Genomic DNA, 144179 nt, shown 5'->3' on the forward strand with positions numbered 1-144179 from the left:
AATAGTATTTGCTTAAGACTAGGGAGGGGATGATAGCTAAATGGTACAGGTTTACTTTTTGAAGTGATGAAAACATGCTAAAATTCATTGTACTATGATAACATATATCTGTGAATATACTAAAAGCCACTGAATTATACACGCTAATGACTGAATTGTATGCTGTACATTTATGTATCAATAAAGCTTTTCTTTTGACTTCCACTTGACAAATTAAGAGCCAAGCTTACAGGTGTCACCCATAAGAGTTCTAGTTCATAGAGAAGACAACTTTCGTTTGCCATTAAAAAAAAAAATCAGGAAGACTGGATTTAGAACTAGGAAGAAGCAAAATATGACAAGTAGGAAATGCCACTGCTCATAGCTTTGGAGGATGGCAAGAAGAAAGATAAAGTCAGAAGGAGATAGGCATAGTAATAAGATGTAGATCGCATTTACATCTTCCTAGGCTTCAGCGGGAGAGGAATACATATCCTAATAACGTGAGTAGATGTAAGCAGATGCTATCAGTACCCCACCAAAGCCGTCACTCACCTAGAGTTTGCCTGTAGCTTCAGTGGACAATGTCCATAAAGATTGTTGTATTCTAACCCAAGTACTTATAACTCTTCACCTGGATTTATTTTTTTCCTGGTACAGGAATGTCCTTGTCCTAGTAGGGCAAGTAGAATTGCATAAGACTTACTCCTAGAAGCCACCCTCGATCAGTTAATGATGGGAATTGGTGGGTAAAGATCCCACCTTGTCCATCCCTCAGTGTAATAATCCTATGCTTTGCTTTACGCAGTCTCTGAAGACCCTCAGTGAGATTGAACTCTAATTTCCCATAAAGGTAATCCCCTGATAAACATTTGCTTTACTCTCTGTCTCACTTTCTGTAGGAAATTAGGATTTTCATCCTAAATACAGTTCTTTACCCAAATCTTTATTCCAGACTCTGCAATAAGCAGGGGGGCATTGAACTCGGGTAGCAATTGCCCCCATTTCCAGGTGGAGTCCCTAGGGGGAAACTAGGAAGTTATACAGAGGACTTCACATTAATTTGGATCAATCCAACATAACAACCAAGGAGTAGATAGGTCTGATCAGAAAGAACATCTAGTTCTCTTCCTCAAGGCTTCCTCAATTTTTGTTACCAGGGGGTCCTAAGTGGAGAATCTGTGACACTGCCAGTTAGTGCCCTACCTAGCAGAGGCTGGGGGCAGCAGGTCACTGAGCCACAGACAAGGTGGGGGCATAAAATAAATCTGGAGAGAAATAAACTGGGAGAATGGAGTTGGCAAGTGGAGGATGTTGCTCCTCTCAAGGAGTGTTATCCAAGCCTCTACTGCAGATTTACTTGCCATATGATGTCAGCAGAAAAGACTACAGGTTCAATGGTCATAGAATGCTAGGAGGGCTCCGAGTGACCAGACCTACAAGGGTTGCAAACAAAAGCAGAAAGCAGCTCACAGACTAAAATCAGCATGAAAGCAGATACCCTTCTCCCATGCAGCATTTCCTTCCACGAATAAATTGTAACACCATCTTTGCAGTGGAAACAAGGTGGGAGACAGGCTCTCTGAGAAACTGAGCATGTTTATCCAGGAATTACTGAGACCCAACTAAAAGCACTGTTTATGTCTTTGAAGCCAACAAAGTTGGACACCTGGTAACGGTTAGAAATTATATTTCTCCCTAGCTACCAGCAGGTGGCGATTAAGATAAGGGTAATTCCCAAAAAAAAAAAAAAAAGATAATATTTTGTGGCTTCTCTGATTCTAGTGTGTATTAAATTGTGAATTCAACTATACACAAACGAGATGACTGTTTTGTAAAATCTCCATATCAATTTTAGTGAATGATTGTGCTGTATCCCATTAGGCTTATTTAATCATCTCTTCCTTATTCAGTTCAGTTCAGTTCACTCCAGTTGCTCAGTCGTGTCCGACTCTTTGAGACCCCAGGAACCACAGCATGCCAGGACTCCCTGTCTATCACCAACTCCTGGAGTTCACCCAAACTCATGTCCATAGAGTCGGTGATGCCATCCAGCCATCTCATCCTCTGTCGTCCCTTTCTCCTCCTGCCCCCAATACCTCCCAGCATCAGGGTCTTTTCCAATGAGTCAACTCTTCACATGAGGTGGCCAAAGTATTGGAGTTTCAGCTTTAGCATCACTCCTTCCAAAGAAATCCCAGGACTGATCTCCTTTAGAATGGACTGGTTGGATCTCCCTGCAGTCCCAGGGACTCTCAAGAGTCTTCTCCAACACCACAGTTCAAAAGCATCAATTCTTACACGCTCAGCTTTCTTTATAGTCCAACTCTCACATCCATACATGACTACTGGAAAAACCATAGCTTTGACTAGATGGACCTTTGTTGGCAAAGTAATGTCTTTGCTTTTTAGCATGCTGTCTAGTTTGGTCACCACTTTCCTTCCAAGGAGCAAGCATCTTTCAATTTCATGGCTGCAGTCACCATCTGCAGTGATTTTGGAGTGACTTTTCATTATAAAATATCTCAGTTTCTAGTATTACATATTGCTTTCCAATCTCCTTTGTCTAATATATGCATAGATCTGTTTTGTTTAGTGTTTCCTTGGTGTATTTTTGGTCCATTCTGTTACTTTCAACCTGTGTTCTTATATGCAATGTTTCAAAAGGAAACTCTGGAATTTTATCAGGGGTACTTATTCTTGGAAGGACCTAAAGATAACTTTTTCCTAAGCCCTGAGTCTGTTGAATGCTTGTTTCAACTTTTGTTTTCAGTTATTATTTTTGCTTTTGAAATCTGCTATTTCCTTAAGATCAAATAATCACCATAAGCACAGGTTTGCTTTCCTCTCCCAGACACTGGTTCTGTAAGGCCACGAGTCCCCCTTTGCCTTGAAATTTCCTGATGTTTTCAATCAATTTTTTAAACACTTTACCTAGTTTCTCTAGTTGTTCTCAGGGTTCAGTAATCTGAACAAGAACCAGGATTATGGGAAGTGTAATTTCTTGCTGCTGATTAAAAACAGGATGAGTCTAATATGTTCCCATTAAGAATGCTTTCTGTATGCTTTTCATCAATTTTTCCTCTTAAATTGATTTTTTCCTTCCTTTTCCTTTTCTTAAAAAAAGTTTATATTACTATCCTCTTCTTTTAATGCTATTTTTCTTTGTTCTTTTAAAATAGCCTAGTTAAAAACTACACATTGTCCCTATAAACCCATGAGAGGTATTTACTGCACCCGTAATATTTGAGCTGCACATTATTTTCAGTACCATGTACCTGAAATTATTTTGTAAATTCCCTTATATGATCTGTGAGTTATTTCAGAATTTGTTACATTATTTTCCTAGGTATTTTGTTTTATAGTTTGATTTTTATCGTGAAAGAAGAAAATTATGATTGATTTTAGCCCACTGAAATTGCTGGGGGGTTTGGTTTGTTCTTAGTGGACTGATATTTGATGTGGTTTGCAAATGTTCAGAGTGTGCATGAAAAGAAATTTCTATTCCTCAGATATTAAGTATGATATTTCATGAAGGAAGTCTACTTTTTGATCATATTGTTCAAATGATCAATAGTTTTTCAGTTTATTTTTTAATATTTTTGTCTCCGTTGTAGTTTGTACTTTGCCAATTTGGTGAAGCTGCATTTACCAGAAGTCTTTTCTTTTATATGGTGTGACATTAGATTACAAAAGAGGCAGATAGAAGGGAAGCCGCAGCTTTCTTTCTGAATGTCTTTGAAGCCAGTTATGGGGAAGGAAGAGGTTTTCCCTCTGGCTCAGGGGTAAAGAATCTGCCTGCAATACAGGAGAAGCGGGTACAATCCATGAATCAGGAAGATCCCCTGGAGGAGGGCAGGGTAATCCATTCCAATATTCTTACTTGGAGAATCCCATGGACAGAGGAGCCTGGTGAGCTTCCACCCTTGCTGCTAAGTCACTTCAGTCGTGTCCGACTCTGTGCGACCCCATAGACAGCAGCCCACCAGGCTCCTCCGTCCCTGGGATTCTCCAGGCAAGAACACTGGAGTGTGTTGCCATTTCCTTCTCCAATGCATGAAAGTGAAAAGTGAAAGGGAAGTCGCTCAGTCGTGTCCAACTCTTTGCGACCCCATGGACTCACCAGGCTCCTCCATCCATGGGATTTTCCAGGCAAGAGTACTGGAGTGGGTACCATTGCCTTCTCCAATATTTAAAGTCTAAACAACCTTTAAAACTACCCCTAAAATCATGCTTAGGTAAAACCTGCCTGGAATAGATTATATACAATGCATATAAACACACATATACCACTCTCTAGTTTGAAATTTTTCGAAAAACATATGGACAACACAATAATTTATAAAGAACAGTTGTTTATATTAACACTGTAATAAAGCACAAACTCAGAAAAAAGTGATCAGGGTATTACTTCTCATGAATAAGGCAACTAATGTTGCCAACTACAGTATTTCAAAATCCTTTACAAAAGGAGATAGCTTAATAAATTTTAGTTCAGAGTTTGTGTTACTTTTTCTTCTTTTTTCTTTTCATCTGCTTCCATTTTAAGCTTAACTTCTTCAGCTGTAAGAGCTCCCAGTTTCTTATTCTTTGCTTTCGTAACCTTTTCCTTGAGGGCAGCCACATCAATCTTAGTTTCAGTAGCAGCTTCCTTAGGTTTCTTTAGGTTAACTGGTTTTTCTTTAGGGGGAATAAAAGCTTTGTTTCTTTCCTCTTGTCTCTTACTAAGAGCTTCTGCTTGTTTAGCCTTTATTGCTTCCATTTTCTGTCTCTTCTTTTGACTTGCCTTAAAAAAGTATCCACCACTAGCCAATTCTTTATCAATCTGACTTTCTGGCTGTGGTGGTGGGAATGGTGTATACTCTTTCTTAACAGTTTTCTTCTTTGGTTCCTTGCGTTTATTCACATTTTTGTGCTTGAACTGTGGCAAAAACCTTTCCCAACTTTGTGATCTTAACTCAGAGTCTTTCACCAGCTCTCGTTTAATCACTAAGGTTTTAATATTGTAAAATATTTAATATTCCACCCTTGGGTCTCACAGAACTGGACACACGTGCAGCAACAGAGCACAGCACATGGGGAAGGGCACACAGAAACGGATCTAGTGGGTTCTACTTGTCCAAGATCTTTTCTACTCCACATTCACACCTTTCTAGTCAGCAAGTGGCCCCAAGTCCCTGAGTGAAGCTTGACTGAGAGCTCAGGGCAGTAGTTACACAGCAGGCAAAGTTTTACACAGACTTTGCTGAGTGTCCCGCGTTCGCGCATGCTCCAATGTGTCCGCAACATGGCAGTATTTCAGTAGTGCTGAACGGTACTGTTCTTCTGCCCATCCAAAACTTCCCTCCCAGAAAATTACTTCCTAGTTCCTTCCACAATACAAAAGTCCTATCTTTATAGCGAATCTTCTGTTATACAGTATTATTTTCTAAATTCCATCATATGATCTGTGAGTTATTTGAAAATTTGTTACATCATTTTCCTATTTTTCATTATTGTTTTCTAGCTTGATTTTTATTGTGAACAAAGAATTGGCAAAGAATTATTTTAGCCCACTGAAATTGCTGGGGTCCTGCTTATATCCCGAGAATCAACTTGTATTGTTTAAACTTAGAATGTGATGTATTTAATTTCTCACCAATGTGCAGTTTTATTTTCTTGAATATATTGGTAAAAGCACATTGTTACAACTTCACCAGAGCCATGACAGGCTCATAGAGGTACACTAGGCCAAAAATAATCCCTGAGTCATGCTTGCAGGGCTTCCCGAGATGGTAACTCTGGCCAATAAGAGAGATGGTAACTCTGGCCAATCAGAGAGATGATAACTCTGGCCAATCAGAGGGATAATGACTGGCCAATCAGTAAATATCAGGAAACCCCTGCAGCCAATCAACCCTTGCCAACTCCCTGTCTTTGTTCTAAACTTATAAATACTACTGTAAATCTGGGCTCGTGGCTCTCATCAAGACTCCACTGTGCTGGATGAGACGGGAGCCCTGGCTCCAGCTGGCAATAAAACCCCTTTATGCTTTTGCATTGCTGTGGACGTCTTATTCTCTCAGTTTTGGGGACTCGGACTCTGGGCATAACATTTGGGGGCTCGTCCGGGATCCCTTTAACTGGGAAGAATAACATTCTCCCAGTAGAAGGGGTTTCCTCACTAGGAGAAGAGATATCTGAACACTGGTGTTAGTTTTGGATTGAGTTCAGCATAAGGCCGAGGCCCGGTATCATGCTGGGGAGGCGGCTGGCTCTGGTTACTGGATTAGGTCTAGCGTAAGGCCGAGGCCCAGTATCGTACCGGGGAGGCGGCTGGCTCTGTGAACATCCTGCAGGTAAGACTGAGTGTATTGTTGGTGGCCACCTTGTGTTTATCTGTTTGTCTATTTGTGGTGTCTGCGTTGCTCTTTGTGTGCTCTGTTGGCTCCCAGTGTACTTTTCTGTGATCATGGGACAAACAACTTCTACTCCTTTATCTCTTATGATTAACCACTTCTCTGATTTTAAGTCTAGAGCACAGAATCTATCATTGCTGGTGAAGAAAAGCAAGTTAGTAACTTTTTGTTCTGCCGAGTGGCCTGCTTTTGATGTCGGCTGGCCACAAGAAAGCACCTTCAGCCTGACTACTATTCAAATGGTCAGAGAGAAGGTGCTTGCCCCCTACACTTCGGAGCACCCAGACAAAACTCCATACATTTTGGTCTGGCAGGACCTGGTGGAAAACCCCCGGCCTGGCTAAAACCTTTTGTTTTTCAGCCCATCACTTCCCTTCCCTCTTCCCTGTCCTCAGCTTCATTACGTCCACAGGTACTAGTCGTGGAAACATCCAAAGAGAAAGAAGACAAAAAGTGCAGCAACTGGGTGAAACTGGTATTCCAGGAATCCTCACTATACCCCAATTTACTTGACCTGGAGACCGAACTTTCCCCGCTGGATCTCCCTATGCGGATCCACTTCTGCCCCCGCAGGTTCCTCACGTCTCTTCTGGAGGGATACAAAGGGACATCGAGCCTTCGGCCCCAGCCCGGGAAGGAGGCCCTGCCCAAGGAACTCAGGGAAGAACCAAGGGCATCACCAATATGGCAAAAAAAAACAATCTGGGTGCCCCCTCCTCCACAGTCCAGGCATTTCCAGTTCGGGCGGGGCCTGCCCGAGCAGACGGAGAACGGACATACCAGTACTGGCCCTTTTCCATCAGTGATCTTTACAACTGGAAAACTCAGACCCCTTCATTCTCTGAAAAACCTCAGGGCCTCACTGACCTTTTAGAATCTATCCTTTTCACCCATAACCCCACCTGGGATGACTGTCAACAGTTGTTACAAGTGCTCTTTACTACAGAGGAACGTGAACAAATCTTGTCAGAAGCATAAAAAAAAATGTGCCAGGGGTAGATGGGAGACCCACTATGCAGCCTAACCTGATTGATGAGGGATTTCCCCTGACGCGGCCCTGCTGGGACTTCGAGTGCGCTAAAGGTAGGGAGCGTCTCTGAGTGTACCGCCAGACTCTCATGGCCGGCCTCTGAGAAGCCACCAGGAGGCCAACAAATTTGGCTAAAGTAAATCTGGTTAGACAAGAGCCAAATGAGAGCCCAGCAGCTTTCCTTGAGAGATTAATGGAAGCTTTTAGACAGTACACCCCTATGGACCCACTAGCCGATGAGTTGCACGCAGCCATCATGCTAGCATTCATGAATCAGGCAGCCCCAGATAGCAGGAAAAAACTACAAAAAATAGAGAGGTTGGGAGAGCAATCCCTGCAAGACCTAGTGAGGGCAACAGAGAGGGTTTTTAATCATAGAGAGACTCCAGAGGAAAGGGAGGAACGTGTTAGGCGAGAGGAAAGAAAATTCAGGGTCTGGCACCCCTCCCCGAGTCCTGGATAACTATACATGTGAAGGGGAAACCGGTTGGCTTCATGGTGGACACGAGAGCTCAATACTCAGTCCTTAATCGAAAAGACAGACCGATGTCTAAGAAGACCAGCTGGGTACAAGGGGCCACCGAGATTAAACAATATAGATGGACTACTAAATGTCAAGTGAACCTGGGGGCCCAGCAGGTGACCCACTCTTTTCTTGTGATACCAAAATGCCCAGCACCCTTGTTGGAAAGAGACTTACTATTTAAAGTCAATGTGCAAATTCACTTTGATCACAGAGAGATATCAGTTCTAGATGGGACCGGACATCCCATACAAGTTTTGTCTCTGACATTGAGGGACAAATACAGACTGTATCAGCCAAAGCCGCTCATAGCCATTGACCCCGATGTACAACCTTGGGTCCAAAAATACCCTCTACCCTGGGCAAAAACTGTGGGGGTAAGACTAGCCAAGCAGAGGCCTCCCATCATTGTCAAACTTAAATCGGATGCCACCAGGTAGACCAGTGGCCTACCTATCCAAACGACTGGACCCAGTGGCTGTGGGGTAGCCACCTTGCCTCTGAATACATTGCTGCTACCGCCCTCCTGGTCCATGATGCTGACAAGCTGACTTATGGAGAGCGACTCCTGGTCTACACTCTCCATGCCATCGAAGGGATTCTGAAGCAGCCACTAAATACATGGATCTCTAACGCCTGTTTGACCCATTATCAGGCTTTGCTGCTGGACACCCACGGATACACTTCCAGATGCCCTGCTTCCTGAACCCGGCCACTCTCTTACCCAACCCGGAGGAAGACAGCCCCCTCCACGATTGTGGTGAGATATTGGCTGAGACGACAGCAATACAAAAAGACCTAACAGATGTGCCTTTAAATAACAGTGAGCTGATATGGTTTACAGATGGAAGCAGTTTTATAAAAGATGGACAGAGAAAGGCTGGAACTGCAATAGTTGATGACTCTGGGAAGATAATATGAGCTGAAGCCCTTCCCCCAGGTTCCTCTGCCCAAAAAGCAGAACTAATAGCCTTAATACAGGCTCTGGAGAGGGCAAAAGGAAAAGAGTCACTATTTATACCGACAGTCAGTATGCATTCAGCACCGTACACATCCAGGGCCCAATATATAAAGAGCGGGGATTTTTGATAGCCGAGGAAAAAGAAGTTAAAAACCTGCCTGAAATCTGCAGACTCTTAACAGCCGTCCAACAGCCTCGAACAATGTCAATAGTACATGTCCCTGGACATCAAAAGGGAAGAGACATTAAGGCTCAAGGCAACTGAGCCACTGACATGGCAGCTCATGAGGCGGCTAACAGGGACTGCACAGCCCCTATACTAACTGTGGGGCTGTCACCCCCAGGTATGAGAACCTTGCCCCCAACCCCCAAGTATTCCTCTTCTGATCTCAATTGGATTCAAAAAAATGCCAGCCCTCAGGAGGGCGAAAACGGATGGTATCAGGACCAAGATGACAACTTGATACTTCCCACCAACTTGGGTCAACACCTCTGTACGCACCTACATCTGACCACCCATCTAGGAGGAAAAAAGACTCTCTCTTACAGACAGCACGTTTGCGGTTTCCCTGACAACAGGCGACTGTACGAGACATAGTCCAGGCTTGCAAAGCATGCCAGATGATGAAGCCGGGAAAAGGACAGCATATGGGATTGAGGTACCAGGGAGAGAGGCCAGGGCAACACTGGGAGATAGATTTTACAGAGGTAAGACCAGGCAAGTATGGGTACCGTTATCTGTTAGTTTTGGTGGATACTTTTTCTGGGTAGGTGAAAGCATTCCCTACTAAGAGAGAAACAGCAATGATAGTAGCTAAAAAGATCCTAAAAGAAATAGTACCTAGGTTTGGGCTGCCAGTGACTATTGGCTCTGATAACGGGCCTGCCTTTGTGAGTCAGATTATACAGGGACTGGCCCTAGCTCTGGGGACCAAATGAAAGCTACATTGTAAATACAATCCCCAGACCTCAGGACAGGTTTAGACGATAAATCGGACTCTAAAAAAACTTTGGCAAAATTGGCAGTAGAGACTGGCAGGGACTGGGTAACTCTCCTTCCCTTCACCCTCTTCCATGCGCGTAATACCCCCTACAAGCTGGACTTAACCCCTTTCAAAGTTATGTATGAGAGGCCCCCTCCCATATGCCCTATCTTTAAAAGTAAAAAGCCCCACTATGTGCCCAGGTGGCCAATATTACAAGACTAAATAAGACAAATTAGATTGTGTCTGAGACAAAAAATGTTGGGTTTGTTCACACATCGGGCTAACTCCATGTTTACATGCATCAGTTTTTAAGCAAAACTGAGTTCTGTATAATAGTGACTGTAATGCCCAAAATCCTGTACCACCCTGAAAAGATAATCTACGACTACTGGGCCCAAAACCAAACACCTAGCTCATTACGTTTATAAAAGAGCATATTAATACAGTTCAACTATTTGTGCTTAGACAGCAATATCAAACTGTACCCCAAAACAAAGAGAAAGATTCCTCTATATGATCTAAAGACAGGGGGGAATGTTACAACCTCACCAGAGCCATGACAGGCTCAGAGAGGTACACTAGGCCAAAAATAATCCCTGAGTCATGCTTCCGGGGCTTCCGGAGATGGTAACTCTGGCCAATAAGAGAGACGGTAACTCTGGCCAATCAGAGGGATAATGACTGGCCAATCAGTAAATACCAGGAAATCCCTGCTGCCAATCAACCCTTGCCAACTCCCTGTCTTTGTTCTAAACTTATAAATACTACTGTAAATCTGGGCTCAAGACTCCACTGCGCTGGATGAGTCGGGAGCCCTGGCTCGAGCTGGCAATAAAACCCCTTTATGCTTTTGCATTGCTGTGGACGTCTTATTCTCTCAGTTTTGGGGACTCGGACTCTGGGCATAACACACATAATCTCATCTCTTTTACATAAGATTTTCCATAGTTATTTTATTTAATTATTTTCTTAACTACACAGGCCTAGGCTTCTGAGGGTGTAAGATTTCAGCCACTTCTCACACTGCTGGATTAGAACAATTTGACAAATTGGGAAGCCCTGAGTCTACATGCCTTTGCATATTTTTCCTATGATAGATGTTTGGGAGTTATTACATAAAATGCTCTTGGCTAGTGAATGTTACTTTTATGAAATTCTTACCAGTTTTATATCCCACCCCCCAAAGTAACCCTGAAGATTTTTGAAAGCTCCTCTCCCATGTGACTTGGCAACAGCATAGACTATATTCCTAGGGATATGGGATAGAAACAAGGGAAATGCACTATCTCACTCAAGTAGCCCAGACAATTCCAATGAAGCTTGTTGTGGATTTCTTTGGGGGAAAGACGGACTTAGAAAAATTTTGTAATATATCGCAACACACTATTTTTCTTCTTATACTTTTCTGTTCATTTTAAACACCTTTCAAAGTAGGAAAGATTAAAAAGGCAAAACAAGAAAAAATTACCACCTTCTCCATTTTTTTCTGAACGATTCTGACTCTTTCTTCAAGGAATGTGCATTGCTAAATGTGACAAACTTGTAATTTTGTGAATTGAACATGTTCCATATAATGCATTTCAATGTTTCTAGACAACCAAAAATGATTTAAAATCCTCTTAGAACACTCAAATTCAGAAAAAAAAATTATTACCAATATTTTACTATAAGAATAAATTGAGTTCGTCAAAATGGACCTTAAAATTAAGTATTATTTTATTCATCATGCCTATTTGAATCTCTTGCTGCTGCTGCTGCTGCTGCTGCTGCTGCTAAGTCGCTTCAGCTCTATCCAACTCTATACGACCCCATAGACAGCAGTCCACCAGACTCTTCTGTCCCTGGGATTCTCCAGGGAATAATACTGGAGTGGGTTGCCTTTTCCTGTGTGTGACCCTATGGACAGCAGCCCACCAGGCTCCTCTGTCCATGGGATTCTCTAGGCAAGAATACTGGGGTGGGTTGCCATTTCCTTCTCCACAATCTCTTGAGATGAATGAAATTTATGTTTATGGGCTTCCCAGGTAGCACTAGTGATAATGAACCTGCCTGTGAATGCGGGTGACATGAGACACGAGTTCAATCCCTGGGTTGGGAAGATCCTCTGGAGGAGGAAATAGCAACCCACTCCAGTATTCTTGCCTGGAGAATCCCATGGACAGAGCAGCCCAGCAGTCCACAGTCCAGGTTGTTTCGAAGAGTCAGACATGACTGAGTAGACGTGACTCAGACATGACTGTCAACTGAGCAGACAACATAAGAGCAAATTTTCCTGTGTACCTCATATCACCCTCTTTTCAAAAAAAAAAGAAAAAAAGAGAGAAGAAAGGAAAGCACTTGTTTTCTTGGTTAACACCATGAATCATTCATAGGAAAGTCATACCTAGTCAGTTTTGGGGGAATGGAAGCAGGTATATCATACACACTGAAACACACTATCCTTTTTAATATTCTGAATTTTCACATAATCCTGGAATAAGTGATGTGATTGAATTATCACACACAAATTAGGGAGGTTAAATATTGTCTAGAAAAAAAATACCATAATAGTTATAGTGATTCATGGGAGCAGGCTGCTCTAAGCCTGGCAAATGGTATATCTCACTGTGCTATTTTCCTTAATGATACTCTTTGATAACATAATAATTTTGGTGGTTTATTCACTCAGTTGTGTCAGACTCTTTTGAGACCCCATTGACTAGCTCACCAGGCTTCTCTATCCATGGGCTTTCTTAGGCAAGAATACTGGAGTGGGTTGTCATTTCCTTCTCCAAGGGGATCATCCCAACCGAGGGATTGAACCTGGGTCTCCTGTATTGCAGATTCTTTACTGACTGAGCTACCAGGGAAACATAATAACTATCACTAACTAAAAACAACTATTAGAGAGGTTCTTTCACAACAACAGATTCAACTTCTGAATCAGTAGTACAAATTCCTTACCCACAACTGGAGTAAATCAACAGAGATCCCAGGGCTACACAGGGCACCTGACACTACAAAGTGACTTTGGAATCAAAAGTTTTATTTTGACACATAAGAGCTTTTAACTTGAAATTTCTTTGACTTTTCACTCACCCTCATTAGATGGCTTAGGAAAGACACACAGCTGCACCACGCACCTCCCAACACCTCTCTCCCCACAGAGGTACACAAAGTTTCATAAGGAAAGAGCTCTTCATAAAGAAAGAACTCTAGCTCCTTCTTCCTCTTAGCCTCCTGTTTATCTTCTTTCCTTTTTCTTTTCCTTGATAATTTGCTTGATGGCTTAGTCAAAAGAAAACTGTTAAAGTCAAGGGATCATAATATATAGCAAAAATAAGAGAGCATTCCATTTCTTAAGTCCTCACCCCCTTTTTGATGGATTCCTGTAAAAGTAATGTTTTGAAGTGGATTCTGCTTCTTTTGTGCAAAGGAAAACTGATGAAGGCAAGGATTTGAGATGACATTTGAAGAGTTATTTAAAAAAAAATTTTTTTTTAAATTTTGTACTGTTATTTTGAATAAAATCTCAAATGATTTCTGGAACATTTATTAAAAAAAAATAAAACAGCTATGGGTTTGAGTGAATGATAAAAACATCTGCCACGCTGATAAATATCAACCAGCATTTGGTAGTTAGATGCTCAATTCAGCCCTCTCACAATAACTAATGGGTCCTCTATGGCAAACTGAGAGGAAACCCGAGTTCCTCACCTCAGCTCAAGATGAGGACTGACTACCATTTTGCACCTTAAGTGGAACCCCTAGAGCTCCATGGCAACTCGAGAGGAAAGCCGAGTTTCCCTCCGCAACTGGAGAAGAACCCCGAGTTCCCCGCCTCCACTCTAGATGAGGCCCAATTCCCCTGCAGCGACATGAGCTGAATCCCGAGTTTCCTGTCACAACTCGAGAGGAATCCTGAGTTCCCCATCACAACTCAAGAGGAACCCCTAATTTCCTGCCACATCTTGAGAAGAACCCCGACTTCCCTGCTGCAACTCGAGAGGAATCCTGAGTTTTCCCTTGCAGCTCGAGGAGGACCAACTCCCTGCTGCAACACAAGAGGAACCTTGATGCCTCCCTCACAACTCAAGAGGAGAACCGACTCCCCTATTGCAACTCGAGACAGATAAGACAAATCTATCTGAACCGATTTGGCATCAGATTTTGTTTATTTTTTGGCTTTGGATTTTGTTTATTTTTTAGGAAAGTGACCAATACTTGTATTTCCTTTTAAAATGTGAGAAATTTCTTGGTAGAAAACTGAAAGGTGAGTACAAAACATTTTAAAAGGAAAATATCTACCTCATAGGAACTATTTACTTACCTTAAAAACTACTTACTCCCTTGCTAGTTTCTCTGTACATCCTAGAAACTCAACACTTGAGTTGGTTTCAGATTGCAGTGTTACAGATAACCTTGTGAATTAAATTTGTCTTTATTTATCTTACAACCTAGCTCTGCAAACACTCTTCAGCCATAATAATTAAAGCTTATATACAAGAAGCCAATTTCCATGCTCTTCCTTATTTTTATTAGCACCCAGGAAGGAAGAAATATGAGCTGTACAAAATGTTCAACACTGCAATAACAGAGTTTGATTTGACAGAGATACTGCATCTGTGGCTAATTTCATAGTATCACTAACTGGTTCTCTCAAGCAGGAAAATACATGTCTTCCACAAGTGAAATCATTCTTCAATAATGAGAACATTTAAAATTATGCAAAAATACTCATAAAATCTACCTACTGGATGACCAATTACTGCCCATATTGGGGTAACCATCTCATGGTTTTATAAAATTCATAATCTTCAGTTCTGAATGCTTAATACTGATCATTAGTCAATATTACCTTCCATATACTTAATATTGGAAATTTTATAAAAACTATTAGAATCAAATAATGAAATGCTACTTTGAACAAAATCTTAAATGGTTTCTTGTTTTGTGTGCAATTACAGAACACTATTCTTTTGAAACTGAAGTGTAATTTGAAACTAGAGATTCAAATGTTGTATAATTAAACATCTCTCTATAGTGTTTAAAATACATAGTAAGTATTTTTAAGAGAAAGAAGAACAAGAACTGGAGTACCTGTGCCATAGGCCAAAGCATTAGAGAAGTAATTCAACGAACATACATTTTTTTTCACTTAGCTGTCAAATCCATCACCGCATTCTTACTTGGTTGATCCACATTTGGTGTTAACTCTGTGATTGATGTTAAACTAACAATTTCTCTGAAAGAAGCTCACATCTGAGATGTTACATCATCAAATCAACAGTACAACCACATTTTGTGGGTCAAAGGCACTGAACATTGTACAGCAATGCATCAATAGAAAAAGTTGTAAACCCATTAAAAGACTTGAGACTGCTTTAAACAATGAGATAAAATTTCATAAATGACTTGTACCTAACTTACAGGAATAGTTAATGCTCAGATTTGCTTCATGATGTACAATAGGCACTGTGGAAGAAAAACGGTTTTTAAAAATATTTCAGCAATTTTTTAGACTGAAGTCAGTAAGTTAATCAATATACACTGTCTTGCATTCTTAAACTACTAAGAAGACATAATCACTTCACTGTATCTTTCATTTACTTAAAGATCTGAAACAATCTAACACCTTCTTCATGCTGTTTCCCAGATAAGACAATTCAGTCTTAAAACCACTTCTACCAAAGTGTTATATTTAAAAAACTGAGTTATTAGTCCTTGGCTGAAATCCAAATGTTCAGTCTCTTGAAAAATCAATTTTGTGTTCACCTGGAAGGACTATCTGGAATTTTGATGGAAGTTTACCTTACTCAGGGTGATTTCAGAACAAAGCTCTGCCATGATATCTATCCAGTATTTTTAATATGTAAGTTTTCCTATCTTATCTGATTTTGGTTTTTCATCTGCATAGTCTAAAATGGCAGGAGATATGGCTCAGTAGACCCCTTCACTTCTATTCTTTTTGGGCCAATACTTTCTCTGATAGGGTAGAGATATAACACAACCCAAAAGAAGACCATGAAAATGTGCACCTTCACTGGAAGGTGATGGGAGAGCCTACGTCCAGTGCTTAATTCCAAACTGCAACATCCCATGATTTTCCAATATTCTGATTTCACACATACATTTAACAATCATTTCTAGAATCCCAGAAACAATATCTAGGGAGGGTCCAGCCAGTGAAGCAGACAGGTGTTCTTCCAACCTCCATGAAGCTGTACAAAGGCCTCCATAAAAGTGTACAAAAACTCTGAGTTAAAAAAAAAAAAAGGAAGAAGAAGAAGAAAAGGGTAAAAGACACATGGCTTCTGGCTTCTGGCTCCAAATCCAGATAAACTGTGAAGCCAGATAGGCAACCAACTACTTGCTCATTGTGTTAATTAGGTTGTTGATTCAGCCAGATTAGCTTTGTTTTCCTGGATAGCTAAATGCTTGGTAAAATCAGCAGAAGAAGCAGAATTCAACTTCAAGTTCTCTTTTAGTTTGTTAAGTTCAAAGTCATGGAGAATCTTGATGGTCATTAACTTTTCTCGCTTGACTCTTTCCAGAACGTCTTTTGGAACATCAGGGATCATCCAGGCCAAGAAAAATTTAATTAAAAACACAACATGCTAGAGGAAACATAAAAGAAAATCAGAGACACTGTTTAGCTATCAAATGTTCAGCAAAATGTCCTTACAAATCATTTCATTCATTCAATAAACTGTGCTTGACACAGTAGATAGAAGGGAAAGCAAGAAGATTTAGTCTTTGGTCTTAGAACTTTCCTATAAATCCAACATTAAGCAAATAAATAAATATATACTGCTACTGCTGCTGCTGCTGCTAAGTCGCTTCAGTCGTGTCCGACTCTGTGTGACCCCATAGACGGCAGCCCACCAGGCTCCACCGCCCCTGGGATTCTCCAGGCAAGAACACTGGAGTGGGTTGCCATTTCCTTCTCCGATGCATGAAAGTGAAAAGTGAAAGTGAAGTCGCTCAGTTGTGCCTGACTCTTAGCGACCCCATGGACCGCAGCCCACCAGGCTCCTCCATGCATGGGACTTTCCAGGCAAGAGTACTGGAATGGGTTGCCACTGCCTTCTCTGAAATATATACTAAAATATGTAGTTACAGAGATTCCAGTTGAACTTGGTTATTGAATATAATCTTCATCTATGCTTCCTCCTGAAAACCTAATCAAATATTTGTAAAAGAAATTAATAAATTGTGTTGTTCACAAAGAAACAAAAAAAAAAAAAAAGGAGGAAACAGTGAAAACAGAGTGGAGAGTGAAGAAAGCTGGCACTTAAATTTGCAATTGATGATACCGTGATGGTAGAAACCAAGACAAAAGCCAATTTTGTCTTGAATCATCAAAAAAGTTCAGGAAAGATGGTGCTAAGGACTGTGAATTCATAGTGTGGGTGGAGTTAAAAATAAGAGGATTATTTAAAAATCTGTATAAGGGGCAGATGAATTTTCAGAACCTCTCTCTCATCCACATTTGGGTATTACTTCTCTCCAACCCCCGCCTGGCAGCAACTGAATGCTTTATTTTCTGCAGAAATTAAAACAGAAAGCTGTGCACTCAGAGGCAGCAGAGATGGCAGAAGATGAAGATGTGGCATCATACTGAAAATAGGACAACTCAGTGAAGTTCATCATTCTAAATCACGAGATCTCTAATTCCTCCTTCCCTTCTTGGCTCTCAACACAGCCACGAAATAACTCAACAAGCAGGAGGTTGAATGATTTTTTTTTCCTCTAGAAAATATACCTAATCAGAGAAATTAGAATTATAGATATCAAAATTTTGTAGGTCTCAAATGAAAAGGCCCCCTTTTCAGCCTATAGTGAAACCAACCCCAAATGATCTTCCTCTTGTATGCACACAAAGCTCATGATCGGGTATCATTGTTTCACTCTTAAATATGAGCAGATTGCCAAGAACAACCAAATACATAAGGAAGACTCTAACATGGAAGAGTAGGATGGAAATGGATGAATAGGATCTGTTGTCCATTTAGGATATCTAAGAGGATATAGAGAGAATCATGGGAATGAGAGAACAGTAGCATAACAAGACAAGGACACAAACTGGACTATTTATAAGAGAGAAAATAAATGATAATTAGAATTTCAAAACAGTTGTTAACATCTGAATAAGAAAAGTCTCAGAAACATAGGACAGAGAAAAGAAGGAAATTATCAAAGAAATAATACAAGCAAATTGTCTCAACTTAAAGGATAATAACATTTGCAGATCCAAGGAGTTTAGTGAGTGTCCAAAACAATGAATATGACAATATCACATGATTTTCTGGTGAAGTTTCATGAAAGAAGGTCTAGTGAGAGAATCCTCAAAGTTTACTGATATATAAACAGATCATAAACAAAGACTGGAAAATTAGAATGGTATTGTATCTTTATAGCAACACTGGAAGCTGATGGAAAATAGAGCAATGTCTTAAAATTTCAGGAATATTTAAATAAAGTTGATTCAAAATTTTTAGGGAAAATGACTTCTACTCTTGAATACTATACCAATTAACCATCTATGAGAATAAGAAATTTTAATATTCAAGTTCTCAAAAATTGCCCATTTTCCTCAGAAAATTAATAAAAGATGTGCTTCATCTAAATAAACTAGTAATCTGAGAATGGCAAAACACAGATTGAAGAAAATACTGTATTTAATACAAGAGAAGTTAAACTCCCAGAATGATGGTGAGTCAGAACCTGTAATGAAAATCATAAATAAACAAAAACAAAAATTCAAAAGGATTCATTTTGTAATTTACCAGGCTGAAAGGTGATCTAAAACACTGATGGAAAATGTGGGAATGAAAGTGACAGATTCGCAGAGAACTGAGAGGGGTAGAGATTTAAATTATATACATAACCTCAATAAAAATAAAATTAAACAAAAACTGACTGGAATTTGCGTTTTCTTGCCTTAGACTTATCTAGCCTATTATTGGCCTTTACTAATGCTCAAAATCCTTCAAGCTAGGCTTCAGCTGTATGTGAACTGAGAACACCTGGAGCCAAAGAGCCTGGAGTGTGAAATCAAGCAGGACTTAGGAAGCATCACTATGAACAAAGCTAGAGAAGGTGATGGAATTCTAGCTGAGCTATTTCAAACCCTAAAAGATGATGCTGTTAAAGTGCTGCACTCAATATGCCAGCAAATTTGGAAAACTCAGCAGTGGCCACAAGACTGGAAAAGGTCAGTTTTCACTCCAATTCCAAAGAAGGGCAATGCCAAAGACTGATCAAACTACCACACAACTGCACTCATTTTACACATTAGTAAGGTAATACACAAAATCCTTAAGGCTAGGCTTCAACAGGATGTTAACCAAGAACTTCCAGATGTTCAAGCTGCATTTAGAAAAGGCAGGGGAACCAAGATCAAATTGCCAACATCCATATGCAAGAGAATTCCAGAAACACATCTACTTCTGTTTCATTGACTATGTTAAAGCCTTTGACTGTGTGGATCACAATGAACTGTGAACAATTCTTAAAGAGATGGGAATAGCAGACCACCTTACCTGCCTCTTGAGAAACCTGTATGCAGGTCAAATAGCAACCGTTAGGACCAGACATGGGACAATGGACTGGTTCAAAATTGGAAAAGGAATATATAAAGGCTGTATATATATTGTCACCCTGCTTATTTAATTTCTATGCAGGGTATATCATGGAAAATGCTAGGCTGGATGACTCACAAGCTGGAATCAAGAGCCAGGGGGTATATCAAAAACCTTAGATATGCAGATGACACCACCCTAATGACAGAAAGCAAGGAGGAACTAAAGAACCTCTTGATTAAGGTGCAAGAGGAGAGTGAAAAAGCTGGCTTAAAACTCAACATTCAAAATACACTAAGATAATGGCATCCAGTCCTATTACTTCATGGCAAATAGATGGGGGGGTGGGGGTGGGGAACAGTGGAAACAGTGACAGACTGGGCTTCAAAAACTGAGGATGTTGATTCCAGCCAGGAAATTAAAAGACACTTGCTCCTTGGAAGAAAAGTTGTGACAAACCTAGACAGCATATTAAAAAGAAGAGATATCACTTTGCCAACAAAAGTCCCATTAGTCAAAGCTATGATACTTCTAGTAGTCATGTACTGATATGAGAGTTGAACCATTAAGAAGGCTGAGCATCGTAGAATGATGCCTTCGAATTGTGGTGTTGGGAGAAGACCCTTCAGAGTCCATTGGAGTGCAAGGATATCAAACCAGTCAATCCTAAAGGAAATCACTCCTGAATATTAACTGGAAGGACTGATACTGAAACTGAAGCTCCAATACTTTCACTACCTAATGTGAAGAGCTGACTCATTTGAAAAGAACCTAATGCTGGGAGAGACTGAATGCAGGAGAAGAAGGGGCAACAGAGGATGAAATGGTTGCCTGGCATCACCAACATGATAGACATGTGTTTGAGCAAACTCCAGAAGATAGTGAAAGACAGAGAAGCCTGTTGTGCTATCATCCATGGGGATGGCAAAGAGTCCCAAAGAGTCAGCCGCAACTTAGCAACGGAACACCACCAACAACAATCAAGTGAATAAGTGCCTTATATTTCTTAGTTGTTTAGTCGCTAAGTCGTGTCCGACTCTTTTGTGACTGCATGGGCTGCACCCTGCCAGACTCTTCACTCCACGGTTGCCACTACTTCTACTCGATGGGTTGTTACTTACTTCTCCCGAGGATCTTCCTCGGGAGAGGATCGACGCAGGATCGAACCTGCCTCTTCTACATTTGCAGGTAGGTTCTTTACCACTGAGCCACCATGGTAGCCCTACGTTTATCTATCTCTCCCTTATAGGTCTTCATGTCTCATGATTTGTGGCCCTCAGTTTAAACCTTGGTCAAACACCCTCTCTGTATTGGTTCTCTTGTCTTATATCCATAATTATACTAGCTATTCTACAAGGAAGGAAGTGTAATATAGTGGGAAGAGTGGAGGTTTGGCAGTGAGACATCTGGCATTGAAACTCAGCTTTAATATTAGCTGCTTGTCTTTAAACCAACTACTTAATTTTGCTGACTGTCAGATTTATTTGTCAAGGCTGAATAATAAGGCTGAACGTAGAAAGTTATTATTATAGCTTCTGAAACTGGTACATAATAGATGTTCAGTAAAATTGGTGGGTCCTCTGACCTCAGGGGAAGAGGTCTTAATTTTTCTTTTTTGTGACCTTGGTATCTTCAACAATAGCCAGGAATAACAGGCAATTGCTGTACTTAAACTATTCCTAACTTACTTTTTATGACATCAAATACTTCCTTCAAAACACTCTAGTAAGATAATGCTAATTTTCTGCTCAACAGATACTCTTAGAAATATGTGCCTGAAGGGTGAGAAGAGACTTACTGGCCTGAAAGTTAAGAAGGGCTTACCTCCATGATTATGATGAAGGTCATCTTGGCAGCAAGGACGTGCCAGTACTGAATATTATGAGCATACTTGTCCTCACTGTCAGGAGGATTTCTGTAATCTCTGTATCTGAAAAAATGGAAGTCAATGCAAAAAATAAGCTACAACTTCAAACAAAGAGACCTAGCATAAATTCATATTGTTTCTTGTAAGAGACCCTTTTAGTTGACTACAAAAGTCAAGTCAAAGGAAAATAACTGCTATTACCAAACATTTATCTATCTTTCCTCTACAGATAACAATCATAGCCATATGCTACTAATGTATAGTACAGATGGAGCAGGAGGCACAAGTGAAACTTCTCTCTTGCCACGAAGACACGTTTCTCAGGGGTTAGCTAAATCTGCTTTTTCCATCCCATTCCCTTTCTTCCTATTCCTTAACAACCGAGTTCTACCATCACTCCACTGACACCAGCTGAAGAACAGAACTTGACACTGTGGACCATTCTCATTTTCTTGAAACTCTGTTTTCTTTTGGTTTACATGCCGTTGCATTGTTTTCGTGTTACTTATTATCTGTCAGGGGTTTCCCTGGTGTTCAATTTCTGAGTTCATTTTTTTTTCCTATAATGTGTCTAGATATTAATGTTCTTCAGAGATTCAGTCCAGCTAGGAAGTGATGGCATCAAGAAATCTGACACTTGTTATGATTCTTCTCTAAATAAATACAGAATAGGACTTCCCTAGCGGACCAGTGGTGGGACTCTGCCTCGTCAATGGGAACACAGATTCAAATCTTGGTGTGGGAGGATACCACGTGCCCCATGGAGGCTAAGCCTGTGTGCCAGAACTAGTGAGCTAGCGTGCCTAGAGTCCATGCTCTGCAACAAGAGAAGCCACTGCAATGAGAAGCCCATCATAACTAGAGACCAAGCCCCACTTGCTGCAACTGGAGAAAGCCCGCGGGCAGCCAAAAATAAATTAAAAATATGGAATATAAAAATGTTTTTGTCTACCTGTGTTGCAGGTAGACAATAACCGATATTGCTGTTTTTATTGGAATCCCAAATGAAGCAGTTGGGTTAAGGTTTAAGTTTAAAAGCTTTGATGTACCATATATACGTGTGTGTGTATGTGTGTATACATACATATATATATACATATATACACACACATACATACGTATAAATGATCTTTAAATCCTAAAGTAAAAAGATCCACACAGTTCATGAGACACAGAGTGTGAACAGAGCAGGTTTACAAATCCAATTTCACACTCCCTGCATCGAAGAAACCTTTCAAATGGGATGGCTAATGAACCAGCTATATTGTTCTTTCTCTCTTCCTCTCTCTCTGTTTGAGGACACATAGTTAAATTCAAGTAGGTTGAATGCACATATACTATGACCATGCTGTGTGATCTATAGACATTAAAGCCTGAATCAAGGGGAAATTTGTTACAGAAAATTTTTCCAATAAATTTAGAAAATAAGAAACAATTCAAAAGTGACATTATCTTTACCGATAGTATTCTCTTACTTTTGAGTATTCTACTTTTTTCAAATCAGAACCATACAATGTGTGAATTTTAGAACAGATGTACTTTATCCAAGATTTTTACTGCCCCAAGTAAATTTCTGTTAAGACATGAAGACAACAGAGAACTTAAGAAATACATTTAAAAAGCAAAATGAAAACAAGAGAAAACCTGCAAGTGTTGTAGTCTCGTTTTTCCGAAGGTACAGTGTGGTTTGGAAAATCGGCTATGAGGAATACTGACAGGCTGTTATTGATATACCCTTTCATAGGCCAAGTTTCATTTACTGAGTAGGCATAGTAGTAAACTAAACGGGGAACCATGTCCGATGTAAATGCAACAATAACAGCCTAAAGGACAAAGCAAGAGGAAAATCATGAGCTAATAATGCAGTTTTATGAAAGTCTGATTTGTATATTGTTCAGATCTTTGTGCCTTAAGGATGGAAAATTACTAGTAGGCTATTACTAATCATGTTAACACATGAGTCTTTGACCTAAAACGTAAAATAGTTCATTTATGCTGTACGATCAGTGTTACAAGATTTCACAGCTAGAAAGAGTTACATTGAAAATTTAACCTCACTATTTGTTTCCAAAATCACCATACCTGTATGTCTCTTTCCATCTTGCCTTGCTATTTCTTACATTTCTTACTGTTTCATAATACAGTTCTACTCTCTTTAACCAAATTTTACTTGCCTGGATCAATTTCATAAGATAGGACCAACTGTGTGTGTGTGTGTCAGGGGGTGTATGGGGAATGAGGATGGAGAAACAGCAGACCATGTACTGGTAAATTTCCCATAGTGCAGTGCAATTAATTTCAGTATTTGACTCTGCAGGAATGCTAGTCTCCCATCTTTTCCTAAGCTCTGGAATAGTGTAAATGTCATGTTTCCTTTGGGTAAAATGAGTCAATTTAAAATCATTTTGCTCTGCCATCTACATTTTTAATGTAAAATATTTTAAAATTTTTTTAATATTGCTCCTATAGCTACTGATACATTTCATCTTTTATATCACTTACTGAGCACATTTTGGCCGTTTCCTTTTCTAAAAAAGTGACAAGTTCAAACAGATTTTAAAATGCACTAGAATAAATATATATATAGCATTTTTATAATTTTCTCACCTGTACATTGTAATTCTCTTTTGAGATTGTCAGAATTTTGTTTATCTTTTCAATGAACCAACTCTTGGTTTATTTAGCAATTATATTACCTTTTATTTGTTTTCTAATGTGATTATTTCTGCATATACCTTTATTCTTTCTTACTGCTTTCTATTGATTAGTTTTAAATCTTTTCTTAATTTTATATAACAGGCTCAGTTCATACTTTCCTTCTTTTCAATAATAAAAGCACTTATTGGTATATACTTTTTATAAACATGGTTTTAGCTGATTCATATGAGTTTTCATTTTAATTAAGTTCTCCTTGTAATTTCAATTTTATTTCTTCTTTGCGCAATAAGCTTTCTTGGAAGCATGAATATTAAGTGGCTAAATTTTTTTTGGCTATCTTATTATCAAATTCATTTTTTATACCATTATTGTACGTGAATATGCATTATAAAATTTCAGCTTTTGGGAATTCAGTTTTATTACCATTTTTAATAAGTGCTCCATAAAAATAACAGGTAGATGTTATATATTCTATTTGTACTGCATAACTTTATGTATAATCAAGCTTTAATTGTATTACTTACATTCTTTATACCACTACTTATTTTCTGTCTACTCTGTCACGTGGCATGGGTATCATGGTATTTTAATAAGCACGTTTTTACAATTTTCCTTGTATTTCTGGGAGTTTGCATGTCACAGATTTGTCTGTGTTGTTTAGCACATAACAGTTTAGGGATGTTTTGTCTTTAGAAAGGTCACCATGATGAAATCAATGTAAATACTGAGTTAAACATTATTCACAATCTCCCTATCCCCAAGAAAAAAAAAATCATCAGGTACAGTTTCCACTGAAATAGGTCTACTTACGTTAGTTGCAACAGAAAGGACAGCCATTCCGTAAAGAATGTCTTGCCAAACACCTATGCTATGAGCCTTAGCAGCTACAGGTCTCCTGTACTGAGTTGTAAGCTTCCAGGCATCCACTCGAATCTCTATTATGTTATTCAAGAGCGCAAGAAGAGGGGCCAAAGGAAAAGAGGCCACAAATAATGTAACAAATCCAAACTGGATAACTGCGGGGATAAAAGAGAAATTCACAAACTCATCATTGTGGAGGGAAAAAGGGGGAACAGTCGGCCTAACTTCTGTCACTTCCTTCATTTTGAAGGGATCTACACCAGCAAAACACTCCAGGCCTCCTTCCATCTGCCTTCTTCCCCTTTCTTAGAAGAAGCACAGTGACTTATTGCTTGCTAGAACAGGACGGAGAAATTAGTCATGCAAAGCTCAGTTCTATCCCTGCTCTTTCTTTTAAGATCTGCTTGTCTGAAGAAAGCCTCTATTATTATTAGATAAGATAGTCTTCTTATTCATAAAACACAGTCTTTTATTATTATGGCCTATGTTTAGGTCTGCTATGGCAACCCACTCCAGTACTCTTGCCTGGAGAATCCCATGGACGGAGGTGCCTGGTTGGCTGCCGTCTGTGGGGTTGGACAGTCAGACATGATTGATGCAACTTGGCAGCAGCAGCCACAGTCTAGTATTTATATTGATATTGGCACATTTGTGGGGTAATCAAGCTTTCTATTTTGCTAACCTATGTACTTTTTAAGATCAGAAATAATTACTGACTCATTTGTATGATCTGAGTATATGAAAGTATTCAACTATAAGCCTTATGAATGAATGCATTATTTAAGATTTGAAAATGCTAACAGAGGAGAAGGTAGTATAAACAAGATATTTGAGAATAAATCAGAAAATGAACCACATAAACACCAGAAATATATATATATAAGTTGCATGTGGGCAAAGGAAATACAGATATCCTAGAATGAGGTATTTTTTAAGGTCCCAATCCTCTATACCAACTTGACATCTTTCTAACTATGTTTTACTCTCTTTCCTCACTAAGGCTTAACACCTATATAAGCTGGCTTATTTCTCTATGTTTCTTCCTTTGTTTCCATCAGTGCTTGGGGTAAAAGAATCCACGTAGCTGGCAGACTGTACTTCCCACAGGAGAGAACCAAAAAACAATGAGACAAAGATGGCTTTCCATTGGAGGAAAAAAGAAAAAGGAATCTTCCACTAGTCCTCTATTTTTAAATAGATCTTGAGTGTTTTTGGATTTCAGCATTTCTCATAATACTTTCTGATTAGCATCAGTCTTTTCATCTACTAATCCAAGAGAACAAACTGCCTCCTTCCTAACTTTTCTACTGAACCAAGAAACAGAAAATGAAGGTGAAGTATTATACAGAAACAGCTTGAATTTCTAGGTTCAAATCTCAGATCTTTACTTATAATCTCTGTGGTCCACGGCAAATAACTTCTCCAAGATTCAGTATTCTTTCAAATAAAATGCAGTGAATAATGACTGTTGTGTAGAATGTTTTAAGATTAGAGATACAGTATGTAAAACAATCAGAATAAATTAATTGTTAGTTGTGTCTCGACAATCTTGTTATGAAACACTGATTTCATCTTTTATTTTCAGTTATAACCTCTGACACATTTATGCAAAAATTCACTTGAAACATAAACAATTATTTAAAAATTAGAGCCTTATGACTCCACAAATCAAGGACTGCCTAGTTTTATAACTGTAGACATCTTCCTATTTGCCCAAATATACCTATTTTAATTCAGGTATCATATGTACATATTTCAGTGGCGAATCGGTAACAAATTCAGGTCATCTCATTTATTCTACCATGACTTTTATGGGCCACGAAAATAAGGTGGGAAAACTGTCCTCTTTAATTTCACCAAAACAGCAGAGAAGGTCATTTGAGAGGAAACATGCTGAGTAGATTCCACAATCAGTCCTGGGTTTCTCTCTCTTAAAATTTCACCCCAACCTCTCTTCAATCCTTAGAATATTTTATGCATTTCTTATGTCCAGTTTGGGTTTCCCTTGCATATCTACTTTTAGCTTCATTCTTTTCAGCCTGAAAAAAGCATATACACTAAATGTATGTCAGACTCTAGTAATGTTTTTCATTGTATTCCCTCTATGAACAATCACCAAGGCAAAAAAAAAAAAAAAGCAGAAAGCTATTTAAACTCTTTTGAGACAAGTATTAAAAAGTGATCCTTACTTTATTTTGTTCAACAATATTAACATTAAATTGATAGGAAAAATATCTCTGAGATTGCTGTTTTGAAACTAAATTTCATCCTGCGTTGTATTTGGGAAAAATAGAAACACTGAGCCAATTTTTTTCCATATTTAGCCACCAATCTTTTCATTCACTATCCAATGATTTATTGAACACCTACTATGTACAAGGTAGGAAGAAATATTAAGAGATGAAAAACACTTATTTTACTCAGCTTCTTTCATGTTTCAAGGCAGAGGTTGAAAATTACCTGTTTCCAAATACTCATAGAATAACTCAAGAGAACCAAAAGTTTCAAGGTCATGATCCTGCTCCCATCGACTGTATAGCTTTTCAGAGTTGGTTCGGGCTTTTCGGCGTCTCCACCAATTCAGAACCAAGCTGTTGGAAGTGATAAAAGTAAACATGAAATAGGAATTAAGAGAAAGGGGTCAGAGAGTCAGAGTATTATATCTAAAAAATAGAAGTGAGGGAGGGCAAGTAAGTTTAGATCACAGAACAAGTAGAGAGAGACATGACTGCAACTAAAGCCCAAGTCAAAATCTAGTGTTCTGTTCACATCTACTTGCTAAGGGCAAAAGATCTTTATTTGGATGATTAAGAAAGTAAGACAACCCTGCCTCTGCAGGGTAATGTATTTACTCAGAGAGAGTTCTTTAAAGAGCACATGGAGGACAGGTCACCACAGGACTGTTTTTATATATTTAATTCACTAACCTTAACAATGTTGTGATACTAAGGCCACTTGGGAGAATGAGAAATGGGTTACAATAGAAAATGTATGACAAGGGAATACAGAAGTTTATCTAACACATGACAATAAATATAATAATCCTAAACAAGATATTACCTAACTCAATTCTATATATAAATATATACAGAATATATATATTATATATATAATTTAATACATCATGATATATTAGATTACTTAAGAAAAGACTTTTTCAAAATTAAAAACTCAATCCACATAAGAGATCATATTAACACATTTAAGGAGAAAATTATAAAATCATGGTGACTAATGCAGAAAAATGCATTTGATGTATTTTGACTACCTATTAAAACCTATTTATGATAGAAAAGAAGGACAAGAAGAAAATTGCCTCAGTCTGACCAAAAGCATCTACCAAAATCCTGGGCTAAACATAATTCTTAATAGGGAAAAATTAGCAGAATTCCCTTAGAATTAAGATCAAAATAAGAGTGTATATGCTCACATTCAAGACTTTATTGGAGATCCTAGCCAAACAATAAAATGAAAAAGTCAAAAGAACTGGAAATGAAAGGGAAATCTATGATTACAAACAGTAATGTGAATGGACTGCTTGCCTAGAAAACTCAAATGAAGATAGACAAAAATTATTACAAATAATAAGAGTTTATCAATATATTGCATTCCTAGAAGGCAATGGCACCCCACTCCAGTACTCTTGCCTGGAAAATCCCATGGACGGAGGAGCCTGGTGGGCTGCAGTCCATGGGGTCGCCAAGAGTCGGACACGACTGAGAGACTTCCCTTTCATTTTTCACTTTCATGCATTGGAGAAGGAAATGGCAACCCACTCCAGTGTTCTTGCTTGGAGAATCCCAGGGGTGGGGGAGCCTGGTGGGCTGCCATCTATGGGGTCACAGAGTCGGACACGACTGAAGTGACTTAGCAATAGGAATTAGCAATACGTCCACAAAACATAGTAGAAAATATAATTTTTAAAAGGTACCATTTACAATTGAAAGTATCTAGAAATGGATTTGACCAGAGATTTATAAGACCAGTATGCCGAAGTTTAAATATTTAAAGTCATTAATGTTAAAAATAAATGTTTGTGAATAAAAAGACCCAGCATAATAAAATGTCAGGTGTTTTTACTGAAACAACTGAAATGTAATTCCAATCAAAAAACCAAAATACTTTCCATGTGAGTTCTGCCAAGATGTTTCTAAAATTTACACAGAAAGATGAAAGACAAAGGATAGTGAAGATGTTTCCATAGATAAAAAATAAGTAACTGGCTCCACCATATATGAAGAGTTAATTATAAAGCTGTCTTAACTAAGGGAGTGTAGTACTGGTGTGCCTGGTGCTAAGTCACTCATTGGTGTCTGACTCTTTGCAACCCCATGGACTATAGCCCACCAGGCTCCTCTGTCTATGGGATTCTCCAGGCAAGAATACTGGAGTGGGTTGCCATGCCCTCCTCCAGTGGATTTTCCCAACCGAGGGACTGAACCTGTGTCTCCTGTGGCTCCTGCACTGCAGGTGGATTCTTTACCACTGGGCCACGAAGGAAGCCCTGCGGTACTGGTATAGGGATAGACAAATTATGGAACAGAATGGAGGCTGATTATAACCTTGCATTTGCTGTTTGGCATAAACAGTGTTGCAGATCATAGAGAGTGGGGAAAAGGGACTTTCAATAAATGGCAACATGAAATTATGTGTATAAGAAATGAAATTGGGCCTTTATAGCAAACATGAAAATCCCTTCCATAGTATATTAAGAATTTAAAAGAGAAAGGCAATAGTAATGTTACAATATTAAAAATATTTAAATATAAGTACATGAGAATTGGTTTTTGATATTGAGGTACGAAAGGATGTATTGAACAAGACTTTAAAAATGCTAAATCTCAAAAATATACAAGCAACTCCTGCAGCTCAATTCCAGAAAAATAAATGACCCAATCAAAAAATGGGCCAAAGAACTAAATAGACATTTCTCCAAAGAAGACATACAGATGGCTAACAAACACATGAAAAGATGCTCAACATCACTCATTCTCAGAGAAATGCAAATCAAAACCACAATGAGGTACCATTTCATGCCAGTCAGAATGGCTGCGATCCAAAAGCCTACAAGCAATAAATGCTGGAGAGGGTGTGGAGAAAAGGGAACCCTCTTACACTGTTGGTGGGAATGCAAACTAGTACAGCCACCATGGAGAACAGTGTGGAGATTCCTTAAAAAACTGGAAATAGAACTGCCTTATGACCCAGCAATTCCACTGCTGGCATACACACCGAGAAAATCAGAATTGAAAGAGACACGTGTACCCCAGTGTTCATTGCAGCACTGTTTATAATAGCCAGGACATGGAAGCAACCTAGATGTCCATCAGCAGATGAATGGATAAGAAAGCTGTGGTACATATACACAATGGGGTATTACTCAGCCATTAAAAAGAATACATCTGAATCAGTTCTAATGAGGTGGATGAAACTGGAGCCTATTATACAGAGTGAAGTAAGCCAGAAAGAAAAACACCAATCCAGTATACTAATGCATATATATGGAATTTAGAAAGATGGTAACGATAACCCTGAATTCTATAATCATGTCCCTGCTTTTTCCAAAAAAGAAAAATGGTTATATCATCTATGATCCTTTTGAGTTAATTTTTGAATGAAGAGTCAGAGTACATGGAGTTCTGTTATTTTGCATATGGATGCCGTTGTTCTAGCACTAGCTATTGAAAAAAAGTTTTCTTTAATGAATTGTTTCTGAACCTCTGTCGAAAGTAAAATAACTATATTTGTGTGGGTTTATTTCTTCAGTCTCTGTTCCATTTGGTTTATATGTCTATCCCTTCACCAGTCCTGAGTTGATTAATATGGTTTTATAAAGTGAAAGTGAAGTCGCTCAGTCGTGTCCGACTCTTTGCGACCCCATGGACTGTAGCCTGCCAGGCTCCTCCTTCCATGGGATTCTCCAGGTAAGAGTACTCGAGTGGGTTGCCATTCCCTTCTCCAGGAATATGGTTTTATAGTTAAGTCTTAAAACCATGGACAGTGAAGCCTGGGGTGCTACAGTCCATGGGGTCGCAAAGAGTTGGACACGACTGAGAGATATTGAGTAGTGTTCATTTCTCCAACTTTATTCTTTATCAGATTTGCTCTGACCATTCTAGTTCATTTGCCTTCAATATAAATTTGAGCATACGCTTCTCTATATCTACTAAAATCCTGCTGATATTTTGATTGGAGTAACAGATCTATTTATTAATTAGGAGGATAACTGGCATCTTTACTAAGCTGAATCTTCCAATCCATCAACACAATAATCCTCTCCACTCACACAGATGTAATTTTTGTCGACAGGATTTGTGGTTTTACAGCATACAAATTTTGCACATTTTTAAGATTTGTATCAAAGGGCTTAATTTTTTTCTGAACTATCGATCGCTGTGCTGACACTGTTTCTTCCATTCCTCACTTCATTTCCTCTTTCAGTAGTCCTTCCAGTGAGGATCTATGAATGTAAACTCTTTTTTTTTCTCATGTCTAAAAATGTCTTTATTTCACCTGTACTTTATGTAATAATTAAAATGCTTCTAGAAATCTAAGGTGAACTTATTTTTCACTAAGAATCTTGAGAATACTTTTGCATATAATGTTATTAGTAAGAAATCTGTTGAATATAGGTGGCATTCCTTTTTCTTCTGAAAGATTTTAAGATGCTTTTATCTCTGATGTTCTATGTATTGACCACAACATATCCAATTATGAATTTAAATTATCTTGCTTCCTACTTTGGATTCGTTTTCATTTCTGGAACTTATGCTTTTATACATTTCAGAAAATTTTCAGCAATTACCTATTCAAAGAATTTTTTCCTCCACTATTCATTAATTTCCCCCCCTGAAACTACTAGCATATTAATGTGGAAGCCACTTTATATAGCCCCCCGCCACTTTAATTTTTTTAACCTCATTGTCTCTCTGTTCCACTGTACAATATGGGAATTTCTCAGTACTGTTTTCCAATTCACTAATTTACTCTTCAGTTGTGTCCAGTCTGTAATGGATCCCATCTATTGTACTCTTTAAGTATGATTTTTCACTTATATATATTAATAATTGATTCTTTTTGATATTCACTTGTTCTTATTTATATCTATATTTAAGTATTTCCTGATCCCTTTTATTGACAATATCACCTCCTTCTATATTTTTAGACTTTGTCAGAATCTTCCACCTGGAGTAAGTTCACTTACTAAGAACTGATTTTGTTAGTGACCTTTGTAGCATTAAATCTCATTTAACTCTTCAAATTTTGGTTTGTAGGCTTAAATTTACTTGTTTCTCTTTTCTTCTACTGCCCTGTCTGTCTCCTTTCCTCTCTGTGAATATTAATTTTCCTCTTGTTTGGTTTAGGGGTTTAACTCCATTCTGCCCTCCTGGTTCTCAATCTAGAGCTAGGATTTAAAATAACAACTTGGCATTTGTTTGGCATTATTTCTCTGTGGCAATATTAGGGATGCGGTTTATCAAATACTGTTTGAAAGGATAACATCTATGTCCTTCCTTTGTTGGCACATGAAATAGCACCCCAGGAGTACTGTGAAACTGTTGGGGTGGGTGAGAGCAGAGTGGGAGGGTGCTTTCAATCATCTTTCATGAGTAAGAATAGACCCAGTCCCTGGATGTAAGTGCTGTTGAACTGACTAGTCCCCTGTCTTAAATGTTCCACTTTTAGTCTGGTTCATCCTATTGGTGTTAATACCCCAAAAGTGTCATTTCCTAACTCGGAGCCCGGCAATATTACAGGCTTATAATTCTGTCTCTTTTTATCCATGGGAATTTTCATCTTATAACTGTCATTTTGGTTTGCTTTCTTTCTTCTTTTTTTTTTTTGTAAACAATGCATTCATTATTGCTATGCTTTGGGGACAGAGAGTAATCCCTTCATGTGCCAGCATTTAATTCATAACTGATTTTCACGCCTAGATGTATAACTGAGCAGGACCCTGTGGAGCCTTCCTGGGACAGACTCCTCCCCATATCATCTGCTTTAGCTTCTCTTTGAAGGAATTAGATAATATTATCTGAGGCACATTTCCTGAGTTGTTTTACAGATATGAAAACCTCCACCAAATGGAAGATGTTAACTACTTGATGACTATAAGCATATACCCCCAGGATTCCTGGAGCCTTAGGATTTATAATGTTTACCCCTGTGACATCGCCCTGTTACCTCACCATCAACCAATCCGAGAACTATGCACAAGTTGATCACATATCCTATGACCACCGCCGAGGTCACCCAGACTTTGAAAATGCTTTCCTGAAACCCATCAAGGAGTCCAAGCTTTTTCAGCACTAGCTGTCCCAGACTATTTTATGGCACATTACAATAAACCTCAGATATGCAGATGACACCATTCTTATGGCAGAAAATGAAGAAGCACTAAAGAGCCTCTTGATGAAAGTGAAAGAGGTGAAAAAGTCGGCTTAAAGCTCAACATTCAGAAAACGAAGTTCATGGCATCTGGTCCCATCACTTCATGGGAAATAGATGGGGAAACAGTGGAGACAGTGGCTGACTTTATTTTTCTGGGCTCCAAAATCACTGCAGATGGTGACTGCAGCCATGAAATTAAAAGACACTTACTTCTTGGAAGGAACGTTTTGACCAACCTAGACAGCATATTAATAAGCAGAGACATTACTTTGTCAACAAAGGTCCATCTTGTCAAGGCTATGGTTTTTCCAGTGGCCACAATAAAGAAAGCTGAGCACTGAAGAATTGATGCTTTTGAACTGTGGTGTTGGAGAAGACTCTTGAGAGTCCCTTGGACTGTAAGGAGATCCAACCAGTCCATCCTAAAGGAGATCAGTCCTGGGTGTTCATTGGAAGGACTGATGTTGAAGCTGAAACTCCAATACTTTGGCCACCTCATGTGAAGAGCTGACTCATTGGAAAAGACTCTGATGCGGGAGGGATTGGGGGCAGGAGGAGAAGGGGAAGACAGAGGATGAGACGGTTGGATGGCATCACCGACTCAATGGACATGGGTTTGAGGGGACTCCGGGAGTTGGTAATGGACAGGGAGGCCTGGTGTGCTGCGGTTCGTGGGGTCGCAAAGAGTTGGACATGACTGAGCGACTGAACTGAACTGAACAATAAACACTACACTTTCCTTTACCACAATCCAGTGTCGGAAGATTGACTTTACTGTGGGTAGGCAAGTGGACCCAAGTTTGGTTCAGTAACAGATGTGTCCATGACACACAGATATCTTCAAAGAGTTTGACTTCTAGTAATTTTGAGAAATTAAATGCAACTATAGAATAATTTACAGGGCATATACCATTTAGATTTCCCAGTGAAATATTCACAGTAGACAGGGGTAATTATCTTTCCCTAAACTTCACTCAAGCAAACAGAGATGCATATTTAAAAGTCTGTATTACCTTTATATATATTTGACTGTTGATTAAAAGTGGAATAGCATTGAACATGTATATTACCCCATGTAAAATAGATGACCAATGCAAATTCAATGCATGAAGCAGGGCACTCAAATCCAATGCTCCGGGACAATCCAGAGGGATGGGGTGGGGAGGGAGGTGGGAGGGGATTTCAGGATGGGGGAAACATGTGCACCCGTGGCTGATTCATGTTGATGTATGGCAAAAACCACCACAATATTATAATTATCCTCCAATTAAAATACACAAAGTTTTTTTAAAGTGAATATTTTTTTTGTTGTTACTGTTGACTTAGACGTTAGCTAACAAAGGCACCATGATAATCAAAGAATTCCACCTTCTTTCAGAGGAAATCTCTCATGGTTACTTAAATCAAGCAAAACCTGTAAGTCATACATACGGATAAATGGCCTCTTTAATGTTCCCGAAGATCTGTTTCCCAGTCATTATGATGGTCAACTGGGTTGTCAGTTCTACTAGACAGCCTGCAGGATCACACTAGCAGGAAGAAAAAGGAGAAAAATTAAGTGAATGATGAAAGATGGACTTCTGCAACAAAAGAAATCTCAAACCAGAAGGTGAGAATCTGAAGATTTGCATTGGAACAGATATTAAATGATACAAAGGGATATTTAGCTCCAAGTTTCAAGCATGATCACAGTGGTGGTGGTGGTAATTTAGTCGCTAAGTCGTGTCCAGCTCTTGAGACCCCATGCACTGTGCCTGCCAGGCTCCTCTGTCCATGGGGATTCTCCAGGCAAGAATACTCAAGTGGTTTGCCATTTCCTTCTCCAGGGGTCTTCCTCACCCAGGAATCAAACCCAGGTCTCCTGCATTGCAGGCAGATTCTTTACCAACAGAGCTACTAAGGGAAGCTAGTAGATTCAGCTGTGAAATATGTTAATAAAAAAAACACAAAACACTTTTCTGGGCCTTATTCTTAGAAAATTCTGAATCTTTCTATCTGTGTTAGGGCTGGAAGTTGTTATTTTCTTCATGTGATCTGGTTGCAAGCCAGATTTGGAAATGACTGAGCTGGTCTAATTCTACACCCATGTGGGGAGCCCTTTCTGCTGTACCTCTAGGAAGTTATCATTCATCCTTTGCTGGAAGCCTTCAGGAATATAGCACTTACTTATTCCAGTTCATAGCTCATATTTTATATCAAACAATAGGTACAATATAACTTTCTTTCCCCAAATAAACTGGAGAGTCTATCAGACAGCAGGATTCTAAGACCAATATGCTCCATGGACAGAGTCAGTATCTTAGACTTTTCTTGAAACTTGATAAAATTTGAGTAACTATGGGGCACACCAAAAGGTACTGGATTAACAATGAGTTGCTGAAGCCATAAACATCACTCCTCTAGAGAACTCTTACCTCTTCACTTCTCCACACACCAAACAAATACGTGTATTTTCCGGGATATCCCACAAACTTTCCTTTAAAGAAAGCTACGTAGAAGCAGGATGAATAGTAATTTACAAACTGAAACAGGAACATTTTCAAGGTAAGACTGCTCTCATACTCCTGGTGAGTCCGAGGAATTTCTGAGAAAAAACAAACAACAGCAACAAGGTTTAATATCACACCTTCCTGTTTCTTCATAAAGTGTTTTACTCCCTGGGACAGGTGGATAGCTAGTTATATTACTCAGAGTCTATTGAAATGCTCCCCACTCAGTTCATAACTGACCAATACTAACTAGCTATGGATGTGTACTAAGCTTTCTAGGACCAGCATTGCATTAATCTCATCACCAGAGAAGCCTGGGAAGCCATCATTAGTATGTGTAGAGGGGTGAAATACTTGCCTAGGGCCACACAGTCAGAATACGGAATTCAAACCCTTATCAAACTGAAGCGCCTCCTGCTCATCTCCATGATTCCCAGGATATCTCTGTGTGTGTGTGTGTGTGTGTGTGTGTGTGTGTGTGTGTGTCAGTTGCGCAGTCATGTCCAACTCTGCAATCCCATGGACGGTAGCCCACCAGGCTCCTTTGTCCAAGGGATTCTCCAGGCAAGAGTACTGGAGCAGGTTGCCATTTCATCTCCATATCACTACATGATATCCTGTAAATATTTCAGATCTCTCTTGTCTGTTTCCAACCCAGTTTAAACAAGGTAAATCATATAAAGGGCAGAGGGTGATTTCCACATTGATTTGTGCTTCCCTCTCATGAATTAAATGGGTTTATCAATTTTTAAAATAATGTCATGTAAACAGTGGCAGCAATAGTACATATTTCCCCTGTCCTTCATTGGAAGCGGATGATCATGATCTATTGCTTAATGAACTCCAAAGATAAGAAAAAGTTAAGAGTCTCTTCACACCACAGGAGAACGGCATGAGCCATGAAAGAGTAAGGGACCATGTTTTTCTGAGATGATATCTTCCAAGGGTATGAGCTGATCCAGCCAAAACCATGACATGTTCAGCAACATGGAAATGGTAACACATATTCTGAAGACACAGATAACTCCTCAACTTTACTAAAATTTAGTTGCATTCCTACAAAATCTCTAATGTGAGTACAGGTGATTTTGCTCAGTGATGAAAGCTAAGGTATTTTTAGGTGCTTGGGTTTTTACATTTCATGCAAAGATGGGCTCAATCAAGGACAGAAATGGTCTGGATCTAAGAGAAGCAGAAGATATTAAGAAGAGGTGGCAAGAATACACAGAAGAACTGTACAAAAAAGATCTTCACGACCCGGATAATCATGATGGTGTGATCACTAATCTAGAACCAGACATCCTGGAATGTGAAGTCAAGTGGGCCTTAGAAAGCATCACTATGAACAAAGCTGGTGGAGGTGATGGAATTCCAGTTGAGCTGTTTCAAATCCTGAAAGATGATGCTGTGAAAGTGCTACACTCAATATGCCAGCAAATTTGGAAAACTCAGCAGTGGCCACAGGGCTGGAAAAGGTCAGTTTTCATTCCAATTGCAAAGAAAGACAATGCCAAAGAATGTTCAAACTACCGCACAATTGCACTCATCTCACATGCTAGTAAAGTAATGCTCAAAATTCTCCAAGCCAGGCTTCAGCAACACGTGAACTGTGAACTCGCTGATGTTCAAGCTGGTTTTAGAAAAGGCAGAGGAACCAGAGATCAAATTGCCAACATCTACTGGATCATGGAAAAAGCAAGACAGTTCCAGAAAAACATCTATTTCTGCTTTATTGACTATGCCAAAGCCTTTGACTGTGTGGATCACAATCAACTGTGGAAAATTCTGAGATGGGAATACCAGACCACCTGACCTGCCCCTTGAGAAATCTGTATGCAGGTCAGGAAGCAACAGTTAGAACTAGACATGGAACAGCAGACTGGTTCCAAATAGGAAAAAGGGTACATCAAGGCTGTATATTGTCACCCTCCTTATTTAACTTCTATGCAGAGTACCTCATAAGAAACGCTGGACTGGAACAAACACAAGCTGGAATCAAGATTGCTGGGAGAAATATCAATAACCTCAGTTATGCAGATGACACCACCCTTATGGAAGAAAGTGAAGAGGAACTAAAAAGCCTCTTGATGAAAGTGAAAGAAGAGAGTGAAAAAGTTGGCCTAAAGCTCAACATTCAGAAAACGAAGATCATGGCATCCGGTCCCATCACTTCATGGGAAATAGATGGGGAAACAGTGGAAACAGTGTCAGACTTTATTTTGGGGGGCTCCAAAATCACTGCAGATGGTGACTGCAGCCATGAAATTAAAAGACGCTTACTCCATGGAAGAAAAGTTATGGTCAACCTAGATAGTATATTCAAAAGCAGAGATATTACTTTGCTGACTAGGGTCCGTCTAGTCAAGGCTATGGTTTTTCCTGTGGTCATGTATGTATGTGAGAGTTGGACTGTAAAGAAGGCTGAGCGCCGAAGAATTGATGCTTTTGAATTGTGGTGTTGGAGAAGACTCTTGAGGGTCCCTTGGACTGCAAGGAGATCCAACCAGTCCATTCTGAAGGAGGTCAGCCCTGGGATTTCTTTGGAAGGAATGATGCTAAAATGAAGCTCCAGTACTTTGGCCACCTCATGCAAAGAGTTGACTCATTGGAAAAGACTCTGATGCTGGAAGGGATTGGGGGCAGGAGGAGAAGGGGACTACAGAGGATGAGATGGCTGGATGGCATCACTGACTCTATGGACGTGTCTGAGTGAACTCCAGGAGTTGGTAATGGACAGGGAGGCCTGGTGTGCTGCGATTCATGGGGTCGCAAAGAGTCGGACACGACTGAGTGACTGTACTGAACTGAACTGGGTTTTAGGTGCATATACACACACACACACACACACACACATATATATGTATACACACATACACACACACATACTGTTGCGAACTCCAAATTGAAAGAATATTTAATGGAAGTGACTTCCCAGTGTTTACCCTGCTGCTGCTGCTGCTAAGTTGCTTCAGTAGTATCCAACTCTGTGCGACCGCTTAGATGGCAGCCCACAAGGCTCCTCTGTTCCTGGGATTCTCCAGGCAAGAATACTGGAGTGGGTTGCCATTTCCTTCTCCAATGCAGGCATGCATGCTAAAGTCGCTTCAGTCATGTCCGACTCTGTGGGACCCCCATGGACAACAGCCCACCAAACTCCTCTGTCCATGGGGTTCTCCAGGCAAGAATACTGGAGTGGGTCGCTATTTCCTTCTCCAGTGTTTACCCTAGTGCTGAGTAAATACTGTGCTGCGTTTTCGGTTACCATTGGTCTAATGACAGTGCACAGATTTGGAGAAGAGGCAGAAGCTCTTGGAGAGTGCAGTCACAGAAGAAGCTGAGGCAGGAGCTAAGTCTCTGATCTCATCTCCAGCTTGCTGGGGGCAAGTGCTACTCTCCCCAACTGAACCTCCCATTCCACCTGGGACCTCTTCACCATCCCTCATGGCTTTAGGAGAAATTTTCACAAGAACATAATCCAGGTCTTAAGACATGCCAACTGAAAAGAAAAGCACTACCTTTTAGATTTATTCAGGAGGACCTGATTGATCTGCTTTTCTGACAACAGGCTTTCAAAATTCAACACCTTGCAAAAACCATATACAAGACATAAAAATTATCTGTGTCTTGAGAAATGTGTGAGGATTTTATTTAGGCTTCAATTAATCCCATCAAGGAAGGATTAAGGCAAGAATATGCAAAGATCTACAGAGGCCTAATTCCTTTTAGTTCTTCTTCCTGCTTCCATTATAATAGGCCTGAATGTAGCTATTAGGGAATTCTGAAGTACCAGGCTATGTGTCTACCTGTAGAGCAAAACTGTCTTGAAATGTGCTTTGAAAAGTGAACTCCCTGGGGGCTGATCCAGAATGAAGGTGTAACATTGGTAGGAATTCTTTTTCAGAGTCATACTAATGATTTGGCCAGCTTACCCATTTTTGTAATCCAGGCAGATATCTTTTCATAAAAGAAATTCAAGATCAAGATGACAATAAAGTTCAAGCACGATCCAGAGAGAGATGTGGTTATCTGGGGAGTGAGGAAACTTTTGACATGCTTTAAGGATGCTTCACTTTCCATGAAGCTAGCAAACGTAGCAAAGACTGACAGGCGGTATACAATCACAGCTACCATACACGCGACAACCAGAGCCATCTGGGGAAGGGAAACAAAAACTGGTCACTCTGGTCTCTGTATCTGTGCGATGCATACACAGTTGAAACATACTCTTCTCTTCAGCTCATGTGTTAAGTTTAGCAGATCTGACGTGGAGAGCAAGCCAAGCCAGTTCCTCTTACTACTCTTGTTGTTTGGTTGCTCAGTTATGTTCAGCTCTTGCCATCTCATAGATTGTAGCCCACCAGGCTCCTCTGTCCATGGGATTTCCCAGGCAAGAATACTGGGTTGACATTTCCTTCTCCAGGGGATCTTCCTGACCCAGGGATCAAACCCACATCTCCTGTTTGGCAGGCGGATTCTTTACCGCTGAGCCACCAAGGAAGCCCCCTCTCACTGTAGATGGTATAAATGACAGGAGATGAAAACTAGGAAAGTAAAAAGGTTAGAGATAAGGCATATGGTAGCAGCTGAGTAAGTAGAAAATAGAAAAGTGCTCATTGCTCATCCTCTAAGTCCACCCTCTTGAACAAGTTGGAAAATTAGCCAGCAAGCCAGCATCTGACTGTGGCCTTACCTGTTCCTGGGTAGCCCTCTAAGATTTTTCCTTTTTTTGCATTTTTAAAAGATTATAAAGAAGAAGACAATTATGTGTAAGAGACTATTTGTGGCCCACAAAATCTATAATATATCCTTTACAGCAAATGTTTGGTAACCTCTGCTTTAGTTAAATATGTATTGTGAAGATTCATACTTTCTCAAGAAAAATATGTTTAAAAATTCAATTTTATTTCCCCTTACAATATTGCCATTAGCAGTCTGATATGCCTGGTAGTTTAGATATTTGTATAGTATAAATTTTATACCTTCCCATACTGCAAAATCACAAAATCTTGGAAAATTTTATTGAGAAAGTTGAGGAACTGAATAAAATTAAATGAGTACTAGAAATAAATGACAGTGATCTTACCACACTCTAAAATATTTTTAATTTAGTGTCCCCAATTGATTATAACCCCTTTTAATTCTATCACCTCTCTGAAAATGATTGTTATATCATCTAGGAAAATACACATTTAAATAGAAAACCCAATGCCTTTAAATAAAAAAGGTTAAAGATTAAAAAAATTATGGGACAACATGGAGTAGTGAGGTTAATCAATAGTCTACAATTGCAAATTATTTATACTTCAACAGGCTAACATCTCAGAGGGTAACTTTGTCTGTTTCCTAAAATTAAAGGTCAACTGTAAGAGGGCATAGATTTGGAAAGGGAAGGCAGGAAATAGATTATGAAGATGGAGGAAGCTATTAGGTAAAAGGCATGGAGAAAATTTGACTCCCTAACAATGGGATATACTAATTAAATTCTTTAAGTAGAAGATGTAACATTTTCTTCCATTATTTTGGCAAGAGAATGAACCTTAATGGTACTTTATAGATACTCTAGATGGGTATAAAGACAATTTAATATTTTTTTAAAAAAACTAACCAAATAGCCTGTAATCAAATTGTTTATTATACTGTTCTGATTTCAAGTTATCACCAGATTAACAAAGAGCTGGGGGAGGAGGAGGAATAGGCTTTAATATAAAGCCTACAACTCTTTTTCCAAGTTTTAATTATGACACATCCATGTAAATTACAGTTATTTTATCTAAGTGCTCCATTCAAGATAAAAACAAAATACCGTGGAGGGGGAGGGAAGAGAGGGATGCAGGCCATTGCAGATGAAACTGTTGAAGTAACCCCAATATGATCTGAAATCAAATAGATCACAACAGTTTTAAAGAATGCTCACCCATAATGTCACTGTGACTCCTGATAAAATGTACCATGGAAGACGGCTATATAGAGGCAAGTAAGGTTCCATCTCCTGTAATTTTGAAGAAATCACAGCAAAATTAAAAATCTACCCTCAAAGTCGGGATTCCAAGCAGTAGTCAAAATCACAAAGCCCAGTTCAAGTAGCTCTGAATCAGTGGCTTCACCGTAGCTCATGGAAAGCTACATTCTAGTAGTGGTTCCTTACATTTAGGTAGAAACCTTTAGGGCTCCTAGATGGAATATTCTACAAATGATAAGACTTACAAGATATACATTATTTCCTGAGTGTTGAATTCTAGTGGTATTCAGGGCAACATAGACAGGAAAAACAAACCCAAAACCTGAAGGCTGCTGCTCAGGTGGATATGCTTTAATGACGTTAAAATTTTCTAATTGAGTTAAACTGAATTGGGCACGCGGCCCAAGAGCGCTCCTGAACGTCAGGATGTGTGTGCATACATCTGATGATGTACATGTGTGTCTCCAATGTTTGTATGTTTGTATGTGTGTGCATATTTGTGTGTACACTTGTGTGGGTTTTCATGCATGCATGTGCATGTCCCTAACAGACTCAAATGTAAGAGGCTAGGTTGTGCTTAACGACTGAAGGAGTACTGCAATGAGGTTAAAAACCTCATTTCAAAACCATTAAAGCTAAGTGAAGTAGATGATTCACAGTGAACTAATACATATGTTTTTTTAACTGGTTTCAAATGTAAACTTTCAATACATCTTGGTTTTAGGTCAATAGTTTTTGGCAAAGCCAGATGAACTACTTTTATATTCTTTTTCTATCCCATGAAGTATGAACAGATATACATCAAATCATTATTAGGATAATATTTCTTTTAATATATTTCAATTAATTTCAAATTATTAATATATTTTCTGAGGTGATTTTTCTCTTCATTCATTCACTGAATTTTTTGTATTGTTTCAATGCAATTTAATAAATCTTTAGTGAATGCCTGAACTGTGAGGATTTTGAGTGTTATACATAAGAATAGCGTCCTGAACAGAGTAGAGAATTGTACTGAAGAGATTTTAGAGGCTTTCTAGTCTCCCTTTAACATCATCAGGTAACATGGTGATTATAGAGTATGGCAAGGTAAGAACTCTAAGAATATGCAGCCAAAAGTTACCAAGTACCTTTCATTTTCACATGAAACAAAAATGAGATAACAAGAAGTCAAAAAACTCAATTAACAACATACAGCCAGTTTGCCAGTTATCCCTAAATCTAGACTTTCCTTTCTAGACACCAGTGCAATTATCTTCCCATTACAGTCAATTCGTATGGTCTAGATGCATAAACTTTGGTCTAATAAAGCAATCGATCATAAGCTCATTACCTTAATACAATACCATTTTAATTTTCACACATTAACTTAGTATCATTTCCATATATGTGTGGGTGTTTCATATATATATATATAAATTTACATATAAAGTCCATAACACACTATTTTCCATTTCATTTTATTCCACTTAGCATTAAAACTAGGTATTTTATGTATGATGGCTTGGATCTGCTTCAAAATAATTGCAGGTGTCAATAGCGGTAAAGAACCTGCCTGCCAATGCAGGAGACACAGGAGATGCAGGTTCGATCCCTGAGTCGGGAAGATCCCCTGGAGGAGGGCATGGCAACCCACTCCAGTATTTTTGCCTGGAAAATCTCATGGACAGAGGAGCCTGGTGGGCTACAGTCCACAGGATCACACAGAGTTAGACATGGCTGAAGTGACTTAGCACACACGCACGCATGCTCAATCTAGTGGCGGGGGCAGGGGGAAGGGGGTGTTTGGGTGTGTAAAAGAAAAAAGATTGCCCATGGATTAATAATCATTGAAGTTGGGTGATGACTCCATCCTGGGACTCATTACTCTTTTCTACCTACTTTTTCATGTGTTCAAAATGCATATTAGAATCAAGTAGATAAGTTTATGTGATTTATATGTTGGAGAATATTCATATCTAACGGCAGATTAAAATGCACATCATTATTTGAGAGGCCATCCACAGGCAGTGTGCCCACTGAAATACACTGCCTATTTCAGCTTCCTAATATACCTGAGTCACTGCATTCAGTTTCCTTTTTGTACACATAGCTTCAAATTCAGGTCTTAGCTGGAGCTGCTGCTGCTCCTCTTCAAAGTCTACCAGGTCCCACTCATATTCCAGTCTGGCTTGTCGTCGCTTCCAAAACTCCAAAAACAATGTGACTATGGGCAAAGAAATATATAAAAACAAATATGATAAGGAGATGGCACAATAAATGAATAAGAAGTCAGTAACTGGGTTTTCTTTCCTTTAGAAAAATCATTTTGGCTGTATGATCGTTATTCTGTTACTATTATGTTTGATGATAAAATTATAATACTATGAATTTTAGTATAATACTACAAAATAGTATTGAAATAACTCTATATATAAATACAAACTAGTTTCTTAGATAAACATAGAAAAAAATTTTTAGGCACACTATTCTCTCTTTCTTCATTCAGATAACTTGAAATAATATTTGAATGTAACATTTTACTATCACCTTGATTTTGTTTACATGTGTTTTACTGAAATCATTCAAGCAACAGTACCACTCTCTCAGGCTTAGGAAAATTTAAGGAAAATACAAGAGCCGTTTCACAGCACAGTATCTTTCTTTGTGCCTCTGTGCTTCTCTCCTCTGTCTACATCTGTTGGTCTGTCTCTCTCTGTACATGAAAGTGAAGTCGCTCAGTCATGTCCGACTCTTTGCGACCCCATGGACTGTAGCTCACCAGGCTCCTCTGGCTATGGAATTTTCCAGGCAAGTGTACTGGAGTGGATTGCCATTTCCTTCTCTAGGGGATCTTCCTGACCCAGGGATCGAACCCGGGCCTCCCGCACTGCCAGCAGACACTTTATCGTCTGAGCCACCAGGGAAGCACCTGGTGCATAATGTATATATTATACATATATACTATAGAGTATATATGCATATACTATATGTACATATACTATATATAATATGTATTATTATATTAGTATAATATACAATATATATAGGTTTTAAAATAAACTATCACTTAAAGAATAATATATTTATAGAAAAGCACACAAACATGATCAGCACCCCCAGAAACTCTTAGAACCCTAAGGCATAGATGTAACTGGTTTATATATATGTGTATATATATATGAATATACAAAACACATACACACAGCAGTTTCTTTAACCATTTGTATATCAGTGGATATTTAGGCTGTTTCCACTCCACACCTTGGTTAATGTATTAATAGAGAGTGTCGCAGTGAATGTGGGAATGCTAACATCTCTTTGAGATCCTGATTTCAATTATTTTGGGTAAATACCCAGAATTGGGATTGCTGCATCACATGGCAGTTCTACTTTTAATTTTTGAGGAACTTCCACACTGTTTTCCAGTTGTACCATTTAGCACTCCCATCCATAGTATACAGGAGTTTGTTGTAATTCTCAACATCCTCATTAACATGCCTCTTTTTTTTTAAATTTTGGTAACAGTCATCCTGACAGGTATGAGATACCATCTCATTGTGGTTTGATTTGCATTTCCCTGGACTGCAAGGAGATAAAACCAGTCCATTCTGAAGATCAGCCCTGAGATTTCTTTGGAAGGAATGATGCTAAAGCTGAAGCTCCAGTACTTTGCCCACCTCATGCAAAGAGTTGACTCATTAGAAAAGACTCTAATGCTGGGAGGGATTGCGGGCAGGAGGAGAAGGGGATGGCAGAGGATGGGATGGCTGGATGGCATCACTGACTTTATGGATATGAGTCTGAGTGAACTCCAGGAGTTGGTGATGGACAGGGAGGCCTGGCGTGCTGCGATTCATGGGGTCGCATAGTCGGACATGACTGAGCGACTGAACTGAACTGAACTGAACTAAGAACTAGACATTAAGTATTTTTTTTTTCATGTTATCTGTTGGTCATTTGTATAACTTCTTTGGAGAAATGCCTATGCACGTTCTTTGTCATTTTTAAATCAGGTTTTTCTTTTCTTTTCTTTCTTACTGTTGAGCTACAAGAGTTCCTACTATTGAGCTACTGTGAGCTACAGGAGTTCCTCATACATTTTAGAGATTACTCTATGGACATGAGTCTGAGTGAACTCCAGGAGATGGTGATGGACAGGGATACCTGGCGTGCTGAGATTCATGGGGTCACAAAGAGTCGGACGTGACTGAGCGACTGAACTGAACTAAACCCCCTATCAGAAACATGGTTTGCAAATATTTTCTGCCTTTCCATGGGTTGCCTTTGCATTCTGTTGATTGTTATCTCTGCTGTTCAGAAGTGTTTTAGTTTGATGTACTCTGGCTTATTTTGTTTGTTTCTGTTGCCTGGACTTTGGTGTCACCTGCATGAAATCATTTCCAAGTCCAACGTGATAAAGATTTTCCTTATGTTTTCTTCTAGGAGTTTTACACTTTCAGGTCTTAGGTTTAAGTCTAATCCATTTTGAATTGACTTTTGTGATGGTATAAGATGTGAATGAGGGGCTTTCCAGGTGGTGTTAGTGGTAAAGAACCTGCCTGCCAATGCAGAAGATGTAGGAAACATGGGTTCAGTGCCTGGGTCAGGAAGATGCCCTGGAGGAGGGCATGGCAACCTGCCCCAGTATTCTTGCCTGAAGAATCCCATGGACAGAGGAGCCTGACGGGCTACAGTCCATGGGGTCACAAAGAGTCTGACATGACTGAAGCGACTTGGCATGCATGCACCCAAAATGCAAATGAAAAACGTTGTCTGTCACATCAGTAAACAAAGGATATTTCTGCCATCAAGCCACTACAACCATCCAGGTGATGAGCCTTGAGCAAACTCAGGACAGAAAAGAACAGAATGCCGACTACTATAGAGTTAAGAAGCAAACCGAAGCAATGAGTGTGCATGCACAACTCAGTTGTGTCTGACTCTTTGCCACCCTGTGGACTGTAGCCCACCAGGGTCCTCTGTCCATGGAATTTTCCAGGTAAGAATACTGGAGTATGTTGCCATTTCCTTCTCCAGTGGATCTTCCCAACCCAGGAATCGAACCACATCTCTTATTTTTTTCTGCATTGGTAGGTGGGTTCTTTACCAGCTGAGTCACCGGACAAGAGAGCTAAGGTGCGTGTCAAAGGAATGATTTCAGTGAATCCAAACTCTTGCATCTTCCCATATATAGCAAAGTGCTGCTGCTGCTAAGTCACTTCAGTCATGTCCTTCTCTGTGTGACCCCTTAAACGGCAGCCCACCAGGCTCCCCTGTCCCTGGGATTCTCCAGGCAAGAACACTGGAGTGGGTTGCCATTTCCTTCTCCAATGCATGAAACTGAAAAGTGAAAGTGAAGCTGCTCACTTGTGACCAACTCTTAACTACCCCATGGACTGCAGACTACCAGGCTCCTCTGTCCATGGGATTTTCCAGGCAAGAGTACTGGAGTGGGTTGCCATTGCCTTCTCCAAGAAAAGTGCTAAATTCACTAATTCGATATATATAGCTTTCTTTAATTAACAGTAATCTTTTGATGTACCAACTACCTGGTCTTTCTTGCAAAACTCCTTTTTACCCTGGTTCCTCCCTTATCTCTTTGGAGCAGTCCCTCAGAGCTATCTGAGAGTCTGCCTCCCAGGCTTGAAGTCCTCAGAAAGTCTGTTAAATGAAAAATAATTCTCAACTTTTACGTTGTGAATTTTTTTCAGCTGACAAAGATAAGGACACTGGAGGACAATGTCATTCTTTTGCAAGTCAATATCCAGTTTTCCCAGCACCACTGGAAGACTATACTTTCTTCATTTTGCTTTCTTGGAAATCCTGCTGAAAATTAATCATATACAAAGGGATTTATTTCTGGACCCCATTCTGTTTCATTGATCTACATGTCCATCTTTATCTCAGTACCATACTGTTTTGATTGCTGTAGCAAACAAACAGTTTCTAACTGGTTTTCTGCCCAGGGCTAAATCCAGAAGCAGCAGACACAAACACCCATCTTCCAATATTTCCTTGAAAGAGATTAACTTGCAAACTTTAAAAGCTGCTGCCTTAGGGTCCACCTTCTAAACAGCCTGCATCCAGGTGCTGATTGAGATCTTTCCATTTGGGACCCTGATGGGTCTTGGCACAGCCCCAAATACTGGGAGCCACTGAGAACAAAGAAGGCAGCTTGGCCAATCACAAGCCACACTTTTAACGCTAGGAGAGGTAGTTGTTTTACCTAATGCACCGAAATCAACACAAAGAGGCAAGCTAAATGAAAAAACAGAGGAATAGGTTCCAAGAAAAAGAACAAGACAAACAAACTTCAGAAAAAGACTTTAATGAAATGAAGACAAGTGATTTACTTGACAAAGAGTTCGAAATAAGGGTCACAAACCTGCTTACCCAGGTACAGGGGACAGTGCATGACTAAAGTGAGACTGTGAACAGAGACAGAAAATTTAAGAAAGTAGTAAACAAAAATCAAGAGTATTATCAAGAGCACTAAACAGAGCTGAAGAACACAAGAATTTTATGGCAAAATTCAACAGAAGTGTTTGGCAGCTTACTAGATCAAACTGAGAAAGAATCAGCCAACTCCAAGAAAGGGAAGTAGAATTCATCCAGTCAGAGGAGCAAAAATGAATTAAATAAAAATGGAAAATGACTTTTAAAAAGTGAAGTTAGCTTAAAGGATTTATGGGACAATGCCAGGCAGACAAACATTTGCATTAGAGGAGGTCCCAGAAAGAGAAAAGAGAGAGAACATATTCAAATAATGGGTAAAAACTTCTCTTAACATAGGGGGAAAAAAATATCAGATTTAGGAAACCCAGTGAGTTCCAAAAAAAGATGAAAACAAAGAGAAACACACTGAGACACATTATAATGAAAACTTCACAAGTTAAAGAAAAAGAGAGAATTTTATAAGCAGGAAGAGAAAACCAATTTATGTACAAGGCAACACTTATAAGGCTTTTAGCAGACCAGAAGGGAGCAGCACAGAGTTGAAATACTGGGAAAAAAAACAAAACAAAACAAAACCTGAGGACCCAGCATACTCTACCTAGAAAGTTTTCCAGACAAGTAAAAGTGGAAAGTTTATCACAATTAGAGTGGCTTTTGAAGAAATGTTAAAGGGACCTCTTTAAACTAAAATGAAAACATATGAAAGCATGAATGTCACTGGTAAAGGTAGATATATAGTTAAATTTAAAATACTCTAATGTTACAATGGTGGTGGGTAAATCACTTGTAAATCTATTATGAAGGTTAAAAGGCAAAAGTAGTAAAAATAACTCTAACTACAATAAAATTGTATAACTATAATAATTGGTTATATATATATATAATAATTGTTAAAGGATACACTAAAAAGATATAAACTGCAACATCAAAACATAAAACAGGACAGAAAGTAAAATTATAGAGCTTTATATGTATTTCAAATTAATTTGTCTTAGCTTGCAATAGAATGATATAATTACAAGATGTTTTACCCCTTTGTAATCACAGAGCAAAAACCCATTAAAGACATGCAAAAGATAAAGGAATCTGAGCATAACGTTACAGACAACTATCATACCCACAAAGAAGAAGGCAACAGAGGAAGAAAGGAACAAAGGAATTACAAAACAATTAACAAAATTGTTGCAAAGAACTCAAGTCCACCATTCTTCAGTTGTTTGGCATTTGAAGCAAACTGGAAAGGTGAAAAAGTTCTGTAAGTGGGTGCCTCATGAGCTGACCACAAATCAGAAAAGTTGTCATTTTGAAGTGTCATCTTCTCTTGTTCTATGCAACAACAATGAATCATTTCTCGATCAGATTGCGACATGTGACAAAAAGCGAATTTTGTACAACTCAGTGACTGGTCTGAGAAGAAGCGCCAAAGCACTTCCCGAAGCCAAGCTTACACCAAAAAAAAAGTCATGGTCACTGTTTGGTGGTCTGCTGCCCATCTGATCCAGTACAGCTTTCTGAATCCCAGAGAGACCATTATATCTGAGAATTATGCTCAGCAAATCGATGAGATGCACCAAATACTACACTTGCAGCCAGTATTGGTCAACAGAAAAAGGCCAGTTCTTCTCCATGACAATGCTTGACTGAATGTGACACAACCAGCCCTTCAAAAGTTGAACAAATAGGGCTATGAAGTTTTCTCTCATCCGCCATATTCACCTGACCTCTCGCCAACCGACTATCACTTCTTCAAGCATCTCAACAACTTTTTGCAGGCAAAATGCTTCCATAACCATCAGGAGGTAGAAAATGCTTTCCAAGAGTTCATCAAAATCTGAATCATGAGTTTTTACACTACAGGAATAAACAATCTTATTTCTTGTTGGCAAAAATGATCTGAAGCATGAATTTTAACACTACAGGAATAAACAATCTTATTTCTTGTTGGCAAAAATGTGATTGTAATGGTTCCTATTTGATTAATAAAGACATGTTTGAACCTAGTTATAATGATTTAAAATTCACAGTCCAAAATTGCAATTACTTTTTCACTAAATTACTTTTACTGTTAAACTAAAAGGACTTAACGGGCACTTACAGTGCATTCCATCCAACAGTAGCAGGATAAATATTCTTCGAAGTGCACATGGAATGTTCTCCAGAAAAGGTCATATATTGCCATCACAAAACAAGCCAATAAATTTCAAAAGTTTGAAACCATATCAAGTATCTTTTCTGACCACAATGGTATAAAACTAGAATTTTATGAAAAATAAAAACTGGAAATTCACAAATATATGGAGAATAAAGGGCATGCTACTGAACAAACAATGTGCCTTAGGAAAATGAAAAGAGAAATCAACAAGTATCTTGAGACAAATAAAACTAGACATACAATACACAAAAACTTATGAGATATACCAGAGGCAGTTCGAGGAGGGAAGTTCAGAGGGATAAATGTCTTCATTAAGAAACAAGACTAAGCTAAAATAAACAAGCCAACTTTAGACCTTAAGGAACTAGAAAAAGAACTAAGCAAAGGTAGTTGAAGTAAGGAAATAACAAAGATCAGAGTGTAAATAAACAAAATAGGGGCAAAAGACAACAGAAAAGATCAACGAAAAGATAAATAAAAAACCTTTAGCCATAATTACCAAGAGAAAAAGATAAGGTTCAAATAAATAAAATTAGAAGTTAAATAGGAGACATGCACCTGATGTAGTCGGTGATGCATCACCGACTTGATGGACATGAGTTTGAGCACGCTCTGGGAATTGGTGACAGACAGGGAGCCCTGGCGTGCTGCAGTTCGTGGGGTCTCGAAGAGTCAGACAAGACTGAGCGACTGAACTGAACTGATGCACCTGACATGACAGAAATACTAAGGATCGTAACAGGCTACTATGAACAATTATACGGCAACGAAGTGGATATCCTAGAAGAAATGGATAAAGTCCTAGAAACATACAACCTATTGAAACCGAATCAAGAACAAACAGAAAATATTAAGGATATCAAAAACTTCCCCACAAATGAAGGTCCAGGCCTCAAAGCTTTAATGGTGAATTCTATAATATAGGTAAAGAAGAAATAATCCTTCTCAAATTCTTCCAGAACCTAGAAAGGGAAAGAAACCTTCCAAACTCATTTTATGAGGCATCATTACCCTTACACCAAAGTCAAACAAAGACAATACAAGTAAAGGAAATTACACTTGATGAATGTAGATACAAAGAACCTTAACAAAACAGTAACAAATCAAATTCAGCAATATATTAGAAGAATCATACACCATGATCAAATGAGATTGATTCCAGGGATATAAGGATAGTTCAATACCCATAAATCGATCAACATGGTATATCAACAAAATAAATGATTTTTTTTAAAAACCCATCTCAACAAATGCAGAAACAGCATTTAACAGAATTCAACATCCATTATGATAAAAACTCTCAAAAATATGGGTATAAATACAATGTATTTCAATATAAGGCTATACATGACAGGTCCACAGTTACCATCATAGTCAATGGTGAAAAGCGGAAAACTTTTTCTTTATCATCAAGGATAAGACAAAAATTCCCATTCGTGCCACTTCTATTCAACTGAGCACTGGAAGTCTAGCCAGACCAATTACTCAAGGAAAAAAAAAAAAAAAAGACACGTAAATTAGAAAGAAAAAAAGGAAAGAAGTAAAACTGTCTCTATTTTCATATAACATTAAGTTACAAAAAAATCCTAGAGTCTCCATCAAAAAATTGTTAGAATAAATAAATTTAGCAAAGTTCCAGGATAAAAATAAATATATTAAAAACAGTTGTGTTTCTATACACTACTGTCAAAAACAGGAATTAAGAAAACATTCCCATTTATAATAACATCAAAAAGAACAAAATACCCAGGGAAAAATGTAACTAAGGAAGTGAAAGATATGTACACTATATAATATAAGACATTGATGAAAGAAATTGAAGATAGAAACAAATGGAAAGATAGTCCATGCTCATAGATTGGAGGAATTAATATAAAAATGTCCCTACTGCCCAAGTGATCTCCAGATTTAATGCAATTCCTACCAAAATTCCAATGCTATTTTTCACAGAAATAGAGAAAACAATGCTAAAATTTGCATAGGGCCACAAGAGACTTCAAATGGACAAAGCAATCTTGAGAAAGAAGAACAAAGCACTAGGCATCATATTCCTGATCTCAATATTACAAAGCTATAGTAATCAAAATAGTATGGTACAATTGGCATGTCATAAAAAGAAACACACAGACCTAGAAAACACAATCAAGAGCTCAAAAATAATCCCATGTATTATGGTCAATTAATATTTGACATAGGGTCCAAGAATATTTAGTGAGGAAAGAATAGTTTCTTCTATAAATGGTTTTGGGGCAATCGGATATTTGTTTGCAGGACAAAACTGAAGAAAAGGGAACCACTGTGTAGGAACATAAATTGGCATAGAGCCATTATGGAAAACAGTATGAAGATGACTTATTAGAAATGTAACTATAATGTGATGAAGCAATTCCACTGTTAGGCATATATCCAGAGAAAACAAAATCACTCTCATGAAGACATCTTCACCCCCATTCACTGCCGCTGCTGGGTGTTCCATGGATGGTTGCTCGTCTGTTTGTTATGATGTGTAAGGTTAGTGCTGGTGTACAAGCTCTCTCAATGGAAAGAATTGAAAATTATTACATCTGCTGTAATTTGTATACATACCTGTCATCCATTTGATTCCAATAAATGACAGAGGCAGGATCTGTCTGGCACATGATGAAGAGATGTCCATACGCTAACTTAACCAGAGGAGGTTGGAAAATTGTGGGTGAGACCTCACTGTCCCATTTTCTCTTTGAATCTGGGCTTTTCTCTTCAGACAAGCAGTCAAGCAGAGGTGACAGAAACCCATAACCCCCTCTGAGACACACACGCCCTCACAAATTTAGGTGTCCTTTTGACTGAATCAAGTTACCCTGCTCCTTTGGCCAATTTTTTTCACATACTTGTGCTTTGTTAAAGACTGTTCGTTAAATTGGGGAGAAAAAAGTCTACCTTTTCCCAGAGCCCCCCACATTTTGAGACATGTCTTGGAAGTCTTTAGGCCTCTTCTTGACAAATTACTTTTACAGAAAATACTTTCCTCCCTGACAATGGGAGAAACTTCATGACACTTCTACTTCCCATGGGATACAAAAGAGAAAACATACTGGGACATTTCCAAAATCAAGAGGAATTCCACTTTATATGGGAGCTTTCAACCAAGTAGAATTTGACACAGGGAACTTAAATTCAAATGTTGATACATGAGCCCTCAGAAATTTTTGAGTCTTGTTCAAGTTTGTGTCTATGACTCAATATCCTCCAGCCACCAAATACTTAACATTTATTCTCCTGAATTAAGCAATTATTGAGCTTATTTTTACACAGTGCTAAGAGAGAATGTGATCTGAATAAATATGAAGTTTCAAAAATTAAAGTGCTTTTCAGAGAAATGAGTAGATGATTAATAGGGACCTTTCTGGACCAAGGACTAACAAGCACGGATATAGACTCTGTTAAGGTAGTGATGCTTGCAGAGACATAAAGATGTAAAATTACTTTTGGTTTATAAGGTATGCCAACTATGTATGTTATATGAATAGCCATATAACACATAACACAGAAAAAGCTCTTTTTATGTAACTATTGCTGCTGCTGCTAAGTCGCATCAGTCGTGTCCGACTCTGTGCGACCCCACATACGACAGCCCACCAGGCTCCGCCATCCCTGGGATTCTCCAGGCCAGAACACTGGAGTGGGTTGCCATTTCCTTCTTCAATGCATGAAAGTGAAAAGTGAAAGTGAAGTAGCTCAGTCGTGTCCGACTCTTCACGACCCCATGGACTGCAGCCCACCAGGCTACTCCGTCCACGGGATTCTCCAGGCAAGAGCACTACAGTGGGTTGCCAATTTACTTACCCCAAATTCCCATGAAAATGGCAAAGAACACTGTTGACTCATTGTCAAATAAATGGGAGATCTGCAAAACAACAATATCAGAAAGACTACTTAGTATCAAATGCAATACAAAAGTAAGTAAACTGCAAGTCTTCAAGCATACCACAATACATACATACCTTAGAAGCCAAACAGGTTGAATTTAGCCTCCAATAGTCACACAGTTCATCACAGAGTGGGCACATGATAATCTGACCCCCAATCTCAGGGTCACAGATCTGAATGCTGCTGAAAGAGAAAAGTTGCTTGGGTGTTTTTTGGTTTGGGTGGTTTTTTTTTTCTGAGTTTTGTTTTGGCCACATCTTATGGCATTTGTTGCTTAGTTGCTAAGTGTCCAACTCATTTGCAACCTCATGGACTGTAGTCTGCCAGGTTCCTCTGTCCATCGGATTTTCCAGGGAAGAATACTGGAGTGGGTTGCCATTTCCTTCTCCATGCCTCATGGCATAAAGAACCTTAGTTCCTCAACCAGGGACAGAGACAATGTCTTGTATAGTGGTAGTACACAGTCCTAACCACTGGACTGCCAGGGAATTCCCAAGAGCAATGCTATTTTAAAAGATGTGTTTGGTATCCACACATTTGTTCTCAAGGGGGAAAGGGATATGCAGCTGTGCTAAGTCGCCTGAGTTGCATCCAACTCTATGCGACCCCATGGACTTTAGCCCGCCAGGCTCCTCTGTCCATGGGGATTCTCCAGGCAAGAATACTGGAGTGGGTTGCGATGCCCTCCTCCAGGGCATCTTCCCAACCCAGGAATCAAACCCGCTTCTCCTACGGCTCCTGCATTGCAGGCGGATTCTTTACCACTGTGCCACTGGAGAAGCCCTGAAAAGGGGTGGGGTGGGAGGAACTGGGAGGTTGGAATGACTCATACACACTATTGATACTATGTATAAAATAGACAACAGATAGGAACATACTACATAGCACAAGGAACTCTACTTAACACACTGTGGTAACCAAAATAGAAGGGAAACCCAAAAGGGCGGGGGTATTTGTAAATATACTTATGGCTGATTCATTTTGTGATGCAGCAGAAGCTAGCACAACATTGAAAAGTAACTACACTGCAGTAAACATTAATTAATAATAAATAAATAGATAAATAAAACATTCCAAGCAAAAAAAAAAAAGTGTGTGTTTGAGTGAAAATCCAAAGCTATTCTTATTGAAACATCTTTACACAATTTTTCACATATGGGACTGGGGCAATATAGCAGCAATTTTTGTAGATCAAATCATGCTTAAGGAACAGAATCTTTAGATCCCATTCTTAAACAGAATTTCCATAAAGTATCAAGTGAGAGGTAACTGTTGCATTTGGGTCTTTTTCAGAAATATTAATTATCTGCTGTAATAAAAAACATTCGGACACAAATTCCAGAAAAATACAATTTTGGTTAGCATAAGATTCTGTTTGGGCAGCTCAGTTGCACTTACCTGCTTGAGGTCTTAGGAATCGTTAATAAACCATAAATAAAACAAGCTAAGCCAACCACAGCTGCAAAAAACAGCATTTCTGTGTAAAATCCGAGAAAGACAAAATAGATGCCAATTTTTTCTCCATAATAATCCCTGTGAAAGAAGGTAAAAATAAAATCAGAAGCTGCAAGAATAATGCACTTCAGAGAGTCTTGGTTTTCCATTCAGACACCCTTGTATTCTAGCTTTGGCCTCATTGCCTTCTAGCCCTGTAATTTTGGTAAGTTATTCAGTGTTCTAAACTTTAGTTTCCACATCATAAAATGCAGGATGATGCTTATCTATAGACTTGGTGTAAGGATTGAAAGAGACAACACATATAAATAAGAAGCCAACTGAATGAAAGTTAAGATTTATTTTTAAATAATCAGGTAATTTGAAAAACTTCGAAGTTTTAAAGAGAGTTCAAATGTTCTGAAATAAAGTACAGAACATGCTTCTAGCAATTAACAAATCAAAATCACATTCACAATATGTGCCAAGATTTCTGCTTTATCTCTAAGATTGTAGAAAGTACTCGGATCACAATGGACAAGGGTAGTTTTACGTATGATCTTTTATCTTCCTCTAAATCTGGACCTCTGATGGATCGTACAGAACAGTAAGATAGGGTACAAACCGAGGAATAAAAAATGAGTGTGCAATAACATTCCAAAGAATATATGGGCTCAGCTCTTGCTTTACAAGTTAAAAAATGACAGCACTAGTTAGCACAAATGTTCAAATTTTATAATCAAGTTGTTATCTTTTCTCTGCTGTTGTTTTTTAAACTAACTCTTCCCTTAAGGAAACCCTCAAAGACCCAGAGAACAAGGTTTTTTCTGCCTCAGAAAACTAGATTTCTTTAAAAAAAAAAAAACAAAACAGGTTAATCTTCTCCCTATTCACAAAGAGTTCAGCTCACCAAACATGTGAAATCTTTCCACAGCTTCCTAGTCAGAGAGATGTGATTCTTCTTGGATACTAATAGCATGGTATACATAAATCTATTACACCACTTATGATTAACTTGTAATTTCCACACTCAAAAACACACAAATCTAAACATAAAGGGTTTAACTTTTACATAACACAAACTTAACGTAAACTTAATTTCCCAATGAGAAGGTTTTAAAGTATTTTTCTCACTTAATATTAATTTTATTGAACCTCCCATCCTTCAGTTTTCAAAATTTCTAATCTTTTCTAACAAAAGAGGGATCTTTCTGCTTGTACCATCTTCTATTCTTGTCAGTGATAATAAACATTTTTATATGGTTGTTTTTCCTTGTTCTGCTTTTCAAATTACTATAAACCTGAAATTAAACTATGATTCCATTGTATTCCCTTGTTAATTTACTTACAACTTCCTTAGGTTCACTCACAGAAGATGAGTAAACTTGCTTTTTCTCCCTTCTTTTTTGCTGAAGAATATAGCAATTATTATGATACTGCATAATATCAAAATAAAAAGAGTAAAAAATCTGAATATCAGTTTATGAGTTCCCTAGTAATTTCCTGGTTAGGTGCATAGCAGTAAGATTGATGTTTTACCTTAAAATTACTGATTATATAGTTTGAATATATATAATATATAATTTACAACAGCAACAAAAATATTAAGTACTGAGGATTAAACTTAAGAAGGTTTTATAACTCTACAACACCCTTGAAAAAACCCAAAGTAGGCTTAAACAAAGACACATCTTTCCCTTGACATAACTTTTCCTTGATTAGAATGTCTCAAGATGAGACTACCAGCCTACCTAAGTTACTTTATAAACTTAATGCAATTTTCAACCATCTTTTTTAGTAACAAGACAGACAAGTTGAGATTCAAGTTTATATGAAAGGATAAACTTGTAGAATGTACAAAGAAACAGTGACTATGATGACTTATTAGCCCAACTAGATATTAAAATACACTAGAGCTAAGCCACTACAATTAAAACAGCCTTCAAATCACTTCACTATACACTTGAAACTAACCAACATATAGCAAATCAACCATAATATAAAATAAAAATTAAATTTAAAAAAAAAACCAGCCTGCTACTGGTGCATGGATAGTTAGCAAGATCAACTAAATAGATAGAACTTCCAGAAATCAGCTAGAGTACGTACAGAAATCTAGCACATGATAAAGGATTTCCCAGGTGGCACAGTGATAAAGAACCTGCCTGCCAGTGCAGGAGATGCCAGAGACACAGGGTCGATCCCTGGGTTGGGAAGATCCCCTGGAGGAGTAAATGACAACCTGCTCTAGTATTTTTGCTTGGAGAATGCCATGGACAGAGGAGCCTGGCAGGCTACAGCCCATGGGGTTGCAAGGAGTCAGACACCACTGAGTGACTGAGCATGTGTGATACACGTAGCAATGACAAACGTTTTAATAATATTAATATTTTTGGGACAAGTAGATCTATCCTTTGAATAGAAAGTGCATATTTAACTCTATAAGAAACTGTCAAAATTGTTGTTTCAAAGTTGCTATACCATTTTCTATCACCATCACCAACCTTTGAGATTTCAAGTTATCCCACATCCCTAACAGCCCTTATTGATGCCAATCTTTTCAATGTTAGCTATTCTAGTGGGTGTGCAGTGGCCAATGGCATTTTAATTGTTATACCCTTAGTGAATAAAGATAGTGTACAACTCTGGAGAGTTCCTTGGAGTGCAAGGAGATCAAACCAGCCAATCTAAAGGAAATCAACCCTGAATATTCACTGGAAGGACGGTTGCTGAAGCACCAATACTTTGGCCACCTGATGCAAAGAGCCGACTCATTGGAAAAGACCCTGATACTGGGGAAAACTGAAGGCAAAAGGAGAAGGGGGCAGCAGAGGATGAGATGGTGAGATAGCTTGACCGACTCAATGGACATGAACTGGAGCAAACTGCAGGAGATTGTCGAAGACAGAGAAGCCTGGACTGCTGCGGTCATGGGGTTGCAGAGAGTCACAACTTAGCGACTGAACAGCAACAACATCTTTGGACATACTTACTGGCAATCCATAAACATATTTCTTTGCTGATAAATCTTTTATAATCTTTTTTTATCCATTTTATTCTTATCATTGAGTCGTAAAAGTTCCTTAAATATTTTGGATAAAAGTCCTTTACTGATATGTGTGTTGTGCAAGCATTTTCTCCAGCCTATGGTTTGCTCTTTATTTCTGTAATAGTGTTTTTTAAAGAGCATACATTCTAATTTTTGAAATTAAATTTATGTTTTTAAAACTGTGTTTTTTGCATTTTATCTCAAAAGTCCATGCCTAACTCCAGACCACAGTTTTCTCCTATATGTTCTAGAAGTTTTGTAGTTGCAGTCCTTATAATTAGTTATCTATTTCAAGTTAGTTTAAATTTTTATACAGGAAAGAATCAAGATTCATGCTTTTCATGTAGATAGCCACTTGTTTTACTATCATATTTTGAAAGGACTATGCTTCCGCCAATGAACAACAGGCACTTTTATTGGAAATCTATCTATCTATACATATATGGATCTATTTCAGGTCTCTCCTTTTATTAAATATTTTTTTGGAAATAATTTTTAATATAGAGGTAAAGTTGCAAGAATAATTCAAATAATACCTATGTACCCTTTAATTCTTTCATTATAAATAAAATATTATTCCACTGCATTTTACCTCACTTCATATATTACCCCATATATATGTGTGTATGAACTTCCCTATAGCTCAGATGGTAAAGAATCTTCCTGCAAGGCAGGAGACCAGGGTTTGATCCCTGGGTCTGGAAGATCCCCTGGGAAAGAAAATGGCAATTCACTCTAGTATTCTTACCTGGAGAATGCCATGGACAGAGGAGCCTGGCAGGCTACAGTCCATGGGGTCACAAAGAGTCAGACACAACTAAGTAACTAACACACACATGTGTGTGCGTGCGTGTGTGTGTGTGTGTGTGTGTGTGTGTATACACACTGTCCATGGGGATTCTCCTGGCAACAATACGGGAGTGGGTTGCCATGCCCTACTCCAGGGAATCTTCCCGACCCAGGGATCAAACCCAGGTTTTCCGCATTGCAGGTGGATTCTTTACCGTCTGAGTCACCAGGGAAGCCTAAGAATACTAGAGTGGGTGGCTGTATATATATATTTGAATTACTTACAAATAAGTAGTTTGAATACGTACTTCATGGTCCTTTACCTTAAATACTTTATTGTCTATTAGCAAGAATAAGGATACTGTCCTACATAATCACTGAGAAGCAACCTTAAGGATAGTAACTGCTTTCTGCAATTCCTTTCTCTGTGATAACATGGTGTTTTCTTTCCTGTCTTTTTTATTTACTTGGTTAAACACTTCACACCTACTCATTAATTCTTTACATAAATTTTGTTAAAATTTTAACTTTATTTTAAAGATTATCTCATTACTGAAATGGAAAAGCAGTACAATTTGCTATAAATGAAAAGCTATAATATGATGAAAAACTTTTAAAAGTTATTTTTAAGTTAGGTGCTGCTATCTGATGAAATATTTGAGCTTCCACTTTGTTCTAAAAGAAAATCAGAAAGTGCTAACAAGGTACTGATCTTAGATGTAATGTGTTTGTCTATATCAAAGGTTATAAGTATACACCTTTGGGGAATATTTATAGCAGAAATATCTGTAGACAGCTAAGTACTCTCAATATATTTTCAACAATGTAAAATATGTAAGCCTCATTCTGACAACCTTGCTTATTTGGAAGTATACTATGAAAACATTCTCTGAAAACAATGTCTGCAAATGTTCTTAACAACACTGACTGTAATAGCGAAAATTTGAAACAGCCTAATCTTTCTCCAAAGAAAAATAGATAAAAGAGTTATGCAAAATTTATAATATGGTACTCCATGTTCTGTTAAAAAGCAGAAGATAGATCTGGGTGCATTCACAGGCAAGTATATGAGCAATACATTATTTAGTGATAAAATCTTAGCAAACAAGTAAGTAAAGATTCCCATGTTCCAGGAAAAAAAAGTTTGTGTATGTATGTTGTTTTACATGCACATAAAAATAAAGCTGAATGGCTATCACCAAATCAAGCACAGTTACTTTGGTGGAGCTTAAGGGAGGTGGAATTTCACTTAAAACTTTGCACACATCTTTATTGCTTAGAATTTTTTCAGACACATGTCCTACTTTTATAACTTAAAAAATTAAATGACTACTAATCAGGACAACTAAAATATCCATCCAATGAAGAGTTCATATAATGATTTACAGAAACCATTTTTATATACTAGCTGTCTTTTACTTATTCTTAAAATTTTCCCCTCTTATTTGCCTTTAATGAAACTATTGGAATAACATTTCAGTTGACTTGCATATACACATCCAAATCGGTCTTATGAAAAAGAGGCTGTGATGCTGTGCAAGCAGAGCAGTTAAAACATAAATCATTGAGTAAAAATACCATGACCAGGGGTTCTGTCATCTGATTGGTTCTTTATTGAAACCATAGCAGGAGTCTCCTAACCCCCTGTATGTATGTAGTATTGTTATGGTGCAAAGCAAGAACCTGCAACCAGAGTCTTCTTGCAAAGTGAATGAAACTAAGAATTGAAATAACAGAACAACTGCCTTCACAGCTGAGATAGATATATACAAACTATATACAGCTTTTCTGTTATCTTCTAAATTCCTGGACCCAGAGAAAAACAAATGAACAAAAAATAAATATATTAAACACTAAGTGCTAACCCCATTCTAAAAAACATACATATATCATTTAATTATCAAATAACCCCAAAGGGAAAGCACTATTGTTATTCCTATTTTACATGTGAGTCTCCTAGAGGTTAAATAACTTGAACTTGTTTATATGTTTCTAAGAGAAAGAACTTGGATTTGAACCTAATCTACCTAAAAACTAAGGCCTAACCTCTGAACCATCGAGCTATCTCTGCATAGTGGTTAAAACTATTCTCACAACAGTGTTTTTCTCACAAATGAATGACTAAATGATAGTTTAGATACAAAACTGGGCAGATGGGAAATACAGTGGGTGAAAATAGTAAAAAGAATGGAATGTGATGCCATTGTGAACAAAAAGGACATAATCAAGTTTTAACCAGTTTGAATTTGTGTAAGAAACTTACCTAATCAAATTAAAAGGCTGCTCCTTGTAAAAATAAGAAAACCGAGCCCAGTTCTGGTAGAGTATGTTCCTTTGATTGACAGGATTAGGAGGTTCTGATGCCTTCCAATATTGACCCTACAGTAGGCAAGAAGAAATTACTGAACAGCAAAACAAAAGACAAAGGATAATGAAGGAGCACTGCTTTTATAAGAAGGCGAGTGAATAAGGCAAATGTTCTTTTTCATTTTTCAATTTGGATTTTCATATTCCATCTATGTAAATTACTGCATCATTTAGTACATTACAGGCTCCCCTGATAGTTCAGCTGGGAAAGAATCTGCCTCCAATGCGGGGGACCTGGGTTCAATCCCTGGGTTGGGAAGATCCCCTGGAGAAGGGAATGGCTACCCACTCCAGTATTCTGGCCTGGAGAATTCCATGGAGGGTATAGTCCATGGGATCGCAAAGAATTGGACACGACTGAGCGACTTTCACTTTCACTTTAGTGTATTATAGAGTGTAGTATATTTGTTACACTCTGTAACAAATGAAAATAACAGTGCTTTATTTATTAAATTCTCACACCGGGTTATCTAAAACCACAAGTGGAAGCCTAGGGCTGGTTTAACTCAAGCTGCTCCTTTGATGTGGAATGCTCCTTTCATTCCTACTCAAGCTCCAACAGTCATAGCTTAGGGATTCCTACAACTATAACTGGCTGGGACTTTGAAAACATGCTGACTTTTTAATTTTATTGATGAAAAAAACAACCTCAAGCAAAGTTAGTGAATGATCCAAAGTCACTGGCTATCACTGATACTCATTTCCCCAAAAAACTTAATTAAAATATATAAAACAGACTTTTAGCACTTCAGTTCAGTTCAGTTTAGTCGCTAAGTTATACCAGACTCTTTGGGACTCCATGGACTGCAGCAAGCCAGGCTTCCCTGTCCATCACCATCTCCCAGAGCTTGCTCAAACTCATATCCATTGAGTTGCTGATGCTATCCAACCATCTCATCCTCTGCTCTCCCCTTCTCCTCATGCCTTCAATCTTTCCCAGCATCAGGGTCTTTTCCAATGAGGCAGTTCTTCACATACTGAAGCATATTGGAGAACATAAGCATACTGGAGCTTCAGCTTCGTCATCAGTCCTTCCAATGAGTATTCAGGACTGATTTAGTTTAGGATTGACTGGTTGGATCTCCTTGCAGTCCAAGGGACTCTCAAGAGTCTTCTCCAGCACCACAGTCCAAAAGCATCAATTCTTCAGCTCTCAGCTTTCTTTATGGTTCAACTCCCACATCCGTACATGACTACCGGAAAAACCATAGCTTTGACTAGACAGACCTTTGTTGGCAAAATAATGTCTGTACTTTTTAATATGCTGTCTAGGTTGATCATAGCTTTTCTTTCAAGGAGCAAGTATCTTTAAATTTCATGGCTGCAATCACCATCTGCAGTGATTTTGGAGCCCAAGGAAATAGTCCGTCACCGTTTCTACTGTTTCGCCATCTATTTGCCATGAAGTGATGGGACCAGATGCCATTATCTTAGTTTTTTTGAATGTTTAGTTTTAGCTAGCTTTTTCATTCCCCTCTTTCCCTTTTATCATGAGGCTCTTTAGTTTCTCTCCTCTTTCTGCCATAACAGTGGTGTCATCTGCATATCTGAGATTATTCATATTTCTCCCAGCAATCTTGATTCCAGCTTGTGCTTCATCCAGCCTGGCATTGCACATGATGTACTCTGCATATAAGTTAAATAATGGTGACAATATACAGGCTTGATGTATACCTTTCCCAATTTGGAACCAGTCTGTTGCTGCATGCCTCGTTCTGTTGCTTCTTGACCTGCATACAGATTTCTCAGGAGGCAGGCAAGGTGGTCTGGTATTCCCATCTCTTTAGGAATTTTCCACAGTTTTTTGTGAGCCACACAGTCAAAGGCACTTCAGAGCCTCAACATTATTTCACATATAAGTTCCTCCCCCATTTTTAGGTACCAAGTAGCCTTATTATTGTTGTTTAGTTGCTAAGTTGTGCATGGATTGTAGGCCACCCGGCTCTTCTTCCCTTCGGATTTCTCAGGCAAGAATACTGGAATGGGTTGCCATTTCCTTCTCCAGGGGAACTTCCCCACCAAGGGACTGAATCATGTCTCCTGCACTGGCAGGTGGGTTATTTACCACTGAACCACCAGGTAAGCTCCAAGTAGCCTTATTTATATAAAGTTAATTAGGTTTTAGCAGAGCTCTGCCTAGGGCTTCTCTGATGGTGCAGTGGTAAAGAATCTGCCGTGCAGTGCAGAAAATCCAGGAGACACAAGCTTGATCCCTGGGTTGGGAAGATTTCCTGGAGTAGGAAAAGGCAACCCACTCTAGTATTCTTGCTTGAAAAATTCCAAGGACAGAGGAGCCTGGTGGGCTACAGTCCATGGGGTTACAGAGTGTGGGACCTGACTGAGTGCTGAGTACCGATGCAGAGCACTATCTATATATATTTGTTCAATGTTGTTTCCTTAACTGTTTGCCTAGAAAAGCAAACTGCTGAAGACAACATGGAGCAAACACCTAATTTAAAATTAAACTCACATGACAAGGTATAAAATTTTATATCATTCAGATTCCAACTTTCGTCTCCTGTAGCTAGTCCTACTGAATCTTGAGAAATGACAAAGAAAAAAGAAAAAAGTAGCCTATTTGGATATCTTATTAAAAAAAAGAGTTTCTTTAAAGCACATAAGGGAAAAGTCTAGTACCTAAATCTGTATTGAGGAGAGAATAAAGAAAAAGAGGTAAAAATTAACAGTAAATGATAGCTCTCTCTAGCAACAGCCTAGTAAGACTGATTTTCTAGAGAGCATGGAGGACTCTACAAGAAGGCTAGATGTATGGATTAAAATTGCTGGTTACTGAAGACAGTTTGATAGTTAGAAAAGAATCAATGCCCTGAAAACAAACAATCCTCAAAATCTTTGAGGGAAAAAAAAAAAGCAACTTCCTGGTGGCACAGTGGATAAGGATCTGCCTGCCAAAGAAGAGGACAGCCCTTTGATCCATGGTCCCCGAAGATTCCACATGTCATGGAGCAACTAGGCCCACGTGGCACAACTTCTGAGCCCATGTGCCGCAACTACTAAAGCCCACAAGCTACAGTGCCCACAAGCCACAACTACTGAGCCTGTGCGCAGCAACTGCTGAAGCCTGCATGCCCAAGAGCCCACACTCTGCCGTGACTACCCCATGTGTTGCAGCTACTACAGCCTGGGCACCTCGAGCCTATGCTCTGAAACAAGAGAAGCTACCGCAATGAGAAGCCTGTGCCCTGCAACAAAGGGTAGCAAAGGGTAGCCCCCACTTGCCACAACCAGAGAAAGCCTGTTTACAGCAAGAATGACCCAGCACAACCACAAATAAATATAGATAATATTTTTTAAAAAGATGAAAGTCAATGAAACTCTTGATTTTTCTGCTTGCTAGGAACTGAAAATATTTTTTAAAATCTTCACAAAAAAAAAAATGAACTCATTGGTGAAGAAAGACGTACAAAGACTGCATTGCAAAGTGTTTATTAAACTACTATAGATCTCTCTACTTGATCAAATGTCTTGGCATTGTTTAAAATACATAATCCCCTAGAAGTTCTTGGGCCCAGGGGAAAGAAATATGTGTGTGTGGTGGGGGGTATGCGGGGAGTTTCTCTAAAACAAGTTAAATTCACCTCAATTGATACTTGTATTGAGAATTGCCACTCATTGCGGAAAATTCCTCTATACCCTTGTAGCTAACATAGAAAAGATAATCAACTAGCTAATGTTGAACAGACTTAGAGTCAACAGCTAACTCTTGAATAAATATTGACAGAGAATAGCTGAAAAAGAGAGAGGTTGCCTTTGGGCTTTTGGAAACCATGAGAGCAATATAATTTTCAAAAACATGGGCAATGATTAAGATGCCACTTGTTTAAACAGAAATACCTAATTCTTCTATATTCTAAAGGTATGTGTTTATCAAAAAGAGATCATCATCAAAAAGCCTTTAAAAGTGTGGAAGAGTTAAACAGGAACAAAGGAAAGCAAAGCTCCAGGAAATGATCCTTAAGTAGTTCACATGAATTTAGCCAAATGATGCCTGCTGATAACTGATAACAGGTGATGAAATTCAAACACTAAATATCCAAAAGGAAAGATTTCTCTCAGATACCCCCAGAAACTAGGCTGTCTTGGTTGACAAGTCAAGCTGTAGGTTTGGGTGAATGGTTGCATGATCTAAATGTCACTTCTTTGTTGAACTCAACATGATCTGCCAGGCCCAGGGAATCCTTCCGCACAATCGCAGTTATTTGAATCTTTCTTATGGACTGAAGTCTTTAGCTTGTTTTGCATTTGCATTTATGCTTTACTTCCCAGAAATTCCTAGCCTGTGAGCCTGGATTCATGGTGTGTTCCAAGAACACCTAACAGGATGCTCTGCAAAGATGCATGTTCTGTTGCTCAGTCATGTCTGTCTCTTTGCAACTCCATGGACTGCAGCCCACCAGACTCCTCTGTCCATGGAATCTTTTACACTGTAACCAAACCCAACTGTACATTTGATGAATGAATTCAAGAATGCATGCAATTTAAGTCCTTCACAACTTCAAAAGTTTACAAGTATGAAAAGATCTGATGAATCTGAATATAAATTTTCAAAAGCTATGTTCTAAAATGTTCTTTTATTAATAATATAACGTCCATTTTCAATATGGGTTCTAAAAAAAACTCATGTGCACATGTAAAGATGTTTTAATAAATTTCCATTGAAACCTCAATGTGGAGAGGTTTTAACTATGTGTTTTAGCATAGTTCTCAGCTTGGACCTAGGGAATCCAAGGGATTTTCCCCAACGTAAGTGAGATTAAGCAACCTGTCATGAAAGAGGAAGCAAATGGAAGATTCTGTCTCCAAACAAGTAAGCCTCTGAATGTGGGAAAGCAAAAACAGGCTCAGTATTTCTAAACCAAGCATATACTTACATCATGGAGTGGAAAGGCAGATGAGTAAGTGTTAGAGTTTAGCAGTCTTTCAATGCCAAACCTTTTCTTCCCATCCTCCATGCCAAAAGGACACCGTGAGAGAATATAATAAACCTATGAGGTAAGCATAGATACACCTTTCAGAAATGTATGCTTTCCACATTTTTCAAAATCACAATTTAACTTTTTCTCAGGAGAAGGGCATAGCAACCCACTCTAGTATTCTTGCCTGGAGAATCCCCATAGACAAAAGAGCCTGGCAGGCTACAGTCCATCGGGTTACAAGAGTCAGACATGACTGAGCGACTAAACACACACACACACACACACACACACACACACACACACACACAGAGTTTTTCTCAATGCAGATACAGACTCTGGTAATGGAAGGAATCTTTCCCTTGCTGTTTGGGGGAAGATGCAGAAGGTGGGGTTGTGTAGAGTTATAGGTACCGCACCTCCTGGGTATGAGAGCTCCTTATTCCCTCAGGGAGAGGGAGAATGGCTTATAACTTATTTTTTCTTCTCATGTCCCAAGCTCCTCTGGGAGTTCTTTGTACCAGAATTGATAGTATAATTGGGGCTTTAAGTTGGAGTCTAATATCACTGCCCCTAACAGTTGAGTTAGGGTAATAGGGAGCAGAAGTGACACGTGGCCAAGCTGTCTCGAATGCTTCCTAATTCATTACTCTGATGTTTTATACAGGGCCTTTTCCTAATATTAACACAAGATGATGAATTTATTAACTCAAGAAGATCATTCCTCTCTATAAAACTACTATGGGATCATTTACATATTTTTATCAGTCTTATCCTTTATAAAACTCTATATTTTCCTTGGGCTGTGTTCTTGTATATTTGTCAATTCAATCTCATCTGTTTTTTGTCTTTCAGAAACTTTTCAAAATTTCTGCTTTTCTGATTTTGGCCTTTTTCACACTGTGTAGGTCTATTTCTCTTCCCCTCACATTTTAAACATTTTATTACCTAAGGAATTGCTGATTGCAAGGTCTGTCATCCTTGAATCTTTATCTAATCTGGTTATTCATTTTAACGGCTGTTTAATACTTACATCTTGATAAATAAATGATAATTTATGTGAGGTAGTTTTAATTTTATAAATAATGTGATAAATATTAGCTATTTTACATACTTTGGATTATTTCCCAAGGAAAGATTCACCAAAAAAGAACTCTATATTGGGGAGCTAACAAAGTGGAATTCTTCCAGATATTAAGACCTATGATAAAGCTATGTTAATAAATACAGCATGGTATTGGCAAATAAAAACAAATTTAGACTTAGGAAAGACTTTAAAGGATTATAGGAAGAGGATGAGGCAGACTACTGCAATAGAGAGATATGGGAACATGGAGAAGTAAGCCAGGTTCAGGAAGTGTCTTTCTTTGTGTTAAGGAAGGGCTAGTCTACATGTCAACATTGGCTCAGGTTATGGGCACATCAAAGTTTAGGGTCTTTGGGGGAAGAAAGAAGTCCAACTGAAGTTTGGTAACTCACCTGGTAAGTACTTTGTTTCACAGGATTGATGAGGATAAATAGTTCAGATAACAATTTATGAAACATAAGAGGACTATGGAAGGCCTGTGTTTAAACTTTATGATCCTAAAGTAATAACAAAAGGGAAAACTATAAGGGTAAGCATCGATCTGAAAGTATAGATCTCAGTCACAATAAAGAATTCAATTTTGCTATCCGCTATAACACTGATGAACCTGAAAGATAGTACGCTAAGCGTAATAAGTCAGAGAAAGACAAATATGCAGAATATGATACCTATAATCTAAAAAAAATGAAATGAATGAATGTAACAAAACAGAAACAGATTCAGAGAGAACAAACTAATGGTCATCAATAAAGAGAAGGATGGTGGGAGGGGTGAGATATGGAGAATAAGAGGAGATACAAACTGTTATATGCAAAATGAATAGGATACATGGATATATTAGAGAGCACAGGGAATATAACCATTTTATTTTATCATTTAAATGGAGCATGACCAGTAAAACTATTGAATCACTATGTTGTACAAAAAAAGTGTCTAGGATATAGTAAGCGCTATTTAAATATTAGTGCTATTGAAATATCAGACTAGATCTGATAGAGTGCCTGATGAACTATGGAATGAGGTTCGTGACATTGTACAGGAGACAGGGATCAAGACCATCCCCATGGAAAAGAAATGCAAAAAAGCAAAATGGCTGTCTGGGGAGGCCTTATAAATAGCTGTGAAAACAAGAGAAGTGAACAGCAAAGGAGAAAAGGAAAGATATAAGCATCTGAATGCAGAGTTCCAAAGAATAGCAAGGAGAGATAAGAAAGCCTTCCTCAGCGATCAATGCATAGAAATAGAGGAAAACAACAGAATGGGAAATTTCTCTTCAAGAAAATTAGAGATACCAAGGGAACATATCATGCAAAGATGTGCTCGATAAAGGACAAAAATGGTAAGGACCTAACAGAAGCAGAAGATATTAAGAAGAGGTGGCAAGAATACACAGAAGAACTTTACAAAAAAGACCTTCACAACCCAGATAATCATGATGGTGTGATCATTCACTTAGAGCCAGACATCCTGGAATGTGAAGTCAAGTGGGCCTTAGAAAGCATCACTAAGAACAAAGCTAGTGGAGGTGATGGAATTCCAGTAGAGCTATTTCAAATCCTGAAAGATGATGCTGTGAAAGGGCTGCACTGAATATGCCAGCAAATGCGGAAAACTCAGCAGTGGCCATAGGACTGGAAAAGGTCAGTTTTCATTCTAATCCCAAAGAAAAGCAATGCCAAAGAATGCTCAAACTACCACAAATTGCATTTATCTCACACATTAGTAAAGTAATGCTCAAAATTCTTCAAGCCAGGCTTTAGCAATACGTGAACCGTGAACTCCCTGATGTTCAAGCTGGTTTTAGAAAAGGCAGAAGAACCAGAGATCAAATTGCCAAGATCCACCGGATCATCGATAAAGCAAGAGAGTTCCAGAAAAACATCTATCTCTGCTTTATTGACTATGCCAAAGCCTTTGACTGTGTGGATCACAATAAACTGGAAAATTCTGCAAGAGATGGGAATACCAGACCACCTGACCTGTCTCTTGAGAAACCTGTATGCAGGTCAGGAAGCAACAGTTAGAACTGGACATGGAACAACAGACTGGTTCCAAACAGGAAAAGGAGTACATCAAGGCTGTATATTGTCACCATGCTTATTTAACTTCTATGCAGAGTACATCATGAGAAATTCTGGGCTGGAAGAAGCACAAGCTAGAATCAAGACTGAGGGGAAAAATATCAATAACCTCAGATATGCAGATGATACCACCCTGATGACAGAGGGTGAAGAGGAACTAAAAAGCCTCTTAATGAAGGTGAAAGAGAAGAGTGGAAAAGTTGGCTTAAAGCTCAACATTCAGAAGACTAAGATCATGGCATCTGGTCCCATCACTTCATGGGAAATAGATGGGGAAACAGTGGAAACAGTGTCAGACTTTGTTTTGGGGGGCTCCAAAATCACTGCAGATGGTGACTGCAGCCAGGAAATTAAAAGATGCTTACTTCTTGGAAGAAAAGTTATGACCAACCTAGATTGCATATTCAAAAGCAGAGACATTACTTTGCCAACAAGGTCCATCTAGTCAAAGCTATGGTTTTTTCTGTGGTCATGTATGGATGTGAGAGTTGGACTGTGAAGAAAGCTGAGTGCTGAAGAATTGATGCTTTTGAACTGCGGTGTTGGAGAAGACTCTTGAGAGTCCCTTGGACTGCAAGGAGACCCAATCACTCCATTCTAAAGGAGATCAGTCCTGGGTGTTCATTGGAAAGACTGATGCTAAAGCTAAAACTTCAATACTTTGGCCACCTCATGCAAAGAGCTGACTCATTTGAAAAGACTGATGCTATGAGGGATTGGGGGCAGGAGCAAAAGGGGACGACAGAGGATGAGATGGCTGCATGGCATCACCGACTTGATGGACATGAGTTTGAGTGAACTCTGGGAGTTGGTGTTGGACAGGGAGGCCTGGCATACTGCGACATGGGGTCGCAAAGAGTCAGACACAATTGAGCGACTGAACTGAACTGATTTAAATACTTGCTATTATTAACAGTAATAGTATTTTAAGGAAACTCAAGACTATTTAGCACATTTGAAGTGTCACTGTTTTAAGTATATACTTGCAAATATGACTGAGAAATATACAAATTTGGATACACGCATTTGGTATATGTCAAAATAGTAAGAAAGAAAGACAGAAAGGAAGGAAAAAAGAGAGGGTAAAGAAGGATGGAGGGATGGAGGTGGGAACGAAAGAACAGACATTTCCCTGGTGCCAAATCTTAGAGCATTTCCTTCAGAGACTTATGATTATAAATTCTTTTTCTCTTCTCTCAGAGATGTATGCAAATCCTTTTAAAAGCTAAATAAACTTTTTGCCAGTTCTCTAACTCAGGAGTGTTTTTCTTAAGTTTTCTAGGAACCATCTCTTTCAAATGAAAACATCAAGAAAGGCGGCATCGCTGTTTCCTTGTCTCTATATGGGAGTGTATTCTAGGCATCTGGTCCCAAGTTGTAGCTATCTGCTTCACATAGAGATATGAGAAGCTTTATTATTATGAACACTTCAATTAGTAGATGAACTTAGAATAAATTATGTGGCAAATAGTACAGCCAAGCCTAACAGAGGGGTCATCTGTGAAATACACATTGTGAGGCTCAGATATCATGATGAAGATGCTTTGAAAAGTATGAAATCCTGTACCAATGAAAGATGCTCTTGTAACACTGTACAGTTTATATATATATACATGTACTACAGTGTTCCAGTTGAAGGTAGGAAGGAAGGGTCTTTTCTATATCAATTTTCCAAATAACTTCCTGAATAGAGCAAGAACAATATTGCTCCATTATGCAGGAGGGGAAGTTGTTGAGTTTTAATGCTGAATTAACCCAATGTATAGCACTCGTGACAAAAAAACAAGTAAAGTTAAACGAGTACTGACCTTTCTATACCTGAACAAGTTACTAACTTATTCCTATAAATTCAATCGCCTATTGCTAGCAATATTTTAAAGCATTTACAGTTTACAGAGGGCTTCATGTACACTTTTTCATTTGATCTTTCCAATAACGCTAGTCTTTACCATTCTCTGTTTTAAGACAGATTATCTTGTTTATAAAGTAGACTTGGGAATTGAAATCTGGCCTTCTGATTTCAGGCCATGTGCTCAACATCCCCTTAAATGTTGCCTCTTAGATCTGCTGTTCCTGCTACTGGTGCTTTTTAATCCAAGTAAGACAAGGGAGAGAACATTTAGTTTGTTGATTTGCATTTTTATTTAAATTCTAGGTATTACATTTTGTTTAATATTCCTGTCAGTGAATTGTTCAAAAACCAGATCTAGGGACTGGAAGAATGACTATTTCAAAATCCTTCTTAGACACTTAGGAGTGGTGAATCTAAAGGGAATGAAGTCTCTCATTCCTCAAGGAAAGAGTAAGTAATCTCAAGAAGAGGACTCTTGTCATTGTTAGAACCCTGGTGATTTCATTAGTAGGTAACAGATACGTAGTAACAAAGTAAGAGATGCATAGTAACAAAGAACCTGAATTTTTTTCCTCTAAAGTCAGATCAATAATAATACGATCTCACACTTAGTAAATCCCTCATGCATTCCAGAAACTATTCAAAGTCATTCACACCTTAACTCATTTAATTCGCAGGGTAACCTATGAGGTAGGCATTACTCTTATTTTAACAAGAAGAAACAGGGGCAAAGAAATGGTGAGAGATTTTTAATGAGAAATTTAGATTCTAGGACTACAACCGGAGAGGAAATATTATCATAAAAAAGACTGAAAATGGTTTTAAATGAAAGGAAAAAGCTCTGATGTTTCTCAAATGCTGCCTATTGTGGACAAAATAAAATAATGCCTTCCATTTCAATAAACAAAGAATGTTGCCTGCCCATTAACTACTGCAGCCATGCCACAATGGGGAATTCAGGAGAGAGAAAAGCAGGATACAGGTCCTACATAGTTAAGAGGTATATCAAAGGAATAATATCAACACCCCAGACTCCTCAATCTTCCCATACCCAGAAAAGCACTAAAATTATTAACTTGAGATATCTGCATTTTGTGATTAGCAGTAATCTTTTAATGCTCCATTACATGTTTGTTTGTTTATTTGTTTTCTAGCAAAAACTCCTTTTTATCCTGGGTCCTCCATGACCTCTTTGCAACAGTTCCTCAGAGGCTATAGTCTATGACAATGTCCCTGAATAAAACATAATTCTCAACATTTAGGTTGTGCTTTTTTTTTTCCAGTCAACACCATATATACAGAAATTAAAACACTTCATTTCCATTTGGAATGACCAATATTTCTCCTAATATGCACTGAATATATAAAACCAAAGGCTAAAATTATAGAATGATTTTACAGAAATCTTACAACATCAAAGTCCTCTAGGTCTTAATTAAGTAATTTCCCCAGTATTGCATGAGGCCTCTTTGCTATATTCACACTGTCAACTATTCACTTTTAAACAATTTGAGAAGTAGGGAGGTTGACAGGGTTCTGTGGTCCAAGATGGACATTCAAATCTGCCCAATATCGTGGAACACATCAAAATTTACACAGAAACACCTTGTAGTCATAGTATTGCACATATACACATATAAAAGCACACTTGAAGGGATGTACCCAAAGGTCTTCTCTACCTACAATTCTGTTTCTTGATGAGGATGGAAAGAAGCTTGACTCATCTTTAATGAGGAAGAGCTCTTGCCGATGTCTGCTGAACTGAACAGTGAAATAATCCGGAGTAGGATGCTTCACGCCCCTTGGGAGCTTCAGAGGCTCAAGCATACAACTAAAAGGGGTTCTGTCAGCTGAGGGAATATCACTCTCCTTAACAGGCATTTTGATTCCCAACACTTCGGCATAAGTAACTAACACCTCCCAAGGGGCATGGATCTTGACAAAGTAAGTCCTTCCATCTTCGGAGTTCTGTATAAAATGGAGGTAAAATAGTGGAAAGATTACTAAATTGATTAAAGAAAGAAAATTTTTACAAAACCTCAAATTAAAGATGTCACACCATTCTCAATTTTTTGAAAAATTTCAGCAAAATTTCTAGAAAAGTAATGCTTAAAACAGTGGTACATACCTTCTTCTTGTTTAGTTGCTCAGGTGTATCTGGCCCTTTGTAACCTCATGGACTGTAGCCCACCAGGCTTGTCAGTTCATGGGATTTCCCAGGCAAGAATACTGGAGTGGATTGCCATTTCTTTCTCATATATATGTATATGAGATACATACGTGTGTGTGTGTGTGTGTGTGTGTGTGTGTGTGTATATGTATAATATGTGGGTTTTCCTGGTGGCTCAGTGGTAAAGAATCTGCCTGCAATGCAGAAGGGGCACAGGTTCAATCCATGGGTAGGGAAGATCACCTGCAGAAGGAAATGCCAACCCATCCCAGCATTCTTGCCTGGGAAATCCCATGAACTGACGAGCCTGGTGGGCTACAGTTCACTGGGTTTCAAAAGAGTCTTGGCAGCTAAAAATAGCAACACACACACACATACACACACACACACACATGTATATACAAACACATTATTCATGTGTGTGAGAAAGGAAGAGACATAGAAAACAAAGCGAGAATTTTTTTAAAAATATATTTCAGGGTCAATGTACACTAGCCTGATATCCATAGAAACACATGCGGTTCTGGACAATCTCAAGTTTTTAACAACTAGCTATTAGCTCAGAACTGTGCTTAGGACATATGAGAAATACACACAAAATATAAGGTGTACTTGCTCTTCTTACCCAGTTTCAATGTATTGCCTACACCTAGAGGAAGAACTTTAGGTAAGAACAGTTCATTACAAAGGAGAAGAGTTAAGTTACAGATAGAATACATGGTATAGTTCATATTTATTAGAGTTTAGTAAGAAAAAATTCAGCAATAAATACAAAGTAGAGAATATTAATTTAGAACTAGAGTATTAGAATTTCATGGACAGGGTTGGATCTGAAATAGGTCTTTAAAAGCAATTTGGAAAGAAATTCAAAACAAGTAAACGGTAGGTTAGGGGGAAAAAATGTCATGTTAATGAACAGAAAAAAATGTCTAGGCCTTAACTAAAAGTCTGTGTTGTAAGATAGCCAGGTTAACTAGTCAAAGTGTTAGATTATAGGCCACCTTCAAAATGAGACAGATATGAAACAAAAACCATGTCTTTACTTTCTCTGGATCCTGACGAGAACTATGCATGCCTATTCTTGAGGCATTCCACTCATCACTCATCATCTCAATTTCAGAGCACCGACCTAAGTTATTTACCTGGAATATCACAGGCCCTGTCAACCCCAGTGTAAATGTCTGTAGGCAGAAAAACTTATTTTGCTCTCAAACACAACAGTCTAGTCAATCAAAGGTCAGAGTACAAGGAAACAAAACTTAAAAAACCAACACTCTGGTATAGACTAATAACTTCATTTACCATTTTATCTTCAATTTCCAACTCAAGACCAGTTTTTCTGAGGTTTTGTTCAAATTGTCTTCTTCTCTCCTATGGAAAAACAAATCAGTAGAATTATGTAAAATACTTTTATTTGCCCAGTGATAAACAGACTTGTTACACAATGACTGGGCCTTCAGATGTTCCCTGATTGTATATAAAAGCATTCTATGTATTACCCCCATCTGAGTGCCATGAATGGCTTTTCACCTGTATTATAATTCACACTATAACTATAAAAATCAATATATCCAGGAATAATCTCCAGGAAATATGCAGGACTGCTCTCTGGAAAAAAAAATACAGAAAACTTTACTAAATTAACATAAAACATTTTGATAAACAGAGATATATTACACTTCTAGTTGGGAAGACTCAGTCCTACAAAGATATCAGACACTTTAAACAAATGACATATTTAATGCAATTTTCAGGCAAAATATCATCATGACTTTTTAATCACGAAGAATAGTTTCACTCAGAAAAGGTAAAATTAAAGTTAATTCAATTAAGTGCAAATAATCATTACTTGTGAGCTTTAAAACAATAATTAATGTTCAAAATGCTTTTGGCTTTAACTGTAAGTGTGAAAAATTATAACTGTGATTTGAGTATAATTCAAGTATGAGTTAACCCTTATGCAAGTGTGAAAAATTACAATTGTGACTTAAATGTAAAAAATTATGACATAACTATGAAAAATAGTAAATGAAATTTTAAAAGGTTTTACTAGGATATCACAGGACATATCTTCAAATGAATATGTCCACCTTGAGAGATCTTCAAACTTTACAAGGAATATAATTTTAATGTGCTCTTTTTCTCCAACATCCAACGTTTACAACATGTGAGAATATGTTTATGAACAATTCTCCCCTATCTGATATTTTTCACAATTATCCTTCTCCTATATGACCAAAAGAAAAAGCAGGCTGCAATCCTCCAGGAAAGCACAAACAAAACAAAAAAACAAGGGGTGAGAAGGACATTCAAAGTACATTATCAGTATTAAAAAAGTGAATAAGTTTAATTCAGTCACCCAGTCATGTCCAACTCTTTGCAACCCCGTGAACTGCAGCATGCCAGGCTTCCATAACTAACTCCTGGAGCTTACTAAAACTCATGTCAATAGAATCAGTGATGCCATCGAACCATCTGATCCTGCTTTCCATCTTTCCCAGCATCAGGGTCTTTTCCAATGTGTCAGTTCTTTCCATCAGGTGGCCACAGTATTGGAGTTTCAGCTTTAGCATCAGTCTTTCCAATGAATATTCAAGACTGATTTCCTTTAAGATTGACTGGTTTGATCTCCTTGCAGTCCAAGGGACTCTCAAGAGTCTTCTCCAACACCACAGTTCAATAGCATTAATTCTTCGGTGTTCAGCTTTCTTTATAGTCCAACTCTCACATCCATACATGACTCCTGGAAAAACCATAGCTTTGACTAGATGGACCTTTGTCAGCAAAGTAATGCCTCTCCTTTTTAATATACTGTCTATGTTGGTCATAGCTTTTCTTCCAAAAAAAGTGAAAACCTCCTCTCATTACAGTAACAAATGCTTTTGTGATACATGTGGACACCAGTTCTCTGACTTCAGTAAAATTGAAAGCTGAGCTAAGTATTGTTAGGTGATTGACCATTAAATATTACCTTTAAGACAAATCACTTTGCAATTTGCTGCTGTAATTCAGGAGTTCACCCAAAAAGATTAAAGCTGCTAAAACAGTACCATTTCTATTCCAATCTGCTTATTTATCTGAACAAGACTAATTCATACTAACATTAAAAAAAAGAATATACTTGAAGCTGACTAGACGGACCTCATCTCATTCTAGGAATAATTCTCATTCATCTACAAATAAAGAAAATTCGGCTGGGCTTCCCTGATGGCTCAGTGCTGAGGAGTTGCCCGTCAGGGCAGATGACATGGGTTCAGCACCTGGTCCTGGAGGATCCCGCATGCCGCGGAGCAACTAAGCTTGTGTGCCGCAACTACTGAGCCTGTGCTCTAGAGTCTGGGAGTAGCAAGTACGGAAGCCCACGTGCTGCAGCTACTGAAGTCCACGCACCCTGGAGCTCATGCTCCTCCACCGCAACGAGAAGCCTGAAAACCACACGAGTGAGTAACTGCTGATAGCCACAGCTAGAGGAAAGTTTGTGCAGCAGCAATGAAGACCAAGCACAGTCACATATGAATGAATCAACAAAATTATTAAAAGAAAAAGAAGATATTGTTTAAAGCCCATGCATTCATTTCATTAACTGATGCATTTAGGATGAGTTTACTTTTGATGTTTGATAATTACTTGTCAAACATTGTATTTCAAGTTTTACCAATTATGTACTTGTACAACTGTATTTTAAAAAAAAACAACACTCAAAAAACAAAAGAAAAAGCTTTAGGTTTAGACTGTTTTGATGAAGAAATAAAAACCCTTCAATGTACATACACATTTATTGTAGCAAACTTGACTGAACAAATGATAGAAGCCTCCTAAATATAAAACACATTTAAATTAGGAAAAAATTACACAGAAAAAGTGGAAGGAAAATTTTAAGTGGAGAAAAGTAAATTATGTAAAATTTGAAGTGTTAAAAAAGAGTTTCTTCATATAATTCATTTTTTTTTAAATAAATGATGATGGGTGCCAAATTGCCATGACATTTACCTTCTAGGGATATAAACTAAAAAGTGATTTAACTGGACCATTTACAATACACTATAAATTCTGTCCTTTATAACTACTGAATATATGATAAATAACTGTAAACAAGGAAGAGACTTATAGACGAATCAGGCTTTGGGGAGAAGTCCAGGATTTCATTTTAGACCTGCTGAGTCTGAGATTCTGTCAGACTTTCGAGTAGAGATACAGAACAGCCATATAGGGAAGATGTACGAAGTGGAAAAGTAAACAGAATTAGCATAAACATGGTCTTAAATTTTAAAACTGTGAGACTGGATGTATCATCAAAGAACTCAAGATAGATTGAGACAAGAAGAGGATCAAGGACAGAGCCTAAGGCACTATGCTCACAAGGGATGAGGGAGAAGAAAAGATTGAAAAGGGATGGCTAGTGAAATAAGAAAGCTGAAAGAATGTGGAGACTCGGAAGCCACGTCAAGAATGTGCAGCATAGAGAAAGGAATGCTAAGGGGTGGCAGATGCTGCTAACAGGTCGAGCAAAATGAGGGTTGAGACTTGAACGCTAGATTCATTTATATAAAGATGAGCAGTGGGTGAGGTTAAGGCCTGATAGGAACGGGTTTAAGAGAAAACTGAGCCAAAAGAAAACTAAGAAACTGACAGTAGCTGGCAGGGAAACTGAGATCAAGAGGTTTTTGTTCTTGCTTTTTTAATTTTTATTTTTTAAATAAGGAAAAATCAACAGTACATTCATTTGCTGAAAGAAATGATTCAGTAAAGAACAACACAAAATGCAGTTTAAGGGAGAAAGAATCATAAAAGCAACATCCCTAAGTAGGCATACTATAACAGGCTTAAAACTGCTCTAAGATAGAGAGGCCTGGCTGCAAGTTGGTTCTGGTGTTTGGAAACTGGTTTTGGGGAGTGTTCCCACCACTGTCGGAACTACTAAGAGTGGCTGACTTTACTTCACCTGTTTTGTACAAACTATGTCATTTATACTGAACACCTGCTTCCCTTCAGGACTATGAAATATCGCTATGAGCTCAGCAGAAGGTGACAAGTAAAATCCTACAGCATTGCATCACTAATGAGCTTCCCTAGCAGTCAACACTTCCAGTGCAATGTCACACATTGTTACTGGAAAAATCAAGTGTGTCCCATGACTCCCCTCCACCTGGAGAGAACTCTTAAAAGCTTGTATCTTGTTTTCTCTGGATTTTGTCCCATGCATTCTTTTCCTTTTGCTGATTTTGCGTTACTTATTTCAGTGCAATATATCATAGCCATTGAGTATGGCTGCATGCTGTGTCCTGTGAGGTCTTTTAATGAAACAGCAAACCTGGGGTAGTCTTTCTGATCCCTAAAAATGGATTCAGGACACAAGCAGAGTTCTTGGCTTTAGGCAGAAGGACAGACAGCTCATCTGTGGTAACAGAAAGAAAGGTAGATTACACAGATGAAGAGACTGGTAGATGGACAGATATGGTAATGAAAATTAATTATTTCTTTTCTACTTGCTTCAGTTTTCTCAGTGACTTAGAAAAGCGGTCAGCCAAGCTTGAAAATAAGGAGGATACATCCAGATAAGAGAGAGAAAAGGTTATAAAACAGTCATCCAGCAGATTGGGAAACTGAATAACTTAAAGAAGTAAAGTGTGACTGCCAGATAGCATTAAGGACCTAAGCATTTGTCCATTGGCACAAATACGAGATAAAGTCAGTAAGTGGGTGAGATGTCTTTCTTTCTGCATGGTTCTGGCATGTAGTAGGTAGACAGCTGGGTTTAATGAAGTTGTTTTGCAAAGTTAAGTATGACTGAGAGAGGATCAAGGGGTTTGATGGCATATGCCATACAGGATAATTTGATATGAGGTTTAAACTGAACAAGCATAAAAAAGGGCATAAAGATAAGGAGCAGCAGTAAGAAGATTAACATAATTATATTTAATCTGGTCCTGGTGAGTTGAAGGAAGACAGGTATTGGTCAGACAGCTGGATACTTCGAATGAGATTGTAAAGAGTTGTAGCTATTAGTAATGGCAAGTTCTAGGGGAATGAAGAGCTGAGTTAGAGACTAAGATAATTGGAAAAGGGAGTTCAAGGAACAGAGAGGCCGGATGCCAAAATAATCATCTACATATGCACTGAGATTATAAATAATTAAAAAAGGAGCTTGGGTGTAGAGTAATAGTGAACCAGGAGCTAAAATTGTTGAGAAACGTTTTGTTAACAAAATCTTCGCTGTTGGAAGATCAGGGACAGAATAAGGGTAGCAACAGTGCTAGGTAGTGATAACTCTGATGAGATTTAAAGCTCAGGAGTTTTAGGGCTAAGCAAGGGAGGATGGACTGGAATCAACAACTAGATACAAGGAAAGCAGGCATTCATCCATCTCTGGAAAAACAGTCTGCAGGGGAAAAACTGCCACCACTTAAGCGGGCTTCTGGGGAAGGCATCAAATCCCCAAGAGAAGCTAGGCTTGAAGAGACATTCAGACAAGAGCTGAAAGTGGTGACCGTGAATGAATTTTAGTGCCCTAGTGGAAGAGTTGCCAGGGAAAGAACAGAAGAAAAGGACAGGGAGGGATATGTACAGAGACTTACATAATATCTCTAGTTTTTTACTTTATGGGACATTTATTTCCTATGTTAAGCATGTTAGTAAATGTGTGTTTATATGCTTACCCATTGCTGTTGTTCAGTCACTAAGTCATATCCAACTCTTTGAGGGCCTGTGGACTGCTGCTGCTGCTGCTAAGTCGCCTCAGTGGTGTCCAACTCTGTGCGACCCCATAGACAGCAGCCTACCAGGCTCCCCCGTCCCTGGGATTCTCAAGGCAAGAACACTGGAGTAGGTTGCCATTTCCTTCTCCAATGCATGAAAGTGAAAAATGAAAGTGAAGTTGCTCAGTCGTGTCCGACTGTTGGCGACCCCATGGACTGCAGCCTACCAGGCTCCTCTGTCCATGGGATTTTCCAGGCAAGAGTACTGGAGTGGGGTGCCATTGCCTTCTCTGCCCATGGACTGCAGGACACCTCAAATATTTAATGGCTCAATCAGCAAAGAATCTGCCTGCAAAGCAGGTGACCCAGGTTCAATCCCTGGGTCAGGAAGATCCCCTGGAGAAGGAAATGGCAACCCACTCCAGCATTCTTGTCAGGAAAATCTCATGGACAGAAGAGCCTGGTGGGCTACAGAATCCATGGGGTCGCAAAAGAGCTGGACACAATTTAGGGACTAAACCAACCAACCAATATTTATTAAGCATCCATTATTCTCCAGCTACTCCTCTAGGCATTTGAGCATCCAGTAACAAAGACAAAGTCTTTGGTTTTGTGAACTTACTTAATGGTGTTGGAGACAGTAGACAAGTGGGAAAAAAAACCACAAATAATGTAAGTTTAGAAAGTGATAATGTAAGTTCAGAAAGAACATAATGTCAAGGCTACTTCAGATAGAATGGATTAATGAAAGCTGAAATGATATTGAATACAAAAGATAAATATTATATTCATACATACACCTCAAATTCTGGTGGTCACATTTAAGAACAAAGGTGAGCTACAAAAAGAAGCCACTGTCCAAAATGTTAAAAAAAAAAAGTTGAAATTACATATGCATTTTGGGGTTGCATGTTTTGTAGTCTTTCCACTCAGTTTCTGCTTCCAGAAATACTCTGGGGCCGTTAACTCTTACAAAATAATTTCAGTGGAAACATCCCTGTCAAATTACGGAATGTGCTTCTTTTTATTATTCCCATCTCTCTCTCTTGTAAATACTTACCGCCTTCAATTCTGCTTCTTTCTTTATGTCATCAACATAGGAAAGCACAAAATCAATTTTCCTAATCCCGTCTCTGAAGAAGATAGAATCTTTGCTTTGTTCATCTTTTTTAAACTGCAGGAGACATGAATGGCACAGCTTTAAATTATAGTTTTATTTTCAGATGGTAAAAAAATGAAAGAAATTAAATTCAAATTTGGTCACCATCTAATTTCATTTTCTGAAAATGACAGATGAAGACAGAGCTTTCATCAATGGAAGATCATGCTTATTTTAGAAAGTCACATTCATAAAGAAGTTACATATTAAACAATGAAGACTCAAGATGAAACTAAGCATATTGAGTACATGCGCATATAATAAAAATGCTACAATTATACCAAAATACAAAATGAATACATGTATACATTGATCCCAAAAGCATATTCAGAGAGACTTGTTACTTCATTAAGCAAAATAACAATTAGTCCAACAAATAATTCATGGTCACATACTACTTTAGGGGTATAATTAATTACAGACTAATTCATGAATTAGTACAAGAACACTGCAAGAACAAAAACATAATTAATGCTCATGCTATATTTTCATAAAATTGCTACTTTTTAATTAACATTTTAAAGGGTTAAAATAAAACCAAGATGCAGCTAAAAATTAGAAAGCAAGTTAGCTTGCTAGCTGGCTTCAATTCAAATAAACTCGCATACAAATCTCCTTTTCAAAATCAATTACTTAAGTGAGCCAAAATCAATCCATTGTTTAAATCTGTGTTATCAATTCTCTCATTAAAATAGTCAAATTTGCAAATTTACCCTTCACATGTATAGTTCATTAATTCCTCCCCTTTCAAAACTACAAAAACATCAGAGCTTCAAAAAGAAGAGATTTTAAGTTTGACTGATTTGGTCCACTTGGAAGTTTACATGTAATATGTAATAGTTAATATTTGCAACAGTCCACATATAATACCTAAAATGATGTAAATAGATGATAGAGTGCATATCAGTGATCTCTCTAACCCTGTGATGCAAATTCATAATACAGACAACTTTCCAACTGCTTGAGCTAACTAGTGAATGGGGAACTGGGTTTTTAATTTTCATAACTGGTATTTATTTCAGTGTATGAGTTTCTTTTATGGTATTCTATACTGAACTGATGCTGTTTTTCATTCAAGTCAGGCCAGGCAAATCACCCATAAAAAGGACTGGATGTAGATCAGTCAAGTAAGAATAAGAAAAAAGTCTCGTTTGATCTGTGGTTTATGAACAGAATAACTGTATTTTAGTTATATGAATGCATAACAGGTATGCCTCAGAAAGAACTAGCTCCCAGTGCACAGGAGGAAATGAGTGAAAAAAGAATGAAGAAACAAAAAATATTCAAGGAGTGTAGAGATTACATATCAAGATATAGTCATTTAAATGTTATGTCTGAGTTTTTTGCATCCCAAAGGATACACAGTCATCTCTCTCCTCATAAAAGTAAAAAAAAAAAAAGTGAAAAATTCAAACTGTTACCATCTTATAGATCTTGATTATAAATCACTAAAAAAAGTGAACAAAATGAAAAATTATTTGAGCTCTTGTAAGTTGTCACAGGATTAGCATATTTTATGAAATTACCAAACTGGGGAAGGGAAAATAATACTAATTAGATGAAATACAATCAAAGCAAAAAATTAGAGGGAAAAATAATCTCTTTGCTCTAAGTCTGGGTCAGTCATATTTTGTCTGGTAGAGTTTTCTTTTTTTTTAATGACATATATTGGTAAGAATTCATATTGTTTGAACAGCTAAATTTAGGTCCACAAAGAGAAGTTCTGGTGACAGAAGATGTGCATATGGAAATCAACAAAAACCACAGTCAGAGCTTTTTTCCATTAGGGAACAAACAAAGTAGCTAGGCTATTTAATCCAATTATTTGCTGAATGTTCAGTTGAAACGTGCTGCACTTAGTTGCTCAGTCGTGTCCAACTCTTTGCAACCCCAGGGACTGTGGTCTGCCAGGCTCCTCTGTCCATGAGCATATGTAATTCCCTTCTCTCAAAAACCAAAGGCTACCTAGAAAAACCCACATTTCTATCATTATGTCATTTCCTAATTGTAAACTGTAAAAAAATTTTAAAATACAGAGAAATCACTGGTAGCCCTGTAAACGTTATGAGGAGAATCCCATGGACGGAGGAGCCTGGTGGGCTGCAGTCCATGGGGTCGTGAAGAGTTGGACACGACTGAGTGACTTCACTTTCAGTTTTCACTTTCATGCATTGGAGAAGGAAATGGCAACCCACTCCAGTGTTCTTGCCTGGAGAATCCCAGGGACGGGGGAGCCTGGTGAGCTGCCGTCTATGGGGTCGCACAGAGTCGGACACGACTGGAGCGACTTAGCAGCAGCAGCGGCAGACATCCTTAGCACTGTTCACACAAACTGGCTGAAGTCAACTGGGGCAGAAAAACATGATAATTTTGTTACACGTAACTGAAAACTACGAGAACATCTCATTCTTTTGTTTTGCAGAAAACATGACATTAAGATCATTTTTTTGCAGTGTGTGTGTATCTTTTCATTTATATTTGATTGTATTTGTATTTGTTCTTGGAAATGCCTGTTTATAGTGAGGCAAACATCTGTGTGGCTGTTGAATAAGGTAGTTATTCTGAGGTTCATAAACTTGGATTCTTCATGGGAATTCATAAACTTCTGAAACTGTATGTAAATTCAAAATGTGTGAGTGCACGTGCATGTATTTGTGTGTTTGCAACTACATTTTTTTTTTAAGGAAGAGGTTCCAAAGCTTAAATCAGACCCCAAAAAGATTATGAATCACCATTCTAAAATCTCAGTTGCCTGGGGAATAGGAACCAATGACAAAGTCCCTCAAATTAATAGCATTCATTACAACAAAAATGACTCAGGCTAGCAATGTAGTCATCCAAAGCACAGGCAGTTATCATTCCGCACTGGTTACCAGAAGACGCCGCCTCAGGAACAAATTGTATCGCTTGGCAGACTGTGAAGCAATCAATAGAATGTTAGCAAATCCTGCCCAGAATTCAAGATTTCCCTCAAAACAGACATGCAGAGAAACCAACCCCAGTATGATCGCTCATGTGAATACGCATGTGTATGTGTAATACTTAAGATCTGGAAGGTGGGAGAAGACAGTAAGAAGAAAAGAAGAACAAAAATAGGAAGAAGACAATACTGAATAAATGAAAGAAAAATAGGGGACTTTCAAGTAAATTTCCCTAAATCTTTTTACAGTAACTTTAAACAAACTCATCTGTGGACCTGGATTAAGAAAGAAAGAACAGAAAAAATAATGAAGGAAAACATGAGCATGGAAATGTCAAGTGAAATAGATGTAGTAGAAATTCTGTTATGTATGCCTATATACATCAGCCAAAGAAAGCAAAATTATTACAGTGATTCTGGGACCATGTATGGTATGAAAAGCTCACCCAATAGTGTAAAATATTTCATTACTGAAAAAAATACTTAAATTACCATCACCATATAAGTGTGTAATTACTTTTTTTAGAAAGAGGTTCCAAGCTTTAATCAGATCTAAAAGATTAACAATCTTTCATTACAAATAAAATATTTCACTACCAGAATGCTGGGGGAAAAAAGTCACTTAATTACTTAAATGCTGAGTTGTCTTCAATCTTCAGTTACCATTATTTTTAGAATACCAAAGCAATTCACTAAAAAACATCTGGGATAATCAATGATATTTGGAAGGAAAACAACCTGTGGCACAAAAAGGCAAGTACTATATTTCACAGTAAAATTAAATTATAAATTATCAAATTAAATTATCAATAAAGAATTTCAGTTCTTGCCGTGCAAAGTTTTGTTTAAACTGTTGTCTTTCTGGAATATGCTAGAGAGACCCAGCAACTGGTGACTAAGCTGGGAAAGTCTCAGCTCTGTAAACTGAAGAGCCTACTATGTATAGATGACTGCTGTTACTTAAAAAAAAAGACAGATACATGATGGATGTAGGTCCCTGTATAAAGCATATTATTTTGCGTTGGGCTGAAATATTTCAACTTAGCATTTTAATTTTCTTGGGATCTCTCATGAGATCCGCAAGTTACTAATTTTCTCAGATGTTTCACCAGAAGTCATCACAAAATTGTTAAGGGAAATGAAACACTCATACTGTAAGATGCCATATAGGACCATATTATGACTTTCATGGGTCCCTTTTCTATTAAAATTTTCAATAAAAAATAATATATATGATTATACTTTTTTTACTCTGATTTTAAAATATATTAAAATTAAAACATTTCCACGGGCTCCAAAAAGTATTTTGTACCTCGCAGGCCTAAAGAATAAGTTGGCCCTGGAGTCATGGTTTAACTAGTACCACCACATTAAGAATGTTGAGAATACAAGGTATAAAAATTTACCTAAATGACTGGTAAAAAGCCTTCTGTGATAAATACATCTATTGTCAGGTTACTCTGCAGTCTTTCTAATACACAGGATACAGCATGCTTGGAGCTGGTGCATGGGGATGACCCAGAGAGATGTTATGGGGAGGGAGGTGGGAGGGGGGTTCATGTTTGGGAACGCATGTAAGAATTAAAGATTTTAAAATTAAAAAAAAAAAAAACAATATCCTCACAATATAAAAATCAGTGAGCTCAGTATCAACAGTTGGTCCTGAAAAAGTACTGACTTAACATTTTAAATATATTAAATGAAGATCACCAAAGGACTTGATTACAAAATGATACAATTAACATTCCATAGACTAAAAATTTAGAATTAATAACTTTATTATATATTTCCATCATGTGCCGAATATGTTCACTTTTCATTATAAAATAGTAACACTAAGCCTACTAAAAATGTATTTTTAAAATCATTCCTATTTCTTTGCTACTTTGTAACCATTTGGTGTATTTACTTCTAGTTTTGTCTAAGCACTGAATTTTTTAATATAGTAAGTGGCTACATTTAACGCACACATTTTTCTTGCCTTTTTAATAATATTGCCATGATATTAAAATTAGTTTTCACATTACTATAAACTTATTATAAGCATAACTTGTCTGTGTCTAATTCATTAAATTTAATCTAATTTATTTGTTAAAAGATATGTTAGAGCCTCTTCTCTATAAACAGAGTTGAAAACTTTTATTACTGATGCTACACAGAAGTTGGCAATAACATCTTTCTTTCATTACACATAACTTGAACATCTTAAGTCCTAACTTTTGAATTATTATGCCAGGTATTTTAAATCTGTATATTTTTAAAATCCAAGATAAGAGATAAGAGAGAGGGAAAGAGAGCAATGTCCAGTTGGAAAAGAAAAAAAGATATATTTACATGAGGATTAAAAATATGAAGCATCTATGGGCAGATTTAACATATGTGTATAATGAAAGTCAAAGTGAAGTCGCTCAGTCATGTCCGACTCTTTGCGACCCCATGGACTGTAGCCTACCAGGCTCCTCCATCCATGGGATTTTCCAGGCAATAGTACTGGAGTGGGTTGCCATTTCCTTCTCCAGGGGATTTTCCCGACCCAGGAATCGAACCCAGGTCTCCTGCATTGCAGAGACACTTTACCCTCTGAGCCATCAGGGAAGTCCAATATGTATAATACTTGCACATTAAAAATGAAAATATTGCTGATATATACTAAAACATATCAAAACAGAGATATATTTTATGTTCATGTACTGAAAATGATCAATATTGTTAAGATGTAAATTCTCCTGAAATTAATCTACAGATTCTAAGCAATACCAATCAAAACACCAATAATATTTTTTTTAGACTTGTCAAGCTGATTGTAAAATTTATATGAAAAATGTAGATTGGAAATAATCTGATTTTCATACTTTTACTATAAAGTGAAAACAAAGTACAAGTAGAACCTTTGCCAACAAAGGTTCTTCTAGTCAAGGCTATGGTTTTTCCAGTAGTCATGTATGTATGTGAGAGCTGGACTATCAAGAAAGCTGAGCACCAAAGAACTGATGCTTTTGAACTATGGTGTTGGAGAAGACTCTTGACAGTCCCTTGGACTGCAAGGAGATCCAACCAGTCCATCCTAAAGGAGATCAGTGCTGGTGTTCATTGGAAGGACTAACGTGGAAGCTGAAGCGCCAATACTTTGGCCACCTGATGCAAAGAGCTGACTCATTGGAAAAGACCCTCATGCTGGGAAAGATTGAGGGCAGGAGGAGAAGGGGACGACAGAGGATGAGATGGTTGGATGGTATCACCAACTCAATGAACATGAGTTTGGGTAAACTCTGGGAGTTGGTAATGGACAGGTGTCCTGGCATGCTGCAGTTCATGGCGTTGCAAAGAGTCGGACACAACTGAGCAACTGAACTGAACTTAACTGAACTGAGAGTAATCAAGACAGTGTAATATTGTCGGAAGAATAGACATATGATGGGGCAAAGCACAGTTTAGAAATAAACTCACACCTACATGGTCAGGTTCCACAAAGATTCTATGAGGAAATGATAACACGTGCTACATATGCATAGTAAAAAGCAAATAAATTTAATTCTCACCACAAATCATCTACAAAAGTTAACTCAAAATGAATCTCAAACCAAAGGTAAGAGTTAAAAGTATAAAACTGTAGAAAATCTGAGAAAATCTCCTCTACTTTGGTACAGACAAGTATTTCTTAGAGCACAAAAAGCATGGTTCATTAAAAAAAGAATGAGAATCTGAACTTTGAAAATTTGTTTTTTTAAAAAACATTGTTAAGTTAAAAAAAGAAAGGAAAGTCACAGATTGGGAGAAGATGTTTGGAATACGCAAAACTGACAAAGGTCTTGCCTTCAAACTTTTTAAAAGTCAGTAAAAGATAATCCAGTTTCTAAAATACAGAAAAGATTTGAACATATAATTAACAGATGTATGAATGGTCAATAAGCCCATGAAAAAATGTGTAACATTATCATTCATCAGGGAAATGAGAACTGAAACCATGAGGTATCATTCACTCAACCACTAAAATTAAAAAGCTGATAATATCAAGTGCTGGGGAGCACGCAGAGCAACCAGAACTCTCATGCATTACTGGTGGGAATGAAAAATACACAGCCCCTTTTAAAAACATTTTTGCAATTTCATATAAAGTTACACATACTCTTTCCATATGACCCAGACAATTTCTCCTATAAAATTAATGCAAAGAAATGAAAATATATGTCTATACAAACACCTCTTACATGAATATTCCTAACAGTTTTATTTATAAAGCTGAAAACAATTCAAATATCCATCAAACTGGTGAATGGATAAACAAATTCTAGTATATCCATACAATGGAATACTACTTAGCAATAAAACAAAAGAAACCAAAAAATTATGGAGATATTCAACAAGATTCAATTTATCAGTATCACATGGAATTCCGGGTGAGTTTCAGCAACATTGTGCTGAACAAAAAGTCCAGGAGCCAGAAATAAAATATAGTATATACAGTATGATTCTACTGCATATCACTTTAGAAAATTTTTTTTTAAAATCAGAGCTTGCCGAGGGCAGGGGTAAAACAGAAAAAAGGAAGCTTTTTTCCTGAGGTAATGGAAATTTATACCTTGACTGCTGTGATTTGTTAAAATTTGTCAAACTGTACACCTAAAATGCATTTTATTGTATGTAATATATAAACAATAGTGATGATAATTTTTAACTTGAACAGCTAGAAGAATACATTGTGCGTAGTTGAGATATGAAAGATTTCAATTGAGCAGCTCCTTGTCTGGGGAAAAAATTACATTTTAGACACATAAATATTGGAATGTCTTTAGACAGTGTTCTTGCCTGGAAAATCCCATGGACTGAGGAGTCTGGTAGGCTACAGTCCATGGGGTCACAAAGAGTCGGACACGACTAAGCGACTTCACTTCACTTTAGACATTCAAATGCATATGGTGAGGAAAGACTTGGATATTTAAGGCTGAATGTCAGGAGAGATGTCTATACTAGAAACTTCAAATTGAGTGTGGCAACATATCAATGGTAATTAAAACCATGAAACTGAATAAGATCCCCAGGAGATGGAATTAAACGTCTTGAGTCCTAGAGCAATCCTATCTAAGTAGATACATGGACCAATTATAAATACTAAACTATATTCATGCTAATTGCTTCTGGTTCGTTTATTCAAATAGACATTCTGGATGGTTTGCATCTATGCCATACATGTCATAAAATATTTGAACAATTGCCCCTGAGGTGAGTAAAATTGACACCCCCTTAAAACCATTAACAGCATGTTGGTTGTTATTAAGGCATGCCTCTAGTGTGCTTTCTAATACCCAGTCCTCCTCCTTTAAACCCTAATAGCTTTTCAAATTATTCCCCTTAAACACAAACGGCATTCACTCTAAGACAGGTTCTTTTAGGTATAATCTTCATTTTTCTGTATCTCATTTAATGGTTTTAGCATCCTTCCAACTTAGCTATTCAGCAAGCCATTTAGGTACTGATGACTTCCTGGTGAGGAAGCTGAGAGGGCTTCCCTGGTGGCTTAGACAGTAAACAATCTGCTTACAATGCAGGAGACCTGGGTTCAATCTCTGGGTTGGGAAGATCCCCTGGAGAAGGGACTGCCCATTCCAGTATTCTTGCCTGAAGAATTCTATGAATAGAGGCTACAGTTCATGGGGTTGCTGAGTTGGACACAATTGAGCGAGTAACACTTTTAAGAACACTTAGGTACTCAATCAAATCCACTGTTGATTGCGTTGTGCTGTGCTTAGAGGCTCATCATGTCTGACTCTTTGTGACCCCATGGACCGTAACCCACCAGGCTCCTCTGTCCATGGGGACTCTCCAGGCAAGAATACTGGAGTGGGTTGCCATGCCCTCTTCCAGCAGGTCTTCTACTTTAACCTTAAAATAAAAGGTTAAATTGTGTGAATTCTTCCGAAGTTGTAGAATCATTAGTTGGTAAGTTATAGCATAATAATGGTTGGATTACATTTTTTTTCCCCAAAGGGGAAATACATCCAATGATATGCAGCTAATATCTTTGGCTTGTCTCAGCAGATCCCTTTTCTATCCTTTGCTATCTGCTTGTTTTTCCCTTGGGAGGGTGACTGGATATAGATATCAAAAAGTTCCTCTCATCTCTGGCTTCCTACAGATGACTGGAAGGGAGGGAGGAGAGCATAAATTTCTTCTTTTCTGAGGCTGGATTCAGGAGAGCTCTAACCCTCCCTCCACTGAAGTTCACTGACTGTCTCCTGGGTTCTAACAATTGTCCCCTCTCAATTTCCCTCATGGGCAAGGGGGTGATAATATATATGTAAACAGTTTCCCCAAAAAAATCAACAGGAAAAAAAAAAGAAAACCTAACAGCTTGACAGGAAAACAGACAAGGAATATAAACAGAATGATCTAGCAAAATAAATGAAAATGACCATCAATGCAGAAAAAAGATAAATGTCTCACACATATTGAGAGGTATGAAAGTTTAAATTATCCTAGGATACAGCAGTAAATGAAAAAGCTCCACTATTTATACCTCTCTAACAGACAGGCAAACATCTAAACACACTAAACACTGTTAGTAAGGCTCTGGAGAAAGAGAACACTTGTATATTTCTTAGAAATGCAAAACAGAGGGAAATTTGGTAGTATATGGTAAAATTACATATGCCTTTATTTTTGATGGTTAAATAGTATTTAGAAAGATACACTTGGCCAAAATATTATAAGCCTGATTCCCAAGGGATAAAGACTGAAAAAAAGAGAAGATTTCGAAGATTAAAAACAACCCAAAGGTCCCTCAGTAAAAGACTGGATGAATACATTATCCTAAACCCACACAATAGAATACTATGTCACATACTAGCAAATGAAAGTAAAATCGATATGCAATACAGAGGGAACTACAGGATGTTTTTAAGTGAAAACCAAGGAACAGATCAATACATAGAGTATGCTATCTTTAGTGTAAGAAGAAGGAGAAATGCAAATACACACACATATTTAGACATGGACACAAAGAAAAGTAAAGGGTGCACTGAAGGACAAATTAAATAAAAACGCTTACTACGGAAGCCTTAAAAGGAAAAAAGAAAGAAGAAATTTTCTTTGAAATGCTTTGATTCACAGTTTCAAACAGAGATGGATTTACATTCAAATAATGAAGTCAAAGTTTCAGTGCCTCTTACATCAGTCCCTTCAGGCACTTAGGAAGAATTCTAGCTATGTGTTCGTTGTCACATTCAAACATTTTTGTAAAGATTTTAAAGTAAATTATTGTCCTATTATTCTTCTTAAAAAGTGACACCAAAATAGCATAAGCTTTCAGTTCAGTTCAGTTCAGTTGCTCAGTCGTGTCCGACTCTTTGCGACCCCATGAATTGCAGCACGCCAGGCCTCCCTGTCCATCACCATCTCCCGGAGTTCACTCAGACTCACGTCCATCGAGTCAGTGATGCCATCCAGCCATCTCATCCTCGGTCGTCCCCTTCTCCTCCTGCCCCCAATCCCTCCCAGCTTCAGAGTCTCTTTCAATGAGTCAACTCTTCTCATGAGGCGGCCAAAGTATTGGAGTTTCAGCTTTAGCATCATTCCTTCCAAAGAAATCCCAGGGTTGATCTCCTTCAGAATGGACTGGTTGGAACTCCTTGCAGTCCAAGGGACTCTCAAGAGTCTTCTCCAACACTACAGTTCAAAAGCATCAATTCTTCAGCGCTCAGCCTTCTTTACAGTCCAACTCTCACATCCATATATGACCACAGGAAAAACCATAGCCTTGACTAGATGGACCTTAGTCGGCAAAGTAATGTCTCTGCTTTTGAATATACTATCTAGGTTGGTCATAACTTTTCTTCCAAGGAGTAAGCGTCTTTTAATTTCATGGCTGAAGTCACCATCTGCAGTGATTTTGGAGCCCCCCAAAATAAAGTCTGACACTGTTTCCACTGTTTCCCCATCTATTGGCCATGAAGTGATGGGACCAGATGCCATGATCTTCATTTTCTGAATGTTGAGCTTTAAGCCAACTCTTTCGCTCTCCTCTTTCACTTTCATCAAGAGGCTTTTTAGTTCCTCTTCACTTTCTGCCATAAGGGTGGTGTCATTTGCATATCTGAGGTTATTGATATTTCTCCCAGCAATCTTGATTCCAGCTTGTGTTTCTTCCAGCCCAGCGTTTCTCATGATGTACTCTGCATAGAAGTTAAATAAGCAGGGTGACAACATACAGCCTTGACATACTCCTTTTCCTATTTGGAACCAGTCTGTTGTTCCATGTCCAGTTCTACCTGTTGCTTTCTGACCTGCATACAGATTTCTCAAGAGGCAGGTTAGGTGGTCTGGTATTCCCATCTCTTTCAGAATTGTCCACAGTTTATTGTGATCCACACAGTCAAAGGCTTTTGGCATAGTCAATAAAGCAGACAAAGATGTTTTTCTGAAACTCTCTTGCTTTTTCCATGATCCAGCAGATGTTGGCAATTTGATCTCTGGTTCCTCTGCCTTTTCTAAAACCAGCTTGAACATCAGGAAGTTCACGGTTCATGTATTGCTGGCTTGGATAATTTTGAGCATTACTTTACTAGCATGTGAGATGAGTGCAATCGTGCAGTAGTTTGAGCATTCTTTTGCATTTCCTTTCTTTGGAATTGGAATGAAAACTGACCTTTTTCAGTCCTGCGGCCACTGCTGAGTTTTCCAAATTTGCTGGCATATTGAGTGCAGCACTTTCACAGCATCATCTTTCAGGATTTGAAACAGCTCAACTGGAATTCCATCACCTCCACTAGCTTTGTTCGTAGTGATGCTTTCTAAGGCCCACTTGACTTCACATTCCAAGATGTCTGGCTCTAGATTAGTGATCACATCATCATGATTATCTGGGTCATGAAGATATTTTTTGTATAGTTCTTCTGTGTATTCTTGCTACCTCTTCTTAATATCTTCTGCTTCTGTTAGGTCCATACCATCTCTGTCCTTTATCGAGCCCATCTTTGCATGAAATGTTCCTTTGGTATCTCTAATTTTCTTGAAGAGATCTCTAGTCTTTCCCATTCTGTTGTTTTCCTCTATTTCTTTGCATTGATCGCTGAAGAAGGCTTTCTTATCTCTTCTTGCTATTCTTTGGAACTCTGCACTTAGACGCTTATATCTTTCCTCTTCTCCTTTGCTTTTCGCCTCTCTTCTTTTCACAGCTATTTGTAAGGCCTCCCCAGACAGCCATTTTGCTTTTTTGCATTTCTTTTCATGGGGATGGACTTGATCCATGTCTCCTGTACAATGTCACGAACCTCATTCCATAGTTCATCAGGCACTCTATCTATCAGGTCTAGGCCCTTAAATCTATTTCTCACTTCCACTGTATAATCACTAAGCGCAGGCTGCTACGAGAGCCGGCGCACTAAGCCCGTCGGAGAAGAGCTACCCCACCTCCGTGGTCAGGGGCAGCAGCCTAGAGTGCCAGGCTGCGATGGCGCAGGAACGGCTGAGAGGAGCTATCCCGTGTCTGAGGTCAGTGCCTCTGGGAGGAGCTACCTCGCCTCCGAGTTCAGGGGCGGCGGCCAGGTGGAGACACCCTGCGTCCGAGGTCAGGGGCGGCAGCCGGGAGGAGCTACCCTGCGTGTGAGGTCAGGCCAGGAGAGACACCCAGCGTCTGAGGTCAGGGGCGCCCAAGAGAAGCCACCTCGCACCTGAGGCCAGGGGCGGTGACCCTGAGGAGCCACCCGGAGCCCAAGGCCATGGGCCGCAGCTGGGAGGAGCCACCCACGCCCAAGGGCAAGATCGGTGGCTGGGAGGAGCATCCTGAGGAGTGGTGGCTGCGCAGCCGCAGGAGGGCCTAGAGGAGCTATGCCACGTTGAAGGTCAGGAATGGTGGCGGTAAGGAGATACCCCTCATCCAAGGTAAGGAGCAGTGGCTGTGCCTTGCTGGAGCAGCCGTGAAGAGATACCCCACGCCCAAGGTAAGAGAAACCCAAGTAAGACCGTAGGTGCTGCAAGAGGGCATCAGAGGGCAGACACACTGAAACCATACTCACAGAAAACTAGTCAATCTAATCACACTAGGACCACAGCCTTGTCTAACTCAATGAAACCAAGCCATGCCTGTGGGGCAACCCATGACAGGCGGGTCATGGTGGAGAGGTCTGACAGGGCGTGGTCCACTGGAGAAGGGAATGGCAAGCCACTTCAGTATTCTTGCCGTGAGAACCCCATGAACAGTATGAAAAGGCAAAATGATAGGACACCGAAAGAGGAACTCTCCAGGTCGTTAGGTGCCCAATATGCTACTGGAGATCAGTGGAGAAATAACTCCAGAAAGAATGAAGAGATGGAGCCAAAGCAAAAACAATACCCAGTAGTGGATGTGACTGGTGATAGAAGCAAGGTCTGATGCTGTAAAGAGCAATATTGCATAGGAACCTGGAATGTCAGGTCCATGAATCGAGGCATATTGGAAGTGGTCAAACAAGAGATGGCAAGGGTGAACGTCGACATTCTAGGAATCAGCGAACTAAAGTGGACTGGAATGGGTGAATTTAACTCAGATGACCATTTTATCTACTACTGCGGGCAGGAATCCCTCAGAAGAAATGGAGTAGCCATCATGGTCAACAAAAGAGTCCAAGATGCAGTACTTGGATGCATAAGCTTTAGGCTCCACTTAACATTATTTGATCTGTGGTTTTCAACTTGGTAATCAGGTAAGTGTTTAACATGGTCAAAAAATAAACATAAATTAAAATAAATTAAAAATTAAAAAATAAATCTCCAGTATTTTATTTTGATCAGCCACACAACCTTCATTCTGGAACATAAAGATCAGTATGCTGGTGAAAAGGAAAACATTTGTATCAAAATTGTCAGTAAGAAAATAACTCTGTTTCCCCATCTTCCCAAATGGTATCTTTTAGTTACTAAGCAACTAATATAAAATTTTGAATGCCTTTATTTACCTCTTAATTGACATTCAAATATGCTAAATAAATTGTACTTCTTCATGATTATTCTTAGGTGTGTTCTACAGGTAAGACGAGAGGTGTATGGAGAAAGAATACTAAATTAGACCTCAGAAACCTGAGTTCTAATCTAGTCCAGGATATGCCCCCTTAATTTTGGTCAAATTATTAAACGTCTCACACTCTTCATTTTCTCATCTCTAAAACTGAGAAAGTAAAATGCAAGCAAAGTGCTCTGCTTTATGTACCATTCTAACTAATGTGCCTGATGACACCTTTTTCCCCACAAGCAATGGATTGTTTGCAAATAAAGTAACAAATATCATATTTAAGAACTTGAAAAATAATTGTGAACTAAGTAACAGTCATAACTGCTGATTATACAAAGATAACCCATCATGTCTATGCAAGAAAGTGTGCTACTGATGGCTGCTTACCCGTGGTTCTTGACAGATGAGAAAACTGGACTCGCTGCTTCTCAGGTCCTAATAGCACCATGGAGAAGACACAGCACTGTTAATAATAAGGCAATGGAGAGCACACAACTGTCAACAACAAAAACTCTAGATTCTCTATGCAAAATCTAAACCTACAATTCAGGGAAGCTATGAAACACATCAAATTGGCTGCAAAATTCTGTATGTACATGGGGTTTCCCAGGCGGCGCTAATGGTAAAGAACCCACCTGACAACGCAGGATACATAAGAGATGTGGGTTTGATCCCTGGGTTGGGAAGCTCCCCTGGAGGAGGGCATGGCTACCCACTCCAGTATTCTTGCCTAGAGAATCCCAGGGACAGGGGAGCCTGGTGGGCTGCCATCTGTGGGGTCTCACAGAATCGGACACGACTGAAGTGACTTAGCAGCAGCAGCAGAGCAACTAAGCACAGCACGGATACAACTTTTCTTCTTTTAATTCTGATTTTATTTAGGTTCTCTTGTTTTCTTAGTTGAAACTGAAAGCTTGTAAATTGTATTTATCTTTTCAAATATCAGCTCTTAATTCCATTGATCTTTTCTATTGTCTTTTTAGTCTCTATGTCATTTATTTCTGTTCTGATCTTTACCTACTTTTATGAAGAGTTTTTATCATAAATGGATGTTGAATTTTGCCAAATGGTTTTTGGTATCATATTCTTTTTATCTTTGATGTGATCATATGATTTTTGTCTTTCATTTTGTCACTGTGATGTATTATGCTTACTGATTAGCATGTATTGAACCATCCTTACATCCCTGGAATAAATTTTCACTTGACCATGGCATATGATCCTTTTAATGCATTTTTGAATTCTTCTTGCTAATATTTTGTTAAGGATATTTGTATATGTGTTCAAGAGGTATATTAGCCTGTAATTTTCTTTTTTTGTGGTGTCCTTGTCTGATTTTTGTATCAGCATAGTTCTGGCCTCATAAAATGAATTTGGAAGTGTTTCCTTTTCCTCAATATTTTGGAAGAGCTTGAGAATGATAGATACTAAATTTTCTTTGAATGTTTGGTAGAGTTCTCCAGTGAAGCCATCTGGTCCTGGAATTTTGTTTGTTGAGAAGTTTTTGATTAATTACTAAGTTATATATCACCATAAGAAAGGCTATATATGACACACCCACAGCAAACATCATGCTCAAAAGAAAAGCTTTCACCTTTTTCTATAAGATCAGGAACAATAATAAGATGCTCATTCTTGACACTTTTAGTTAACATAATATTGCAAGTCCTAGCCTGATCAATTAAGCAAGAAGAGTAAATAAAAGGCCTACTACATTTAAAAGGAAAAGTAAAACTGTCACTATTTATATTAACTCATGCTGATGGCCTGAGTTAATATAACCAAAAACCTGAAGACTGTCCCCCCAAAACTGTTAGAATTCATTATTAAATTTAGTAAACCTGTAGGGTATAAAAATATACAAAAATCAGTTGCACTTCCATACACACTAGTAAAGAGTTATCATAAAGAGAAATTAAGAAAACAATCCCATTTACAATTGCATCAAAAAGAATAAAATACTTAAGAATAAATTTAACCAAGTAAGTGAAAGACCCAGAACACATTGCTGAAAGACACTGAAGATACATGTAAGTAGAAAGCTGTCTGTGCTCATGGATTGGAAGCTTACTATTGTTAAAGTGTCTATATCACACAAAGCAATCTAAGATTAATTCAATCAACCATAATTCCAATGGTATTTTTCACAGAACTGAATAAACAATCCTAAAATTTGCCTAAACTCACAAAAGACCCTGAATAACCCAACCAATCTTAAGAAAGAAGAACAAATGTAGAGGCATCATACCTTCTGATTTCCAACTATATTATAAATATATAGTAATCAAAACATAATAGTATTGATATAAACACTGAAACACAGATGAACAGAAAAGAGAGCCCCAAAATAAACCTATTATATATGATCAATTAATTTATAACAAAGGAGCCAATAAAATACAATGGGGAAAGGATAGTGTCTTTTTCCCTAAAGAGTGTTAGGGACACTGGTTAGTCACATGCAAAATAATGCAATTAGACCACTATCTCACACCATACAGAAAAAAATTAAAAATGCATTAAAGAATTGAGTGTAAGATCTTAAATCATAAAACCCAGGAAAAAAATATAGGTGGTAAGCTCCTTGACATCAGTCTCAGAGATAATTTTTTGCATCTGACTCTAAAACCAAATGCAGTAAAAACAAAAATAAACCGGTGGGATTTCACCAAACTAAAAAGTTTCTGCATAGCAAAGGAAATCATTAACAAAGTGAGAAGGCAACCTACCAAATGGGAGAATATTTGCAAATCATACACCTGATAAGAGGTCAACACCAAAATATATATACATATATATATAAAACCCATACAACTCAATAGCAAAAAAGCCAAATAATCCAACTGAAAAAATGGGCAGAGGATCTGAATAAACATTTTCCCAAAGAAATACAGATGGCCAACAGGCACATGAAAAGATGTTCAGCATCACTAATCATCAGAGAAATGCAAATCAAAATCACTGTGAGATATCTCCTTACTCTTGTAAGAATGGCTACTATCAAAAACATAAGGAATAACAGTGTTGGCAAGAATATGGAGAAAAGAGAACCCCTATGCACTGCTGATGGGAATATAAATTGGTACAGATACTATGGGAAACAGTATGGAGATTCTTCAAAAAATTAAAAACAGAACTACCACAGGGTCTGGAAATCCCACTTTTGGTTATTTATCCAACGAATAAGAAAATACTAATTTGAAAAGATACATGAACCCCAAAGGTCACTGCAACATTATTTACAATAGCCAACATATGCAAACTACCTGAAGTACCTATGAATGGAAAAGTTAATAAATAATATGGACACACACACAATGGAATATTTCTTAGCCATAAGAAAAAGAATAAAATTTTGCCAATTGCTACATCAATGGAACTTGAGGGTATTATGCTAAGTGAAATAAATCAGACAGAGAAAGACAAATACTGTATGATTTCACTTACACAAGGAGTCTAGAAAATAAAACAAACAAACAAAATAGAACACAACTTACAGACATATAGAACAGATGGGTGGTTGCCAGAAAAGAGGTGGTTGGAGACAGGCAAAAGCTTGAAAGGTGTCAGGAGGTATAAACAGTCAGTTACAAGTAAGTCATGGGGATGTAATACATGATACAGTGACTGCAGTCAATGGTACTGTATTGCACATTTGCTAAAAGAGAATAAATCTTAATGCTATCATCACAAGAAAGAATATCTGTGACTCTGTATGATGATGGATAGTAATTAGACTTCTTGTGATGACATTTGGCAGCATGAACAAATATGAATCATTACGCTGCACACCAGAAATTAATATCAGATTATATGTCAATTACACCTCAGTAAAAAGGCACTAATCAGACACTGCTAACTCTGACAAGAAAAGCCATCAAATATTATTCCTTGCATTATCAAGCAGCGGGTTAAGCTAAATACTGTTATCTTGCATATCAAGTCTCAGCATATCTGAGTTTACATCACAGAAAGCCTCAAAACAAATCCAGACTTATGTTTTCTCTCCTATAACACCCAGAAAGAGTCAGTATTAAGGTTATGTGAAACACGGAATTTGCTCTACTTAAAAAGTAATAGGTTGGAGGACAAAACATGAAGAATGTAGCATGAATAAATAACCGAAGTGCAAAGACCCAAGTATTCATATGAAGCACATATCTAACCTTGCCTCAATTTTTGTTCTGACTTATAAGGAGCTAACACATATATTTAACTTACCTCATTTGCTTTGGAATAACGGTCTTCTCTACTGAATTGTCTGTCTAAATTAAACAACAAAAAAAGTCATGTTAAAACGGCCAACTGATCACAATATGTTAAAACTCTGAATAGGGAGAATTCAAAATTTAAAAGATCATATTATCTGTGAACAGAAACAATTTTAATTCTTCCTTTCCAATTTAGATGTCTTTTATTCCTTTTCCTGCCTAACTGGTCTGGCTAGAATTTCTAGTACTATGCTGAATAGAAGTGACAGAAGTGAATATCCTTGGCTGAGCAATAAAGTTAACTCATAAACAAAAGCTCCTTGAAGTTCCTAATAAGTATTAAAAGTATAAAGGGGGTCTGAGATTAAAAAAAAAAAATTGACAACTGCTATCTTAGCTGTAAATTCAGTAGAAATGCATGCACTATGGGAATGGTACAAGAATGTTCATAACAGTATTATTGGTAATAACCAGAAAACCAAGGTTTCCCAGGTGGCTCAGTGGTTAAAACAAACAAACAAACAAAAAAAAAAACCGCCTGCCAATGTAGGAGACAGAGGAGACGTGTGTTCGATTTTGGGGGCTGGAAAGATACCCTGGAGAAGGAAAAGGCAACCCACTCCAGTATTCTTGCCTGGATAAAATCCCATGGACAGAGGAGCCTAGTGGGCTACACTCCATGGGGTTGCAAAGAGTTGGGCATGACTGAGCATATAACACTCAGAAAACTAGCATCACCCCAAATATCCAGGAACAATAAAGTGGATCAATACAATGTAGTATAATCACACCATGTATGGTATTTAGCAATAAAATTGAATTAGTTTTAATTAGATGCAAAAACATAAATCTCCCAGAAATAGTTCAGCAAAAAGGCAGAAATAATTAGCATTATTTCAATTACATAAAGTTTAACTATGCAGAACCAAAGTATGTTAGTTACGGATGAATACTTAAGGGTAAGTAAATGTTGGGATACAATTAATACAATTACTCACCAAAAAAAACACTCCAGTTGCCTGAGCTCAGATTACTGTACTGTATTGCAAACCACACACCAAATATTTACGCCCTCTCTGCACTGACCTGTGACAACCTGGGCTCGGGAAACTGACATATGCTGCTACTCTGGCTACTGCTAATGCTGTGAATAGTAAACTGTTCTTTGTCTCCCATCCAGGTGTCTCATAATCTTCTACCAGTGACCATGAAATTGTAACAGCCTACTTTGTCAACTTTCAAATGCAGTCAAGTCTCAGACTTTTCACAGTTCTTGTCCCTGATTGTCAGCACAAGGATGATAATAATGGTGGTGATAATCGCTAACGTGCATTCATTCTCTATTGTTAAATTTACAGCAGAGGAGACAGAAAAGAACTGCAAAAAAGGCAAAACGGCTGTCCGAGGAGGCCTTCCAAATAGCTGAGAAAAGAAGAGAAGAAAAGGCAAAAGAGAAAAGGAAAGATATACCCACTTGAATGCAGAGTTCCAAAGAATAGCAAGGAGAGATAAGAAAGCCTTTCTCACTGATCAATGCAAAGAAATAGAGGAAAACAATAGAATGGGAAAGACTAGAGATGGCTTCAAGAAAATTAGAGATACCAAGGGAACATTTCATGCAAAAGGGGTAAAATAAAGGACAGAAATGGCAGGGACCTAACAGAAACAGAAGATATTAAGAGGAGGTGACAAGAATACCCAGAAGAACTATATAAAAAAGATCCTCATGACCCAGATAACCATGATGGTGTGATCACTCACCTACAGCCACACATCCTGGAATGTGAAGTAAAGTGGGCCTTAGAAAGCATCACTACGAACAAAGCTAGTGGAGGTGATGGAATTCCAGTTGAGCTATTTCAAATCCTGGAAGATGATGCTGTGAAAGTGCTGCACTCAATATGCCAGCAAATTTGGAAAACTCAGCAGTGGCCACAGGACTGGAAAAGTTCAGTTTTCATTCCAATCCCAAAGAAAGGCAATGCCAAAGAATGTTCAAAGTACTGCACAATTGCACTCATCTCACATGCTAGCAAAGTAATGCTCAAAATTCTTCAAGCCAGATTTCAATAGTTTGTGAACCGTGAACTTCAAGATGTTCAAGCTGGATTTAGAAAAAGCAGAGAAATCAGAGATCAAATTGCCAATATCAGCTGGATCATGGAAAAAGCAAGAGAGTTCCAGAAAAACACCTACTTCTGCTTTATTGACTACATGAAAGCCTTTGACTGTGTGGATCACAACAAACTGAAAAATTCTTAAAGAGATGGAAAAACCAGACCACCTTCCTGCCTCCTAAGAAATCTGTATGCAGGTCAAGATGCAATCGTTAGAACTGGATATGGGACAACAGATTGACTCCAAATCGGGAAAGCAGTACATCAAGGTATACTGTCACCCTGTTTATTTAACTTGTATGCAGAGTACATCATGCGATATGCCAGGCTTGATGAAGCACAAGCTGGAATCAAGATTGCTGGGAGATATATCAATAACCTCAGATATGCAGATGACACCACCCTTATGGCAGAAAGTGAAGAAGAACTAAAGAGCCTCTTGATGAAACTGAAAGAGGAGAGTGAAAAAGTTGGCTTAAAACTCAGTATTCAGAAAACTAAGATCATGGCATTGAGTCCCATCACTTTCTGGCAAATAGATGGGGAAACAATGGAAACAGTGAGAAACTTTATTTTGGAGGGCTCCAAAATCGCTGCAGATGGTGACCACACCAATGAAATTAAAAGACTCTGGCTCCTTGGAAGAAAAGCTATGATCCAACCTAGACAACATATTAAAAAGTAGAGACATTACTTTGCCAACAAAGGTCCGTCCAGTCAAAGCTATGGTTTTCCAGTGGTTATGTATGGATGTGAGAGCTGGACTATAAAGAAAGCTGAGTGGTGAAGAGTTGATGCTTCTGAACTGCAGTGTTTGAGAAGATTCTTGAGAGTCCCTTGGACTGCTAGGAGTTGAAAGAGTGAACCCTAAAGGAAGTCAGTCCTGAATATTCGCTGCAAGGACTGACGCTGGGAAAGACTGAAGACAGGAAGAGAAGCGGAAGACAGGATGAGATGGTTGGATGGCATCACCGACTCGATGGATATGCATTTGAGCAAGCTCCAGGAGTTGGTAATGGACAGGGAGGCCTGGTGTGCTGCAGTCCATGGGATCTCAAAGAATTAGACATGACTTAGTGACTGAAATGAGAGGAAACAGACCCAAAACTGTGATAAATGCTATACAAGAGACTAAAAGAGCAAACAGAGAAAGTGAGAAAAACAAGGAGGGTTGCGGTTTAGACATAAGGAACTCAGAAAATCTCTCTGAGGGGGTAATAATTATACTGAGATGTGAAAGTTGAGAGGATACAAGAAACATGAGAACACCCAAAGGATGCAAGACAGGAACAGTTTTTTTAGGTGTTGAAAGAAACAAAGGCCAAGCTAAAGATGAGTAGGTAAATGGCAGACAGGTATAAGAAGGTATTAGAAAGGCATAGAGTTGGGGGACCATTTGTGGAGGACCTTGTATGACTTGATTTCTTCTTTGGTGAAATAGTAAACCATGAACAAGTATTTAAATAGTATTTACATTTACATTTTATGAAAAGCACTAGTTACTGACTGGAGGATGTGTTAAAAGATAGTGAGAATTGAGGAAAGAAATAAATCATGAGAGGTTGCTGCAATAAATCACAAGAGATGATGGGGGTCTAGCCTGCAGTTGGAAACACTGCAAATGAAGGCACCTAAGTGGACTGTAGATATCTCAGTAAAAACGGAAAACAAGCTGCTATCAAATTGCAGCTGTGCAGGTGGACAAAGAAGATGAAAGATTACTAGACTTGAGCAATTTGTGAATCCATTTACTGAAACGGGAAAGATTATTAATGGTAGGCAATTAATACAGCAGATGCTGCTGGCTCCCCACAAATATCCTTTCTCTTCCTTGTTCTTTACTAACAAAATACTAATTATATGGTGCAGCAATGAGCTCTCACAAAATAAAAAGAACAAAAAAACACATTTCCTAGCCTTCTTTGCAATCTAAGAATACAGCATAAACTCAAAGCTGTGTGCTGTGCCATGCTAAGTCACTTCAGTCACATTCAACTCTTTGCGACCCTGTGGACCATAGCCCACCAGGCTCCTCTGTCCATGGGATTCTCCAGGCAAGAACACTGGAATGGATTGCTTTGCCCTTCTCCAGGGGATCTTCCTGATCCAGGGATTGAACCCGCATCTCTTACTTCTTCATTGGCAGACGAGTTCTTTAGCACTAGTGCCACCTGGGAAGTCCAAATTCAAAGCTACCAAATATCGTATAAAAGGCTTTAATATCCATACTATATTCTAAGATGTGCATAAGCATTAAATGAAAATGCATGTAAATTGCTTCATGCAGCCAGTCGCTGGCACAGAAATCATGAATGTTATTCTTGATGATATTGTTATTATTATTAGGATATATTCTATACTTTTATTAATTTTTAAAACTATTTCAAAGTCTTTGGATAAGTTGTAGAGTGTCAGAATAAAGATAAACGAATATATTTTGTATTCAGGTCTTCTTGTTGCAGGATCTATGCAAAGTACAAAACTAACACGCTGTAGATATAGCCATATAATTTAACTTTTCTGAGTATAGGTTTTCTGTCTAAAAGATTTAAAATATAAGTAAAAATTATTTGACATATATAAAATGTCACACACTATCATTATCAAAGGGTTTTACTCATGAATACTGTCTAGATGTACAGCTAAAAATTCCACAATGTCTTGACTACCTCTCATTGGACTTTCCAAAAACAAAGAAAGGAAACCAATCTAGCAAGCTCTTAGAAGAAGTAGATAAAGAATAGAAGTCTAAGAAAATACATGCCTTGTCTCTCAATGTATTGTACTTGCACACTGGCAGAGGGAGGCTTTTATTTTCTTGAGGACAAAAACAGTCACTCTTATGCAAAGAATAAAACACAGTTCCAAGCACAGAGAAAAAAATGCACACCTTAAGCTTGAGTTATAGAATATTTTATAATTCCATATTTTAGAAAACAAAATAGAAAAACTGGAAACACTAACCTTTACTTCTTCTAATTATTTTTGCTATACTTAACATAAAACAAATAGTTTAAAAAATATTTCAAACTGTTATCAGAACTGGATGCAAAGTGTTCATTTCAGAATGTGGAAGTGAAGTGAAGCAAACGTCACTCAGCCGTGTCCGACTCTGCAATCCCATAGACTATATACAGTCTGTGGAATTCTCTAGGCCAGGATACTGGAGTGGGTAGCCTTTCACTTCTCCAGGGATCGAAGCCAGGTCTCCCACACTGCAGGCAGATTCTTTACCAGTTGACGATATAGTTCCTTCAGATTATCTCCAGTCTATAATAGTTCTCTCATGCTTTTGCTTTTTAATTTGCTGATTCCTCACCCTGGATCTAACAACTGTTTCTTTTTTTAGCTAATTTTTGCTTATTTTTCCACTTTACAACAGGTTCGACATCTTCCTTTCAAGTCTCACCAGAAACCTCCTCTTCTGGCCCCTGGTTGGCCTCCTCCCTGCTCCCATAGCACCCTGGCCTTAGCTCTTTGGGAAATGTAGCCCCATTCTGGGCTTCCCTGGTAGCTCAGCTGGTAAAGAATCTGCCTCCAAAGCAGGAGATCCAGTTCGATTCCTGGGTTGGGAAGATCCCCCGGAGAAGGGATAGGCTACCCACTCCAATATTCTTGGGCTTCCCTGGTGGCTCAGACGGTAAAGAATCCACCTGCAGTGCAGGAGACCTGGGTTTGATCCCTGGGTCAGAAAGATCCCCTGGAGGAGGGCATGGCAATCCACTCCAGTATTCTTGCCTGGAGAATCCCCATAGACCAAGAAGCCTGGTGGGCTAAAATCCATGGGGTCACAAAGAGTCGGACACGAATGAGAGACTAAGCACAGCACAGCACAGCCCTGTTCTCAGTCAGTTCAGTTCAGTCGCTCAGTCATGTCCAACTCTGCAACCAAGTGAACCACAGCTCGCCAGGCCTCCGTGTCTATCACCAACTCCCAGAGTTCACTCAAACTCATGTCCATAGAGTTGGTGATGCCATCCAGCCATCTTATCCTCTGTCGTCCCCTTCTCCTCCGCCCCCAATCCCTCCCAGCATCAGAGTAAGAGATGTAAGTAAGCCCTGTTCTACCACCCTCTGCTGCTGCTGCTGCTGCTGCTGCTAAGTCGCTTCAGTCGTGTCCGACTCTGGGCAACCCCATAGACGGCAGCCCACCCGGCTTCCCCGTCCCTGGGATTCTTCAGGCAAGAATACTGGTGTGGATTGCCATTTCCTTCTCCGATGCATGGAAGTGAAAAGTGAAAGTGAAGTCGCTCAGTTGTGTTCGACTCTTAGCGACCCCATGGACTGCAGCCCACCACCCTCTATAAGATTGCAAACTCCCTGAGAACCAGGTGGAGTGCACTTTGTAAACAGCATCCCTTTCAGAAAAGCAGAAACATTAAAGAAGACAGATGTATTTCCTCACACACCATGCTCCCTCTCTCACACAGCGCTCACCTACTTGCGCTCTCTCTCTCACACACACAATCAGATGTTCGCAACATGTCAGAGATCCAGATATACTTTCACACCCAGAGAATATAAAGTTGAAGAAACTGCATAATCTACAAGCCTCTGTCAACACAGAGGCGTATCTGAAGAGGCAGGATTTGAAGCCAACAAATGGATCAGCTTCTTGCTATTCCTGCAACTTCCTCTCAAGTCAATAGAATTGACTTGACTTGACTTTTGTGGCCTAGAAACCAGAACTACGAAAGGGTTCAGTACAGATCACTATCTCTCGCTCGCTCTCTCTCTTGCTCTCTCTAGTCGCTAAGTCATGTCCCACTCTTGTGACCCCATGTACAGTAGCCTACCAGGTTCCTCTGTCCATGGGATTTTCCAGGCAAGAATACTGGAGTGGGTTGCCATCTCCTCCAGGGGATCTTCCCGACCCAGGAATCGAACCCAGGTCTCCTGCATTGCAGGTACATTCGTTACTGACTGAGCTATGAGGGAAGCCCTATTGATCACTATGGAGAATCATAAAATATGAGTCAAAATTTATGCCAGCCCAAAGACAGCTTTGAGTTTTCACTGAAAGCACATTACTAATACACACTCAGTGAACCCAGAACCCAAAAATAGCCCTTGGATTTACCAAATGGTCTTCTCAGTTTACATTTCTTCCAGGAGTATAAAATAACATAAACATAAATACGGCCACATACAAAAAAAAAAACAAAAAAAAAAAACCGAATATTTCAAATCAGAACTTGCTAACAATGTTGATCAGTCAATAAGTCAATTTCAGCAACATTGACATTTTACTAGCAGCATTTCTTTACATAACAATTTAATGTTTTATTACACACTGCCCTTATAATTTCACTTTAAAAATTATTATATTGTGGGAAAACAGTTAATTGGAGATCACTGATTGTTTCTATGTTCAACTGTAAGGAAAATAAACAGAAAATATAACAAATCCCAGAAAAATCTATTATGTCTGAAAGGCACAGTGTAAATATTCTCTCTCCAAGGAGAAAGTTTATCACATGTAAATCAATTGTTTAACTTTCTCTTCAAAGATGATTTAGAAAATATGTAATACACAGATTCAGGCTTACCTATATTGGGGAGTTTACTCTAAGAAATCCATTTTATATTAAAACACAAGAATAAAAGTAGCTCTTAAAAATTCATGCTGTGGGGGACTTCTCTGGTGGTAGTTGTATTTCCCTCTGTATTTAATTATTTTTGTTTAAAAAGGGAGGAGTTGCTTCAAGTGATACCATCAATAAAATGGAAAGAGAACCCACAAATGGAAGAAAATATTTGCAAGCCATATACACTGAATATATAGACTTCTTACACCACAATAATTAAAAGGCAACTAATTTTTTTAAAATAGGCAAAGGATTTGAATAGACATTTTTTCCAGTGAAGATACATGATTAGTTAATAAGCACTGAAACAGATACTCAACACTTTTGGTCACTGAGAAAATGTAAATCAAAATCACATTGAGACAGCACTTCACACCCACTAGGGTGGCTATAAATAAAAAAGACAGACAATCACACATGTTAGTGAAGACATGGAGTAATTGGGGTCACTATATACTACTTGTGAAAATATGAAAATGAGGCAGAAAACAGTTCAGCAATTTCTCAAAATGCTCAATATACAGCCACCATATTATTCAGTAATTCCAATACTAGGTGTATACCCAAGAAAAATACAAACGTATTTTCATACAAAATCTTGCAATAAATGGTCATAGCAGCATCATAGCCAAGGAAGTGGAAACAATTCAAATGTCCACCAATCAATAAACAGATAAAGTATGAATACATCTGCAATGGAATATTATTTGACAGTAAAAAGGAATAATGCAATGATACAAGTTATAACATGCATGAAATTCAAAAACACATGCTAAGAGGAAGAAGCCAGTTACAAAAGATCACATACTGTATGAGTCTGTTTACCAGAAGTTCAGAATTGGTAAACCCAGAGATGGTAAATAGATCAGAGGCTGCCTAGGGCTGGGGATACCTGAGGTGGGGAGGGGGTGAAGGGGGAGTGACAGCTAAGAGGTTTCTATTTGGGGTAAACAAAATGTTCCAAAATTAGATTACGGTGATGATGGCAAAATTGTAAATATACTAAAACTGGAACTCTACCTTTAAAGTGGGTGATTCTTATTGTATTTAAATTATATCTCAAGCTGTTAAGGGGAGAAGGAGGATGCATAATAAGGCATTTTATTTCTTTGGTGTCTTTGAAGACTAAATAGTATGACTTCTTAGATCATTTATCACTTTACAAAAAAACACCCCACTGCTTCCATGCTCAGATCTAACACTTAACAAGACATGAAAGTAAAGTGTCATTGAGAGAAGTGAATATCATCGAAGGCCCTGGAGACAGACCTAGGAAAGTATGTGCTTTTTCAGGAAATGTGTACTAAAACAGAACCACAGAATATGGGTCCGGGACGGCCACAGGGGGAGTTTCCAGAGGTTGGCCCTGTTTCTGTCCCATCCTGTCCCAGAGGGCTTGGTATTTTCCTGGACCCACACCTGTTTAGCTTCTGGCTGGTTCCTGGGGCCTCTCACATGGCTCCAGAGGAAAGCCCAAGTATCACGGGTAGGGGGAGATGGGAAACCCCGGAGCAAACGATGGACAAATATTCTTCCAAAGAAACTAAAAATTCAATGAAACCTTGTGAAACAGCAGCCTCCCCACGTGCATAGGAACCTCAAACTGATGGACCTTAGGGTTCGGTCTCCTCCCATAATTAACAAGGATCTCAAAGCTGAGCAGTAATTGGCAAATAGAAACAGGCAACAAGACTCGAGGGCCCACACCGGGAACTGCTGTCATGCGCCCTAAGCTTGGGCTCTCCCCTTGGTAGGAGGCTCCTTCTTTCCTCTGCCCAAGTTCAGAGGCCGGGGAACCTCGGTTCACCCGCCCATGCTCACCCACCCGGGCAGGGACCGTGCGCCCGGGCGGGCGCTGTCTCGCACCGGGCGCAGCGCATCCACGAACGTCCCTGGGATCCAGGCGGCGAGGCCGCCAACGTCCCCCCGGGGTCCCCGCGCCACGCAAGCCGGCTCCCACCTTGATGCACCATCTCCAGGACGTCTGGGTCGCCCATCTTTGCCAGCTCGTTAATGACGCTGGCCGAGGGGGAGACGCTCGACCACTGAGACGACTTGCGAAATTTGGCCTGGAGGCTGAATCTGACGGTGGGCCGCTGTGGCGGGATCAAGAGGTCCTGTTTGTAAGCGTCGATCTCCTTGGGTTCCTCAGGTCTCGGGGGCGTCAGCCCGTGAGGCTTCTTATCCTGCCGGTACTTCCACTTGCTGGGGTTCTTGATGTTCAGCTTCAGCGCCCTCTCCCGGTAGCGCCTCTTGGACCGCTCCCAGTACATCTCCCGGATCGTGCCGGGATGAAAGCTTCCCGGCTTCCACCAGTGCTCTCGGTGCTGGCCCTCCCGCGGCTCTCCCCGCCTCTCTCTCCTCCCCGCCAGCTCTCCGCCCCTCGACCCGCTGGGCTGCGGGCTCCCAGGCTCCCACTCGCTCCCGCCCCCTGCCTCACTCGGCCCGGGCTCCTCCGCCTCCCGTTCCCCTTCCGGGCCCGCGGCCGCCTCCTGGCCCTCTTGGTCCGGCAGTTCGCTTCTCAACTGGCCTTGCTGGTCCCATCCCACCGGGTTGGCGCCCGTCCCGGGCTCCTGGTTCTCCTGGGCGGCCGCCTCCCCTCTCTCCGAACCAATCTCTGTTGCCAGCCGAAGGGCGAACTGCGCCCTCGGCCTGTCGGTCTGGTCCTCGTCCATCTATCTGCGCGGCCCTCCGCCTAGAATGGGCGGCACTCGGAGAGAACCCCCTTCCCGGTTGAAGTTATTTTTTGTCGGGTGAGAAAAAACCTGCCTTCCTTAAGGGGATCCCACCCCTTAAAAGGCCCGCGCGTGGCCCGTTCTGCGAGATTCTAGCAGCCCCTCCTTCCGGAATCTTCGCAGGGTTATTTGCAGCTGGTAGCAACACGGTTGGTGGTGGTTTAGTATCTAAGTCGTGTCCGACTCTTACTACCCCATAGGCTTCTCGGTCCATGGGATTTCCCAGGCAAGAATACTGGAGTAGGTTGCCGTGCCCTTCTCCAGGGGATTTTCCCGATCCAGGAATCAAACCCAGGTTTCCTGCATTTCAGAGGGAATCCCATCTCACACAGTTGGTGGAAAGTCAAGTTTGTCCAAAATTCGAATTCAGCCTCTGCCCCTTAGAAGTTAGATGACATTGGTCAAGTTTCTTCAGGAGACATTGGCTTGTTTCTTCAAGAGAACCATTATTAGGACCCAAATCGGGGACTTGTGAGGGGCACATTGTACAGTGCGGCTGTAATGAGTTAAGAATTTAGATGCTCTCAAGACGAAGCCCTTTTGCACTGAGCCCTGCTCCATCTCAGAGTTTCTTAGTGGCTTGAGCATTTCGACCTCAAGCGGAGTGAATGGTCACACTCTTCACAGGCTCCTCTGAATTGATTTATGTCTTTGAGACCTTAACAACTACCAGCTCCCCAATAATTGGGAGATAAAAATTACTGTCTAAAAGAGAAAAATAGATAAGTGGTGATGAACTAAGGGTGAGGTAGAGGTCTGGGCTGAGGGTCTTGAGAGTGTTAAGGAGGGAGTGACTGAGTTTGGGGCAGGTATGGGCAGATTTAAGAATAAGGAGAACATAACCAAGGAAGACTTGATCTTTTTGAATTTTCATGTTACTCTATTTTTTCCCCCTTCTATTGACATTTTTTAGCCTAGGAGTATCTTTTACAGATGAGAAAATAGGCTTGAGAGAAGTGTTTTGGTGAAGACCATCGTTAACTGTAGAACTGGAAATCATCTCTTTTTTTTTCCTATGCCTTGCTATCTGTTCTCTATTTCAGGCTATAGGCAATTGCTTACTTGATGTGTTTTGGAATGGTGTTTGAAATGTTATTTGTCAGGCAAGTGTATACTCCTCGGTTCTGTCTTGTCACAACAAAGATTTGGAGTGGTGGACATTAAAGCCCACAGCATGTCACAGTTCTCGGGTCTTGGACAGACCATGTAATAGCTCTCGGGTCTTAGACAGACCATGTTATAGCTCTCAGGTCTCGAATGGACCATGTTATAGCTCTTAGACAAATCAGTGTCACAGCTCTGTACTACAGCTCTATTTTATTTAGATAATAACAGGAAAATCCATCCACGAGGCGTGAGGGCATGTCGACCCAAAGACCGGAAGAAAAGAGCACCCCAGTGCGGGGAGATGGGGGTCGGGGGAGGAGCTAGCTTTGGCTCCTCTTTTTGTATGTCCCCCCCTCCCCAGCCGCCACCGCCCCCCCCCCCGCCCCGCCCCGCCTGTCCTATGTAAATTGGGCCAGCCAGGAGAGTTGTTTGTTTTACCTGAAGTCCTCACTCCCCTCGGACCTTTGTTTGTTCTATATTTGTGGGCTTTTCTCTTCCTTATCTTTTAGACACCACCATTCTGGACTCCTTTTCCCTATTCTAACTACCTAACAGTATTCATAAGTTAAGCCATGGACTTACATGTAATTATAATAAATTGGTAGTTATCTGACAAGTGTTGGTATTTACCTCTTGATTAATCATTGTTTGAGTATAATAAAATGTTTACCCTCTGATTTGTTTTGTGTTCTTCCCATATACCAGGTACTCTGCTAGGTGCTGTAGATATTGTGATTTAACACATGGTACAGATTTTGCTTTATGTAGATTAAATAAAAATTAAAACAATAATTTTTCTATAATTTTATAGAATTGTATACTTAATATTTCTTGATTCTGCACCGTATTTGAAATGACCTGTGAAAAAGACATTTAATGATGATTTTGTGCAAAATTGAATATTTTGATGCTGATTTTGCTGATATTCATCCTCTCTAAGCCTTGTTAACAAAAAAGTTGATCTTTCTTGTGTTCTTTTGATAAAGGTATGTATTTTCTCCATAACGCCTGAGATCTTGAGACATTTTCTCTGTATTTGTATCACTGAAATACTTTATTTTCCTTATCCATTCATAATTTTAGGATCTGTCAGTTTCTTCCATTGCTACACCCTGCCTCTTTAAACTCAATCTTCAACCATCTCTTCCCAGAATTATGTTATGAATAATGAATACATATTATTTTAATGTAATTGGTTACACAGTTAAGTGTTGTATTGAGACCAGAAAGTTATCTTTTTTAGCCCTCAAAATTATTTCAGCCTTTGTTTCCAGATTATTCAGCCTTTGTTTCAGTGTTATTGCATCGTTTGGTACTGCCTTTTTATTTTAATTAGCCTTTTGTGTCCTATCCTAAGGGAGGTATGCAAGTGTTTAAATGACAATAGAAACACAGCTGTAAATATAAAAATTGTGATACTTTGGGTGCTAAACTGTCAAATGATTGCTTAAAATACTTGTTTGCCAACTGGTAAGTAGGCTTCGCTGGTGACTTGGTGGTAAAGAATCTGCAGGCCAATGCCGGAGACATGGGTTTGGTCTATGGGTTAGGAAGATCCCCTGGAGAAGGAAATGGGAATCTACTCCAGTATTCTGGGAAATCTCATAGACTGGGGAGCCTGGTGGGCTCCATGGAGTCTGTAAAAGTGCTTGACACGACTTAGCAACTAAACGACAATAACTAGTAAGTCAAAGTATGGATTCTCTGTAGAAAAGACCCTTTATGAGTGTCAGTATATAATACATGCCAGCCTGGGCTGTGTGAATGTTAAATGTATAAAAATGAGCAACAACCTGCATGTGAATATTATTTTTTATTCTAGCAGCCTCGTTAAATAGATGGGTTTAAGGCTAAAGAGGACAAGTTCATGAGCTACACTCTGGAAACCAGGAAGGATTTTGGAAAGTCATGCAATGAATCCTTCTCCCTGTTGGTATTTAAGGCAAAGATATGGTGCCTCCAGTCTGTGGTCTGGATCAGTCTTCTTTCTTGGTATCCATGTGCCAAGGCTTCAACTCCTATAGTAAGTGTTCTCCTTTTGGGCTACATGGCATTCATTTATTTTTTAACTCCTAAAATTTTTAAGTGACGCTAGCGGTAAAGAACCAGACTACCAGTGTAGGAGACGTAAGAGACATGAGTTCGATCCCTGGGTTGGGAAGATCCCCTGGAGGAGGGCATGGCAACCCACTCCAGTATTCTTGTCTGGAGAATCCCATGGCCAGAGGAGCCTGGCAGTCCACAGAGTCACAAAAGAGTCAGGTATGACTGAGGCGACTTGGCACACAGCACACAAAAATTTTATTTAGTCCATATATTTTCAACATCATTACAATCCACATAAAATGGCCTGCTCTCAGATATGAATCTTTGAATCAGGTGTCGAAAGACCTGCATATCTCTCTCTGTCCCTTATGAGCTAAAGGGCATGATGACCTTGAACAGATGATTCTGCATCCCTCCTTCCTTGCCTGTGACTATTAAGGATCTTAACCTGTTCCACCCATCTCCCAAAGTTGTGAAAGTCAAACAAATCATATCCATGAAAGGACTTTGGAAACAGTAAAAATGTAACAAGCATGAGAAAGTTTTATTGACTGGCAGAGGTAGTTATAGATTTAACAGTAGGTACTAGTTGTGGGGTGTTGTTTCCTCCACCCAACAAAAATGCCATTTTAACCATTTCTCTGAGATTTGCAGGCATTTTCTGACTCTACACAGATTCCTCACCACTAAGCACTGGTGTCAGTGGGGGGCTCAAGTCTCCTTATTTGTAATATTTAAATACGGCAATATCTGTTTCTTTGAATCCTGATTATTTAGGTCCTAGACTTTTTCAATGAGCTCAAGCCCTATCTACTAGGACTGCCTACCATCTGGCATTCTTCCCTCTCCTAGAAAAACTCACTTTACAGGTTGGCCTCTGGGGCCATTATGATCAGCAGAAACACCAGTACAATTTTGAGTACTCACATGCAACCTTACCATTTGCCAACATAAAGACTCAGGGTGGCATGTCTACTGTGCCATATAACTAGAAAGATGCAGTTGGTTCCCAGTCTAGAGAGATGGGAAACTGTCTCAGCAAAAGATGAAAAACAAAATGTTTTCATCTCTCTCATGACTGCTTGCAACAGCCCCTGAGATCATAAATGATGCCCTTCTTCTTGCTGTCTGCAATGACTTTTTTTTTTAATCAGAGGATAATTGCTTTACAATGTTGCGTTAGTCTCTGCTGTACTAACAGCATGCATCAGCTGTAAGTATTCTCATGTATCTTCTCCCCCTTGAGCCTCCCTCCTACTCACCGTCCCCTGCCACTGTCCAGCTTCTCTCAGTCATCAGAGAGCACCAAGCTTAGCTCTGCCAGTGACTTTCTATCACATGTAAGGGGAAATCTAACCACCTTTCTTACCAGTAGGATTGTAGCACTATCCTTACATGATCTAGGCCTAGTTCCCACCTCTGCTATCATGTTCTAGCCTTGCTGTCTTGCTGTTCCACAAACCGAATAAGACTTTCCCCATCATTTCCCAAGCACTTTGTACTCACTGTACTCTTCTCCATAAAGCTTTTTATACAGATATTTGATGGTTCACTCTCTTCCATCATTTTTCTATCCGAATGAAGAATTTTGCTGACCACCCTGAGTCAATAACCTCACATTACTATCCTCTTAGCCCAAAGTTTTTCTTTAGAGCTGTTCTCTCTTTCTGACTTTGTATATTTAATTGCTTGTGCATATTTATTTTTGTATAAGCTCCCTGGAGGCTGAGGTTTTCTGTTTTCTTTTCTTTTCTTTTCTATCAGTGGCACTTAGAATGGCATAGAAAGGTTCTCATAAATATTTGTTGAATGAATGATTTGTCAAAGGTTTATTATCACATTTCCTATTCCCTGAGTCACTAGCTGTCTTCTTCATTGCCCCTCACGTTCCCGCATCTGGGAGAATAATTGGATTACATGCTTGCAGTAGCTTGTGGCTCAATACTATTCCAAGAAATAATTTTCTAATTTTGAAAAAAGAAAAAACCCTCTAAAATTTACATAAAGAAACAACTAGAATCAGCAGAGATAGAGACAATAGTCAGGACTTTGCCTCACTATCTGAGCACCAATCCCTTGGCTGCTCTTTGAAAATAGAGTAGACCTTTGGCAAGCAGTGGTGGCAGCCCCAAGGGAAGCCAGAGAATACTGGAGTGGGTAGCCTATTCCCTCTCCAGCAGATCTTCCCAATATAGGAATCAAACCGCAGTCTCCTGAATTGCAGGCACTTTCTTTACCAGCTGAGCTATCAGGGAAGCTCAAGAAGAGAGCAAAGACCCATTTGTGCTCTAGTGCTGCTGAGTTCCTGTATTAACAAGTATCCTTTGGTGTGAAGCAGTCACATCTTCTTGTTTAAATGCCAGATGCTTAGGATTGTAATCTGTCTTTGGCATATACATTCACAGGAGATGAAAAACCAAATGAACCCGTATGGTCTACACTGGCTTCATCAAATAAAAATCTGGATCTTGGACCTTGAATGGGGATACCTATATTACTATATTTCCCTTTCCTCTTTCACAGATAAAGTTTTCCATCAGGAAACCTACACCCACTGGCTCTGCATTTTCTTTACCATCATATCCCTTTAGAACTTCGTCATGCCAACGGAAGAAACCCTTTCCTTAAAGGTTATCCTTCATTGTCTTCTGTCAGCCATTATATCCAGCATGTCTTTCCAGGTCTTCACAAGGGACCTATGCCACTCTGAGTCTCCATCCATAATTCTGACTCTCTAACTCTCCTGGAAACATGATATGCGAGAAAGAGCAGTGTGGTAATATATCCAAAGCACATTAATTAATACATGAATAACAGTGGTTATTATATTACTAATCACCTGCTTGAGATAATCCTGATGACTTTGAAATAAGTGGTAGAGTTGAGAAGTTGAATTAGTTTACAGTCAGACATTCTGGATCAGGCAGACCTGTCCAAGTATGCAGTGACTGTGTAGCCTTTAGCTAGTGGGTTAACCTCTCTAATCCTTAATTTCCTCATCTCTATAATAGAAACAATCATATCTACCCAACAGTGTGGTTATGGAAAATAATAATGCTAAGTCCTTGGCACAAAATATTCATTAAAAGGATGTCAGTTTTCATCTTTCTTTTGTACTTTCAACGATTTCCTTGAAATTGAAAGATGAACTTCTTTCAGCAAATTCTCCCTTGTTATTCTCATTTACTCTTTTTTTTCCATTAACTATCTCTTCTTTGAGGCTCCTACTCAAATATCCAGCTCCACGCTAAGTGCTCATTGGAAAGTTCTAAAGTCTTAAGTCACTTGCATGTTTTAATATTAGTCATCTAATTTGAATAAGTACAAGGCTAAATCAGTCTTTCTCCAAACTAATTCAACTTCCCAACTCTACCACTTATTTCAAAGTCATCAGGATTATCTCAAGCAGGTGATTAGTAATTATAATAGCCACTGTTATTCATGTAAGTATTAGTTAATGTGCTTTGGATATATTACTACACTGATTCCTCATGATGATGTGAGGTAGGCACTTATCATCAGACATCTCTGTGTGTATTGCACAGCTTGGCTCACCTTTTCTTTTAAAATTTACTCTATTAAGGTATAATATTTATTAGTAATTATATTAATAATTATAATCATTAATTTTAAGTGTGCAATTAGATAACTTTATGACATAAATAGTTATATAACAATCACCGCATTCACAAACTAGACATTTGCCAAAACTATTCCACACATTTGAAGTCAATTCCTTTATCCAATCCACTATCCTCTGGCAATTACTGATATTCTATCACAATTTTGCAGCTCACCTTTTTATTCCAGTTTTTACCATAGCAATTAGTTATGCATATGTGTAGTTTGAAAGAATCTTACTTTGACTCTATGGAGTATCTCATCCTTTCTGCCCTGGTGTTTCTCCACCACCATGAAGTAGGAGGTTCCCTCCACTCCACACTATTCTGACACACAGGCAAACCTTTAAGTAGGAGAATGTCAACACAACATAAGGCAACTTTGACCACCTGGAAATGAAGGATAGACACTCCCCTTTTCCGCTGTCCTTGGAGAGGCAATTCTGAGATGCGTGTAACATAACGCTTCAAGGGCTCTTCCGAGGGATCTGCCTCCATTTGCCCTTGGATTGCCTCGTCTTCCTTTCATGTTTGCTCATGGCTGACTCTTCCTAGCCTTCCTTAAGGTCATTTCCCAGAAAAACCCTCCTGTATAGAAGTCTTACCTTGGGCTCTCCTCTTAGGGGAAATCCAAGCAAAGACAGAATTATTATTTTTATCCCTGTTTAAAAAATATTTTGTAAACTAAGGCTTAAAAAGGTTATCAGTCCACAACTGTATAGCTGTTAACAGAGCAAGAGCTTGGACCCAGAATAGCTTGATTCCACAATTTGTGTTCTTAATCGCCACATCGCTTTTCAAGGTGGAAACTAAAATCAACTTTGATTCTGTGCAGTAGTATTTTCATAATGGACATCTAAATTGCCAGCTTTGTGATATTTAGTCTTTTGAAATATCTCATTCTTCAGTTACTGAAAGTGATCTCACCCAGCTGGAAGTCACACTGGGTAATTTCCTACTGCCTTCACTTTATAGCCTCCCTTTTTGCTTACTATGGCAGGCTGATAGTTGATTTTCTTTCTTCTCATCAGGCTGTATTGTTCATGGTTGAGCGTGTCGGCTCTGAGCCCTGATGAAACAGATCTCAAATCTTAGCTGTCTCAGTCCTTAACCAGGTGATATTTGATGAGATTCTTAACCTCTCTGAGCCACAGTTTCTTTATTTATAAAATGGATAAAATAATTCCTAACTGACAAGATTGTTTCGGTTCAATAAATATAATAATGCATATGTTTTCACTTGTTCAAATATTAAACCATAGGATACCATCTTCACTTTATTGCATTTGTTATTATTGGTGTTGTCGAGTTATTATTGGTGAGTTGATTTTAAGTGGTAAAGTTTTGAGAAGCTGGAGCCTTTTATTGTTAAATATATATTCATTCCAGGATTTCCCTGGTGGTTCAGTGGTTAAGACTCAGTGCCTCCACTGCTGGGGGCACTGGCTTGTTGTTGTTGGGGAACCAAGATCCCACATGCCACACAGCACTGTCAAACAATTTTAAAAAGTAAAAAAAAAAAAAAATATATATATATATATATATATACACTCATGCCTTTAATTTCTAGGAAGGAATTTATTTTTATTAGTCTAATATTTTTATAATATATGAAGTAATCAAAAAATTTCTGAATTTTGAAATCATGTGTGTCATGCATAAAGATGTCAAGACAAATACTGTTTGAAGTAATGGAAGGAATCCTGAAGACCCAGTAGACTCACATTATTGATTAAAATGCTCCATTTTGTAGCATTCAGATGATCTTCAGTGCTGTGGCAATGAAATAAAAGCTTCCAAGAAATAGTAATTTCCCATTAAAAGATGATTTAATGCTTGGATTTAAATATGCTGTTCTCCAATTCATATTTCCTAAAATAAATGACAACCCCAATTGAAATTTTAAAGGAGTCCTTAAAACTTGGGTTAAATAGAAAACCAAACTTGACTGAAATACAGGAGCTTCTAGTTAGTGAAAGCATACAATTTTGTACACTGACATTTGTCAAGCCTTTTATAAAATATGTTTGTGCAAACTTTGTCTATTTTCAAAGTACCTAATTTGGTTACAATTTCAACCATAAGTACAAAGAAAATGTAATTAAAGTGTGTCCCTCCCTCAATGGTTACATCTGGCATTTTATATACCTAATTAAATCCTCTTTCTAGTACTCCACCCAATGGCTACGTGGTTATAACCAGAAGCATAAGAAGCGTCAAGAATATATTTGACTGTCCCCAAATCACGAGCAAGCTTGTAACTGAGCCTGCTGTGGTTTGTAAATTCATGTTTTAAGAAGAAAGTTCTTAATCACATTCTTTATTTAGTTCCCCCAAGCTAGATACTTATTTGTAGTTGCAAGCAGTCACTCCCACCCTGCTTGATTACATACCTACTGTACATTAAGGGGAGGACTCTATCCCAAAATTGCCAGAAAAGTCATCTTCAAAGACAAAGAAATGGGAGTCTGTAAAAGAAAAACAGGGTGCTTCAAAGTTAGGATCTTCAGAGAAGATCCTGGAGATGGACCCCAGAGCAGAGGGGCACTCTGAACAGATTTTATATCTGTGATTATTTCATTATTTGTTCACTGATCTCACCTCTTGTTCCACAAGGACTCGAACTGTGTAGCTTACTCATCACTGCATCCGCCAGAGGCAAGCATAGGGCTTGACATATGAATATTCAGATGAATTGATACCCAAATGAATCTCTCCTTCATTGTTTTCCTCTCTGACCTTTCTTTCACGAGTATTTTTTCTTTCTAACTAGACCATAGTCATCTGAGAGCAAAGACCGTATCTTACATTTCTCCAAATCCTTTCCAAAGGTATTCTATTCAAATCAGTGTCCATACCTGTAGGATGTTAAGCTGTGAACCTGAGAAAGTAAAGGAACTGTAAGGAAGCAAGAATGAGAGTAAACAGTTATGATGATTTATGCATGGCACATCTCTGATAGACATTGAATTATGTGCAAATCCCAAATTTGATCTATAAACTCTATATTAATTTCATATGGCTCCACCCAGCTAATGGAAAGTGAGCAAAACTGAGAAACCAAGGAAAAAACTCGAGGCATTTGGGTAGGCAAGCTGAAGTCTAAAGTATAGCTCTGTTACTTAGCAGTTTTATAATCTTGCACAAACTTCCAATTCTTGTTGGATTTCAGTTCCCTCAGTTGTGTTGGGTCTTTGTCTTTTTTTGGAGGGTTGTTGTGGAGATTAGGTGAGTGGAGAATTTAAGACTCTAACCTATTTTTTAAAAAAACGGAAACCTATTGCAGACCAATAAATGTATCTCCTCTCCCCAGTCATTCTGTGCAAGTATTGCAACATCTCTGTAACTTAATCTGCTTATCTGAAAAACAGGGGAAACAGATAAAGGGGTTAAACATGAGTCAGAGTTCAGGATCATAGACACTATACTATAATTTTAAGTTAGTTCCTAATTAGTTTTTATAATGGCTTTAAACTCAACTCACTGAAAAATTAACAGTCTTTCATACAATATTATATGGCACTTATATAGGACATAGAAAAAAGGATATGTGTGTGATGTGTGTGTCTGTGTTTGAGAAAGAAATAGAAGGTAAAGTTTTCTGTGTCTGGGCTTGGTTCACCTGTTTTTTTCTTCTCAGTGTGTGAATGAGTGGCTATTATGTATCACCCTTCATAAAGCTTTGTGTGCCTAACCTTCATTTAGTTAAGCATAAGGTGTTTATCTCTGAGTCAGAGCTCCCATATCTGCTCAAACTACAGGCTTAGCTGTTTTGAATAAAAGAAGGTTAATAGTAAAAGAACATGTATCATTTTCTTCATATTTAGGGAACTTTCAGTCATTTTATTCAACTAATTTTAGTTCTGAATCTGGTCTAAGGACTTTATATATCATTTAATCTAATACCTCGTACAATATGCACTCTTCTCCCTCTTCTTCTCATGAGGAAATTGGGGTGCAAAGGGTTTCAGTAACTTGCCCATGGTTACACAACAGGTAAGTGCTAAAGCCAGGATTTACCTGGAGGTAGACAAGCTCGGGACGGAGAAGGCAATGGCACCCCACTCCAGTACTCTTGCCTGGAAAATCCCATGGATGGAGGAGCCTGGTAGGCTGCAGTCCATGAGGTCGCTAAGAGTCGGACACGACTGAGCGACTTCACTTTCACTTTTCACTTTCATGCATCGGAGAAGGAAATGGCAACCCTCTCCAGTGTTCTTGCCTGGAGAATCCCAGGGACAGGGGAGCCTGGTGGGCTGCTGTCTATGGGTCGCCCAGAGTCGGACACGACTGAAGTGACTTAGCAGCAGCAGCAGATAAGCTCGGGAGATTATGCTCTTCCTCTCTGCACTTTTTGGCTTCCTAATGGTTTACTAACTTCATATATTACAGTTGAAAAATCTTACTGCCTAGCACATCTGTTACAGCAAAAGTGATCACCAATTCGTATTATGTAAATGACCGTGGGGGATGCCCTGAGAAAAATAACTCTGACTGCCTGTCATTGCAGCAATAAAGTTTCATTTATTTGCATCACAAGTTACCTCCTTTAAGATGTATGAAGGTTCGACTGGGGCCAGGAAGGAGAGAAATGAATCCCAAGAGCATTGAAGAACTACTCAGAGTTCATGACTAGATTTGGTGCCTCAGTGAGAGACAGAGGGGACAGAAAGGAATTTCCCTGTTAGGTAAATTGTCATCACCATAAGACCCTATTTGTGAACAAGGAACCTGAACATCAGAGAGGTTAAGGACTTGCCCATGGTCACAAAGCTGGTAAGTAGCACAGCATGGGTTGGAAATTGTGTCTAACTAAGCCCATGTTGAAGTGCTATTTCCTCCAATACCCTTCTAAGGAAGAGGAGAAACGGGGGAAGTGGTATATCTAGGGACTTAAAAGGTGAAATAGAAGAGTTTGAAGAAAAACCTCTTTCTAAGTTTCTAAGGGTGACCTGTTCTTCAACTGTTTTTTTCTATTCTTTTATGAATTCATATCAACTTATTATCCCTTATATTCTGCTCTACTCACTGTGTTGATTGCCTGTGTAGTACAATGTATTATGGTGGTGGTTTAGTCGCTAAGTCACATCCGACTCTCGCGACCCCATGGACTGTAGCCTGCTAGTCTGTGGGATTCTCCAGGCCAGAATACTGGAGTAGGTTGTATGTGGGATGCCCTCCTCCAGGCGATCTTCCCAACCCAGGGATCAAACCTGGGTCTCCTGTGTTGCAGGCACAATATACTGTGCTTGCTGCTATATATGTGTGCAGTTGGCAGCATGGAGTAGGGGTTGGGTGGAAAGATTTTTTTTTTTCCCCTAAATCAAGGAGTTTATGATCTGGATAGAGAAATAATATGCACATGTTTTCCTAGATAACACCCAAAATTTCTGAGCCTGACCCCAAGCCTCTTCCCAAGTGGATCATAGCCTTCCTCATTGTCCTAGAGCTCTTGTCTTCTCCTCACTTTGACCTCATGAAGACTATCCAGCTAATCGACATGCAAGCCTGTGCTTTCTAAGTAGAGTTTTCTGGAATATGTTTGTCATTTGAGGGCATTCCTCTCCTTCCTAACTCCTAACATACTAGATAAAGGAGCAGCTAAAGACCAGTCTCATGATATGTCCTTGCTGTTTAGTTGCTGAGTTGTGTCCACAATACAACTCTTTGTGACTCCATGGTCTAGAGCCCGCCAGGCTCCTCAGTCCATGGGATTTCCCAGGCAAGAATACTGGAGTGGGTTGCTATTTCCTTCTCCAGAAGATCTTCCCAACCCAGGGATCCAATCTGTGTCTCCTGCATTGGCAGGTGGATTCTTTACCACTGAGCCATCAGGGAAGTTTGCCAATTAGATACACCAATTTAGTTTTTGGTAACCTGAGCAAATGGGGTGTGTCCATATACATGCACACATGCACACAGATCTGAATTCCTTTATGATAGTGAACTTCCAGATGTTCAAGCTGGTTTTAGAAAAGGCAGACGAACCAGAGATCAAATTGCCAATATCCGCTGGATCATGGATAAAGCAAAAGAGTTCCAGAAAAACATCTATTTCTGCTTTATTGACTATGCCAAACCTTTGACTGTGTGGATCACAATAAACTGTGGAAATTTTGGAAAGAGATGGGAATACCAGACCACCTGACCTGCCTCTTGAGAAACCTCTATGCAGTTCAGGAAGCAACAATTAGAACTGGACATGGAACAACAGACTGGTTCCAAATAGGAAAAGGAGTACATCAAGGCTGAATATTGTCACCCTGCTTATTTAACTTCTATGCAGAGTACATCATGAGAAACGCTGGGCTGCAAGAAACACAAGCTGGAATCAAGATTGCCGGGAGAAATCTCAATAACCTCAGATATGCAGATTACACCACCCTTATGGCAGAAAGTGAAGAGGAACTAAAAAGCCTCTTGATGAAAGTGAAAGAGGAGAGTGAAAAAGTTGGCTTAAAGCTCAATATTCAGAAAACTGAGATCATGGCATCTGGTCCCATCACTTCATGGGACATAGATGGGGAAACAGTGGAAACAGTGTCAGACTTTATTTTTTTGGGCTCCAAAATCACTGCAGATGGTGATAGCAGCCATGAAATTAAAAGACGCTTACTTCTTGGAAGAAAAGTTATGACCAACCTAGATAGTATATTCAAAAGCAGAGACATTACTTTGCCAACAAAGGTCCATCTAGTCAAGGCTATGGTTTTTCCAGTGGTCATGTATGGATGTGAGAGTTGGACTGTGAAGAAGGCTGAGCACCAAAGAATTGATGCTTTTGAGCTGTGGTGTTGAAGAAGACTCTTGAGAGTCCCTTGGACTGCAAGGAGATCCAACCAGTCCATTCTGAAGGAGATCAGTCCCGGGTGTGCTTTGGAAGGAATGATGCTAAAGCTGAAACTCCAATACTTTGGCCACCTCATGAGAAGAGCTGACTCATTGGAAAAGACTCTGATGCTGGAAGGGATTGGGGTAGGAGGAGAAGGGGACGACAGAGGATGAGATGGCTGGATGGCATCACCGACTCGATGGACATGAGTTTGAGTGAACTCCGGGAGTTAGTGATGGACAGGGAGGCCTGGCATGCTGCAATTCATGGGGTTGCAAAGAGTCGGACACAACTGAGTGACTGAACTGAACTGAAATGGAATCCAGTAGAGGGGCCATACTCAGATGTGTCATGATGGCAGCAGCAATATCTAGGATGGCAGGTATCTGGGCCAGGCCATTCCTGTCATAAAATGGTTATTGTCCCTCCTGTTCCTGGGCCCTGTAAAACTGCTTTGATTCCTATCTCTTTCCTAAACCTGGCCTTCATGTGAAATGTTGAATCTCTGAGTCGTAATGCTGCTGCTGCTGCTGCTGCTAAGTCCCTTCAGTCGTGTCCGACTCTGTGCGACCCCATAGACGGCAGCCCACCAGGCTCCCCCGTTCCTGGGATTGTCCAGGCACGAACACTGGAGTGGGTTGCCATTTCCTTCTCCAATGCGTGAAAATGAAAAGTGAAAGTGAAGTCGCTCAGTCTTGTCTGACTCTTAGTGACCCCCTGGACTGCAGCCTACCAGGCTCCTCCATCCATGGGATTTTCCAGGCAAGAGTACTGGAGTGGGTTGCCATTGCCTTCTTCACTGAGTCCTAGCAGTCTTTCATTAAAGCCCCTTTTATTGCTTAATCCAGAACAGCAAATTGTCCATTCTCTATCTTCAGACTATGAAATCTCTCAAGCGTTTTCTGATATCTATGATCTGAATGAAATATTCTCTTCTTTTTGAAATGTGCCCATTACTGTATGAGGTATATACATTGAAAAATATAGGTAAGAATTTGAAAGAATATCATTCTCCAATAGTACATATAGCATAGTATAGTATAGCACAGTTCAGTATAGTGTAGTATATATTAGTCCTTTCATACAATAAGAAAGAGATACACTCCGGACTTAACTAATGAAAGTTTATTATGGTTTATTATAAGTATATTACAAGTGATCTTCTTGGGTGTTCTACTGCTGCTTTCTCTCCTTTATATTCCCCCTTTCTCTCATTCTTTCATTCAACAAATATCACTGAGCATCTTTGGTATTGATTAGTTTTGTTCAAGGCGCTGGAGACACAACAATGGCCAAGACAAATAAGGTCTTTATTCTAATGAAACTTCTGGTGTCTAGGGAGAGAGAAATAAACAAGTTAAAAAAATAAAATGATCACTTTCAAAGGGTTATAGGAACAACGGCAGAATAACATGATAGAAAAGTATTGGTTGGGGGCATATAGTAAATGTAGGGACAGCTAGGAAGGATGTCTTCTTGGGCGAGATGAGTAATCCAGGTGGAGGAAGCTGTATATACAAAGGTCATATGGTATGTTCAAGTTCAGGAAAGAGACCAGTTTGAATGGCAGGAGAGGAGGTAGAAGGGGCAAGTAGGTGCTTTTTCGTTAGACTCTAAGGGGTCACTTTGAAGTGTGTGAATTTTACCCTTTCACTTTTTGTAGATTATCCTATTTTGTGTCTTTGGGCTTCAAACTTCCCAGTTAGGAAGAACCCAATTGAATAGACTACTCATCACCTTTGTTACTTGTATTAAGAAAATGTTTACTCACCTGATAGATAACCCTCAAAATCTTAGTCACTTAGTCCTGAGTGAAACAGAAGTACATTTCTTACTCCATGAAATTCCAAAACGGTGTTCCTGATCACTGTTAGGGAGCTCTGTTTTACTTAATCATTCAGGAACTCAGACTGATAGATGATTCACCATCATCATCCTGTATCTTTCAACTTTGCCCTGAATCTAGATATCCAGCCCAGAGTGTGTTAGGGAGCTGGGAGAGAGAGGTGAATGGGTGACCTCAGGGGAGGGTTTATGGGCCAGCTGGAAGCGATGTGCAGCATTTCTGCTCACAACTAGCTACATGACCACACCAAACTGCAAAGGGAAGTGGGAAATGCCACCTGCACGGTGCCCAGGAATATAAGGAAATAGTTCAATCAACCTTGGTCAGTGTAGTGAACTGTCTGAGGCTGTCTTTCTTGGTAAGTAGCAGAGCGCAGTGTAACTGGCAGGCATTTTAAGGCTTCCTACCCATGCTGTGGGTGTGTTGTGCACTAAGTTGCTTTAGACGTGTCTGCCTCTTTGTGAGCCTGTGGACTACAGCCCTCCAGGCTCCTCTGTCCATGGGATTCTCTAGGCAAAAATACTGGAGTGAGTTGCCATGCCCTCCTCCAGGAGATCTTCCTGACCCAGGGATGGAAACCCCGTCTCCTGCATTGCAGGTGGATTCTTTACCCACTGAGCCACCTGGGAAGCCCCTCCTACCTATGAAAGGTGGATAAAGACCAAACATATTTTGAAAACCAAAGTTCAACTAAATATAATCTTTTCTAGAAAATGAATAAATGCTAAAATTTTGATGATACAGACTACAAAAATCACCTTGCCTAACTGGGATGAACGAAAAAGGAAGTGATTCTCAGCTGAAGGAACACTTCCATAGGACAGGTAGTGGGTTGAATAGTGTCCCCACCAATAGGTATATTTAAGTCCTAATCCCTGGTACTCGTGGATGAGACCTTATTTGGAAATAAGACTCTTTGTAGATGTAATTGTGTATCTTTGGATGAGATTGTTGTGGATTTAGAAGTTATTTTACATGGGGCTTCCCAGGTGGTGCAGGGGTAAAGAATCTGCCTGCAGTGCAGTGCAGAAGACACAGGTTCCATGCCTGGGTTGGGAAGACATCCTAGATAAGGAAATGGAAATTCACTTCAGTATTCTTACCTGAAAAATTCCATAGACAGAGGAACCTGGTGGGTTATAGTCCATGGGGTTACGAAGAGTCAGACACGACTGAGCACGAGCAAGAGCTACATGGAAAGATAAAGCAGAAAGGAAGTAGATTTCCACGTTAGCTTTACCCCCAGTCAGTACTTCCAGTGTACTCCCATGTCCCCTCTGTCAACAAGGTATCTTCCCTTCCCATTTTCAGGGATCCTCAAAGAGCACCTGTCAAACATGCTCAAAACGCATTCACTCTCTCCGTTCGGCCACAAACAACATATAGCGCCTGCTACATCTCACTCAACTCTCCCTTGTCAAAACCTAATGTTTCACAGTTGCTTGAGGGAATCTCAGTGCACCTGTGATTATACATGCATGTAGCTAAAATGAAGGTGCTGAGGTCCCTGGAGGTCAAAGCAGGAGTTTTCAAATTTGTTTATTGGCTGTGCTGGCATTTAGATGTGGCAAGCAGGATCTTTCCACTGTGGCATGTGAGGATCTTTTTTTAGTTGCTGTATGTGGGATCTAGTTCCCTGTCCAGGGATTGAACCCAGACCCCCTCCATTTGGAAGCTCAGAGCCTTACCACTGGACCACCAAGGTAGTCCTCTGCTGCTGCTACTAAGTCACTTCAGTCCTGTCCAACTCTGTGTGACCCCATAGACAGCAGCCCACCAGGCTCCTCTGTCCCTGGGATTCTCCAGGCAAGAATACTGGAGAGGGTTGCCATTTCCTTCTCCAATGCATGCATGCATGCTAAGTCACTTCAGTCCTGTCTGACTCTGTGTGACTCTATGGACAGCAGCCCACCAGCCATTTCCTTCTCCAATTTAATTGCTAAGTCACATCTAACTCTTTGGAACCCCATGGACCATAGCCCACCAGGCCCCTCTGTCCATGGGATTTCCCAGGCAAGAATACCAGAGTGGTATTCCTTCTCCAAGGTAGTCACCAACACTGGGTATTTTAAGAAAGGGAGGGGAATGATCCTCTGCTCAATTTTCTAGCAACTGAGTCCCATAGGAGCAGTGCCAGTTCCTCAACTCGCACTAGGCCCCTTATGGTGGGGCCTCCTTCATACTCTGGTCCTAACTCTTCTCTTGCCCAGGAACTATCATACAACCCAAGAGGCGTGATGGGCAGCAAACATCGTCCTGGTGCCTCTATTCTTTCCATAATTTTTATTGACTTGACACCTCATTCTTGAAAAAAAGGAAAAGAAAAAAAACTGTTCTTCCAGCCACAGAGAACTTTTGGCGAGAGAGAGGACTGTCACCTAGCCACACACACGTCTACTCTAGGCAATACACAGATCTCATAAGGAGAAAAGTAGAAGGAAAAAAAGAGGATGATTGGTGCAGAGCACATTTGCAGCTGTCAGATATCACACCTCCTCTCCTGAGGTTGATCCTATTGTGCTAATGAGCCATTAAAGAATTTGAACTGGTAGTTCAGCTTTTATGTAACTTGCTAATGTATTTCCAATGCCTAGGGGAAGTTCACGTCTCCTAGTCTTGGTAGGGTATTAGTCGATGATATATTTTTAAGGTATAGCTGGCAGACTTTCGCTTGGTTCAACCACAGGATTTGGGTTGAGGATGGGAAAAAAAAGTAGCATCTGGTGATTGCAGGAGCCCTGTAAAAGAGGCTTCAGGAAAAATGCCAGCCTCCATTTATATCTGCTCATTTTGTCCCTATAGAGGCTAAAAGAAGGCCTAGTGCAGGAGAATGGATTTCAACTGAAGCTTAGGAAGAAAGCCAAGGACAATAACAGAGGAAAAGGAGAATGAATTAGTTTGAAGAATGTGTTTAGGGTTAGAAACAGAGAACTAGAAGGTGCTGGGGAAATAACTGTGACATATCAAATATATACACATATATTCAAATATATATATTCACATATATGTTTATGTCATGGGGTAGCTTAACAGAAATTTACTTTCTTACAGTTCTAGAGGTCTAAGATAAGGTGCTAGTAGGTTCTCTTTGGTTCAGTTTCTCTTGAGGCCCTCTCTCTGCCTTGCAGATGGCCATCGTTTCTCTGTGTTCTCATACGTCTGTTGCTCAGCGCACACCTGCCCCTGGTGTCTCTCTGTGTATCCAGGTTCCCTCTTCTTACAAGGATACCAGTCATATAGGATTCAGTTCCACCCTTTCAGCCTTATTTTAACATTTTAACTTTATTATTATTATTATTTTTATTTTTATTTTTTTAATTTTAAAATCTTTAATTCTTACATGCCATTTTAACTTTTTAAAGGCCTTATCTCCAAATATAGTCACATCCTGAAGTACTAGGGCTTAGAGCTCCAACATATAAAATCTGGAGCAAACACAGTTCAGATCATGACAGATGTATATTCAGGATAATGAGCAAGCATGATTTCACGTACAGTTGAAGCACTAATTCATGTTAATCTTTCACTGTCTCTTACATATTTGTTTGATAGAAGTAAACAGTGCCTAGCCCTGGATGGTGTTTGGAATGAGTCAATACTTTTCAGCTTTTAAAACCTTATTACATTCATGTTTACAAATTATTATTTCAGTTCAGTAGTTAGAATTTCACATTTTCAGATATCCATCAAGTGATTCAATTTTTATTGAAAGATAAGACTTCTTGGACTTGTCTGGTTGTCCAGGGGTTAAGAATCCTCCTGCCAAGGCAGGGGACATGGGTTCAGTCCCTGGCTGGGGAAGATTCTACGTACTACAGGGCAGCTAAGCCTGTACACTGCAACTACAGGAGCCTGTGCACTCTATAGCCCGTGCTCTGCCACAAGAGAAGCCATCACAGTGAGAAGCCTGTGAATTGCAGCTAAAGAGAGCCTGCAGGCAGCAACGAAGACCAGTGCAGCTAAAAATATGAATAAATAAAAAAAATTTTTTTTAAAGATAAGGCTTCCTACCTCCCTCCATGCTAAGGTCTGTAGATGGCAGTTGCCTGCTTTTAGGAAAGAGCTTGTATGATTGACCTCTTCATCCCTCTGCCCTTCCCCTAATCCACTTGCTAACTGACGTTTCTGGTTTCTGGGGGCAAAGCTAAGGAGAAGAAAGCTAGTAGAAGCGAGAAAAGGCACTGTTTTAGTCAACTTGCGCTGCTGTTACAAACACCACAGACTGGGTGTCTTGAACAACATATATCTATTTCTCACAGTTCTGGAGACAGGGAGTCCCAGATCAGGGTGCTGGCCAGTTTCTTCTTGGTGAGGGCTTTCTTCGTAGGTTGTAGACAACCATGTTCTCACTGCGTTCCCGTACGGCCTTTCTTCAAAGTATGTGGGAGGACAGAGAAAGATCTCTCCACCTCTTCTTATAGGTGCACTAATCCCATCATGAAGTTTCCATCCTCCTGACCTAGTCTAAATCTAATTATCTCCCCAAGGTCCTTCCTCAAAATATAGTCACACTGGGGGTTTGTATTTCAGCACAGGAATTTTGGGGAACACAAATATTCAGCCCATAATAGGCACAGAGGCATCCTGGCTAGGCTGGATGGCTTTAGGATCTCAGTTGCTATCAAATGTTATTGGATCCTTAGTGACTACCATTGGTGAGCACCTCCATCCAGCAATTCCCTTCATCTGATGGCTGCCTCATTATTACAAGTGGTTGCGTAAAGCACATTACCTTAGACCCCAAGATTGTACTGGCCATATCCAGCTACTTACAGCTAGAGCTCCTGTGCCCTTCTAGACAGCTTTGTTGACAAGCCCTAGGATAACACAGTACTGCCTGTTGCTTTTGCATGGTTTACAACTGGATAATGGAAAAAACTCTCTTATCCCCTCATTTCAACAAAGCTTGAGGGTTCAGGCCTATCCCAGTGTAACTCTCTCTACTTTGTGCCATATTCTATATTGGCACAAATCATTTAGTGGTCATCAAGTTTTCTTGATTACAGTAACAATTTTACTTTGAAATCATATATTATTTTTTAAATTGGTATGGTTGTTATACAATATTGTTAGTTTCTGCTGTACAACAAAGCAAATCAGATATTTGTATACTTATATCCCCTCCCTCTTGGGTCTTTCTCTCACCCCCAGTTCAGTTCAGTCACTCAGTCATGTCTGATCCTTTGCAACCCCATGGACTGCAGCATGCCAGGCTTCCTTGTCCATCACCAACTCCTGGAGCTTGCTCAAACTCATGTCCATCCAGTTGGTGATGCCATCCAACCATCTCATCTTTTGTCATCAATCTTTCCCAGCATCAAGGTCTTTTCAAATGAGTCAGCTCTTCACATCAGGTGGCCAAAGTATTGGAGCTTCAGCTTCAGCATCAGTCCTTCCAATGACTATTCAGGACTGATTTCCTTTAGGACTGACTGGTTTGATCTCCTTGCAGTCCAAGGGAGGCTCAAGAGTCTTCTCCAACACCACAGCTCAAAAGCATCAATTCTTTGGCATTCAGCTTTCTTTATCTTTTTCGATACTCTCACCCCCAGTCTCATTCTATTCATCTAGGTCACCACAGAGCAATCCTATTACTGGGCATATACACTAACAAAATCATAATCCAAAAAAGACACGTGTACCCCAATGTTCACTGAAGCACTACTTAAAATAGCCAGGATATGGAAGCAACCTAAATGTCCATTGACAGATGAATGGGTAAAGAAGATGTGGACCATATACCCAGTGGAACATTACTGAGTCATAAAAAGGAATGAAATTGGGTCATTTGCAGGAATGTAGATGGACCTAGAGTCTTTTACAGTAACACATTAAAAAAAATATATTTGTCTGTTTGGCTGCACTGGGTCTTAGCTGCAGCATGCAGGATCTTTAGTTGCAGCATGTGAACCCTTAGTTGCACCATGTGGGATCTTGTCCCTGGACCAGGGATCAAACCCGCTCCCCCTGCATTGGGAGCACAGCATCTTAGTCACTGTACCACTAGGGAAGCCCCTCATAATGAATCTTAAGTCTTGTGAGTGGTCCTATGAGATTCAAGTAAAGGTTTCTCCAGGGTCTGGGGTGGGGTGGGGTGAAGGGAGGGCTCACAGTACACAGACAGCTTTCTCCGAGGAAATCTCTTCAGTAATTCTTCTGCCTACTCTCTAATCCTTCTATATTTTTGATTTGGTTGCAACTTTTCAGAATCAGTTAAAATTTCTCGTCTATTTTATTTTGGAATCTGGTCAAATCACACATACACTTACCCAAAGAGAATCCGTGAATGTGAGAGAGAGAATGGGAAGGATGAAAAATATTGAAAGAGATGGAGATAAAAATAGAGTGCTATGTTGCTTCAATCATGTCCGACTATGTGCAACCCTGTGGAGTTTAGCCCACAGGCTCCTCTGTCCATGGGATTCTCCAGGTAAGAATACTGGAGTGGGTTGCCATGCTCTCCTCCAGGGGGTCTTCCTGACCGAGGGATCCAACTCAGGTCTCTTGCACTGGCAGGAAGGTTCTTTACCACTGCAACACCTGGAATAAAAGAACAAGGATAAATAGGGAGGTTGGGAAAAAGGGAAGAAGGAAAGCGAAGAGAGAGAACATGAGAGAAATATGCTAAAAATATTAAAGGTATTTATGTAGGAATTGTATAAAAGACAATTTAAGTATCCCTCTTCATATATTTTGTATTTTCCAAATAGCTTATACTGATTTTTAAAATAAAATTTTAATTTTATAATAGCTTTAGGTTTACAGAAAAATTGAAAAGATAGGAAGAGTTCCACTATGTCCCACAACCGGATCCTGTATTAACATAATGAGCAGAGTATTTTTGATATATTAATAAATCAAAATTGATATATTATCATTAACTAAACTTCATATTTGTTCAAATTTCCCTACTTTTTACCTAATGTTCTATTTCTATTCCAAGATCTCATTCATAATATCATATTACATTTACTAGGTCATGTCTCTATAGAATCTTGTTTGCTCCAGTTTCTCATCATTTCCTTGTGTTTGATGACTGCAACAGTTTTGAGGAGTATTGGTCAGATATTTTCTAGAATATCAGTCAGTTGGGGCTTGTCTGATGTTTTTCTCATGGTTCAGTTCATTTCAGTCCAGTTGCTCAGTCATGTCTGACTCTTTGTGACCCGATGAATCACAGCACGCCAGGCCTCCCTGTCCATCACTAACTCCCGGAGTTCACTCAGACTCACGTCCATCAAGTCAGTGATGCCATCAAGCCATCTCATCCTCTGTCGTCCCCTTCTCCTCTTGCCCCCAATCCCTCCCGGCATCAGAGTCTTTTCCAATGAGTCAGCTCTTCGCATGAGGTGGCCAAAGTACTGGAGTTTCAGCTTTAGCATCATTCCTTCCAAAGAAATCCCAGGGTTGATCTCCTTCAGAATGGACTGGTAAGATCTCCTTGCAGTCCAAGGGACTCACAAGAGTCTTCTCCAACACCACAGTTCAAAAGCATCAATTCTTTGGCGCTCAGCCTTCTTCACAGTCCAACTCTCACATTCATACATGACCACAGGAAAAACCATAGCCTTGACTAGACGGACCTTAGTCGGCAAAGTAATGTCTCTGCTTTTGAATATGCTATCTAGGTTGGTCATAACTTTTCTCCCAAGGAGTAAGCATCTTTTAATTTCATGGCTGCAGTCACCATCTGCAGTGATTTTGGAGCCCCCCCCCCACCAAAATAAAGTCTGACACTGTTTCCACTGTTTCCCCATCTATGTCCCATGAAGTGATGGGACCAGATGCCATGATCTTCATTTTCTGATTGTCGAGCTTTAAGCCAACTTTTTCACTCTCCTCTTTCACTTTCATCAAGAGGCTTTTTAGTTCCTCTTCACTTTCTGCCATAAGGGTGTTGTCATCTGCATATCTGAGGTTATTGAGATTTCTCCCGGCAATCTTGATTCCAGCTTGTGTTTCTTGCAGCCCAGTGTTTCTCATGATGTACTCTGCATAGAAGTTAAATAAGCAGGGTGACAATATACAGCCTTGACATACTCCTTTTCCTATTTGGAACCAGTCTGTTGTTCCATGTCCAGTTCTAACTCTTGCTTCCTGACCTGCATAGATTGAGGTAAAGTATTTTGAGGAGGAAGATCACAGATGTGCTATTTTAAGCCCATATATCAAGAATAAGTACTATCAAAATGACTTATCATTATTGAGTTTAGTCTTAATTACCTAGCTGAGATAGTGTTTAGTAGACTTCTTTACTGTTAAGTTACTCTTGTTATCTCTTTTTCTCCTATCCTGTTTGACAGAAAGTCACAATGCATAACCCACACTCGAGGAGTAAGGAGTTATGCTCCACCTTCTTGGAAACAAAACTGCATAGATTGTTTGGAATTCTTCTGCACAGGAGATTCGTTTCTGGACCCTCATTTACTTCCTGGTCCCTCATAGGACTTTCCTGGTGGCTCAGATTGTAAAAGAGTCTGCCTACAATGTGGGCGACCTGGATTTGATCCCTCGGTCAGGAAGATCCCCCCTAGAGAAGGAAATGGCAACCCACTCCAGTACTCTTGCCTGGAAAATCCCATGCACGAATGGAAAAGCCTGGTAGGCTATAGTCCCTGGGGTTGCAAAGAGTCGGACACCACTGAGCTACTTCACTTTCACTTTCGTTCCTCATTTACTTACTCAGTCATTGCTTGTACCTGTAATGGACACATTGACAATTAATGTATACTTGGAGTAATATTGTAAAAAATGAAGTAAATGAAAACATTTCCAATTTGACATCATATTGAAATGCATTAGTAACTACAGAAGAACCTTCATATTAACTATTTCACATAAGCTAAATATAACCAAGTATAATTAGCTTTGTAAACGTATTTTTTCAAATAGTACAACTTGGAGGGATAAAAAGAACTAACCAAATAACTTTATATAATATTTTAATAACTTTTGAACCATACCCTTATTCTAAAGACAAAAAGAACTATAAACTAATTTTGAGCTCTACTCGGTAAGTGTGTATTTCATAGTAGTAAGAGGGTAGCAATTCAGAAACTACTTTTTGTGTGTATTGCAGTGTTAAGCTAATGAGTAAAGACACTGATGACCAGAGCTGTAGATCTTGGAGAAGGGAGATACCAATATGGAATAGAGGAAGGCTACAAAGAACTCCATAGTATCGGATTGGAATTTTCCAGGGTTGAAACAGGAAAAGTACAAATGAATTTTGAACATTTTATACTACCCTAAAGTAAGAAAGTGCTCAAAAAAAAAAATAATTATAGGATTGTGTCCAAAGGACAGAGGGCAGCCAGAAGGGGTTCTCAGTAACCAAAGCCAGCAGAAGTAAAATTTCAAAATAAAAAATTATAGTAATGAATTATAACCCATTGAGGAGTAAATGAGAGAGAAATGAAATTTTTCTATAGTACAAGAATGCCAACTACTAAAAGTAGAAGGGATGATGGTACCAGAAAGTCATCATTTTGAGATTATGATAGCAATAATTTATTTAGGCATGAATCATCAAAGAATGATAGAGCTATAACATAAATTTTAAAGGGAAATAGGATATGTACTTATCTCAAAGTATTTTCCCAGAAATTACTTACTCAGTTCAGTTCAGTTGCTCAGTCGTGTCCAACTCTTTGCGACGCCATGAATTGCAGCACATCAGGCCTCCCTGTCCATCACCAACTCCCAGAGTTCACTCAAACTCATGTCCATCAAGTTGGTGATGCCATCCAGCCATCTCATCCTCTGTCATCCCCTTCTCTTCCTGCCCACAATCCCTCTCAGCATCAGAGTCTTTTCCAACAAGTCAACTTTTCGCATGAGGTGGCCAAAGTATTGGAGTTTCAGCTCCAGCATCAGTCTTTCCAAAGAACACCTAGGGCTGATCTCCTTCAGGATGGACTGGTTGGATCTCCTAGCAGTCCAAGAGACTCTCAAGAGTCTTCTCCAACACCACAGTTCAAAAGCATCAATTCTTCAGTGCTCAGCTTTCTTCACAGTCCAACTCTCACATCCATACATGACCACTGGAAAAACCATAGCCTTGACTAGATGGACTTTAATCAGCAAAGTAATGTCTCTGCTTTTGAATATGCTATCTAGGTTGATCATAACTTTTCTTCCAAGGAGTAAGCGTCTTTTAATTTTATGGCTGCAGTCACCATCTGCAGTGATTTTGGAGCCCCAAAATAAAGTCTGAGACTGTTTCCACTGTTTCCCCATCTATTTCCTATGAAGTGATGGGACCAGATGCCATGATCTTCGTTTTCTGAATGTTGAGCTTTAAGCCAACTTTTCAGTCTCCTCTTTCATTTTCATCAAGGGGCTTTTTAGTTACTCTTCACTTTCTGCCATAAGGGTGATGTCATCTGCATATCTGAGGTTATTGATATTTCTCCTCGAACTCTTGATTCCAGCTTGTGCTTCCTCCAGCCCAGTGTTTCTCATGATGTACTCTGCATAGAAGTTAAATAAGCAGGGTGACAATATTCAGCCTTGATGTACTCCTTTTTCTATTTGGAACCAGTCTGTTGTTCCATGTCCAGTTCTAACTGTTGCTTTCTGACCTGCATACAGGTTTCTCAAGAGGCAGATCAGCGATCTGGCATTCCCATCTCTTTCAGAATTTTCCACAGTTTATTGTGATCCACACAGTCAAAGGCTTTGGCATAGTCAATAAAGCAGAAGCAGACATTTACTGGAACTCTCTTGCTGTTTCCATGATCCAGCGGATGTTGGCAATTTGGTCTCTGGTTCCTCTGCCTTTCCTAAAACCGGCTTGAACATCTGGAAGTTCACAGTTCACATATTGCTGAAGCCTGGCTTGGAGAATTTTGAGCATTACTTTACTAGCGTGTGAAATGCATGCAATTGTGTGGTAGTTTGAGCATTCTTTGGCATTGCCTTTCCTTGGGATTGGAAAGAAAACTGACCTTTTCCAGTCCTGTGGCCACTGTGGAGTTTTCCAAATTTGCTGGCATATTGAGTGCAGCACTTTCACAGCATCATCTTTCAGGATTTGAAACAGCTCAACTGGAATTCCATCACCTCCACTGGCCTTGTTCATAGTGATGCTTTCTAAGGCCCACTTGACTTCACATTCCAGGATGTCTGGCTCTAGGTGAGTGATCACACCATCGTGATTATCTGGGTCATGAAGATCTTTTTTCTACAGTTCTTCTGTGTATTCTTGCCACCTCTTCTTAATATCTTTTGCTTCTGTTAGGTCCATACCATTTCTGTCCTTTATCGAGCTCATCTTTGCATGAAGTGTTCCCTTGGTATCTCTAATTTTCTTGAAGAGATCTCTAGTCTTTCCCATTCTGTTGTTTTCCTCTATTTCTTTGCATTGATCACTGAGGAAGGCTTTCTTATCTCTCCTTGCTATTCTTTAGAACTCTGCATTCAGATGCTTATATCTTTCCTTTTCTCCTTTGCTTTTCACTTCTCTTCTCTTCATAGCTATTTGTAAGGCCTCCCCAGACAGCCATTTTGCTTTTTTGCATTTCTTTTCATGGGGATGGACTTGATCCATGTCTCCTGTACAATGTCATGAACCTCAGTCCATAGTTCATCAGGCACTCTATCCATCAGATCTAGGCCCTTCAATCTATTTCTCACTTCCACTGTATAATCATAAGGGATTTGATTTAGGTCATACCTGAATGATCTAGTGGTTTTCCCTACTTTCTTCAATTTAAGTCTGAATTTGGCAAAAAGGAGTTCATGATCTGAGCCACAGTCAGCTCCTGGTCTTGTTTTTGCTGACTGTATAGAGCTTCTCGTCTTTGTTGCAAAGACTATAATCAATCTGATTTTGGTATTGACCTTCTGGTGATGTCCATGTGTAGTCACTTCTTGTTTTGTAGAAAGAGGGTGTTTGCTATGACCAGTGCATTTTGTTGGCAAAACTCTATTAGTCTTTGCCCTGCTTCATTCCGCATTCCAAGGCCAAATTTGCCTGTTATTCCAGGTGTTTCTTGACTTCCTACTTTTGCATTCCAGTCCCCTATAATGAAAAGGACATCTTTTTTAGGTGTTAGTTCTAAAAGGTCTTGTAGGTCTTTATAGAACTGTTCAACTTCAGCTTCTTCAGCATTACTGATTGGGGCATAGACTTGGATTACTGTGATATTGAATGATTTGCCTTGGATGCGAACAGAGATCATTCTGTCGTTTTTGAGATTGCATCCAAGTATTGCATTTCAGACTCTTTTGTTGACCATGATGGCTACTCCATTTCTTCTGAGGGATTCCTGCCCTCAGTAGTAGATATAATGGTCATCTGAGTTAAATTCAGCCATTCCAGTCCATTTTAGTTCGCTGATTCCTAGAATGCCATCTCCTGTTTGACCACTTCCTATTTACTTTGATTCATGGACCTAGTTCCTAGTCACCAAAAATGGGACATCTGATGTGATTCACTGAGGAGAAAACATTACTTCATTAGTATCACAGACAAAATTATACCTTGAATTGAGTTATAAGAAGAAAAAAACACAAATTGTTGCGAGACATTATACTTAAATAATTGACTTGTGGTCTTCTAAGAAATCAATGTTGCCAGAGATGCAGAAAGCCTAGTAAAATGTTCTAGATTAAAGGAGACTAAGGGCTTCCCTGGTGGTTCAGACGGTAAAGAATCTGCCTGCAATGTGGGAGACCTGAGTTTGATCCTTGGGTTGGAAGATCCCCAGAAGAAGGAAGTGGCTATCCCCTCCAGAATTCTTGCCTGGAGAATTCCATGGATAAAGGAGCCTGGCAGGCTACAGTCCATGGGGCTGCAAAGAGTCAGACACGACTGAGCAGCTTTCACATAAAACAGAAACACATTATATTATTCAATGCTGGTTAAGTACATAAGAAAATAAGTACTCTGATACACCAATGATGTGTATGTCTTGATGGATGATTGGCTGGATGGATGAATTGGAAGACAGGTAAAGAGCAATATATCATCTAACCTGAACACTTTCATTTCTTAAATGTATCCTAATAAGAGCTGTTTTTACTTTTCTTGTATCGTTTTGGAAACTTTGACTTTTTTTTTCTAAGATAAAATGTACAAGTATTTCTTTTCTCTAACTAGAAGATTGGTTTGTGCCCATTCAAGAAAATTTAGAAAAGATGAAAAATTTAAAAAGAAAATACCATCTATCTGTAACCCGACTACATAAATCTAACAGCTATTAATAAAATAACATTTAAAATTATACTGAGAACATATTTTTATATAGTTTTATTTTCTATTAAAAAATTAACATTATGTCATAATGTTGTCACAGGTCATTTAATAATTTCTGAATAAATTTTAATGAGAGCATAATATTCGGTCCCTGGCTGAAACAGCAGTTTATCATACCATTTTCTTTACTCTAAGGTATAAGGTTTGTTTCTGCTTTGTTACTGTTGTGTTTCTCTGGCAAATGTCTGTACATTCATATTTTGCATATCTCTCATTTTCTTAAAGGAGAAGGCAAAGGCACCCCACTCTAGTGTGCTTGCCTGGAAAATCCCATGGACGGAGGAGCCTGGTGGGCTGCAGTCGTTGGAGTCACTAAAAGTCAGACACGACTGAACAACTTCACTTTCACTTTTCACTTTCATGCATTGGACAAGGAAGTGGCAACCCACTCCAGTGTTCTTGCCTGGAGAATCTCAGGGATGGGGGAGCCTGATGGGCTGCCATCTATGGGGTTGCACAGAGTCGGACACGACTGAAGCAAGTTAGCAGCAGCAGCAGCAGCGTTTTCTTAAAGTATACTTAAAGTGAATTTTCAGCTTAAAAAAAATTTGTCTACCTAAATACATGCATCTTCATATTGTTTTATGAAATTTGTTTTTTTGTATTTGTCTGTTTTGTTTGACCATTGTAATACTCTTGCCAGTGGTGTATGACTGTCTGTTTTACACTTACTAGCATTAATACTGGAGAAGGCAATGGCACCCCACTCCAGTACTCTTGCCTGGAAAATCCCATGGATGGAGGAGCCTGGTAGGCTACATGGGGTCGGTCACTAAGAGTCGGACACGACTGAGTGACTTCACTTTCACTTTTCACTTTCATGCATTGGAGAAGGAAATGGCAACTCACTCCAGTGTTCTTGCCTGGAGAATCCCAGGGACAGGGGAACCTGGTGGGCTGCCGTCTATGGGGCTGCACAGAGTCGGACACGACTGAAGCGATTTAGCAGCAGCAGCAGCATTAATACTTCAGTTTTGGTTCTATTATATACATATCATATATACAGAGAGAGAAAGAAAGAGCAGACAAAGTGAGAGAGTTAGAGATACCCATTAATATATTATACTAAAGGTATAAAGCTGGACCTGTAAACGGAGATGTAAATAGAAATAGAGGCATAAGTTTAGAGGGAGGGAAAAAGGAAGGGAAGGAGAGAGACAGAGAGAAGATAGCAATGAAATATATGATGTAGATATAAATTTCTGTTCATTTTAAGATTCCTGAGAAAGGATTATCTTTTCTGGTTGACTTTTATTGTAATTCTTCTATGAGTAATATGATTCTCTAGGTTAACATAAATACTTGTTCTCTTAAAGTAGCATATGTGTTCTAGAGAGAGATAATTTTTTAAGAGTATATGTACTATATTATTTTAATTTAACTTTTTCTTGCTCCCTCTAGTGAGAAAATCTATTTATGTATGCATTGTAAAAATTTCTGGCTTCTTTTTCAGTATTTAGTGCCCTCTGGTGTCTGAAAAGAAGGGATAGCAATATATTTTACCTCCAATTTGTTTCCTGCTTATTAGGAATTTCTTGGCATAGATGAATTGTATCAATACAGATTGAGCTAATGTTTGAATATTTTCATATTAACTTCAGAAATAAAAATGAGTGACAGCCAGTTATTTTGGGAGTGTTCTGGCATTAAAAAGCATCTAGCATTTTCATCTGGCAAATGACAGATTGAAAATTGTCTGGGAAACTTACTTACCGGAATGGCTCTCCTTTACAAAGTCATCAATTGAAATATTCACATTCAGTCTGTAAAAGTCTTTTTCTTAATAATGTGGCGATAATGTAAGAATGAAAGCATCAAGAGGGAAAGGGAACTACCAGGGAGAAGAAAGAAGGAGAAGGAAAATAACAATTCCTATTTGTTGTCAGTGCTAAGCTAAGTTGCTTGAGTCATCTGTGACTCTTTGTGACCGCACAGACTCTAGCCCACCAGGCTCCTCTTTCTACTGAGTTTTCCAGGCAAGAATACTGGAATGGGTTGCCATTTCTTCTTGTAGGTGAGCTTCCCAGCCCAGGGATCGAACCCGTGTCTTCTGTGTCCCCAGCATTGGCAGGCAGGTTCTTTACTACGAGTGCCACCAGGGAAGCCACATACCATATTCTTCCTAGGGGCTTTGCCTCGTTTTTCCATCTAATGTAGAGAGTCTGCACTCATCACCTTTGCAGCTTTGGGTTATTTCATTAATTTAATGTGGGCTTCAGTTTTTATCTGCACACTGAAATTTACCCAGTTCAGTAATTTTGAAACATTTTGAGAGGGAAAAGGAAGACTAGGCACTTATAAAACACATGGAAGTCTAGTGTAAAACACAGGGAAAATCAAAGTTAATCTCATTCAAATGCAACACAGAGCTCAGGAAGTGTTTGGTTCCCTGCCAGCTGACTTCTAGCTTACCTCCTAGTTGACCTCTGGATCACCTCTAAGGCTTTCCAAGTTCTTGAGGAACACATTTTGACCAGTAAGGGCAGCAAAAGGGAAATTCACAAAATGCTTCCTCTTCACACGTGGTTAAACATTTCTCTCAAATCAGTAAGTCTGCTCTCTGTACTGATTTTGTATTTCAGAAACTAGTGATATTTCTTTCATTTATTTATGTACTTAACAAATAGTTAATGATAACCTTTCCTTATGGTGCCTTTGAACTGATGCTTTTGAACTGTGGTGTTGGGGAAGACTCTGGAGAGCCTCCTTGGACTGCAAGGAGAGCAAACCAGTCAGTCCTAAAGGAAATCAGTCCTGAATATTTATTGGAAGGACTGATTCTGAAGCTGAAGCTCCAATATTTTGGCTACCTGATATGAAGAACTGACTCACTGGAAAAGATCCTGATGCTGGGAAAGATTGAAGGAGGAGGAGAAGGGGATGACAGAGGATGAGATGGTTGGATGGCATCACTGACTCAATGGACATGAGCTTGAGCAAGTTTCAGGAGTTGGTGATGGACAGGAAGGTCTGGCGTGCTGCAGTCCATGGGGTCACAAAGAATCAGACACGACTAAGTGACTGAACTTAGACCTTATGGTAGGTTCTGGGGACAGAATAAACTTGTATGTTCCCTGTCCTTGCAAGTATATAGTCCTGTAGGGAAGATAAAGATTAATGAAATGATAATATAAAAAATCATTTATAGCAGGGGCTTCCCTGATAGCTCGGTTGGTAAAGAATCCGTCTGGTAATGTAGGAGACCTGGTTTGATTCCTGGGCTGGGAAGATCTGCTGGAGAAGGGATAGGCTACCCACTCCAGTATTCTTGGGCTTCCCTTGTGGCTCAGCTGGTAAAGAATCCACCTGCAAGGCAGGGGACCCATTTTCAGTTCCTGGGTTGGGAAGAGCTCCTGGAGAAGGGAAAGGCTACCCACTCCTGTAATCTGAGAGAATTCCATGGACTGTATAGTCCATGGGGTTGCAAAGAGTTGGAAACAAGTGAGTGACTTTTAATTTCAATATAAAAAATATAACATTATGAAGGTGACCCATTTAATGAAGGAAAGGTCAATGTTACCAGGAAACATATGATTGGGAGATTTGATCTGGACAGGAATATCAGGCAGAGTTTCTAGGAGAGATGAGTGTAGCGGGAGCTAAAGACAAGTTGGGAGTTATCTGAGTAAAACAAAGTAGGAGTATCTCATGCAGATACACAGGGTGTGAAGGAGTGTGACATACTGAAGAAGGTCAGTGTGGCTAAAACAAAGAAAACAAAGGCCAGAAGAGGGATGATATGAGTAGGGGCCGGGACAGACTCGTGTAAACTACTCAAGGATTTTGATCTACATCTTAAGAGAAAAAATGAGAGAACGATCTCTGTTTCCAGGGCAAACCACTCAATATCACAATAATCCAAGCCTATTCCCGAAGCAGCAACACTGAAGAAGCTGAAGTTGCATGGTTCTATGAAGACCTACAAGACCTTTTAGAACTAACACACCAAAAAGATGTTCTTTTCATTATAGGGGACTGGAACGCAAAAGTAGGAAGTCAAGAAAAACCTGGGGTAACAGACAAATTTGGCCTTGGAATGCGGAATGAAGCAGGGCAAAGACTAATAGAGTACTGCAAAGAGAATGCACTGGTCATAGCAAACACCCTCTTCCAACAACACAACAGAAGACTCTACACATGGACATCACCAGATGGTCAACCCGAAATCAGATTGATTATATTCTTTGCAGCCAAAGATGGAGAAGCTCTATACAGTTAGCAAAAACAAGACTGGGAGCTGACTGTGGCTCAGATCATGAACTCCTTTTTGCCAAATTCAGACTTAAATTGAAAAAAGTAGGGAAAACCACTAGATCATTCAGGTATGACCTAAATCAAATCCCTTATGATTATACAGTGGAAGTGAGAAATAGATTTATCTATCTATCTCTCTATCTATCATATAGAGTGATAGATGATAGAGTGCCTGATGAACTATGGATGGAGGTTCGTGACATTGTACAGGAAACAGGGATCAAGACCATCCCCATGGGAAAGAAATGCAAAAAAGCAAAATGGCTGTCTGAGGAGGACTTACAAATAGCTGTGAAGAGAAGAGAAGCGAAAAGCAAAGGAGAAAAGGAAAGATGCAAGCATCTGATTGCAGAGTTCCAAAGAATAGCAAGGAGAGATAAGAAAGCCTTCCTCAGCGGTCAGTGTAAAGAAATAGAGGAAAACAACAGAATGGGAAAGACTAGAGATCTCTTCAAGAAAATTAGAGATACCAAGGGAACATTTCATGCAAAGATGGACTGGATAAAGGACAGAAATGGTCTGGACCTAACAGAAGCAGAAGATATTAAGAGGTGGCAAGAACATAGAAAAATTGTACAAAAAAGACCTTCACAACCCAGATAATCTCAATGGTGTGATCACTCATCTAGAGCCAGACATCCTGGAATGTGATGTCAAGTGGGCCTTAGAAAGCATCACTATGAACAAAGCTAGTGGAGGTGATGGAATTCCAGTTGAGCTATTTCAAATCCTGAAAGATGATGCTGTTAAACTGCTTCACTCAATATTTCAGCAAATTTACAAAACTCAGCAGTGGCCACAGGACTGGAAAAGGTCAGTTTTCATTCCAATCCCAAAGAAAGGCAATGCCAAAGAATGCTCAAACTACCACACAATTGTA

At 39.1% G+C, this 144179-nt stretch overlaps 1 protein-coding gene across 3 annotated transcripts; it reads right to left on the reverse strand.

The window, feature by feature from the left end:
• On the reverse strand, window positions 14274-109935 carry ANO5 (anoctamin 5). Of its 3 annotated transcripts, none has more exons than XM_018043540.1 (22): window positions 109559-109935; window positions 99904-99947; window positions 96070-96117; window positions 84655-84696; window positions 81683-81796; window positions 75230-75298; window positions 73441-73725; window positions 66696-66809; window positions 61700-61815; window positions 55563-55697; window positions 54239-54344; window positions 54081-54141; window positions 43720-43871; window positions 41621-41695; window positions 39636-39858; window positions 35632-35801; window positions 34649-34746; window positions 27287-27417; window positions 24776-24981; window positions 22952-23130; window positions 21265-21370; window positions 14274-16473 (listed from the first exon to the last, which is right to left on the reverse strand). In XM_018043540.1, exons 1-22 carry the CDS (start codon window positions 109869-109871, stop codon window positions 16243-16245), a joined length of 3018 nt encoding a protein of 1005 aa, XP_017899029.1. In that variant the 5' UTR covers window positions 109872-109935; the 3' UTR covers window positions 14274-16242. The 3 variants fall into 3 exon arrangements, with proteins under 3 accessions (XP_017899029.1, XP_017899028.1, XP_017899030.1); XM_018043539.1 differs by having other exon boundaries at window positions 54239-54347; XM_018043541.1 differs by lacking the exon at window positions 84655-84696 and having other exon boundaries at window positions 54239-54347.

The sequence above is a fragment of the Capra hircus genome, chromosome 29 (assembly GCF_001704415.2).
Source record: "Capra hircus breed San Clemente chromosome 29, ASM170441v1, whole genome shotgun sequence".
Classification (NCBI taxonomy): domain Eukaryota; kingdom Metazoa; phylum Chordata; class Mammalia; order Artiodactyla; family Bovidae; genus Capra; species Capra hircus.

Excerpts from the sequence above, each read along its gene's own strand:
- ANO5 (XM_018043539.1), bottom strand. The coding sequence starts at position 109,871 with ATGTACTGGGAGCGGTCCAAGAGGCGCTACCGGGAGAGGGCGCTGAAG. Across the intron at positions 84,697-96,069 it reads TCATCTGTCAAGAACCACGG|TCTGCCAAGCGATACAATTT; the intron begins GTAAGCAGCCAT and ends ATTGCTTCACAG. Across the intron at positions 81,797-84,654 it reads TCCTGAGGCGGCGTCTTCTG|TTTAAAAAAGATGAACAAAG; the intron begins GTAACCAGTGCG and ends TGTCTCCTGCAG.